This window comes from Hippichthys cyanospilos, chromosome 3, assembly GCF_059441005.1.
Source record: "Hippichthys cyanospilos isolate Australia breed blue-spotted pipefish chromosome 3, RoL_Hcya_1.0, whole genome shotgun sequence".
In the NCBI taxonomy this organism is placed as follows: domain Eukaryota; kingdom Metazoa; phylum Chordata; class Actinopteri; order Syngnathiformes; family Syngnathidae; genus Hippichthys; species Hippichthys cyanospilos.
In genome coordinates this window covers 25,379,438-25,523,616 of record NC_142371.1, presented here as the reverse complement: position 1 = coordinate 25,523,616, position 144,179 = coordinate 25,379,438, and the positions used below count along the sequence as shown (strand labels likewise).

The window sequence follows — 144,179 nt, the reverse complement described above, 5'->3', positions numbered from 1 at the left end:
GCTCATTCACTGCCAACGACGGCTATAGACGTCAAAGATCCAATTTACTGAGCTGAGTGAATGAGTTCATTGTTCTTCTGTGAAATTGCAGATCGAGTCAGTGATCTACTACTCGTAATGCATTTTATTCTTAGTTATATGTCAGTGACATATGAGCTCATTCACTGCCAACGACGGCTATAGTTGTCAAAGATACATTTTTGCTGGTCTGGCGGTGATTACGTTCACTGAAAATTAATATTGGCTTCAAATATCAGTCATCGACCTTCTTGACTGCTAATAATCAATATCGTTCCCATTAGAGGTTAGGAGATTTGACTTTGCGAAGAAAAAAAGCACCGCGTTGTATACAGTGTAGTATGAATGTAACCTGAAAACAGCTTCTGACCATGATTTGTTCACAATTGTCCAGTTCGGTCACATTCGGCCTGTATGATTAATCCAAAACACGACAAACGAGTTTCATAACCGTTTATTTCCGCAAGGTGACGTGTAGGACGTGCGCAACAACAACACCGTGATGGCGATTTAATCAAGCCGATTGCTTTGCGGCCACGTGGGCTCCACCCTCCCTTGTAAAAGTAAAGCGGACGGCCGCGCGGCCGTCACTCTGACATCCCGGCGAGCAGCGCCTGATGATTTAAAGAAGGGGCGACAGACTCTTTCCTCTCACCTCTCAACATGTCCTCCCAGTGCTGATGTGTGACTTTGTGCGTGCGCTCTTGTTTTGAAACCGGCCCTCAGGAGTGGCAGGACTATCGCCTGACTTGGGTCCCCGAAGAGTTTGACGGAATGATGAAGGTTAGGCTGCCCTCCAAACACATCTGGCTGCCCGACGTGGTGCTCTACAACAAGTGAGTGTTGGAAAACAAAGAAACAAATCAAGTCATGCATGCGTGCTCACGCAGCACATGCTAAATGGCGGGCATTCATGCAAGGTAACCTCTCTCTCTCTCGCTCTCTCTCTCTCTACCTTGACTGCTCTCAAAGCACTTTGCCTCATTTGTCCATCCGCACACATATGGTCACACACAAGTGGACACGCTGTGTGGTGGTGGTGGTGGGGGGAGGGGGGGGGGGGCAACAAGCTAAGGTGCCAGCCTGCTCATCTGGAGCGATTAGTAGCTCAGGCACATGCATGAAAACACTTTGACACCGCCTGCGCAAGCTCCAGCTCTCCACTTACAATAAAACACATTTGATTGAATATTTATCCCCCCTGGAAATAGAAGTTATGCGTTGAATCCAAAGGGTTCAACGATTCACACCGATAGACTAAACAGGCGGTTAACCTAAAAGTCATCCAGATATTGTAATCATCTGAATTGTCATCTGACAGTTTCCTATAGAAAGTATTTTCTTCATTTATGCATATACATACTTGAAAACACTCCAAAAAAAACTTAACCAAACTGAGGTAATTTAAAGTCGTGCCTCTTATGTCATGGAATGAAATATACCATTGTTTTAGGAAAGAGCTAACTTGATTCAGGAAGTCGATAACCAGCCTTGTAAGGCAAACCTGACAATTTGGTGACAGAAAGTAGACTCAACAGGTTAGATCAGGTCTAAGCTGTAATGCAAAGGGACTGCTTCCATATGCTGGAAATCAAGTCGGATGTGTTTACTCCCACAACGGCGCAAACGCCAATTTTTAACTGCACCTGTCTACGAAAATACCAAAAACAAAGAAGACGCCACTCATGACCACAGTAAGTTTGCACATGAAATTGGGAACCTGACTGTGCTCAACCGACAACAGAAAGGCAAGGGTTCCATAGTTCTACTTGAATAGCGGTGCCAGTGAGCTACCATAATATGTCACTTTCTTAAAATAAAAATCTAAATTAAAACATGTCATACAGTAAAATGCCGGGCCTCCTTACATGAGCAAACACATTCATTGGAATCTACAACATTTTAATTAATATGACAAACATGCACGGGGCACTGTACTTGATGGAGATTTTTTTTTTTTTAATTATGATTTTTGGCATAGGCATTAATCATACAAGCGTGCCGTAATTGTGCCTCCTATTGCACATAATTGTCAACCTGCACTCACTGCTAATTAACTTGCACATCATGTTCCTTTATGCGTTCATGATTTAACCGACCTTTTCATTTCACTATTTTTTTCTCGTATATATATATATATATATATATATATATATATATATATATATATATATATATATATATATATATATATATATATATATATATATATATATATATATATATATATATATATATATATATATATATATATATATATATATATATATATATATATATATTGCGCTAACCATTCTTCCACCAAGCCACCCTCATGGAAAAGAAATGAAAAAAAATCCTTATTACCTGAAATGACTCAAATGAAAGAGTAGAACAGGACTCTGGATGGAAGAAAAAAAACAATTAGTCTTAGCTCTCAAGTTAGCAATTAAAGATGACAACAATTATATTTGGAGTCTGTTTCTATTGACCTCGAGTGACCTAAAATTAGCAATTGCAGATTACTTTCTTGCAGAAACTTTTTAAATGACAGATTCAGGTGAAAGGTGATGGTGTTAAATATAGTTTTTGATCATTTTTAATATATATATTATGAATTGATTCATCTTGGCTGACCAAACCTACCCTTAAAAATGAGCCTTGATTAAAACACTTACTGCTCTAAAGCAAGAGCATGACAATAATCTCGAGAGAGCGAGAGAGAGAGAGAGAGAGAGAGAGCAGGTTTTAAAATCATTTACCCAAATTTTTGTTGAATGACTTTGATTCCCATGTTTAAGAAAGGCGATACATGTAAATGACTTTCAGATGAATAAGTCTGCATATATAGAATTTAATGAAAACCCATAGAGCTGTACCTAGGAAGGATGAACTATGAGATGTGAATATGAATGTATTACTGTACATAAAAAGCATAAAAAGCTAAAGTAAAATGTGCTGCTGGCATTAAACAAAATGCCTAAAAAGACCATGTTGTAAATGTGCCACTCCAGGCCTCTAGGTGGCTGTAATGTACATAGCAGCATGGCTGTGACTGTTAAGCAAACAAAGAAAAATAACACACTCTTCAGTTTTCACCACAATAAATAAAATATTCTTGGTTTGAAATGCAAGTTTCACATTAAAATTCAACAAATTCCTTTTGCTGTGTGTTGTGCACCTTAACATGATTTCATGGCATTATGGTGAGCAGTTTGAGAGGTGTGACAAGCACATGCTAGGCTAGCATTTTGGGGGGAAACATGTTGTCTGATGTCGCTATGCATTTAGTAAAGAGTTAAAGTATTTACTCCCTTGAAACTCGGTTTGTCCACTTTTGACATAATTGCTGGCTTCACAATTGCTTCACAACTATAATTGTTTAAATCGAACCTCCCAGGTCAAGGAGGTGTCAAAAAGGGCTGAGTTCTGAGCTTCCTTGAATGCAGCATTACAGTCATTCTGAACGATTATGATTTCAATCGATTTCGACTGAAATATTCAACCCAAAAAACGTTTATATAAATAAATAAATAAATAATAAAAATAAATCCCGTGGGAAATATTTAGACACTGATAATGCCAACTGAAGTTAAATCCGTTTTAACATAAACTTAACATTCATAACTTGCTTAAAGGCCACAATTGACTCATTCAATCCCAAAGACGTATTTTTGTGTAACCTTAATGAGTGCGTAAGCAATCCGAGGTATATTTTTTTATTCATTTTCAAGAGCTAAGATAAAGGAGGGTCCAAAATGGCAGGCACCAAATGAATTAAATAATTAGTACCCAATGTAAATATGCGTCCAGAATTCTGTCAATTTTTCAAAACATCAATTTCATGATTGAGCTCATTTTCAAATCTTTCATTTTCACGTTGATGAAATAATCGCCCAGCTCTACCACCGGCCGTCCCTCAGTTAAGAAAATAATCATTGTGTGGCGTGATGTTATTGTTTCATAACTAGATAACGGTTGTACATTTGAATTAATTCTTGGCTATTTTAATACATTTAAATCATATTTTAATTGAATAAAAATGGCATAGACTTTAATTTACTGTATTTTCTGGTCTATAACACGCTCCGGATTATATAAAAAAAAATGCTGGAAATCTATATATTTGTCACATGCACCGCCACAATCGGATTGTTAGAATAGTGCACCAACATAACAGTAACAAGCCCAATGGCGTTTATCTGTGGGGCGTGTCCCCTGGCGGCGAGTACAAACTCAAAATCAATACTTCTTCTGTCTCCCTTTATTGACCAAGAGATGGTGGCTAACAAAAGAAAATGCAGAGAAGACTAAAAGCCGAAGGGTTCAAAGCGTGAGAAAAATGTAACACAAAAAATATGACAATCAAGTAGCAAAATATTAAGACAGCTCTACTATGATCACTACCACAATAAATATTCAAGCTGTTTTGACAGTCCTATATCAAAAACAATACTCAGTTTGTATGAATTCTTCGGCGTTGTACATTTATGCAGGTATGCCTACTGAAGTGACTATCGAGTGTATAAGGTTGTGCAGCTTTGCGTCCCTGCATGTTGCTATATTTGGTGGTCTTCAAAATGCTGCTCGCTGAACTGGTTTTGCATAATGAGATTTGTCATGTTCCACTGTTCTCTATGCACAGGGGGGAAACGCAGCCTCCTGTCACACTTTTTAGTTTACATGATAAATGCTTCAGGGGAGGCCTTACGGCGGTTGAGCGGCCAGTACGACTTGCCTCAGAGTTTTGGGTTCGAACTTTGCCCCCGGCTTTTCGTCGGTCGGCAGAGCTCGGCCGAGACCCAAACACGTACAAGCGATACGGAAAGAAGGTCGGACGGATTCCTCACGTTGCTTCCGGTCTCTTTCAGCGCCGACGGCGTGTACGAGGTTTCCTTCTACTCCAACGCGGTGGTCTCCTACGACGGCAGCATCTTCTGGTTACCGCCGGCCATCTACAAGTCCGCCTGCAAGATCGAGGTCAAACATTTCCCCTTCGACCAGCAGAACTGCACGCTGCGTTTCCGCTCGTGGACCTACGACCGCACCGAGATCGACCTGGTGCTCCGCGCCGACGTGGCAAGCATGGACGACTTCACGCCCAGCGGGGAGTGGGACATCATCGCGCTGCCGGGCCGGCGCAACGAGAACCCGGCGGACCCGGCCTACGTGGACATCACGTACGACTTCATCATCCGCCGCAAGCCGCTTTTTTACACCATCAACCTGATCATCCCGTGCGTGCTCATAACCTCGCTGGCCATCCTGGTCTTCTACCTGCCGTCCGACTGCGGCGAGAAGATGACGCTTTGCATCTCCGTGCTGCTGGCGCTCACCGTCTTCCTGCTGCTGATCTCCAAGATCGTGCCGCCCACCTCGCTGGACGTCCCCTTGGTGGGCAAGTACCTGATGTTCACCATGGTCCTGGTCACTTTCTCCATCGTCACCAGCGTGTGCGTGCTCAACGTGCACCACCGCTCGCCCACCACGCACACCATGCCGCCGTGGGTCAAGGTGGTCTTCCTCAACAAGCTGCCCGCCTTGCTCTTCATGCGCCAGCCCAGGAATAGCTGCGAGAGGCAGCGGCTCCGCCAGAGACGGCGAGCCCAGGAGCAGAAGGAGGGCGGGCGCGGCGGCGAGGCGGGGGCCCTGATGGCGGGGCTCGGCTTGGGCGGCGCCGGGACGGCGGGGGGGACCTCCGCGGGGGCGTTCGCCAAGGAGGACGGCGACCCTTGCACCTGCTACGTGAACAGGGCCTCCGTCAAACAGTTCGGGGGCGATCTGACGAGCGCGGGAGGGGGTTCCGCGGACGGTCTGAACAGGGGCAGGGAGAGCCGGGAAGGGGGCTCCGGGAACCGCGGCAAGCAGGCGGCGGGGGGTCAGGCTCTGACTCAGGCCATCCTGGCTCAAGCCTGTCCGGGATTCGAGGAGGCTGTGGAAGGCGTGCGCTTCATCGCCGACCATATGAAGAGCGAGGACGATGACCAGAGTGTGAGTATGGCCTTTCTGTCTGTTCGCTGCCCGGGAGGGATATCGGGACTTGAAAGTATCCGCTCGCTTGGCGCAACGTGTGGCGAAATGATCTCCCAGCAATTTTAAAACCAAATTTGCATTCATTTGGATTTTTGGGTTTGAAATTCAATCAGTTTGAATTCGTTTTGAAAAGAAAGCCTGTTGGTTTTTTACTATTATTTATATAACGCTTTGTTATTATTTGATATATTAGCGTTAGTTTTTATACATTTTATAGCAAATTGGTCAAACGCTAGATAAAAATAAAACATGATAAATATTGTATTATAGATTACGACAATTCTACTTCTGGAAAGAGGTGCGTTTAAAATGAATACCTATGACATTAAATGACAAACAAAAGCAAATGACTTTCACTGTAATAAGAAAAAGATTAGTTTTGTTTTTATGAGAGTTGGCTTTATAAGATTTAGTTACTTAGCATTTGCGCCTATTTTATATCACTTTTGACTTTTTTTCAGTTTGACTTTTCAGTTTATTTTACGACGATTAAAGATGGTTGCTCACGGTTCAATGAAATACCATCACGATGTTTCCTGCAAACATGTTGTTAGCTGTATGTTAGCGGCCTGCTAACATACGGGCGGGAAAACCAACAAAAATGATCCCTATGATTACTTTCACTCTCAAAAACGCTGCAAACTTTGCACGATATTCCGCAGTCGTATTTATGTAAATCTCATTAGGCTAATCCAAGTCTAAATCTTCCAGTGAAGCTAAAGCTGAACAGATAGATACAGTGACACAATCACACGGTCTGGTCTACTTAAGATCTAAGCGTCTCGAAATGATCACATGGTGTCACGCGCACCGGAGCGGAACCCTTGAAAAGGGCGACATTTACAAGAACTTTACCTCAAGGCTTCACCCGGATAACGACGGCGGCTGCGCTTCGGTCCGTCATCCCCGCGGTTGCCATGCCAACACTTGTCCTCCCACGCTCCACCTTGATCCGTCATCTTCATTGTAACGGGGGGCGTCGCTCTCTCTCTCCCTGCCCTCCGTCGCTCCCACCGCTCCCGCGTCCTTCCCGTCATCCTTGACTCCTGACGAGACCTCATCAGCGCCGTGTGGAGGAAGCGGTCCCAGCTTGCATTAACCCCTCACCTCCATTAACCCGACGCGAGCGTCGCGATTCGGAGAAAACGACAGGGCCGGGAGAGCCGAGTTCCGCTTATCCGTTGAGCCGCTTGCGCGCAGAGATCCTGAAAAATTGCCGCGTCGGAGCAGAACGGAAGATTCAGAATTGAGCTGCTTGATTTTTTTATAAGCCCCACTGTGACACTGTCTGTCACAGCTGTTTTCCCGTCTCACATTTTTCGAAATGTAAGACGAAAACCACTCGACATATTCAGAACACCCCCATTGTGTTTTACTGTCAATTTTATGAAACAGCAGCATGTAAAAAAAAAACAAAACAGGAACGTGTGAAAGTGGCTTCTTGGAATAGCTCTGTAGGCATAAAATTACTGGGCCAACATCATTCATCCATTTCAGGTCATTCCCATTCGCCCTTGTAGCATTATGTTACAAATTATGGCAAATCCTTTGATTTTTTTTCTGATATCATAAATGAATCAGTGGGGAAAAAATCACTGGGGAGCTGAACTTCCAGCAGATGATTAAAATGTAAAACTTGTGAAATGCAATGATTCTGACATTTCTATGTGATTGTAGCTGGAGGTGTGAGACTTTGTGTACAAAAATATTCATTTTCCAAATTTTGGACCACATAGAACAATTATAATTACAATTTTTTAGATGCATTTTAATAGGATTTATTACATTGATTTTCCTGCGATTTTTGCAACATTCCATTGATTGATTCCAAAGTTGTCAAATATTTATTCCAAGCACTATGAACAACTTCTGATACGACCGCCAAAAGCAGACAATTGACAGATTGACTTTGTCCAGTGCTGTATTCAGTATACAGAACGACAATGTGAAAAATCCGAAAAAGTCAGCTTTTATACGCAATGTGAAAGACGCTTCTGATAAATACTTTCAAAGGCGGAAAAGACGGAAAATGCCAGTTTTTACAGGCAGTATGAAAGATGCTTCTGATATAATCCTAAAGACGTAAAATGACGACTTTTATCGTTGGGTGCTGTTTACAGTATACAGAGCAGCACTGTTAAAAAGACAGCTAAAGTCCATTTTTACAGGAAATGTGAATGAAGCTTCTGATACTAACTACCCCCAAAAGCGGAAAATTGATGGAATGATTTCATCTATTTTTGTTTGGAGTATGCAGAACAGCGACATAAAAAGCCAGAAAAATGTTCATTTGTACAGGAACGTGAAAGCAGCTTCTGCCACTACCTCCAAAAGCAGATGGATCGACTTCATCTTGTGCTTTGTATGGCATACGAAAAGTCACCTGAAAAAGATGGAAAATTACTTTTCTTTTTGGCGATTTGAAATAAGCTTCCGATACTACCCCCAAATGCGGAAAATGGATGGATCAATTTCATTTATTGCTGTCTAAAGTACAGTGTCCCCCCCAAAAAATGACATTCATTTGTACAGAAAGTATTAAAGCAGCTTCTGATAGTACCTCCAAAGGCAGAAATTTGATGGATTGACATCATCTTGTGCTTTGTATGGCATACAAAGAGTAACCTGAAAAAGATGGAAATTTGAACGGTTATTTGAAACATGCTTCTAATGTTACCTCCAGAAAAATGGAAAAATTGCGGAAAATTGATTGACTTTTTCCAGCAAGATGAAAAGGACAATTAATGTCCCTTTTGAGGGACACATAAATATCTGAGATAAATACCCGATACTACCGCCAAAGGCGGAAAATTGACGGATTGACTTCATCCCCCTTTTTCGTGCTTGAACAGCGACATCATTTTTCACGAGCTCTGTGAAAAACCTCTGATACTACCTTCAAGGGCAGAACATTGCCAGGTTGACTTTTGTCCCCCTATTTAGGCCGTATAAAAACTTTCCGGGAAAAAGACGGGAAAATGCCCACCTTCAAAATCGGCACATTCCCCGTTCTGCCTCACCATCTTCTCGCTCTGTCAACAGGTGAGCGAGGACTGGAAATATGTCGCCATGGTGATCGACCGCCTCTTCCTTTGGATCTTCGTGTTTGTGTGCGTGTTCGGCACCATGGGTATGTTCCTGCAGCCCCTCTTCCAGAACTACACAGCCAAGACCATCCACATGCCGGGATGACCGTCCACACGCCGCCATCACGCCGACGGGACAGCGCCCCGCCGCTGGGAGGGGGTCTTACAGGATCTGTGAGACAGCAAGTGAACAGCAATCTTGGCCCCTTTCGATTTTTTTTTCAACTTTCTTTGCTGTGAAAGGGAACTCCCTTCGGCAGATTGACCCTCCCCGCTCGCCGTCAGTCCTCGCCACCTCGCCGCGACCGCTTCAGGTCACGAGGGGAAAGGCGAATCCAAACATATCCCGCTTCGCCTCGTTTGAATTTGACCACCGCGAACGGACGTTGTGTGTTCTATCAGTACAATAAAGATGCGTCTGATAGGAACTAAAGTGTGAAATCGGTTGGGAATTTAAGAAGAGTGGAACGGGACCAAAATGGACATAAATCATCAAAAAAAAAAGGAGTCTGAGAGCTAATGTGTGTTAGCAGAAAATATCCCGTCATTTTCTTTCTTTTCCTTTCACGTCCGCGCCTCCCTTTCCAATTGCTCATCCTCTTAATCGTATGTTAGCATAATCATATCCCAATACATGTCCACATTATTCCGGACCACACAATGCCATATGCTCACTCCCTGCTTTCTCTATTCACCATCTTTGATATCCTCTTTCCTTCTTCTTATTGGATTTCCAAATGTAAAAGAAGAACATTTCATCTCGGGAATGCCTCTTAGTGCTGGAGAGAGCTACACAGCTCGCAAGTTCTGCATCAGACGAGCAAAAGGCTTTTTTTTTCCTTTTTTTTTTCGGGCACATGCTGTAGGGGAGGAAGTGCAGCTGAATGAATTTTTCAATAAACAAGAGAGAAATGACAAGAGGATCAACTCTGGCGAGTGAGTCACAGCAGCTTAAAAGATTCACAAACAAGAAGCAGGAAGGAGGCCAAATGACACTGAATTATATACATTACATAGCTACAGTATAACGTGTGATGTAGGCCCATAGCAAGAGCACAAGTCAGCTTTTCACGCAGGGTTTGTATTGCTGATGTGGGGTGGGGGGGTCACTACATCATATTAAGCTGTGAGTTTTGACACTCAAGCCGACCGCAGGGGGGTCAGACTGTTTCAAGGCGAGCATCGAAGCCATGGAGAAGTTTCTGTTTGACCTGTCCACTCTCTACCTTATCTTCTCACTGATGCTGCCGTTATCGACCCCTGATCCTCTGTCCTTCACCTTCCCCGGATCCTGCACACCCCCCCACACCAACAACGGCAGTTCAATAAAGGTTATAGGTTCAGATTATTTAAACGGCGTGTCTCTGTGTGGCCTGTTTGCATGCTACACCCTATAATGGTCACTATAGCCATTTGCAGCATAAAAACATATATACAGACATCATCATGTGTATGCATAATCAAAATAATTCTTGGGAATGCACTGAGCAGGTTTTTGCTGACTTTGATCATAATGGTGAAAAAAAATAATCAAATTAAGCCCCATGGTTTGCGTATCCCGCTGTAAAAGGAAACAAATCAACGAAACCAATGTAAACTGTTGCCGACCTTTTTGCAAACTCATTGTTCTGATTTACACATCCTGGATCATAAACAACCGGAGGGTGCCCAGCAGGACACTATTTTTTTGTGTGTGAATACAATGCATTGACACATTTCCTAATGGGTCCTTCCAGTCTCATTATAATTTATATCATAAAGAAAACGTTCAATCTCGATTGCTACTGTATACTGGAGTCTCTTTGGGGGATTTTCCCACATTCTCCATTAATCCTCTGCCACAGGATGGAAAGAAAGAACAGTTTCCTGGCTTTCTAATACTGAGGCTGCTTCTGCTTCCTTTTTCATACTATGACACATACACAGTCATTTTTCCACCGTTGAGATTTAAAACAATTAAGGCTTGGCTGTAAAATATTTCTTTCGTTCTTTTGAAAATTTCGCCAGCATTCATGCGGCTGAATAGGAAAAGGTGTGAAAACTTTTGAGCGTTGTGTGTACAAGTCACTCGTTCCGGGGCGGCATAGTGCCACCTAGCGGCCATTTCAATGCCAACAGATGACACGTACGACAGGATGCTTTGAACAAAGATCACATTTATCCTTTCCAGGGGAGGATTCCATAGCATACAAAATGCGCGAGCAGAAACAAAAGACCGATGTAAACATGAATTTAAAGGGACACAAAAGCCGCCACTCAAATCACTTTTAGACATGTGCAGTGTTCACTTTTTCCCTGGCTTTTCGTTGAACTCCAGGAAGAAGGTGTTGCAGGCCACGGTGAGGGCACCCACCAGGATGATGAACTCTGTAAAATCCACCTCGCCGTCACCGTTGGAATCCAGTTCGCCCATGACCTTATCCACTGCGGCCTTATCTTGGGCGTTCTGCATAGATAGAAATCTTTTAAACCCTTACCCATTTAAATTCATTTAGTTCAAGCATGATACACAGTTCCGTTATCCTTATTTGCATTATTAGGCGTTTCTAGGCCATTTTTAACGTTTTTTATTTTTATTTTTCACTGAAACATGGTGCCTTCCGATGATATACCGACAGTAAAGCAGAGAACTGGCTTTGCGTTTGCCGTGTGAAGTGTATTTACTCATCCATGGCACCAGGTGGTGTAGTAGCAATTACATTATTAAAGTCTGCGCATAAACTTTTGTTATTGCTGTCAACCCTTTTTTTTCTAAATCACATTAATGATTGTGATTTAGAGGAAAACACATCAGCACAATGTTTAATTTCGTTTGCTTCAGAATAACGTGTTTAAGATTTAGTGCTACGGTGTTATTGTTTAAGATCAATTTACATTTATTGTTTTTATTTTTTTCCAGCATCAAAATATTATTTATTGTTTTTTTAGTATTAAACGGTTGAGCTGGTCATACATTTTCCTAGTTTAAATAAGATTGATATTTTTTTTTTTTTAATTTCAGGAACTTGGCTGCACTTATGTTTTTCTCTTTCGGACTAACCTGTAAGCTGAACAAAGCCTTTAAGAAGTTAGCATTTGTTTAAAGTTAATTTATATTGCTTTTTTCGTTTGTTAATGTTTTTGTTAATGTTTTTTATAGATAAGAATTTTATTTATATTTACCACAATGATGGGGGGGGCATGAAATGTTTTCTCCATTGGGTGGAGGCTTGCAAAAAAATATTGAGAAGCATTAGCATCTAAAATATACTGGATAGCTCAATAGCTCACAGGAATATATTTAGTAAATAGCTCGATTAAATCTGGTTTAGGTTAACTGTTACCACTCGTCTTTGTAGCTGAACAAAAATTTAGCTCACTGTTTATGTTAGCTAGGCATTAGCTAGCTAGCTAGGAAATGTTTCAGGCGGTCATAGGCAGCACCATTGCTTTCTGTGTGAATAGAATTGGAAGACGCTAGCTCTTGACTATTAAAGTCAAGGTTACAAGTTAACTGATTGAAAATCTTTGACTTTCATGAATTAGAAAAGGAAACGTTTAAAACGTACAAAATGATTACAGGCCCAATTAGCATTTAAGCTAGCGGACCTTTTTAAATTGTTTTGGTTGGAAGGGCAGTTTTTTTTTTTTTTAATAAATGAAAAAAGAAATGCCTTCCACACACAGAAGGCTTGACTGACAAGGCGTCACAGTCAATTGACTCCCGTTTACCCCGAGGTAGTTTCCCAGCTCGGTGGTGAGCATCTCCTTGAGCTCGGCCTTGCTCAGCGTGTATTTGTCTCCCTCGTTGCCGGAATACTTGTGGAAGGTCTGGATCATGAGCTGCATGGCGTTCTCCAGAGTAGAAGCGTTCTCGGGGTCGGGCAGAGACATGCTGCAGATTGGACACAGCGCGCACACACACACACACGCACACACACACACGCACGCCAGTCGTCATGGAAAGATTATTAGAGTTGCGCCGCAGGCAGGGTCAAGCGTCATTAAGAAGCAGAGGGGGAAGCCCCGAAAGCGTTTTGGTGTCAACTGCGCTCTGTTTCCTCATCGCCAGTGTTTCCTCCGTCTTTAGGATTCCGCTCCGCTTCATCTGATTCCACGCTTTGGACCTCTGGCGTCCAGCCGGACATGTGAGCCGGCCGATAAGGCCCGAAACCCAAAGCTGCTCGTGCAACCCAGGAAGCCGGATAGAGCGGGGATGGGCGGCGGCCAAACTTCGGAGGGATTTCGATGACGACGCAATTCCACAAACAAGACTGATTCGCAGAATTTATTCCAAATAAAATTTGGGTAGCAATTGTTTATGACTGAAAGGCTGGAGACTGTTTTCCCATTTGAAAAACGTGGATTTGTGGGAGAAATTTCACAAATTTCTGCATTTATTTGGATGTTTTTCAAGGAATTTGAAGACTTTTTGCAATGCTTAGCAATTTAAGAATTGTTTACATTTATTGAAAATATTTGCAGATGAGCTTTAAACAAACATACAGTGATCATTCATTTTCAAACATTTGTCATGAATATTGTGGATCGTTTCAAAAAATATATTTTTAAAGCGATAAACATTTTGACGTTTACTGAGGAAAAAAAAAGTCATTTATTGTTAATGGTCAATAATTTGGAGTTAGAATGATCTTGGTTGGAAAATGGATTATTTGATGCAATTTAAAAAAAAATTCCCCTATCATTGGGTCATTTTCTCAAGAAAATTGTAGCCTTTCTAACACGTAAGAGTGGAACATTTTCAGATCAGAATCAGTGTGCCAGGCCAAATATGGTAACCGTTAATGATTGGAGAAAAAAATAAAATCCCCATTTCTTTATGGAATTTTGAAAAGGGTAAAAAAAAATTGAATTTGGAAAGTTTTCAAGTTAATTCTTCAACTGGTGGGTGTTGGATTAAGCTGATTTTTCTCGGTTAATTTGCAAATTTTCTCACAGCGAACTTTCGTGATAAGAATTACAACTGATTAAGGTGATTTTTTTTTTTTTTACTTCCTCCATTAATCTGGAAATGTACCCAGAGAATTTGCTGAATCCCAAAACATAATGAGTATTAAATATAAATCATTTCTGTGCCAAATGACGTTTTTAAATAGAAAATACCTGTTCCTCAAAAGGCTAACATTTTTGCTATACATCCTATCAGACAAATCGTTGCATTCTCAAGTTTGAAATAAGTCCTCCTGCTCAGAAAGCGAACATGTTCTTTACCTGAGTGGAAGATGAGGGACGGCCGAAGGCTCAGGTGCACACAGAGAGCGAACTGATGAGCAAGACGAGCAGCACCCCGTTTTAAATACACCCCAATCACTCCACCCATCCTCCTTCCACATGTCACTCCTCTCTTCCTCCTCCTCCATCTCCTTTGTTCAGACACCTGCTATATGTTACATTTAAGCTAACACCACCTCAAACGTGGACAAAACGGGATTAAGATAATTGGATAAGCTAAACGGGGACTTCTTGAACAAAGTCTGGCCCTGAAGGAGCTGCTGAGGAACTTCACATTCAGTGTCTTTTGGTCCAAAATATTTGTGGTGTCCATTCAGTTAAGTTCGTTGCTTTAGGTGTACCCCTAGGTACCTAAATGGTCCTCTCCAGCCTTTCAGAAGTCTAACTCATGATGGTATGATGATTGATTTACGTCAGCCCGTAAAATTGGTAGAAGTGGTTCTTCCGAGTTTCCTGGAGGTACTGCTTAGTGAGTTTTGGGGGAGAGAGTCGTGCCCCTTAAATTCACAAATGAAAAGATTTGTTGCAAAAAGCGTGAAGGGAATTGGAGCGTACATCAATAGATTACATCGTGCAGACATTTGTGACCTTGTGGACCTGAGATATTAGCTCCACAATTTATGGCAGGACATCAAACTTGGCTGTCGCACTCTGTCCGCATGCACTCAAATTATTTGCGGTTTTCGTGTCAACAATCTGTCTTCCTCTGGATTTACACTATAAGTCAAAATGCTCATTTCTACTTTAATGCTGGTATTTTTTTTTTTGTTGTAGTCTTTTATCAATGTCCATTTGGATTGGCACATTTCCAGGAAAGCGTGATTTACAATCACAGAGCACATGAAATGGCCCCAGAAGATGCCAAGTATCCAAACTAAATCATGATTCGTGAACCAAAAACAAAAGTTATGCTATTTGAACAATGTAAATCCAGTGAACTGTAGTATACATGATTCAAATTTGCTCTAAAATTTCTCGGGCAAGTTCGTACTTGACTGAAAACTAAAAGTAAACAAAAGGACCAATCCATTCTCCAACCCTTTGATATTTACGTCAAAGGCATTTCACATCAAAGAAAAAACTGAAAAAAGACAGGGAGCTGAAATTTCACCCAGATAGTGCAATCCAATTTACAAACGTGGCTTTGTTGTCTAAATTTAAGAAAAAAAAATAAAGGTAAAAAATTGATGTTGCTTAAAACCACTTTGGGCGTCCCTGAACATGTTTATACATGCATGGGTGTAAACAGTGATTCTATATATGTTTCAATCCTCTACCGACTGCATTGCAACCAAACCGGTGCGGCAACTGAGTCTGACTTCTAATGTGAGGTAGTTGGGATTTTCATTAAACTGACTGTTGCACAATCAGGTTTTGCAGCATGCAATAAAACATCATGCTGGTGTGCAAGTTAATGACAACAGAGAACAATTATGGAAAGAGGAAAAATTGTCACACAAGTCTAAATCCTGTTATTGGTCTAGATAATAAGGAAGCAATTTCATCTTGTCTTTTTAAAACTTTTATATGCATTAAAAGAACTGAGCTTCTATAGAACACCCAAAACACCGCTTCTCTCCATGTGTTGCTGCACCATTTGTGTTTAAATATCCGATGCAGCGACTGATTGTAGTTTCTATTTTGAAAAACATAAGGCGCGTCACACACAAGTATGCCACTGTAATAACGTGGACAATTTTAGAGCACATTGCAAAAAACAGTACTTTGAAACAAAACAAGTTCAGGTGGTCTAAAATTTGGCACTGCAGTGCCATCATTACACGTCTTTCCATGCAATACTTGTTCGCACATTGTGTGTGTGTGTAGGTATATTGTTGCAGAGCAGCGCATGAAGCACAATGGCTGCACATCTCTTGTGCGTTAGGATCTAGTTGCAGTACTAGATGTCCGTTAGGGAAACCGCACGCTGCTAATTTTACACGCACGTCAGGGGAACCTCGGCAAACGCATTTGGACACACAAATGACGCCGTATCAGTGCGGTGTCAGTATAAAGCTTTAATTGCATCATTGACATGGAACTTCTTCAATGTTTGGAGTTCAACATGGAGGGAGCCTTGAATACAAAATGGACGTTAGCATGTTACGAGGATGGTTTGATAAAAAAGGGCCAGTAACTGTGTGGGGTAGAATAAAACATAGCACGGAAAAAAAGCAGCGTGGCCTCGAACGCATCTCCGTCTATGACGCCGCTGCGTTAGATGGGCTCTTCTTCTCGCTGACCGCCTTGGCGATGTAGCCAATCAGAGTGAGGTATTCCTGAAAGCTGACCTTTCCGTCCCTGTTCTCATCCAGGCCGTTTTGCATTTCCTTGATGGCTGCCGAGCTGTTTGCGTCCTGCGATAAATCACAAGATGAGTTTGAGGCGAAATTAGGGTTAAACTGTATGCAAAGTTCACTATGGTCAAAATGATCACAACTACGGTTAGTATCACAAGATTACAACAAGGAAATGCAGAAAAAAAAGCTAGCAAACAGATGCTAAAAATTTAAAAAATTGAAAAATAAGAACCAGTGTACTTTTGGACCTCAGATTACAAACAATAACAGTCAAAGTGAAATTTTACACACCTAAGACCAAGAAATGTACTTTTGTTTTTTGTTTTTTTTTACTACAGCATATATCATAAATACGGTATTTCAAGATTATTGCTAAAACTATGCAAAGGCTGAAAAATACTTAGCTTTCAACTGTGGTGAAACAGCAGTGGTTCTTTTTTTTTTTCACTGTTTCAGTTTTCCTGAGGGGTGTGGCTAAAGAACTGATCTCTGACTAGCCCCTCCCCTATTATATATGAATTGGCTGGAGAGTGGTTATCCGGCACAATCGCAACCTGCAGTTAGTGTAAATGATGTTTACACCGCGAAAATGCATCTTGTCTTACGATAGTCCACTGGCTGCTTTAGAGTGTCACGTTGTCGGCAGCAAGTGCTCGCAGGTCGCATTAAGATAGGCGGAATAATGGAGATGGGAGATTGATGGGCAACTTGGTTTAGTGATTTGGGCATGCATGGCTTGGCCCATCTAAATAGGATGCAAAAACACCCAAGCTTTAGTTTTTTTTGTCAATTCAAACACTTTAATTCCATTATTGATCGGTCCTGATTGATCTTCGGACAGAGTTAAGCTCAAGGGTTCCAGTTGGGGATACCAACACTAGAAGCAATTCTCAAATCTCCCTCAACAGCAGCGGTTGTAGATTTCTTGTTGGATCCACCAGAAACACCAATCAAAATTTGATCATGGTTTATTGCTTCACGTGCCTATTATAAAATGTCAGGTCTTTGCTTGAGGGGGGAGCTTTTTTACCTCCATGACGCTGCCAAGGTGTTTCTTTACCATCTTCTGGAAGGACTTCCCATCCATGTTCTCTTTGCCTCTAGTAGCACTAAGAAATGTGGTCACCAATGTCTGGATGGCTGACTCCATCTCTACAGAAAACAGCAATCACATTAAATAGGAATCAATATACCGTAATTGTTATTGTCTGATGAGTCATTTTACGCACGATCAAATCATTTAATATCCAATCTTAAGGGTTTTTTTTTCCAGTATATACAAAACGCATTTTCTATCATTACAAATAACAAAAATGCAATTAAATGGCATTTGTCTTCAGCAAAAAGGTGATGTCAGCATTCTCAAGGAAGGGGGTGGGAATAGTGCTTCATGAGTGAGCGGTGGAAGAAGAGAAGGAGGAGGAAAAAGAAAGGTGAACACAATGGGGGCCGTGATCTCTGGCGAAGGACATCTGATCCCCAAGATGCCTTTGGGGCGCATCTGGCTCAGATTACCCACTACTGTCCGCCTGTTACGACACTCCTCCCTTGCACCTACTGTACACTTTAATGCTTAAGATGTACTGTATTTTATATCCAGTCATGATAAATTCACACTTTCATTTTTTTTCCCATTTTGAAACAGCCTAAGATGCTGTCAAGGCATTGTCTAATTAGGAATTGGTGTCAAAGAAGTGGAAGTGATGAATCTCAACTTTGAGCTTTGAGTTGGAGGAGCTAAGTTTAACCTGGGTTGTTAGTGGAAGTTACAAAGGGTCTTGGCTTATGTGTACACAGTCCTAGTGCATTTTATAGAAAGTTAGCTAGGAGCAATGATGGCGTGAATTGCTAGGATTTATGTTCTGCGCAGTCGCTTGTTGCTAGGCAGATTACGTGCAACATTAGTTTTGCACAAGTCCCGCCCGGAATCTGCAATCTTGAAAGGTTGCACAGAAGCACACAATAAGGAAGACATCTTCAGTTAGGTGATCCTAACTGGCTTCGGGCAAGAGGAGTACACCCTGGTCTGCTCGTCAGCCAGCCAATCACATCATCATCATAAACAGCGAGTCATACTCACACCCACGGACAATTTAAAGTCTTAAATAAACCAAACATGAACGTTGTTTTGGAATGTGGCTGAAGCCAAAGTACTATGAGAACACCCCTTTTAGTCCTGGTGAACAGACAAAAAAAAAATACTGTATGTGATTCCATTTTGTTCTTCTCTGTGTTTTCGATTACATAATTTCCTGTCACAGCCAGAGAATATTTTCTTCCTGTATAGGGACGAGATGTTGTATAACACAAGCTGCGAAATGCAATTAAAATTATTTAGAGCAGAGCTGCTGACATGTTGTGTAATAAATATAAACAAAACCAAGCTGAGCAGAGAATTATTCTTATCATTATGAGGAGCCTGCTTATTGGCGCTTTCAAATGGCCCGCAACAAAGTGGAAAAAAAATACTCAGTACTATTCCACTTCAGTCCTGTGGATGGCAATAATGTACATTACAGAGTGAATGCAACAGTGCAAACGTCTGCTAGAAAGGTCTCTTTGGAAAACGGTGGTCCAAACATTTTCAAATGTGAAGCCAATATTTTTAGTTGACCTATTTAAAGTATTACCCCACTTGGTCAACTTTTCCCAGCCTGAGGTCTCAATTTTCAAAGGTCCTGACAATCATTCAGATTTTTTTTTTCCTCATAAGTGTCATAAGAGTATTTTGTCATTGGGATCAAAGATTTTTTTTTTTAGATCATTTTTGTTCTTTTTTGCTATGCACGGTGCTCAAGTTTTTTTTACGGTAAACATGACCTCTGCATTAGTATAAATTGGTGATAGACAACAGCGCTTTCCGACTGACTATTACATTGACTAGTATTGCATAGTTTGCCCAGTATTGACAATCCTCCAAATTTATAACGGAACTATTTGAAGCCAACTGCGGTTGGAAGACAGCTGCCGTGCATCCAACTCCGAGCCGCCCATGCGGAGCTGATCATTATCCTTGCAGTGCGGTGGAGGGCCTCACTGCAAGATTTCCACAAAAAAAGGCTGACTGACTGATTGACTAGGAAAAGACTGTCAGGAAACAGCCTAGCCAATGACGATTGGCTGTCTGCTGGGAGCCATCTTGTTGTTGTTTTTGTTGCCTAGGAACTGCAGATAACTCTCCCATGTGACACAGATGTCACAGCACAATGCTTGCGCTGAGCACACACACAAGCGCTGGTCCACACCCAAAAGACACACACATGCATACACACATCCAAAGAAGTAACAATTAGGACTTTGGTTGCATTAGCCTAATTACTGAGTGAGTGAGGCCCAATGCACATCGGGATTGAGTTTCATGGAAGCCCTAATAAGCACACACCCACGCCTTTTTCCAACATACTAGTGAGCATCTGTCATCAGCTTACTGTTCACCATCATTTTTTCAATTATTTAACAGTTTACTATAATTGTCCCAGCACCTTTGGAGCAACAACACGGCAGTAGACGGGTTGGTGTGTGTATTTACATATGTGTCTTTGCGTAGGCCATACATTCATACTCCTGACAGACTGCTACCAGTTTAGAAGAATTGCAAGCAAATTGGAAGGAAAAGAAAGTGGCTCAGCAGTAAAGTTGAATAAAAGCACGAGGCAGCCTTCTTGTGTGCACATTAGCACGTGGTTTGCCCTCAAGCGTGACTCACTGGGCTTGAGCAAGGCCCGGTTTATATTGTGGTCGGACTTGTACTTGGAATTCAATGAAAAAAAAAAAAACACTTGGATACCAGAGAAAGGGGGTGAAAGATCACAAAAACGTGATGCATGGAAAAGGTATTTCCTCTAGCGTTCAAAAGTTTGGGGTCACATATTTCGGGAAAAAAAACTTTTGAACTGAAGATGCTCAGAAATTTGCAATCTGGACATTGTTCGTGTTAGCAAATTGTTTTATTTACACAAGAAAATTTGCAAGTCACCCCATACTTTTGAATATTACAGTGTATTTAAGACAAAATAAAAACTGGAAAAAAAAGTCAAAATTTACTTACAAATACTTCTATTTCCTCAAACCTCAGTTTAGGGATAGTCCACTTATTGAGCAGTAAAAAGGCTAATTTGCCTATAATTAATTTGATGACAATTATTTTCCATGTACAATGAATACTTTCAAAAACACATTTTTTGTTAACTGCATGCTCGGGTAACAATGGCAGCTCAGAATGTCACATGATCATCAGCTGAGCCGTGATCGTTACTCGAGCCTCGAGCACAGACGATCTTGTTTTCAGCCGATAAGTAGAAAACGTTTTGACTTGCATTATTTGTACATAAAAAAATAACGTAGTTATCAAGTTAATAACATTGATAAAATATTAACTTTAATGCTGAAAATGGCCAAATAAGTGGACCACGCCCTTAACTGTGCACATGCAGCTTTTTGGACAGTAGCTAGCTTAGGACATAACCTGAATAAGTATGCAAATCAGACAGGATGGTTGTTTATCTAACCAATGATGATGCAGAAGCAGGCAAATTAACTGTATAATATACTTATTTGAATGGGAAAACAATTGGAGGCCACAGATACAAAGCAATTAAGAAGAACTGGCATTGTAAATTGAAGACCTTCTTTCTTTTATCTACTAGGATTTTATAGTTATGAATGAGAAGAATTATTATGCCTCCTCCATATAAGTCATGTTTAGAGTGCTCTACTGGGTTCATTTGACAGCGAACATACTTGATACTAGGATGACAAGATCATTAAAAAAACCAACTAAAAAAAGTTTTACAATGGTGGCAGTTGGGCCGTTAATGGATTTTTTCTATTACAGTTAGTTCCTACAGGAAAAATTTCTTTGGCATCCAAAATGAATAAAAATCAGTGGCTGCGCAGCGTTTTGGAACACAGTGTTCGAGCAGAACTTTTGTATTTGGTTATTGCTTTGTCCAGTTGGTACTTAAAGTTCTATCCATTTAATAGGAGCTGGCAAAAAGTATTTCATAAGCATGTCTCTCCCAGTTTGAATGTTTGAACAAAACTTTGGTCATGCCACACTGTTTGAATGTCACGAGTGAGTGTGAGAAGACAAGACTGGGGAGAAGCAAACAAATACATGCGTTGTACATGACACAGTGTCTGTCACATTGTAGAGTCGGCTTTGCGAGACGAAGGTGGACAAGTAGAAACCAGTTCTGAGGCAAAGCAGGTTAGGAGCGCCCAAAGGCAAACTACTAACCTCAATATTTTGTTTGGAAAAAAAACATGAACACTAACATGTAGAAAAGTGCTACATTTAATGACTGAACGTAAAACGCAGTCAGTTCCGCCATTTTGAAAACTATTCATTCTTATCAAATACAAACACACGCGCAATATGCAGTACATGATTCATGGTAGGAAAACATTCCCAAATATTTTCAATATTTGACTTTCAAATGCTTTGATCGAAATAAAGAAAGAAAGAAAGAAAGAAAGAAAGAAAGAAAGAAAGAAAGAAAGAAAGAAAGAAAGAAAGAAAGAAAGGAAGAAAGAAAAATTCTCGCCAATTTGCATAGAGGATAAACAATATAATAAAAGATGAAAGAAAGAGGGAAAGAGAAAAAATGAAGAAAATAGAAAGAACAAAAAAGAAATAAAAAAACACTAGTCATTTTTCATAGTGGATAAAAAAGGAAAGAATGAGAGCAGCAAAGAAGAGAGATAAAAAGAAAAAAAGAGCAAAAAGAAAAAAGAAGGAACCACAAATAAAAGAAAAAAGAACAAAGAAATACTAGCCATTGCTCATAGGGGATAAATGTAAGTATTGCGATATTGTTGGTGTACATGTGTCACAGAGCCGTTACTCTTTAAGAAATGCATATTTAAACACAAACAGTTAAAAGACACATACAAACCAACAATATAACAATACTTACATTTACTTGATTGTGAAACAAACAAAAAAAAAACAGCATAAATTTCTTGCACAGCATGAGATGTATATTTTGGCTGTTTTTTTGGTTGTTTAACAATCAAGTTCAAGAGGAGAAGGAGCTCCACGTTATTGGCCTGCATGATACTAAAACACGCTCCCAAACGTGGTGCGTAGGCCAAAGAACTTCAAAATAAACCTTTCAGTGCCAAATAATATATGGACACGAATGCCTTGGTATGTTAGTAAGTTGGTAAGTTGCTCCAGGCAGTGTGTCACGACATTGGCTAACTTAGCTCTGCGGTTCTTACTGCACAAATTAATATCCCATAGAATATATTTAGGTTTAAATTAATTATAAAAAAAATAAAATATCGAGGTTGGTCATTCATAATTATTTGCAAATGTCTCATACAAAAAACCCACAGTCCATATTGCTTTGTTTTTTTAGAGGTACAGTGTGTAAGATTTAGACCATTTTTCATTATGGACAGCAGGGGGTGCTGCAGGTGCTGCATTAACCATTGTCTGTCGCTATTAACAAACATGTCCGCCTCCGGAGAAGTGCCACCCTCCACATAATATAATTTAATGATAACTAGACCTATAAGTATTTTCAAAACATACTGTTCATACTGGTCTTTAAGAACACATTTCTTTGAAGGTTTTTGACATTTAAAAACATTTAATTTATTCCTTTTTAATGAAAAAACGGTCTAAATATCACACACTGTCCCTTTACAGAAATCACTGCGACACCAATCCTGCAGTGTGGTTTCATTCATTGACAAGCATGCCAGGTCGCTTGGCGGCAGTAGTGTCGCCAAATTCTGTCCAATCATAAAGAACCTCGGCCTCTGACACCTCCTGTATCTGCATCTTTGGCGGGGAAAAAAAAAGTAACGCGATGACGCAAATCTCCTGTTAAAGCTGTTTACACGCAACCGCGAAACCGGCATGATTGGGAAAATCTCCACTTTGGCCGGAGGTCTGGATAGACTCGGTTTTGATGAAACACAAAGCGTATCGCAAATGTAGTAAAGCCACCACGCAGTAGGAGCCTCTTCTCAATTGTGGATCATATCACGTGAGTCCTCCTCTGCTTCAGGGGCCAATCACATAACAGCTGCACTTCCTGCTTGGCCGGCTAACTACCGCGGGTAACATGGCTCACATGCTATCATACGCTACTTTCGCTGAGCGCTTTATGTGATAAACCAATCGAACGTTTCTCCCATCCAAGTCGGAGGTGTGGAAAGAGTTTGGCTTTTCAAAAAATATCAGGCGACCGTTGCCTGTATGCTGCGAGCGTGCAGTGAGCTAACTGAAAGAGAGAGAGGAAGCGAAACACTGCACCGTAACGTCAATACCGCGACACTGCGATACCGTGGTATTTTTGATCAAGGGTATCATACCGTCAGAATCTGATACCGCCCAATGCCTAATTAGCACAAAGTTGAAAAGACCCTTCGAGGGTTTAATTTGCCAGTAAACTGCAACTGGGAGTGGCATTAAGTGCATGAAGCGATGTGTGTGTTTGTGTTCACTCTGACAAACTGCTGTTTGTTGAGAAGCACGTCAACTTCATTGCCGCCATAATGTGCCATTATCTCATTTTTTTTTTTTTTTTGCTTGCAAGTCAAAGCAAAGAAAAAAAACATTAAATGCAGCAATTCGATCCATAAATTCATTCTTTATTGACTGTCAGAATTATTACTTGCACTCATTTACTGCCATTTGACAGCTATAGATGGCAGTGGGCTGGCAGTGAATGAGTATCAATACATTTTGTTTTGTGTTTTTCGGAGGTTTGGAACTCCATCTGACTCACATTAAAAGAGCAAAGTAAAATAATTCTTTCTCTTCACATAATACAGCCAGGTTATTTAAAATAGTGTTTTTCAACCACTATGCCACTGTAGTGTTCTGTGATATATACTTAGGTGTTTCGTAGGAAATAATCCAATTTGACTTTATTTGTGGAAACATAACGTGCCGTTGTCGCCTGTGAGAGCATGTGTTGCAGAATAATTATGAAATAAATACTTTTTACCAATGGGGGGCAGTACAATACTTTGAGACAAGAGATTAAGGGGTTTATTTGATTCCTGTTGATAAAACTTTGATTAGAATGACTTTATATTGTTAATACGGTGTTTAAAAAAAAAAAAAAAAAAAAAAAAACCACAGTGGTGTGCCTCAAGGTTTTTCCAAAGAAAATAGTGTGCCTTAGCTCATAAAAAAGTTTAAAAACACAATGTTTAAAACATTAAATATCAGTTCAAAGTGAGCGGTACTATTATTTTTTATTATTTGAGGGTAAAGTGCATGTTCCAAAGGATATTTAAGACACTTTCGCACCCCTAAGAGCTTTGTCGGCATTAAAAAGGTGTGACTCTTACACTTCCCCTGCCCTGACATCACCCATGCATAAAACACACTTGAGTATAAGAAAACACTGATAAGGAGAAGAAAGACGCAAAATCTGACCGCCATTATCCGGGTCACATGTGCCAAAACTGCGTAACGGAGACATGAAGGGGGGATATTGTGAGAAGGGGGGGCCCTGTGTTTAGATGTAGCCCAAACTAATGCTGACAACGCGCACAATGAGCAGAGGCAGGAGTGACATGGGGCTCATGAATAAGTCACAGTGACACGGCTTGGGTTTCCCTGGACGTGTAAAGGGACAGGGGTTCGTTTACCACCGAGGATAACCTGATCCGCCGAGATGGTTCAATGAGCACGTAAGAAAAAAGCGATGCAACATTTACGAGATCGAAGCTACAATTAAAACTGTCAGGGGAAAAAAAAAAAACATATATGGTGGGGAAGAAGGGGGGGAAAAAAAAAGCCAAACTCACCGTTCAGATTTGAGGAAGCGAGGAAGAAAAGACAATAAGCGCAGCAGCTCCTTCTTCTTTTTGCTCTGTGCTAGATGAGGCAGCGGCACATATCTTTTCCGTGATTTAACTTCTTGCTGCTGAGGCCAACTTTTTTTCACTGTCACAGGGCGTGTGCATGCGCGGGGGAGAAGGAATGTGGACGGGGGCGCCCGCCGCTTGCTTCGCCCCAGCAACCATTGACATTCCCGCTCATCTTGGCCTGCAACTACAGCACCTTTTTTACTCCTTTGATCACCTTTTCTCTCATTTTCCACTTTTTCCTGCGCCTTTTACAAGTTAGAACAAGTGTGTGTGTGTGTGTGTGTGTGTGCATGTGAATGTGTGTTTGTGTGTTCTCACAGATGCAGTCAGCGCCACACCCTGAAACTTTGCTCACTTATGCAAAGAATGGGAAGATGGTTGCTCACCGGGGGATTTAAAGTTGGAACAAAAACACAACACAGATCACCACTAAACACTCCTTCTAACATATATTTACACATGACAGACATTGAAAGTCTTACTGCACATTCTTTCACACACACAATTACAATAGGCCTGGCAACATTGTGTGTACAGTACTAGTTTGGAAATGCCTTCAGAATCAGTTTTGATTTGTTTGTTTTTTTCATAGGATTAAGACTATTTTAGGTCCAAACACTTACCAGATGATGAATAATTATCAATTGATTCAATAATCATTCATCGTTGCACCACTGGATGACATCTTTGCACAGCTTTTAGATGGGTAAAGCTTTATGACCTGAAATGACTTTCAGTGCAGTTGTGCAAATTTAAGTTAGCGTGAATTTCTTGACCTGCAAGTGTTTTTTTTTTTTTTTTTTCATTTTCGGTAAAACGTGTTTCTAAACTTCTGACCGGCCTGGATATGTGCGTTTGCGTGTGTTTGTGTGTGCCCGTGTGTGTGCGCGCGCAAGCAGGGGTGTAATTGGAACAGCCAGGGCTGCTGCTAACATTGCAAGAAAAACACAATTTCATTACATTGAAGTCAAACCTGCATGCACAAGTGGATGACGTCACACAATTGGTTGAATCACTCCCTCCGGCGTTGCTGCCCTATCAGCTGCCAGTACTGCTCGGAGTTGAGCCCTGTCCAATGGGAAGGAGCACAATTCAGTAAACATGTCACTGTCAAAAATTAATGGAGACTTTAGTACGAGCAGATGTTCTTCATGCAGGATTTGTAAATTTGTCTTCATCTAGTGGCCATTTCTGTTAACTGCATGCATGAACAAAAATTCTGCTCCAGCCTTTTTACCACCGAAGTTATAGAAAATAATGTGTTAATGTTAGTAATAATGCAGTAAATCAAAAATGATTTGATTAAGAAAAATAGGAATAAAAAAATGTTGGACTTAATTAACTTGTCAGGACACACCAATGACTGTAAACACAGGGCCCCTTTGTTGTGAGTCACCAGTTTAACTTTGTGTAATTGCTGCCCTACCGTTTGCCTACGCAGGTACTTACTAGCAGACTAAACAGACCATTAGGTGTCTTGTTTGAAAAGAGGAACATTTAAAACAGTTCCCATGTGTAGAAAAAGACATCTGTGCAATGCTTTGGTCAAAGCGCTTCCAAAATCAAGAATTACAGCAAATGTATCACCCCTTAGTTTAAACAGTTGAAATCAGAACAACTATACATTGCCATGTCAAAGCGCCATTTTTTTTTTGTTTTGAAAAAAAAAAACACACAAAACTTGGATTTTTTTTTAAAGAGTGCAACAAGTCCCTATAATAGAAATTAGTTTTTACCTGAATGCAGCACTTCATCACCATGCCACAAAATTACATTGCTCAATTTGTGTAGCTGATCCTTACAAGTGGCACACATCCACTGACACAAATGCTTCAACTTGAAAATTCTTGTCATTATTGCCATCACCACATATACTACAGATGAATGAAACTAAGAGAACCATATTTTCTCGACCAAATCTGCTACTGGTGTTAAGTTTAACATGAGAGCTTCAATGCCAGCTGCTCGCCCTGACCTTGCCACACATCTAATTATCCGAAAAATGCGTGACGCCACAAGAGATGTGTGAACACATGCCACCGAAACAGAAATGTCCTGATTCTGTTCTGCCCACAGTACTTGAGCCACTTTCACACTCACAATTATGTCACCAAAAATAATTCTCCAGTTTATCCCATTGATTATTGAAGTCATCAGATAATACGTATATACACAAGGTCTAATTGCGGATACAGTTGAAAACATAAAACTGATGATTAACCGATCATCTTGGTATCAACGTATGAGCTCTGTGGGATACATCAATGTATATTATATTGGCACCATTATATTGATGTCAGGGGACAGTGAGTGTGGGGATTGTAGACCCAATTGCAGGGACGCTAAGAGGCAGGCCGTAAGTGCAATAAGCTATTATTCAACAAAATGGTAAACCAGAACTAGGTCAGGCGAGTTAACACGACACTGATTCGACAAGAAGTTAAACAACAGGAAACTAAATACACTCAAACCTATTAGGCAACAAGGAATACTTGGACAAGTGACAATTGGTGCAGGAAGCTGATTGGTTAACACAAGTGAGTGGGTTGACAAGGAAAAGTGGACATAATCAACCTAAACAACTAAACCTAAACACTAACACAAAGAAAACATGAACAAAACCAGAATCCAGACCCACCAAAAACCCAGAGCAGAAAAGTACAGAAAAGCCTTACCCCAACTAAAACACAACAAAACACCACCCAGAACATAACAATTGAAGCAAATGCATCCCTGCTCTCAGTACGTCTATTCCTTATACTTCTACCAACATACACTCAAAAGTGGGACACAAACACTCTGATGAAAGACGCAAATTAAGCCCTGAGCATTCCTGGATGGATGTAAAGGCCAACTCCAGACATAAATCACACCCTAATTGAGCAATATCCACTGTGACTCTAGAAAATAGACCATTGCACAAATGGTTTCGTCAAGTTTGGAGACATTAATGGACAATCACCTTGCTCACACCTTTCTTCTTCAGGGAGCGGGGAAAAAAAAAAGGAGTGAAATGCTGGAAGGAGCGAAAAGAAAGTCATAAAACAGGTACAATTACAGTGCCGGTAGAGACAAAACTTTTTGCGAACGAGCCACTTGGGCTCAGGGGCTGACAAGCCTTATTAGTTCAGCTAAAGCCCAGACAGGATGTGCATTAGGGAGACAGTTATAGCGCTAACAAGCTCTGCGGCTTCATCATCCAAAACCTACTTTGCAGAAGTTTTCAGGTCTCCTACATCCTTTTCTGAGTCATCAGTGTGGATGAAGAGTGCAGTTACACCTATGCACGCTTATGGATTATCAATCAAAAAGGCTGGTGGGATCTTTAAAGAACTGAATAGCATTTTGTAAAAAGTGAATTCTTGAAGTAAACCTCTGACAAAAAACACTATTTTACTTTCAAAAACAGACCAAGCTAAATCATTTATATATTTTTTTCTCAACATGATTTGTAACATCCACAAGTCATGGAGTAAAATGAAGACTGTTTGAGGAGGAAGTCAAAGTATGTCATAGAAGATGGATTACGTAAATTTGGCAGCAATCAAGTAAAAATCAGAACAAAACGGATTTTAAATGTGGCAAGAAACATGACAAGCCTGCCAAGCAACAGATCTCACAAACATGGACCCCAATGCAACTCAGAAAGCCATACTATATTATAGCAAGTCATCAGGGAAAGTAATTCAATTTTGATTGTAACGTTTACGTTTCCTTTTTCCTACATTCGCGTGCACTGACAATGTTTAAACGGTGAAATCACCGATAAAACACAAAATGTAAACTCTGAGAATCATACATGCTTCCTGATATGCTTCAAATTTACAAAAAAAGAGACAATATAATAAGTCAAAGAGACAAAGTTAAAAGTCAATATAATACAAGTTTAAGTAGTAGTAGAAAGAACATTTCATCACAATCATAATTTAAAAAAAAAAAAAAAAAACTCTTACCTTGGATGGAACGCGACAGGTGTCGATAATTGTGCACCGGAAATCGTATCAAAGCGCTTCCGGCGATGAAAACAACTTGTATTATTTTCCATGTACAGTATATAAATAAAAATTATGACCTCAAATTTGTCAAATTCACGTCAATCAAACAACTTGACCAATACATTTAGAAGACATGGACGTTTGGAGTTACCAATCAATTTAAAAAAAAAAAAAATCAACGTGTCTCGGAATGTTTAAACATTTCTCTATAGAATGCGCCCCAAAGGTATTTTGAATACAACTCTCGATTGCACGACTATTACCTCGCGAGACCCGACTTACACGCCCCTGCATTTATTTCTTCTTTGGATCTGTGGATCTGCGAGATTCATGCAAAGACTTTAAGTCGTGTCTCATGAGGTCATAGTCATGCTAACGAGAGATGTATTCAAATACTTTTTCCTCTTGCAAGTTTTCAATGAGTAAACAATACAATTTCGTGGGTCGCACTCATACAAGTTGTTAAACACGAATACGTCTTTTTGACATCTTAACTCCATACATCTGCGGCCCAACTGTGGTTTGTGTGAGAACAGAAAAGGCCTTGAGACAGTTGGATGCACACGTTTTATTAAACTGTCGCCATGGTAACGGTGGCAAATATTAAGGTTCCAACAACAAAACAAGTCTGAATGCCGTCACACAACATATGTGACAACATACTGTTATCTGCAAGCAAAAGTAAACAATCTATTAATAGTGTTACCTTCAAAATAAAACAGAAATTAAGGACTTCTGTGCACAGCATGACTCATGTACCTTAAGCGGGACAAACTTAAAACAATATTTTCTGTGCCTTTTTTGTGCCTAACTCGAAAAATAAGTTATCGTACTTGTAAGCATTTAATGCAATATGTACAAATATTTTAACAGAAAACAGGCTATTAAAAAAAAACAAAAAACTTCAACAGTGCCAGACATGTCACCATGGGAACCTACTCAAATAATTCAAGCTGCATTGTGTCAATATAAGACTGAACAGTGGCGAAGGCTGCAGCAGGAGAAAAAAAAAGAACCTGTGGAAGAATATGTTCATTTACTTAGAAAAAAAAAGTGCAACACTTGCAGGCAGTGTGATTCTATTAAATTGCTCTCAATAACCTATAACTGTAACATGGATTTTTCTTATGTAGGCAAGTGGATGAAAAGGGAAAAAAACTGAGTGTAAATGGGCCATTTAATGCAGTGATTCCCAACCAGTGTGCCATTGGAAACAATTCAATTGCATTTTACTTGCCGTGCTAATTATTCACATATATCAATGCGACAAAACAATTCACTATCAACTCAATCAAACATCAATACGATAAAGAAAATTTGAGTAAGTACAGATAATATTTATCACTATTTCTGCATTAATAATTTGTGTAACATTACATTTGGTGTTGTGCAATGGATATTTCGGATGTTAAGAATGTGCCGTGGTTCAAAAGGTTGAGGGAACACTGCAATACTGGGTGAGGAAATTGGTAAACAGGAAACGGGCATCCTACCAGGTAGCCGCCAACTGCTAATGTATATGAGGTGGTAATTTTGTTGGCCATGCCAGCACGTATAGCTATTCCCAAAAGAGACATTTTGAATAAATGGCTGAATTTGAATTGAATTTTGTTTTTGCAACCCAAAATGGAAAGTGTTTTACAATATGAGACTAGTACTGCGGTGGATCAAATGTACTGGAAACGGTGGGACAGTGTTGAACATGCCAAAAAAAAAGTTAAAAAAAAAAAAAAGTCTTCAACCATCCAGTGTTCCCTTTTGAGCGATGGATTCAGTCCCGCCCTTGTTCAGCCACTGGCTCGTGCACTCTCCTTCCTCAACTCTCCTTTGCGTTGCTCTCCGCCTCCGGCCACCAAAAATTTCTCCAGCGCCTCCCTGCCGAACGCCTCCATCTCGTCCTCCAACTCGCTGTCTTCCTCGCCGTCCCCTTCCACCATGTCTTCCAGGATATCCGCGACGTCCTTGACGAACTTGCGAAAGTTGACCCGGTCGTGCATGAAGACGCCGTCTCGGAAGAACTCGGCGGCCAGTTTTCGCAGCTCGTCCCGCTTGGAGGGGTCCACGCCGAACTGCTCGGCCTTGGCCAGGTAGGCGTGGAGGAGCGACTCGAACTCGGGAAAGTGAACGGGGTGGAGCCCCTCGGCCTGTGCGCAGGCCTCCTGCGAGTGGCAGTGCTGCGGCTCTTTGGGCTTCCTGTGGAGGCGCTTCCTCTGCTGGGTCCAGTAGTCTGTGGAATCGGCGGAGGACTGCTGAGGAGTCTTCTTCCCGGCCCACATGTTCTCCTTGTGATGGGAATCGGTCAATTTGTGCTTATGCCAGCTGGATTTGTCCCCTTTCAACTCTCCGTTGTCCTCTTTCCTCTTCTGTCCGTTTCCATTCTTCCAGCGGTCCTTATCACCTTTTCCATTCGGGCTCCACTGCTTCCTGTCATCGTTCTTACCGTTTTTCTTTTTGGTGTCCTCTACGTGTTTCCTCTCTCCTGTTCTTCCTTTCTCACTATTGTTGCTCTTCCAGTTTTTTTCTTTGCCACGCTCCTCAATCCCATCTTTCCCGTTCTTCTTCCACTTGTCCTTCCCCTTGTGAGTCTGGCCTTCGTCTTTTCTCCACTCCTTCTCCTCCTTTCCTCTCCGTTGCTTATCAGGCTTGTCCTTCTTCCACTCTTTCCTCTCCTTCCAGGACTGCCCCTCATCCCCTCTGCTCTCCTTCTTCCAGTCCTTCTCTTCACGCTTTCCTTCATCTTCCTTCACTTTGCCACGCTCACGTTTTCCACTTGCCTTCTCCTTCCACTCTGTTCTGTCGCCATCTTTGTGCTCTTTCCATTCAGATTTCTTGCCCTCTTTCTGCTCTTTCTTCTCACCAGTGTCATCTTTGTGCTCTTTCCATTCGGATTTCTTTCTCTCTTTTCGCGCTTTCTTCTCACCTATGTCATGTTTCTCTTTTTCAAGTTTGACGTTCTGTTGTCCGTCTGCCAAATGACCACTTGGAGGCACTGCAGACAAACAAGTACAGTACAGTATATCAGAAATGATTAAAAGGATACTTAATGCCATTTTCAGCAGTAAAAAAAAATCTATATATATTTTGTCTATAATTAATCTGGTAACGTCATTATGATTACAAACAATTTAAAGTTTTAAAAACACGTTGCTGTTGACTGAAAACAACATGCTCAGGGCTCAGCTTGCTACACATCTTCCAACTATTCTCCTTCTCTTCACAACCCAAGGTTCCACCACACCTGTCAACTTACTGACAGTGGATCTCAAAGTTTCTAGTTGGTGCTGAAGTGTCGGCAGGGTCTCCAATTGTTTCCTCAGCCTCTCGTTCTCTTTCTCGAGGAGGGGAAGAGATGCCACTTTGGACTTCAACCTACTGTTTTCCTCCTGCCAGCGCAGCCGCTCCATTTCGCCCTCAGCCGCTTGCCCCTTGGCCGCTTTGAGTTCTTCGTTTTGCGCCTGGATGAGTTGGAAAAGTCAGCATGTCACCAATGTGATTAAACGTGAGGGGAAAAATTCTAATTGAGAGAAAAAAAATCACTTAAATTTTCCATGCTCGTTAAGCATTGGGAAATATGTGACCTTCACATGTTAGGGTCACTGTTTAACTGCTTCATGAACATTCCATTGTTGAGGAAGGTTGTAAAACAGTTTTAAAAGAGTGTTTTGGGGCAAGAAGTGCTTGTTTGCTGAAACTAGGGTTAGGAAAAGGTGTTTTTCTTTGACAGAGAGCTGGGTTCACACAGCAGTCTGCGTGTTTGCTTTGCTGTGGCGCCTCTGTTCAAAAGTGACAGTGTGTAAAGTTTAGTGCCATTTAGTGATGAAATTAAAAAACAATTCATTTTTAAACCCACTATGAATTTCAAGCCAAATAAACAGGTTCTGTCAATTTTTTCGTTTAATTTTCGGTCCAGATATCGCAAATTGTATCAGATGAATCGTGCCATGCTACCAAGAGCCTGACTTGTTTCACCGCCATCTTTCTGCTGTGGATACGAAGTAAAAGAACTTTGTGAATATAGGTGGTAGGCTTGAAAAATGTGGTCACTGTAGAGGGTGTGCTCGAAAATGACTGCATTCTCTTATTTCACCACTAAATGGCACTACATTCTACACACTTTCAGGTTAAATTGATATTAGAAATGGCCAACATCTTTTGCTCTTGTTCGCAGCTTGTTAAGAAACAAAAGCAGGATAGGGTGAGATATGGAAACGGTTTGCTCACATGCCTAAGTGTCAAAGAGAGCTGACTCCAAACTAAACTAAGTCTGCAAAGCCACACAGATTATAGGAAGGAACTTTATGGCCAAACAGCTGACATTGAGTTCAGAAAGTGACAGCTTAGCAACTGTGTCACATTTAAAAACTTTTAAAGTACCGTAAGGAAATTTTGGAACAGTAAATTTACAGACGTGTCTCCATGCTCTTGAGCAAAAAAAAAAAAAAAAAAAAAATGCACACAGGAGACACACCTGAATTTGAGCTTGTAACACTGAAATCTGCTGGTCATCTTTGGCTAGTTTGGTCAGAAGCTCCGAGTTGTCAGCATCTACTAAGGGTGGAATAGCCTCTTGATGAAGCCACTCCTAAGCCAGGCAAATACAAAAACACAGCTTTTACAACATATACACAATACGTTCTGAAAATAATAAAAGTGGGGTAGATGGCTTGTATAATGAATAAAACAAAAATGAGAGCAACAAAAGTCTGAATACAGAAGTAAACAAATTAGCATCAGAATGACCTGTTTTCCTGGTTCTTCTGAATCGCTCCCCTCCCTTGTACTGACAGCGCTCTCTAAAAGTCATTGCACATGGTTAACAATGCGTATCTACAATGATTCATTTGCAAAGGGAAACAATGTGAACATAAATGAGTGACACATCAGTTTGAGTTTCATGTTAATTTCCATTTGGTGGGTGCAATAAGCATTATCATCTTTCAAGAGGATTTTTGACACACAGCTTACCCTCATCAAGGTCCATGAAGACACCTGCAGGTATATCACATGTTACATAGCAGCTCATTGCCTTCCAATTTGGGCTAAATCCCAACACACCCACCTGAGAAGAAGACGGTCCCAAGTACGACCAGGAGGACAGCGCCTAGGATGCATTTATTCAGAGAGAACATGTTGTCATCCTGCCTCTGCTGTGGCAGCTGGAATTCGTCGTCCTCTCCTTCCTCTTCCTCATCTATCCTCCCGATTCGCTCCAGAGAAGCCAGGAGGCGCTTCTTCTCGGACTCCGTGTCCTCGGCCTGTTTTTCGTCCGATCCTGGCTGCTCCGGGGAGCCTGTAGGGAAGTGGAATATTGTTTGCAATCAAATGCTGTGGACTGAAAGTCACACCAATGCCAGTAAAAAAAAACAAAAACAACACTTTTCCACATCCTCTCCACAACAAATCGACCACATCCTCTCCAAACTAGGTTCCTTGACCTGACATTGAGCATGTCTAAACACATGCACTTCTATTTTTATTTCCACCAGTTTGGAAGCCAATAAAAATAAAAAATACATAAAAAAGAAACAAATCACTTATAATAATTACCGTAAATGTACAAACTAGACAGTGGATATCAGCTGGCTGTTAGCAGCAGCTCATGTTAGCTGAGGTTGGTTGTTAAGGCATTACTTTCAAGAAAAGAAGAGAGCTGAATGAATCTACATACGAGTCCATTCTTGTTCACACACAGGAATATTACTAAAACGGAGAGGATCATGTAAAAGTGGCAAGGTATGCAGCTGTGTGCTCTGGTTAGAGAACACGGAAATGTATTCCATTTGACTTATTAATCGGGGTCTTATGTTGCGAAACTTAGTGTAATGGGCAAAATAAACTCGAGCTGCGTCGCGAGGAAAAGGAAAAAATAACTGCTTCGGCTGTATTCAATATTACACTGGCGCGGCATTCAGTGACTGCTCACAATGTGGGAAATCTGAAACACACTTAAATTAACCCCCAACAAAGAAATAACTTACAGGTATGAAAACAAGGAAATATGAAGACTTTACAAAAAATGAGATTCATTCTGTTTTGCTATAGTTTTTTCATTGTCGTAACATTGAAAATACCAGAATTTGACCCCAAAATTAAGGGTGCATCCTATACACAGGTGCATGTTGTATTTGGGGAATTACAGAACATTTTTAAGGTGTTCAAATGTGGTGTCTATACTCAAGAAGAGGTGGCCACTATTTTTTTTTACATTTTCTATGCAAACCACTAATGTACTAAGAGTAATCACAACAATGTACTTTATTAAAATTATTGCTCACAAAAGGACATTGCAAAAAGATGGCAAGCAATGCAATCAGTTTCATGGCTCCAAAATAAATATGTACTATATTTGAGTCATGAAAAAAGTCTTGACATGTTACCTATGACAAAAAGGTCATTTTCTCTTCTTTTTCGTTGGAAACTAAAGACTAAAGATGATCTTACATTATGTAGTGCAGGCATAATAGCCATTTTTATTATGTTTCCAACTTCACTTTAACTTACTATAACAGACACCTTCCCCCATCGACAGTTCAATGAATACATTCACCTTAGTTTCTTTGTTCTTACTTGTGTGTTTTGAAAGGTCTGACTCCTCCCCTTCCTCCCTGAGGTCTTCCTCCCAAGGTCCATTATCCTCCACGCCACCCAGAGTCTCCGTGCTCATCAGCGAGTCCGAGGGCTCATCAGCTGAGGGGGTGACGTGGCTCAAGGAGTCGGAGAAGCTGTCTTTGTTGGGGCAATCAGGTGCAGCCTCTAACTGGGCATCGCTTGAAGGAATGGGGGCATCTGTGACAGATGAGGGCATGGAGGGGGGATGATCTGCTTGGGAGTCATCACCTGGATCTCCTTTAATCCTATTTGCATCCTGTTTTAAAAATACATAGGGTCATCCAAATTCATTAGTATGAACTTTTATAAGCAATGTTCCAATTTGCCCTAAACTATCAAATGTCAAGTTCTACTTCTGACTTTTCTTTCATTCAGTTCAAATTTGTTCTCAACATGAACAAATACTGGAGCAATAGAAGGCTTGGAGCTAGAAATGGAAATTAAGTGAAGTACTTTCTTTTGCCCTTGTTTAACTGTGCTGGATTTCACGGGAAAAAATGTGCTAAACAAAAAGGGAGTTAGCATGTGTTGCACATGTACTGTATGTTTTTTTTTTTAACCGAGGCAAAGAAGCTAGAACAGCAACAAATCTACACGGTGCATTATCCTTTAATTTACTCATTGTAAGCTAAGTAAAAAGTGAATGACTTAATGCTTGCTGAATTCAAACACCTGCATACATATAATCTGCTAAAGTAAAGGTAAAACCATACACGCTGTCATGTTTTTTTAACAACTCTACAGACATTTATTTCCTAGAATGAGAACTAATCCTGACTTGGGCAATAACTTGTATCTGAGGATTTGCTAAAAAAAAAAATATATATATATATATATATATATATATATATATATATATATATATATATATATATATATATATTTGTATTGTTATCTGACCTGATGATCCTCCACAGAGGTACTTGGAGATTCTGCACCCTCTGGTGGCTGCTTACGTGGCTCATCAGCTGGATCATGATTTAAAAAAAAACAAAAAAAACGTGAAAAGGGTGTATTCTAATAAGCATTTTCTATGTTTTCCTTATAAGGGTGCAACAATGGCCATGACGTCATAGTGTCAGTATGCAAATAATAATGAAGAGAAATTGAAATGAAACCTTGCTCATGAGTCTTTGTCTGTTCTTCAAGAGGCCTCACAGTTTCAGCAACAGTTTCCTGTTATGAAATACAAGTAACAAATACACACTGAACTGACGATATGTAATTTGACAGGAACTGATTATCCCAGAGAGCAGAGAAAAGAGTACAAAACCACAGCATAATCAGGCGACCTAAAATAAAGCATAACTGGGTCGAGTAGTTTTTCCATATGCTGTAAAACCTGCACTTGAATTGAGGCTTAGTGACTTGAGAGTACCTCTGGACTGACGATAGTCCAGCTGCTGTTAGCGCTGTTGCCGCCAGACATGGCCCCGCCCCTTTGAGGCTGTGTTTGTGTCCTGCAACAAACATACACAAAAAGAGAGTATTACTTGAAACAACATCCATCAGAGAGCAACCAATGTTTATTGTTGACGAACCTCCCTCTTGTCCAACGTTAGCTTGCCAGTGCTAAAGGTTGAACGCATTTACATTGTCTATTAATACACACGCAAGATTTGAGTACTTTCCCTTAGGCCTCTCCCTGCTCTGTCAACAATAAAAAGCTACTGTAGTGTGCTGTCACCAGTCTCCAGTATGCGTGTGTGCACAGGAAGTGGCTTTCCCAAAGGCCATTTAGTTTTGCCATTAGTAGTTCGTGTGTGTTGTGGGAGTTTAGTCACCCTAGCTTTTGACGAGCAGGGGGGAAATGTTTGGGCTGAGTTTCGGGTAACTAAGGCTGGCCCATGCTGTGAGGACAACAGAATGGGCTGAATCGGCATTTCAACACTACTCGGCTATTCAATGAAATCAACAAACTAAGTCGCAACAACATACAAGGGAAATACTTAAGAGGCAAATTTGTTCCAGAATGCTGCCATTAATTCGGTGCTATTTATACCTCCCATAGAAAACAATGTAAATAATTCATCAGTCTGTAGAAAGAAAGAGTTTCAAAATGAATAGAAAATATTACATTCAAATGCCAAATCACACCCCAAAAAATGAAAAAATTAACCAAGCCAATTTGGATTTTAACGAAACTGTGCAGACTTATAGATAAAGATGGCGGAACACAAAATCTAAAATTTTAAGTCATTTGGAGCAGGGTTTGGGGAGCTACAACTTACTAAATGTTTTCATTTGTAGGAAAAGGGGGTGTGGCCCCTTTGATGAATATTAATTTAATCCTAATCTTACAAAACAAAAACAATTATATCAATGGGGAATCACCATTACCAATCACCTTGTCAGTTTATGGGTCATTTTGGCTTGGAGGTTCTGCTCAAAGTCCTTACCACGAAAAAAATCACGATTTTAAATTAGGACTCCTAGTTTTGCCTGTTAAAAGCTTTCTTTTTTTTCAAGGTTGAAGGCTCGTCACCTGTCTCTTGACTGGGCCTTTTCTCTTTCCAAAAGAAGTGTTATTCATTTTACTTCTATGTGACTAAAATTTTGGCGCTCAAGTGACCAAAATGAATCCAGCCAATTTTCAAAATAAAAGTTTTTTTTTTTTTTTTTTTAACAATAATATATCTGTCAGACTCGGATAATACATAAAACAGAAATTTCAAAGTTCATTATTTCAGGTTCAGCCCATGTGGCCCAATAACAGTTGAACCACTGACTGCTAGCGGGTTATGGACCAGCGGTTGGGGACCTCTGCTTCAGAGAATGTAAAACAATCTGATTAAAAAATTAATCTTGGAAACAGGACTACAAGATCAATTTCAAAATTCCAAATTATTGGTCAAAAGGTCAAGTTACTAAAATATGCATAAATCTTTTCGATAACCACAGATTTGTTATCCTTGATGACTTGCCTTTCCAAAAATATGTGGTTTGTGAATATTAAATCATCAGTTCCTGAGATGGGTTGAATTAAACAGGCCATGTCGCTTTTGACAGAAAAATTATGACTCACAGCAGCTCTCTCATTAACCTAAATTTTAGAAGCACACTATTGTTAAAACCAGAAAGGGCTTGGCTAAACCCACTCTGTGATTTGGCGTGGCACACTTAAGTAACTTAACTTGATCTTGCAATTGCCATCAGTTATTAAAAATAAATAAACAAATAAATAAATAATACAAAAAAGCAACTGTTGCTAATCATATTTATAATGTAGTAACAATGTTCACCACTAGATGGCAGACATCTTCAAGAGAGTTCCTAAAGCCACCAGATAATCTGGTATTTCAGCTAAATAAGCAAGCAAATGCTATTGTCAATGAAAAGTTCAAGCTCGGCTTCATTTGACCACACGATACTCCACGTGTTTGGGAAAATCCAAGTGTGACACTGCAATATTTTTAAATATATCATAAAGTACATCAAAGACACAGCCATGAACACATTTAACGCCACATTTTCCCTGTACTGACACACTTCCTTTCCATGCTCTGCAATTTAGGTCCCCTCTCCCACGAGAAACTAGCCTGAGGTCCGAGGAGCATTGTGAAGCATATAGTGGGACGGCTTACATAGATAATCACTAAATATAGCTGCCTGCAGATTGACTGGAGACAGAAGTGAGGAAGAGCATGCAGCACAGCTGAAGACAGCTGGATTAGTTCAAAGATTTACCAGCTGTTGGCTTTCCGTTACTTATGGTTCAGGTCGCATAGGAAGTCTTGAATTTGTGCTTTAACAAGCTACGTTAAGAGTATTGTGCTTCCTGGACGACTGAAGACTAAGGGCAAGAAAGTATTACCAAAAAAGGTCAGGAAATAGACACAGGCTGAGGCACCATTTTGACAATAATAAAGTGGGCTTGACATCTTAACAAAAATATTTGTTCTGTAGGGAATTAATGCCAAAGTTCTGTCTGTAAAATATTTAAGTAATAGTTTTACTAGAATGTCATAAAAAAAATTAACCACAAATATAAAAAAAAAATAAATAAGGACTTTTGCTTTGTGCTACTAACCCCCGCCCCCTCCTTTTTAAAGTTAGTTTTACTCGTTACGATCACATCGTTCCTCACTGTAGAATCTCACGAGAATTGACCAACTCTCGCGTGGGGACAGTGGGACAAGTGGAGTATTCCAGTGGGAGATGAGCATCACGCACATTACAGAAATAAGCTAAACCCTGGAGGCTACTTTAGGACAGCGAGTGTCAAAAACCTTGACGTAGAGGACAAATAAATTAAACAAAAAAAACTCTTAAATACACTTGTGATTAATAATTTGAGTCGTTTTCGAGTGGGAAACAAAACGTGACCGTAGGTTGATGAGGAGTATAGCAAACTAACAAAACGACGTACCGAACAAAACCAAACTAAAGTTTCAGTTTATTAATTCAACAACCACCCTTTGTTAGTCTTTCTTACCTTCCTTATCTTTCACTTTTTTAATTTATCCAGGCGGCGTTACACAGTCTTATTTCCGAGGTACTCGTCAGTCTTCCTGTCCATCCAACTTGAGAACTGTTAGCTCAGAAAAACCTGCCTTCAAAACTCACACAAGCCGAACGCTCCTTCGTCCAATCACGTGCTACATTTGACATAGTCCCACCTCTTCTTCTCCGGAACGACCAATCTACGCGCGCCCTCACTCCTGCTGTGTTTGGGGAAGTTTTTAGGATGATTGACGTATGGCAGGTGACGTTGAGAACAATAATTTGCTCACACCGAAGTGTAAATATTGGATTGACGCTGCTTAGTTAGCACACACAAGCAAGTCACTCAAGATCGCTCCACGATAGTCTCGAATATCAATCTACTGAAAAACAACAATGCAAAAATAAAAATAAATTGATTCTATTGAATGAAGTCGTTTATTATGACACTACAGTGTGTCCAGGTGCAATCACGATCATGAGCTCCACATCATCAAACTTGCAAATGTTTCCAGGAAGAAACTGGCATCCTATAATCAAAGGGAAACAACACATTGCAATTAATGGGTTTATCAAATATATTGGAATTCAAATAAATGTAATTCGTGTAATTTTTGCCATTAATAAACAAGGGAAAACAAGGACACAACATTATAATGAATAGGGTTATAAAAAAAAACATTAAACAGTTATAGAATTTGATTCTATAATTATAATACAATAAACATATTAAAATGTTATGGAATGTCTAAAATGCTACTTCTGTCTTAAAAATGTGTTTACTTTATATCCATTTTATGACAATTAGATTTTTATTATCAATAAGTTTTTAAAATCAAATAAATAAACATCAAGGAAAATGTTTACAATGTAAAAGTTGTTTATATTATTTGTATATTATTTGTATTGTATGTTATTTGTACTTGTATTTTTTTTAATACAGTGCAACATATTTTTGTCAGTTACGGCTTTTTTACTTATCTGAATATTAAATTGCAGTTATTCCAATTAATGTGGTAATTTTACTTACATTTCAGTTTTACTCATTTATCATCAAAAATAGAAAATTTAAATTCGATTTTTTTTATTCAAATTAGTATTTTTTTTTTATTTAACCATAATAAATATAGAACTTCCACAGTCCACGGTCATGCAGCCACAAGTAAATGATTTACTAAACAGAGATTCAGTCATGGTTTGTCATACTTACCTTTTTTCCAAGCATCATTTAAGACAAAATAACTCAAAATACACCCCTGACTCCATCATTTGTTTTTCCTAATCCAGTATTTCCTTGATGCACCAGCAACACAGCAAGAAGTAGAGACATTCCTTTAGCGACTGCACAAAGCCGTAGGCCGCATTCCCGCCAAGTAGGTTCTTTCCTCGGCCGAGACCCATTGCCATGTCTCGTAGCTGCTGTCCCAGCGAGGAGGACGATGATGAAGAAGCGGGCACGGCCTGGGGGAGAGGACGCTGAGGGTGCATCGCTCCGGAGAGGAAAGGGGTCAAGGAGTGGATGAAATGGGAGGTGAGCTCTGATAGGTGGGGCAGGATTGGACTCATGCAAGTGCTGATGGGCTTCCTTCCCGGCGCTTCCTTCTCGACTCTTCAGCTTGTTTACTGTATATCCTTCCACGCCGTCACTCCTTGTCCACTGCCAGTCCCCCTGAATCAGCACCGCACTGATAAAAGCTCCTCACAAAGAGGTGAGTTCCAGTACATCACAATCACATACAAGGCTTTGTTGAGGACAGTGTGACATGCCATTGACGACGCGTTCTAGCAGCTTGGGCTTTGTCTCTTCATATAGGCTACAGTGGCACTGACCGGATCACCCATCCATCCATCCATCCATCACACCTCTTTAATTAAGCATCAAATTTTGTTTTAATCCGTCTCACAGGGCGGATGGTTAGATTGCTAGCTCACCTTCCTTCATAACTTCCTTTATTTATATAAATAAAATAGCTTGTCATCAAATAATTTCATATACTTCACTGCCTAGCTTCATGCATACCGTCATATCATCAAGCAGTCAGTACGCATCACGTTGTTTGATGGGAAGTTATTCCAAATAACTGAATCAAAAGTCGTAAAATTCAGACGTCTCACCTTTATCGAATGCAGCCTAAATCTGTGCCCAATTGCTGTTGATAGAAAATCGCATGAGTCGCTTAAGGAAAATGCACATTTACAAACTGCGCCAATTGTTAATATAGTTGTTTTAACATAAGAAATTGTTGTGAAGTTTTTAGGATTTTTGATGAGATTAGTAAAATAGTCTGGAAAAAATAAATTGTTCTTTTGGGCTTCTTTCATTTATAGCTTCAAAGACACAAGTTTAACAGAACAGCTTTGTGGTCTGCTAAAGAGTGTGCAGGGACAAGTAAAAGTGAAGAATCTTATTCCCTCACACGGGCGTGAACGCCTACAAGATGAAAAGTAGCCCCAGCGTAGAATTAAAACGAGATGGGAGGCAAAAATAATGGCGTACAATGTGTCAGTGTTGGACTCTTATCTGTCAAGGTCGTCATTCTAGCTACACAGAGAGAGTTCTCATGTAAGTTAGGCGAAAGGGTCTTTGTTAAAAATAAAATCAAGTGGTCAATGAACAATAAAATGTTATACAAATACTTCCATTACAAAAATGAAAATTGTTTCTATGTCGCTTTGGTTAAAAATGGACAATTGGGGTATGCTTCCAATAAAGTTCTTCAAAGATTCATAAAAAGGCAACATTGTGGTAAAAAAAACGCACATATGACGAAATTTGGATCTTTTGGCACATTTTGCCTTGAAACACACAAGTAAGCAAATGACTAAAGATGCTTTTTAATATTTTAATTAAAAATGGCCTTGTTCAAATGGCATCTTACTAAAATCTCTTATACATAGGAATCCAAAAGCCCAAACAAACTGAATTATATATGCATTTATTTATATATGCAATCTAAACTTTCAGTTACAGGTGTAAACACATATTTTCCCTATAAACATGTATTTAAACAAAAACACATATAGAAGAAGGAACCTTTGGATTTTTTTTTTTTTTCCAAGACACAAAATCAAGTCACATTGTCACCACCACAAAAAAAAGAAAACACCCTACCAAATGTATCAATTGACTTTGTAATCATGCGACAAAGGCAGCTGTGATGAAAACAAGACCACTTAACGAATGTTGCGGGTCTACTTTTGCAGCCAGGACCTAAAGCAGTGCATGTGTGCGTCCAGGCAGGTACACTTGGAGCTACCGTATGACCAAAAAAAAAAAAAAAAATCCCTTCTCATATGTCAACATGTTCTTCCCCTCCCTTCCATCTAAAGCTCCCTGTGAGCTACTCATCAAGTTCGCACTATAGTCAAGGTTATTTACAGATGCTCAGGAAACCCCCCACCCCCCAAAAACAACAGGTGACATCAAGTATCTGTGACTGTACAAGCTCAAAGCGTGCATCAGAGGCGATTGCCATCACTGGATCAGCTTGTTTACTGACGTGTCTTTTTTTTTTTTTGCAGTCTGTTTTAACTGAGAGCTTTTGTGAATTAAGTACATAAGGTGACTGCACTCAAGAGACTGCATTGAAGAAACAAGGCACAAAGCGATTGCAAAACAACTAGAACATGAACCTGTAACGACGACAACTGCGCACCGAGGAGTGACATTTGGCTTTCTAGTTCCTTCGGTTTCGAGGAATCAAACATACCCACGAGTATGCATCCAGTCTGTGTGACAAGCGCAGCAATGGGAAATACGTCACATTTTCTTTACATTCTACAATAGACTGCAGATTGTCAATTCAGACATACAATGGAACCTCCAATATCCCAAAAGTCGAGTTCAATTGGCATTTTTGCATTTTTTTTTTTTTACCTGGGTCACCACCCCAGAATCGACCCATAGCAATGGATTAATTCAACGTCATTCCAGTTAATAAAGAATCATCCATATCAAAAGTCTTGACTGAAAACATAACAAAATTTGATAGGCTGCTATTTAGGCAAAAAGCACATACTTTGAAGTATGTAGTTATTTCGTTTATTCAATAATTTAATTAGTAATTATTCGTTATATTGATGAAAATAAAAAGGATTCGGGGCATTTCCACAATTTTCTTACTGTACATCCAGCAATTTCCTGTAAAGCTTTCCATGCAACAAACACCTCACTTTAATAACCTATGGTCAATTTATAGTCTTAAATGAAATTAACATACATGTTACTGACATGTGAGAGGAAGCCCGAGCAGCCTGAAAAAAAATATCAATACACCATATAGGGAGAACATGCAGATGTGATAACAGTGATGTTCAAACTACAATATTTGAAGAAAAAAAAATCAACCATTAATAATTCTGCCAGTGCCTGTGAATTAACACTCCCACCCCATTCATTCAAATCAACTACAACTTGCAAACTCCACCCAGGAAGATTGGAGCCGATCTAAGTTTGAACGTTTTTAACTTCTTTTCAAGCTTGAAATATCACCTGGACAGTTACTAGTTTCTATTGTCACCCATATAAGGCATCCATATCTTTGGAGGTTCCACTGTATATTAGTATCTAGTCACTGAAAAGCATCTCCATTTTTTACTGTTTTATGGTTGGTTAAATTGTTGCATTTCCCACTGGTGATGCATTCAAGTACACTATACAAAATTGTAATTTTCATATATGCATTGCACTGATGTTAATTAGTCTCCCGGTGCACATCCTCTGTGGTTCTTTGGCATGATGAGCGTGTTTATTGACTCCTATGAAGTCCAGGATGTCATGAAAGAAAACATATTAAAAAAAACATCCAAAAACAAAAAATGATGAAGATGATCATTGGCATAGCAGTCCCAGTTTTGCATACATGCTATTTTCCCCATCATCACAAGTTCAACAGTCCTTAAGGGGGGGAGGGGGAGTGGTAAGGGTCTTCAAGGCTGCTCTTGAAGGTGAGTCTATGTATATTTAAAAAAAAAAAAAAAAAAAAATTAAAAGCTCATTTTCTGCCCGGCAACAAGTCCAAGGATGGAAATCACAATGAAAGCATGCAAGCTCAGGTTCTATTCATGCTGCTGTTTTTTCCACTTTTTGTTCTTTTCCTTTTGGATTATTACAAATTAAGACCTTTTTTCCATGGTTGTCTTCTTTTGAAATTGCATTAGGTTTTGTGGACTTTTCTCTCTGCTTCACAGTAAGCTGTGGAGACGACGCAGCAGTGCTTCAGGGTTGCTTGCTTAATAATCGGGACTGCAGTTCACAGTTTGGTTTACAACAGCAGCATGTTGGAGACTCCACACATTTTTTTTTCTTTTTTGGTGTTGTTGTATTCCTGTGGTTGCATTTGGTAGAGCCACTTATGTTTTTTTTTCCCTCTTCAGGCTCTGCGCTCCACCGGCTGTTGCAGACACACTTCACTTCCCGCCGACACGATGGGGAGTCTGTTGTCCATGTGGTAGCTGATCAGGTGACTCACGCTTTCAAACCGATGGTCTTTCGTACGAACCTGTGAACACAAAACATATGTTAGGAAATATAAATACATCATACCCTTGCATATTTTAGAGTGATTTTCTCATGTTGTGTTCTGGCTGGAAATGACATCAAAACACAGAATGTGTACATTGACCCATTCAAATCTTAAGACCTATTTTTGCGTTTTTTTTTATTTTAGGAGTCTAGACATTGAATCCCAGATACTAACATTTTTATACATTTTTTTCCCACAGGGATCATTGGCAGTGGCTTGCCAGGTGTTGCAAAGCCTCCACCTGGCAAAAAGTTATTGGGCCCAACAGCAGTTCAGTGCCAGTTTACTGCAATTATCTTTATTGCCAATACACTGCTCCAACGCACAGCACAACTTAGGCCTCAGGGTAATGAGCATCATAAGGTTTGACTTTAAGCCTGACAAGTAACACTTTCTTTGAAACCTCAAAAGAGAGCATTCCAGTGATGCTATCATTGTATAATTAAAAAAAAAAAAAAAATCAATTATCCTATTGATGAATGCATCAATAATCAGATACCCACCACCTTCTTTAAGTAATTTGAATGGGTGTTGTTTTTCTTTTCTTCTTTTTTTTTTTAATAATCTACCAAAGTTGAATGTGAGTTGTATAGAGTGGATATAATTACTCATCATGTATTATCTTCTCAGCAAATGAATTTCTAGACACCAACTAAATGTGCCCATGCTAACCGGTTTGCAATTACGTTTAGCATTAGCGTTGTAGTGATTACCATTTAAGGTCAACAAACACTAACTAACATTTACAGTAGTTTGCAAACACATAATGTTAGGGTAGACATTACACATGTAAGTGTCCCTAAAGCCACTCACAGACAATGCTTGAACATTCTTTCATGAGTAAACTTCAGAGTGGAGTTATTTACGAACTGGATTAACTGCAACACTATGTACATCTACAAGAAAGTTCCATATACAATCAGTTCTTTAAAGCTCAGGTGACACACCCGACTTGGTCTACTTTCCCACAGAAATGTATGCAACTCACCACTCCTTCCGGGTCGACGAGTAGCAGGTGTTTGGGCTGCCCGCCCTGCTGCCCCGTGAGCACATACTGCCCTGGTGTGGTTCCTGATTCGCGCACCAGAAAGTCTCCGTCACGGTCCAGCAGCCTCTCTGCCTCCCTGCGACTTAAGCTGCCATGGAACCAGGTCTCGCACTGTAGCTGCTCTACTAGAGGGGGCGCTGCCGTCATGGAGCCCCCTAGGGCATCATCAAAGGGCTCTTTAAAAAGACAGACAGATGGAGTTATACTTGTATTACAGGGACAAGATGTATTGATTTATTTATTATGTTTTTATGTATTTTTTGGACTCATGTACAAAACATTAGATGGTGTCTAATGTGAAAAGCTTAGGCTGAAAGCCAGAGATATTACATAAAATGGATTGTAAGAGACAAAGGCCCCTTGATACTTTCATCTTCCTGCAGGCCTACCAATAACATGCACACACACGTGCAGGAATACTGGTTCTTATTGCACGGGTTATTGATTAACCACTTTTATTTCCTCAAGGTAAAAATGTAACTACAGCTGCCAGTTCATGCACTACACATGTTTGTCCATACTTATTTAATACTCTAGGTACATACTAAAAAGAAGTTGGCAGTAGTTAATGGAGGCTTCAGGGTGAAAATAAACAAAAAGGAAATTAAGTAGGCAGTAAAGTGTGAATGTTAATACCGTATAAGAATAATGTATAAATAACAAAAGCTACTTATAATCATTAGGGTTGTAGCTGTTCTAGAGCAGATCCCCTTAAGCATGATACACCTTAGACTGCTTTGGACTTGCCAGCCAATTGCAGGGCACGTGTGGGCAAACAACTATTATTCACACTCAAGGTCAATTTGTTATTGGAATGTAGGAGGCAGCTGGGCCGGGGAAAAAAAAATCCTACGCAAGTATGGGAAGAACATGCAAACACAAATGAGGAAAAAAATGAGTGCTACATACACTGTTATGGTAGAGCAGAATATGTGAGATGTGCATCCGAACCTAATTTATCATTCATCTAATTCCCATTTGCAAACCGGTGACCAATAGTATAGTTACACGTTAATCTTATTTAAAAACATATCCACTTTACTAAGGGGATTCACACAAGTGCTCTGGTTCGAGTCATAGTAACTCACTCATGTCAAAAGCATCTCTGTGATTGTTCCCATTTGCGGCGACTGGTGGGCGGGGCTTATCCACATTGACGTAAGAAGGGTCATCAAAGATCTCTCGTCCTCCTTCCTTGGCACCTACTCAAAGCAAGCACGAAATTTATGTCACGATATGCATATTTAATCTTTGGCGCTTCATTCTGCACCTGAATGATAACCTTGCCGCATCCCATCTGCTGCCTGGAGGGCAAACGGAGCTCACCTGGCAGAGGCGGCAGAGGCTGCTTGTGAATGTCATTCTGACCAGGCTGGCCATAAGGCTGCAAAAACATACACATCAGAAATGATTTATACACATGTAGAATTCTATGTTCGCCTTTGGTCAGTTAAGCAGATTAAGCAGTCAATTGCTGATAATAAACAGAGTCCCTGCTACGCTTGCCTTACAATTGATTTCGCTCTTATCTCTTAAACGCAGAACCGCCAGCATCTGTGTTTTATACGAGAGCAATACATGCACACATAACTCTTGGTTGTCTCACCAGCGTGGCTCCTGGACGTGGTCTCATGTCAACTAAACCACCAGGGGGAGGCTGTTTACCGGGAAAGTTATTATAGTATGGGACGTCAGGCAGGAGGGCGGCCTCGTCGTCTTCTTCCTCCCATGCAGAGCCATCAAACGGAGCCATTCTGATGTAGAAAGTGGTGCAAAACGCACAAATTGAGATTCCATTTAAACTGTAGTCCGTCTAACGGATCCATGTGTGAGTACCTGTCATGAGGCGTGACTAATTTGGGCGGGTTTTTTAAGTACTGTTTGAAACGCAGTTCAAAGGCCTGCCCGATGGTGCTGATGACTTCTTGGGCTAAACCCTCAGAGCATTCAAGAATGTGGCATGCTGCAAGACAGGAAGATGATAAATGCCAGAAAGAAGAGATATGCATCGCTAAGGCTCTGACTACCTGTGGGTCCCATAACTAGGCCTTTGCCAAATTCACCAGAATAAAACAGGTGGAAGGTTGTGTTCCCCTACATGTTTGGTTTGTCAAAGTAACATGAACATACTGTAAAATTCCTATGTGCCTCAAAACCAGCAATGCTCAGAAAAAATCAGGTTCAATGCGAGGACCAGCTCCCTCAACAGAAACTCAGCAATGTAATGTAGGTCCCCAGGAGCCTATTCTTGCTTCATTTTTTATTATACAGGCTATATTCCAAACAACTGTACTAATATTACGTATGTGACATTCTTTTGTGAAAACACCCCAAGGCTCAAAAATGACTGAACACCTTTCCTAATGAATCTTAGAGGGTGAGCCAGTGTCATGCAAAAAAAGTCACTCTTTACCCCTCCCTACTCTATAACTGAACCTTTAAACAATCATTGCCAGCCCAGTTAAAATAGATTCTAGCCTTATATGGGGGTCAATGACAATTAAAATGTTAACAAATTCAATTCCACACCAGAAAAATGAATCTTTGATTTCAATTTCCATCAATGGCAATGAATGAGTTCAATAGTGACTCAATTACAATGCATGACACATAAAGGTTAAATCCAACTTTATGCCGATCTGATTGGCCTAATCGTAATCGGTCGATGTTTTGTATTTTATACAGAATCAGCGATCAGCTGTCATGTCATAATTTGCCGGACGATCAGTGATGTTATTTATTGGTTCCACATATTATATGTTGCACAAATGTTTTGAGGGGAAGCATTATGTCTTTATTTGGACTAGTATAATTTGTAGCATCTGTTTCATATTACAGTATTTACTTGGTGCAGTAAATTAAATTAACCCATTAAAACCCACTGACATATTTTTATGTTTTGTAAGAGTCCAGATATTTAATCCCAGGTACTTCTTGTTTTTCCAAGTGTTTGGCTAAAGTAACGTCAGAAAAATACCTGGTCCTAAAGTAGATAAATTAAGTACAAAAGAAACAGAAAGTAATTACCAAAAGGAATTGATAATTGTAGTACTTAATAAGCTAAAGTAATCAAACAGATCAGAGTAATGAAGAAGAAAATGTCTTTGGGAATGAACTAGTTAATTATAATATAACAACTAAATTTAATTGCCATGAGTTATTGTTAATGTCCAGCCATTTCTTAATTGATTAATGGGTTGCAAGGTGCCCCAGAGACTCACCTATCTGTATAAGAACAATTAAAAAGTCAATTTCCCATATGTCTCAGATGAAATATATCTGTGATTCTGATACAAGACTTGAAGTGATAGAATGGCAATGTCACTGCTTTTGCTCACCTCTCTGGTTGACTGGGTCTTTGGCCACATATGCTACGTACTCAGCCGTGTCCTGAGGGAGAAAGTGCGAGACGGTTAGGGGAAGGCAAGGGGGAGGTGGGGGATCAATATAGGAAGAAAAAGAAGTACAGTGCAGGTTTTTGACACAAAGGCTGACAAGAATAAAGACCAAGTTGCAGCCTTTTCCATTTGTACAGGAGTTAGGACAACAGAACACAGAGCTAGCTAAAAGAGAGATAAGCGGGAGTCATAATAAGATCAAGCGTGGAAGAGAAGGAGACCGGCAAGGCAGCAGTGGAGTGAGTGGCAATAGTTGAAATAGAAGATGACAGAAAGAAGCAGGAAGGACGGATATGCAAGCCAGTTGGAGGAAGAAAGGAAAAAAAAAGGCCAGAGAGAGATGTGAGCTCAGACAGGGGGCTCGGGTGACTCACTGGGTCTCCTCCAGAGGCAAAGGAGATGGACTGCATGTGATGATTGGCGATTATCTGTGGAGGGGAAAAAAGGGAAGAGGAGGAGGAGACATGGATGAAGTGAAGGACGGGAGCAGAGAGCGTGTGGATGATGAGACAAATGTGGAGTCCGTACTGGCAGGAGTGCTTTGTTTTTCTGTCACGTGAGGGCCATAAGTTATTAAGGGCAACGTGTGGTACATCGTTTCAACAGTTTCCAACAAAAGTGCAGGACCGATCAATAACAACTTTAACACTTGACCATGTTTGGCCAGAGGCTAATTCTGCAAATGCCTGCTTGTTTGTGTTCAAAAGAACATACTGCACCACTATCTACCAACACTTCATCTGTAAACAGGAATAATTAAAGTAGTTGCACAGTGTTCATGGGAATTCATGGAAGTGGAAATAGTCATTCAGTAGAACAACTGTCAGAATAGTCTACTTGGAAAAAAATAAGTCTTATAGTATAATTACTGTTTCAACAAGCACATGTATTAAACATTAAGAGGCACTGTGCTTCCCTTGCATTCACACAAATGCTTCCTGCACAGCAAATGAGGTAAGACCCTCTGCTTGCATTGATTCTTTTTCCCATAATAGGCTTGAATTACATTTTGTTACAACTGAAAAAGGGAACATGCATTTTTTTCAGGCTGGGAAATAAAACTGACGAAAATACAATTGACATTACAGTACGCCAGAAGCTAATGTACGAACCTCTAACCCTAAGCCTAACACTCTAACCCTAACCATAAACCCCAAACGGCTAACCTAACCTCTAACCCTAATCCTCTAACCGTAACCCCTAAACCGTAAATCCTAACCCCTAACACTAATTTCTAACCCTCCAACCCTAACCCCCCTTACCCTCAATACATTATTGACCCTTTGCCAATAAGTATATAATAATATCTTCAGATCAACAATATTTAATCACGTAAAAGCTTTGTTTAGCTATCCTCTAAAGGCTGATCTCATGTGCCCACGCATTCTGTGGTTTCCCCATGGACACCTACATCTATCAATAATTCTAACCCCTACCCCAACCTCTAACTCTAACCCTATTTTACAAGGGGGAGGGTTCAGACCCAAAATCCTAACCTTAACCCACACACCCTAACCCCCCTATCCCTACACCTGACTGTAACCCCTAAACCCTAACCTCTAACTCTTAGCCTATGCCTAACCTCTAACCCTAAGCATCTAAACCCCAGACCTAACCCTAACCCTTTTTGCAGAGTGCTTTTACTCTTACCTAACCCCTAAACCCTAACCTCCAACCCCAACCCTATTAACCTTATCCCTGACCCTAAACCTAACTATTACATTTATATAGTATCATAAATGTACCACACAGTTAACTCATGTTTCACCATGATGACAGTTTGGGACAAATTAGTTCACTTTACATGTTTTGAACTACAATGCAAACTCAATGCCCTGCTAGCGAACATCATATGACCAAACTCAGCAAACAGGAGAGCAGAGGGTGGCCCTGAGCAACTGTGATGTCATTTTCAGTCAAAAGCAAGTGGCAAAACGACTACCCCTGATATCAGGATGCAGAGTTTAGACTAGTTGGGCTGCATAGAACATATTACTGCAAAGTAAATTATGGGCTTGACTTCCCCTTTCATTGCTGTGTTCAGCTTTTAGTGCATTGTATGAGCAGTCTTGAGCTCATTTTTTTAATTTTACGCACAGAGCCCTTGACTAAGGAAGCTCACCCACGTTACATCCCACGTGTCGGCGTTCCACTCTAGAGTTTGACCTGAAGATGTTAAATGTTGCCACTGTGCTATAATTTGCATGCTATCTCTCAAGTTATGAAAACCCTGTTTATCCTTTGCGCTCACAACACCCACTCGATGGAGGCTGGAGTGAAACGTGTGAACTCGAATATTATCACTACAATGTTACATATTGGCTCTTTTAGTGTCTTTGATACGACTGCTTTAATATGGGATTACTGCCATGTGTGCAGTCGTGGTCACTGCCAGCTAGAGATTCTGTCCCACCTGTTTGCAGTCAGATGCCAGCAGGTTGAGGCTGCTGGTGGAGATGGTGAGGCTGATTGTCATGCCAGCAAACTGCAGGTTGCTCTTGCCCAGAATAGATGTGAGGCAGCGAGAGGACGGCTGTGAAAGAGAGGAAACAGGAAATAAACAAACAAGCTGTTGATCAACAGTTCTCAAATGTGGGTACATGAAGGTACTGTGGATGGTAGCTGAGATATTTACAGGGGTTCGGCAGATACCAGCAAATATAACATAAATTTTAATAATACCATGAGATAAACAGTATATGTTTATTTTCAAATTAAGAGCAGGGTAAATGGAACACAAAGTAATTAGAAGATGAACTTAATTATTGCTAAAATGTGTTAGTGACTCCTTTGCAAAACATATCTCCACTGAATCTTTTTCAAATTGATTATCCTATCAATGATTCCATCGAATAATTGTCCAACCCCATTTGTTTTAAATGAGTTGAGCATGAGTTATTTATTTATTTATTTATTTTTGTCGGTTGAACAGTTAAAGTGGGTTGATATAACTAATCATTATTCACTATCTTCTATAAAAATTATTAATTTTTTAGACACCAACAAAATTTGCCAAAGTACTGAAAAAAGGCTGAGAACCACTGCTGTTGAGTATTGGTCAACATCCTTTTTAAACACTGATTATTAAAAAAAAAAAACACAAACTGAAAATACAAATATGCTCCTTTTAAATAGTGTAATTAATCTATGCGAAGGCACTGATCACATTAATGATTTATCATTATCAAGAAAAATATGCAGCACTTTATTTCTACATTTCCCTTGCACTAACAAACGATTCCTTCTTCAACATTCCTAGAAAGCCACAATGTCCAATCACCAATAAGCTATTTCGAGAACAGGCCAGCGAGTGACTCATGTGGTTCTGGGATGATGTGCTGCTCACGGGCACCATTTGGTGACCCCCTGGTTAAGAGGTTTAAAAAAAAAAAAATCAGGACCTTGATAAGAGTCTCGGCATGTGTGGAAGTGCTCATGACTGGGGTGGGGGTGTGAGGGAACAGCTGCAATTGTGAAAGCAAATCTGTCTGCTCGGCAAGGCCAACTGCGGCTCATGAGGAGCAGACAGGACTATCCAAAAAGGCTGGGCCAAGAACATCACACACACACACATGCACTCACACAAAGAACACCAGCACTATTGTGCCAGTCTGTTCCTGAAAAGAATTTTGGGAAGCACTCACATGCCTGGCTAGAATAACCAGACATTACAATAATTAGAGGGAGCTTTTAGGTTAACTATATTGTATAATTGTGCCGGCTATGCCGTGCTACTTGCAAAACATTCCTTTGTAAACAACAGCGCTATGGAACAAGGCCAATGAATATAGCCACCTGTCTGTTTTTAGTTTTACAAGCATACTGAGCACAGCCCGGCTGTTTGAGTTCATCTTTAGTTCTCGTGACATGGGCTACATACGGTCGAATTTACAAAAAGATTCCTCAAAAGTAAAACAAAAGTTAATTCACGTAAGCTGTCAGAAAATCCGGGGGGGTGAAGGCACGCACACAGAGCATGACCAAAAGCTATGTGTCATGAGGTGTGTCAGGTTTTGTATCTAGTTTTTCATGAGTGGCGGGTGTCAATGTAATGGTCAATAAAAAATGCTGTGTCGTATTGCATTAGCTTTCACAACAAAAAATGTTGCTGTGTAGGAAGCGAAATCCTAATGGAGTAAATACATTTGATTTAAACTGTTTGTGTACAATTATACGAAACTATATTTGTAATTATCTGTGCTCACAAAGTGAAGACCGGCAAGTCGCTGTCAACAAAATCAGTCAATGAGTGGGGCGATTATGGGCATCCTCTGTTCTTTATCCCCAGCCGTTTCCTCTCTTGTAGTAAGTAACACATGAAGGAAGTAACACATGTTTTATTATAGTGATAGTTGTGGGCCTATACTAGTAGTGGGAATTTGAGTTAGTTTTTACTTGTTTCATTTAGGGCTGTCACTATCGAATTTTTTTGAATTTTTAAAATTTGAACAGATTATTGTAATGATCACTCATCAATTAATCGGAAAAAGTAATATAAAGTGTGCTACAAAACAATTTTTCCCCTTTTACAGCTTATCAATCAAATATTCATGTTGAGTTGGTATTAGTTAGTGATTAATAAAGCAACTACGGAACAATACCAAACAAGAGGGATTGATGTTGTACTCAAACTCATTTACAGAGTCCTGCAGTTATGGTATTCTGATGTAAAAACAAAAAAGCAAATGTTAAACAAAAAAATTTTTATTTTTCATGCATGACTAAAAAAAAAAAAAATTGACTGTTGAAAATGCTGACAGAGAATTTCAATGTAAAACATGGCCCCAAACGATTCTTAAAATAGTTGTCACTCTTTTTGTTCATTGATTAGTTGATTTTGAGAGCTTTAGTTTTATTACATAGTGGCCAACTTTATCTGTTGTTAACGCTAATACATATTTTATGATAGAGCAAGTTTTTTTCTGGTCCTAATAAATTCGGTTTATTCAATGGGACTATCTTGAAAGTCGCATTGTGTTGGACTTTGGAGGTCCCACTGCATAACCTATGACTCCGAATGGCGAGCCACTCTTGTAATGAAAGTGCGCAATTGATATATACTACTAGCCGCAGTCGTGTGCAATCAACCTAAATCCAGACGCATGTGTGATCCAGACAAAGTGTGCGACTGAATAGCCGACTGACCACAGAGTGGACAATCAAGCTAAATCTAGCTCTTATCCAGAAAGGCCTTTACCACTGCTGCCCACTTAAGCGCTATAAATAAATAATGTCCCGTATGGGTGTGTGTACAGACAGCGTGTACGTTGTGTACCTTTCTTCTTCGTTGGGCTCCTTTGGCTCCCGGCACAGCCTCGCACACCACCGAGATGGCCTCCCTGAAAGATTTACAGCAAGCAAACATGGTGGAGCATATCATTACTGCTGACACCTTTCTGGACTGGCTTGTTGTGTTGTGTGGTTCAAAAGACTAAAAGGGTATTGTCGCTGGTGAGGTGTACTCGCCCCGCACCACAGACACAAACATTGCGACGGAAACCAGAAGGAAACCACTGGAATGCCCCAACATTCTAATTTAAAGGGGGTCAAGAAAGCAGCAGACATGTAGACGCACATCATGCAAATACAGACAGTCAGAATCCAACAGCAGGGAAATAGGACAGACTAGGAAGCAAACACAGAAATGTGTCTAGCAAAGTAATTAACGATACCAAAATAAAAACACAATTGAAAAAAATATTCTTAGCAAAATTAGGACTGTGGTTAATAGTTACTTTAATATAAATTAATTTACTGAATAATCAATGAGGTGGATAAAAATGTTTTTTTAATTTCAATCATTTAATATTTTTCCAAAATCTGAGAAAATTTGAAAATCTGAGAGAAGGAAATTAAGTTAAACTACTGTAGATTCCAAAACAATGAGGTGATTATAAAAATATTTTTGATGAACTTGATAATTGATTAGTAGTCGAATAATTGATAAATCCTTGCAGTTCCTAATGAAACATGTTGAAAACTGAAATGCTATTTTAAGAGACAACCTAATTCAAACTACATCATATTTTTGATATACACAAGCTATAATTATGGGAATTCTTTATAAATTAATTTCAGAAATGAACACTGAACTATATGGAGTAATATATATGGAGTAATATATTTTATATATTACTAAATGACCTTTATTGAATTTATTCAAAATTTTGCATTCGCCACTCAAATAAAAAGACTAAAATTAGTACAAAACCAATAAAAAGTCAATAAAAGCAGCTAAAATGAAACTTTTTCAAAAGAATATTAATTAATGAAAAGTAGTAAGCTTGCACTACAAATGAATTAAAACTGAATTTAACAAGATTAAATGATGAAAATTCAAAACAATTGTAAGGTCAAGTCATATTTTGACCATATAACCACACCTGAGGAATGCAGCACTTGAACCAGCAAACAGCGTGTGAGCTCACCTTGTGACCTGAGTTCTAGTGTTGAAGTCCAGCGCTCGCATGGATTGTAACACCTCCACGCAACCCATGTACTGAACAGGAAATAGGAAGTAAACATCATAACATGAGCACTAGAGAAAGAATGTAAGCTTTTCCTGTTGACTTAACTATTTGAAAGCCTGTCAACCTATTTTAATAGTTGACTACCCGATTTGGTTGACTTTTTATCCCTCGCTCTAAACTCCATTGACTGCGAAAGTGAACCAAGCGGAATGTATGGAGAGTATTTACAATGTACAGTGGCAGTCAAATGTTCCGTCACACTTGCTCATCCGGTTGAATGAGTAGGCACATCCAAACTTTTGACTGCAACTGCATGGAAACACCATAAGCTGCTACTGTAAAGCAGGCCAAAGGTGACAGGTTAGGATGTCATTCACATACCCGTACGGAGTAGGAGACCCCGGTGGTGCTGACCACATTGTCGGAGTGCAGCCAACCCCGGGTGGGCTTGTTGACGAAGGAGCCATGCCGCGTCCACTCATCTCCTCCGAGTTGAGCACCTTCAACCCGTGCCCTCCTGGACGCTCCTCCCAGCCGGTTCATGTCCTGTAAGGGGGGTCGGGGATGGGGAAACGGAGCAGTTAAAGGAGGGAGTGGGTGATGTAGCGGAGGGGAGGAGCTGGAGCTGCTCCCATCGTCCCCGGGGGATTCCGCAGGTGCCCGGGGCTGCGACGGCCTGCTGGAGGCCTTAAGTCCAGGGAGTAGAGTGGCAGAGACACCCAGTCGCAAGGAGCCCATCCTTGGGAAGAAGGAGCAGAGGGTGGTGGGGCTGTTCTCGGGTGGCCGGGGAGAAGAGGGGGGCAAGATGGGGGTGAGGGAAGAGGAGGACAGAGAGGAAGGTAAGCCAGGAGACGGCGTGAGAGGGGTGGCAGGACTGGAAGGGGGAAAGGGCGACGGATTGGAGTTGGTCTCATCAGTCGAGCTGAGTGATTCACTTCGAAAGTGGGTGTACTTTCTTTTAGGGACAAGCTCCATACTGGTTCTCCAATCTCAGTTTTTATGTCTGCACAAGTCCACACGGGCTCGCTAATGATTTGTATCAAGGTCTTTTTGTTTCTGAAGTCAGAGTTTCTCTCTTAAGGATGCACAGCCGGTCTCCCTCGGACTTGGAGGGGCATCCCTCTGTCCGGTTGTCAGTCCTCCAGAGTCCAAAGCTGACTGTTTTAAAAATGGCTTCATCCACAATCAAAGCAATGTTCAAAAAGCCTTTTAGGAAAAGAGTGGCATTCCAGATGATGGGTGCATACAAATGGAGACAGTTGCTTTGGAGCGTCTCAGAGCGCGACATGTTGACATCAGTTCACTTCTTAAATCAGAGTTCATTGTGTAATCAGCTCCTGACCATAAAAATCATCTTCCTCCAGCAAACAGGCAACGATTTTTTTTTCAAACTTTATGGTCTTTTAGTCCAGCTGTCAGCAGCACCAAAGAAAATCAACACAAATGATTGTCTCTCGATACCCCTTGCATACTATATGTGTGTGTGTGTGTGTGTGTGTGTGTGTGTGCGTATGTATGTGAGACAGATCAGTCCAGCTTGACACCAGCCAATAAAAACCCTATTAGCAGCCAGCGAGGGGAAGCGCAAGGGGGTCGTGCGCACTAACAAGGAGACGACACAAACACATTTTCAATTGGTCAATAGCCTACAACACACCTGCAACCTCAAACAGCTAAAGAAGAGAAAGCAAATTTACAAAAATTGGCGAGTGTCCAATTACCGGTAGACGCACTCTTCTTATTTAAACTCACTAAAACCATGTACAGCCTCTCCTTCTTCCTCCAATGATTTGGCGTCCGCCCTGACCACCTGCAACGTCAATCGGCTAAAGGAAAGAAAGCAAGCTTACAAATAAATAGCTAGTGTCCAATTCTTGGCAGAAGCACCCTTGTTATTAAAGCCGACTAATATCTATTCCCTCTCCTTCTTCCTCCAGACGATTTGGTGTCCGCCCTGACTGGCCCTGGCTGCCTCCCTAACCGTGTTGTCGTCCTCCCTCTTCTTCCAGATGACTTCTGGCACTGCCTCCTTCCCTTTCTCGGCACTCCTGTCTCTCTTCTCCCTCTCTCCTCGCCTCTCCTGGAAGTCCTCTCTCTTCCTCCACACGATGTACTCAGCCAGCCTCTGCCTCTCCAGCGCCTCCGCCCTCTCCCGCGCCACCACTTCCTCTCGCCTCTTCCAGATAATCTCCCCCTCGCCCCCTCCCGCGGCTGCTTGCCCGTTCTCCAGGCTGTCCCGTTAACAGTGCCTCCTGTTTAGAAAAAAAAGTGTTAACCGTCAGCTCTTGCCTCCCTCCCCTTGACAGAAGGGACGGCTAGGGACTAGACATGCCCACCTACTTAGACACCAGAGAAATAAGAAAACGGAATTAAGACTGGGCTAGCGTGGGCCCGTTCCTGACTGAAGTTCCTGATATGGCTAAAACAGGTGAGGCCGTCGTAGTTTGAAATCGGTCACCTCCAGAGCACCATTTGAAATGTGGTTACATATCTGACATATCACTGCAGTAGCACGGTGGTGATGTAACACTCCAGAATGCAGGTCATTGGCTAATAAAGGCCAACGGGTTTGTTGTGATAGTAATAAGACCTGATTTGCAATACACAATTAAACTCTAACTCTGCCGACCTCCTCTATGCATAGCCACACTAACCTTACGTCAAGCCCGGTGCCCAGATCGTAGTCAGTTACCTGAGAGAAGAGCAGTAATGTAGGCCTTATTTATCTAGAGATGAAGCTTTTCAAGCTGTAGACTATTGTACGGATGTATTGTACCACCTTATAATCTGCATAGTCCAACCTGAAAGGCAAACAACAGTCTGTTAACACTAACAGTTTCCCACAAACCGAAGTTCCGCAAAGAAAACAGTCAAACAGGCAACACCTCCGCCTCAGCGTGGCTCAGGCACTAAACTAAGTCGCAATCTCTTGACCTTTACTCCCTCTGGGGAGATCGGCACACACCTGACCGAGATAACACCTGCATGATTTGGCACCAATATCGATGTGACACAAAGACAAAAAGAAGACACTTCAAACCACAGCTGAAGTCCCACGCACCAGCTTTACAGTGGGCGCACAACAAAGTCGCCCACATCCAGTCTAGCACCACAGAAGGGTTGTCTAGCGCGGCTCGCTAGTCATCCATCTGGTCGTGGATTAGAAGCACCGTCGAGGATCCGCTCGTGGTCGAGCAGTGTGAGACAGAAGTTGTTTAAGAAATATGGCTGGAAAAGTCACCCTGCATTCGGGCCAAATAAAACAGTCTGACAAGCCCAAATTAAAAATGGATTGTTCTTTAAAAAAAAAAAATACAAAAGATTCAACCTGTAATTACTTCTTTAACTGCCTTGCCAGTAAAAATGTATCTTTGGCGGCGATAGCCGTCGATGGCAGTGAGAGTTAAACTAGCACAATGGAACTGTTCAAAGAGTAGTGTTAAAAGGACAGGTGAAGTCAGAGGAGATAACCCGCTACACATGAGGGGAAATCTTGAGTCACTTGCAAGTTTACAATAGCAGAACCTGACACAAACATTATAATAATGAGTAATTAGCCGTGTCAAGGCTAGGCAGCCATGCACAGCAAAACGTCCACGTGGAATGAGTTTGTTAATCTAAATGATCCCACGGTTCCTCCGAACGACACATCAGTTTGTCCGAAGGCGATTTTGGGTCGCTGCAGTTGATTAAAGGTGAGCTCAGGACAAAGAAAGCGGCTGAGGCTCTCCATAGGGTGAACACAGAATGGGGAGGGGGGAGACAGGTGACCTGAAACAACCCTGATTCTCTTAGACGAGTGAGCGCAGCACAGACGGGGATCGTCTAGAGCGTGAAAACAAAAGGCAGTCAATGTTTTGACAGATTTTTCTAAAAACTGTACACGGTCGCAAATTCAAACAGACTGCATCATTGCAACCGAATGGGTATAAATACAGAATGGAGAAGCACCAGTTTGAAACAAGTCATACAAACACAAAAAAACTTTACATTTTACTCCGTCTGTAGCTGCAACCCATTGCCATGGCAACAGACGATTAAAAGAGATGCCTGTTGAGGAGGTTTGCTGAGTATGTCCTGATAACGGCAGTAAAAGAGTTGTCAGACAAAGAGCGCTGTTGAATCTCACAAGGACAGCTAAGCATAATGTTGACCACTCCGCGTTATTATTTCTTTGTCTCGCCTAACAAGAGGATCAAACTCCCCCTTGAAAGATCAATAGCTTTCAGGAAATGATCAAAGTTGGAGCGGCGTCGCGCCGGCTATAAAAGCCAATCAATGCTGACATGACATGTTGGCGGCATGCGACTGGCTCCAACTAGGACATGTCTGGCAAGAAAAAGAGTAAAACAAACACGGTTGACATTTAGAAAACTTGCATAAAAACAACCTGACTGTTCAAAGACAAAGATCGGAAGCAATAACACTAGCACATCAAAAGGTCAACATAAAAAAGTACTAAAGTGAGTCAAATCAGTTTTCTGTACAAATAGTTTCATATTTGGTTTAAAAAGCAGTGGTCCATATTCACATGACAGAAATGTTAGCCGCTCATCCGTCCTCTCCTTCCGCTCAGTCCTTCCACTCCCTAAAAAGATAGAAAAACCTCTCAGCTGAACCACGTTTTCGCTGGATTCATTCACAAAGTCACCATCGGCTACACGTCTCCATCTTTCCTCCCCTGTGGACTCTCCTCTCCTCTTCTTCTTCTCTCCCCTCCTCTCACTCACTCACTTGGGGCGGATGGTGGAATGGCAGCGCTGCCAGGGCGGACAATGCCACTACTTCATTGTGCTCCTCTTCTCCCCCTTCACTTCCACTCCGTCTGTCCTCCCCCTCCCTCCCGTCTGGGCGGGTGACGCTGCCTTTCATGCCCTTACCCTCTCTCAGCATCACTCTCTCTCGCTCTGTAACACACATACAGTACCCCTCCTTTCCTCTCATCCTGTTTCTTCCCCCTCCCCCCAGCTCCCGCAACCTCAGTTTAGCTGTGTACATGTGTACGCACAGCAGGATGCTCCTCTCGCACATTAGCGCTCCGTGGGGAGATCAAGATGTGGAATAAGTGAAGAAATAAGGGATGGAATGGAGGGATGGGGGGTCCGACTGTCCAAAGCTCCTCCTTTACTCATGTTTGGTAGTTTGGTAACCCGAGAAGCCGAGGGCGAAAGAAAAGACAGAGACAGGTCGGTGACGGTTCACCCTTCCTTGTAAGCTAGCGACACTGTGCGTTAGGGCTAGTCTCTCAGGAGAGCAGCAGCAGAGATTGGCGTTCAAGCGTGAGAAGGCAGTGTGGCGGAAAGCAGGGAAGTCACCCAAAGTGATCCACAGGAGTCCTCAAATGACACTAAAGGCACTGCAGTACCACTACACTACCAGCGTGGTGTCTAGCGAATGGATATATTTAGTGTGTCAGAAAAGTTACAGGACTGAGGTCAAAAAAGGTTGATTCCAAACACAGACTATGAGATTTCACCTTTTTAAGTGTTTTGGTAATCTGATTTAATAATAATAAAAAAAATAATTATTATTAATAATATTAATACAGCATTGTTTTAAAATAACCGGTCACAACCAGATATGAGAATTAGCGTGACTCCAATTGCCAAAATAAATGAAAAATCAAGCCCAATTTTTAATATAACTTTATCTTGAAATTGCAGTTCACAACCAGCTACGAGGGTTAGCGTGTCTAAAACCGGCAAAATAATTACGTTAAACTTGACCCCAAGGCTAGCATGGTTAGATAGAATAGCTGACATCAGCTTATTTTGCTCGATGTTACTTCATACACTGAAAAAAAAGAAAACATGAGCCTAACTTAAACATATTAAACCATCACAGACAAGATTCAGGCTTTGATCAATCTAAAAAGATTCAATAACAACAACAAATAACTGCTGCAAATAATTGATGTAGCACTATTGAATATTTTTCATTTTTGGACAAATAAGTATTTTCCTGTGGTACAACTATTTTATTTAAATTTGTATTTTTTCATGTATACTAATTTACTTCAAAAAAATTATGTTTAAAGGAAATGTATTAGAATATTGTGTTGTAGACTCTAACTTTCTAGATTCAGTGCCCATCTAAACAACAAAGTAACATTTTCATTAGGATTTACTCTGAATCTTTTACTGACTTTTGTGGGTAAATTTAATTTTAAATTTTAACATCGACTTTTGAAGAGTAAAACATACAAAAATAAGTGATGCAGAGTCTAACCATTTTAATCATTTTGAAATTGAAATTACAATACTGTGAAACCAAAATATATTTTTTTTTCAATGTTATCATAATTTCAGACCAAGATACCAGCCCATGCCAAGTTGTGGCTACTTCACTCCCGCAATGCGCCTGCTCACACTGCCCTGAGCATCTGTCACTTCCTAGCAGTGCTAATGTCAAAGCAATCTGCCAACTCACCTGACCTGGCTTTATATGAGTTTTGTCCTCATTTTCAAATTATACATTTGTCCTGTGTCACCTGTCCTGGAATTTTTCTGACACCTCATTAAATCGCCTTACAGGCACTCAGTGATGTGATTGGTGGCCCATTTAGTGATTGGGAAACTTCCACGTGCAAACTCCCACCATACCTGTTAATTGTCAAACACGTGACACACTGTGGCTAAGGGTTGACAAAAGCCAACAATGACATATCGTAAAACAAAGTGTAGGACAGTGTTTATGGATGTAGATGCCCATTTTTCATCTCCTGGGAAAGCCTTTTCAGTTCATTTTAAATGTACTTCATAAAGTAAAAGGTCAGGCACGGCCACACTTTTTTTATTTCAGACTTTCAGTGAAATTAAATACCAAAAAGTTAGCGATCAAAATGAATGATAACCACTTTTAAATCATCAGATTCCTGTTTAAATCGTGGTGACATTGGCACTATCTACGAGGCTAATTAGATTCTTCGGCTTTCATCATGCAGCCCTTTTATTAGATTCATTTATCATATTTGAAAGTGATTAAGTGCAGTAGGGTTCACTTAAACCCTTACAACGCTAACTACTTTGACGACTATACACGTCAGAGGTGTAACAAAGGAGTCTTGGGGCCTAGTTGGAAAAAAAATTACATTATGAAAAACAAAAAAAAAACTAATTTAATAAGAAATAAAACAGAATGTAACAAGATTAAAGTAAGATAAGTGAGAACAATTATTTGACAAGGCACTATAATCATAAATTTACATAAACATTTTCTGTAAAAATTGCAATCCTACATGAAAACCCAATACACAACAAAGTGAGACTGGTAACTGGTCCCAAAACAAGAATTATGCTTTTTTGTCTCATACTTAATTATAAAATCACATTTATTCTTTTTAAAAATGTTAAGAATTCCTTGTAATATTCCAACATTATTCTTAGAAAATGTTCATTCTTTTCTAATGAGCATAGATGTTCATTACCCCTTTTTTCAGTACGATACCAGTGTGAGAATTCACTCTACTCCTAAAAGGTTTTGAGTATACTGGGGATATTAGTTTTGAGTTATTAAAAATTTGAACTTTCGTTCGGATTTGTGCAAAAAACAACCTCCTTGTATAGTAAGTAGTCTTTCCTTTCCAAGCAGTCAAAAAGTTTACATTGTAATCAAAGTGTAAGAAAAACTAGGAGCGTAGTAGATGATGTTGCTAAGAGGGTTTATTTCTCAAGCATAATTTTTATTTTGTAATATTCAGACTTTGTAAAATTGCCATTAAATCTTCATGACAATCTTCCACGTCATGCATATCCTTGAACTTTCCCCGTGGCCCGTACTGGTTCGTGTTCAGGTGACATTTCTGTTAGATATTTGCCAACGGCATGTCATGCCAACCCTTTTTGCCACAGTGCCCCTTTGTGTTTATGATTGTGTGTGCCTTACCACATATTCCATTGGCTGCCTGTGAGTCTGTCACCTTAAAAACACCAAAGTGCATATGAGCAAGAGACAGACACAAACAGACAGGTTACAGAGCCAGTCAAAGCGCGTGCGCTGCCGCCGCCGCCGCCGCTGTTGCTGCCCCATGTGTGACTTCTTGCCTCCCTGCATGCTTTGGAACTGCAGAGAAGGCCGTGATGGGAAGCAGATCATGCACAGAGATGTCATGTTAAGCAGCGAAAGCACAACATTGAGTGGAAGAGGGTAAACCAGCAAGGCGAAGCTGAAGAGCGAGGAAGAGAGGCAATAATCCAGTGAGCATGTCGGGACACAGGCTCTGGAATGATGGGAATTAACTGAAAGGAGCGCATGTGTAGGATGCTTGTGTTTCGGCATGCCCGGCGACACGCTGGCTCCGATGGGCAGCTGCAGCTGGGCAGCATAAGATCAAAAAGTTGTCAACAGCAATGCATACCATGTAGATTTTTACACAATCAGGATTTTGGAGCTGATCACTGATCACGATATTTTTAAATGACGATCACCGATCACAGACACAATCAGAAGATGGACTAAACTATTCAACATGATTAGACGGCTTGTTTTTTTTGACTGTACAGTCAACGGCTTGTTTTTTTTTTGACTGTACAGTCGACCCCTGTACAGACGTTGTGCAAAGAATTGACCTGGATGTCACAACTGTGCAACCTAAAGTTACAGTTTGTTTTAAAAAAAAAAAAAAAAACTAACATAAATTATTCATAGATGACTTAAATATGACAGCCATTCAAACAGTAGTGAAATAAATACATATAACAAGAATTAATGCCCTTATAACTTCATTAATTGCGCCATGCATTCTGTGAAACAATATGTTGACAGTTGACCCCTGCTGCCTCAAGGCTGGCTCCACATATGATTGACATTTAATATGAAATGCATGGTGAGGAAAGACATGTTGTCAAAATTTGTCAGAAATGTTTTAAGTAATCGGCTGATTAATGGAAGATCAGTATTTTTTTTCTGCCAAAACTCAGCATTTGTATCGCCCCCCCCCCCAAAAAAAAAAAATCGATATCAATCAGCCCCTAATTATGACTTATGACCAATTATTATGACTAATTATGACCAATCAGTGATTTTGCATATAATGCGAAATATCTGATGATCTGCTGTAATCTAATTACAAGTAGGCCACATAATAATGGTACGCCTGATATAGTCAATTGGTATGAACTTTTAAAAAAGTCTGCACATTTTAGTTCTTGTTAGACATTATTGATATAGGCATTTAAACATATAAATGATGTCCCGCACAAAATTGTCCAATTTCTTGACTGTACTGCATATTATAAACTTATAAAATTATATACACTGCAGGACAAAGCATTGTAAAGCATATCATTTTGCCTCTAACTTACGTTTGTAAACGTTAAGGGACCAAAAACTAAGTTAGGCTTTTCATTACTTTTCTTAAAAAAAAATCCTTATCAGTCATTGTCAAGTCCTCTTTACAAATTTATTTCTCTCAGTATTTCCAATTTAAAGTTCAAACTGTGGATTTCCTTTTCCTTGGACAAGAAATTTTTACAGATTTAATTACCATTTCGAGTTTTCGTTATATAATAGCTGTGTTGTTATTTTTAGTTTTTTTTTTTCCTTCTTTTGGATTTGATTTGAGTACAATTATGTTAACGAGAAACGATTAGATTAGGCAACCGGCTATTCGGCAAGAGAGTCCCGTCTGCCCGTCTCATTGCGCACGCTACAAACATGTGAGCTTGCTATTTTGGGTTTGGCCCCCCCACCACACTACCACATCTCTATCCGCTTCCATCATTCCCTTCCTGCCTCTCTCTGCTTACACCTCCTCCCCTTCAAGCGCCTCATGCTTCCCTTTACGCCGGAAGTCCCGGACCCACTCTAATAGTCACAAAATGTGACTATTACAAACCATTTTCAAATCTATGAAAATTGTACTGATTAAAATTACAAAGTAGGCATCTCAGTTGCACATCTGAAGATAGATCTAAAACGTGAACTTCCCTCTATTAGAAGCAGAAGTGGTAAATATGAAAATAACAAACATCTATGGTTTCTGAAATCAAAACCCGGGAGACAAAAATCGCAGTAAGGTCCTTTTTTCAATGCTCATGTTGTATTTCTTTCTTTCCAACAATGTTCGTGCGTCACTGACCCGCTTTAATGTTTAATCATCAAAAAATGTCACATCATGCAATGCAATGCTATTTGACACATCAACAACAACCGGCCAGCAGACCAAGTTTATTTTTGTTTTTGTTTTTGTTCTAGATCGTCTAAACATGTAAATTTGACCTGCATTAGGTCATTAGGGTTAAACATATCAAACGTTATCATTTTCATGCATCTATCTTGTTATGCTACATTTTAAAAATGTAAAAACTGAACATTCTGTAAGATTAACACAAAGGAAAAAAAACAAAAACAAAATTGATTTCTTAAACTAAAAAAAGGACTGGGAGTTCCTGATTCTTCCTTCATTTTAACAACCAATATTTTAAATTATATTTGGTGTAAGTCTAAATTGCGAACTAATTATTTTTGATAATCAATTATTTGATTGGCTATAATGTTTATTTAACTTGTCCAAGTGCTCAGAATTTCAGCTTCTCATGAGTAAATGTTATTTAATTTCTTTAGTATAGCATGAAAGCAGACAGATTATCTTTGAGTTGAATCGAACAAAAAACCTAACACATTTTTTAGCTATTTTGAGCACAGTGAACTTGCAGTGGTGCCTCTATTTCATGTAAATAATTTACTAAAACTGAGACCTGAGATCTGGTGACTCATAAAACGTGCATGTTTAACCACAAAATTTACCAAAGGGCTATGCGAAAGGGCAACCGCTTAGTTAGCTGAAATCCTCCAAGTTAGCCGACAATTAGCAAATGCACCCCAAGAAAACATTATACTGACTACTACATTCAAAGGAATCATTAACATTGATTAATCACCCAGATGTAATGACAATTTAGAGATTATACTTGAAAAATTGCCTGTGAGACCAGACCGGTAATAACGTTTTTTTTATGATGGTCGTCGTTCGACCCTGCAACAGATTATATCACTTTCCTTTGACTTCTTATCATCTGTGCTGCATATTATGGGCACCAATTAAAAATAATAAAAACGACACCCAAGGAGCGACAGAGAGGCGCTCGAGGAAATGCAGCTGCGACCCATTGTTTGAGGTAGAGACGGATGACGACCTTGAAAACAAACTCACATTCTGAGGCCACAATACACCCACACTTGCAGACAAACACATCAAATGGTATTACATCCTGTTGACGTGTCCTCAACTTTATGGCAAGTAAGTCGCCACTCTTTTCGATTGATAGCATCACACTCAGACTCGCGACCTGCGCAGGCCTGCCAAAAAGGAAGCAGAAACCATCTCGAATGTCACACCGTCTCGTCAGTCAGGAGTCAGGATGGAAAGCGTCACAGTTTGAGGGATGTTGAACTGGACAGATCCAATTTTAATCAAGTGGATTCTCGGAGTGTCCTGAGATTGCTTTGGGCCTATATGTGTTGTTTGCCCGACTCTTGACACATCCGAATCTCACATTATTTTGGACCAGTTGTCGCACTCTCCATTTCATCGATAGCTTATAATATCACATTGGCAAACGGTGTGGCTGACCCTGATATGAGTACCCGAGCCGCTGCCTTCTGTGGCCTCAATCATCCTCGAGTGGCATTCAGTCGCTTGCCGTAATAATCTGTCGTTCACATCTGTGGTGAACTTAAGTGTGCTTTTGTCTCCATGGATGCACACAGCAGGAGGGCGTGGTGAAGAATACTGTTGGCTTGTGTAACGATTTGAGTTGACTTGCAGTGACACTCCACCTATGCTACTTGGACATAATACATTTCACAATAAATGCTAGGAGTGGCAATTGGGGAAGGGCATAATAAGCTCCTAATTGATCATTAAACATCTGGTAATAATGTTAAGTTGAAAAATTATCTTGAAGTAATTGAGTGTGCTGCTTGCTGCTTGTTGATTGCGACAACCCATCTGTCATCTCAAGCAGGCAGCATTGTTCTGCTTCATGGAAAGTAAAGAACATTAAGAATACGCCTGGCGATAAATCTATAGAATTTGATTAAGATTCTTTTTTTTTTTCTGCATAACATCATCACCATTTTAGCTTAGCTCACAAGAGCGTAAATCAACAACCATCAAAGGAATAGCTGAGAATGTTATGTTTTTTCATTTGGGTTTTTACGTCACTCAAAAAGAAAGATGGAGGAGCTTTGAGAATAATAGAACAAAAAAAAAAAACTGTTAAGGTAACATTGAGATAAAGTCCCGATCGTGACATGGATCGCCCAACATTACTTTCCAGTGCTAGCCAAATAATTATTTAATACATAAATAAATACATGGAGAATGCAAAAAAAATGAAGAAAAGCATACTGGGAGAGTTGAACTCATGACTTTTGGGGTTAATCAGATACAATTTGAATGTTGGAAAGTGAGCGAGTGTTGACTCAGCACCAAACTCTCTAAAGTGTATTTGCTGTCGATAGTAGAATTTCTAAAGTTACAGCAAATGCCATCATTACTTGATAACTGCTGCTAAATATTGGCAAAGAGATCAAAGTATTTATATTTCATTTTAATCAGTCATTATCAGTTTCACAGTGCTCGCCTGGCTTACTCTTCAACTCATAGTGCAATGAGAGGTTAACTTATTCGTACACCTGCATAAAATGACCTTTTTTTTCCTTCAGGTGGGCAAAAACAAAAGCTCCCTAAGGGTAATGATCTAACGCATATTTATAGCAACGCGTTCTGCCGTGATTATTGTATTAAAAAAAAAAAAAAGAGTCTCTCACTTTAATGCTACTGGCTAACGCCTGCCTGACAGTGTCAATCAAAACAAAACGTTATTCTAACTGACAAGATGGATTTAGACACACAAGTCTGAGGTAAGAAAGTGGTTACTAACTTACTTGTATGTTCCTCATTTACAACCTTGCTGCTTGAGCTTGAGCTCAAAGCACCCAGTGCCATTAAGTCATTATAAATAATTATTCTTAAAGTACTTTGAATTATCATGGTAAAAAAAAATGCATTTAAATTAATTGCGTCTGTCGAACAGTTAAAAAAAAAAAAAGTCATTTTTTTCAATAAACAGTTGGTGCTTATATGTTTAAATACCCTTGTGGAATTTGTACAATATGTAGCATTCTTTAAAGAAAATGTGTGATCAAGCAGAGCCACTTTTTTTTCTTCCAGAGAAACATGTATTTCAGCTGAAGTTGCTTGTGGGTTTTTCTTTGCATTGTGAACTATATTCCTGGTAGCTGTAGTTGAAATTTTAATAGATCTCTGTTAACTGTTTGTTAACTGTTAACTTGTTTCATTTTTTTTCTCTGTCTCTCTCTAAAGTTCAATATCTTTATTGCGGTCACTTTGCATTTTTTTAATTAAATATCCAGCAATGTCATTGTAATCCTGGATGAAAAGTGCAGTGGTCTCTCATGTCCTAAAAGACTCATTGAGCTGTATTGACTTTATACACAAGACACTAATTACAATCATTTGTGAAAGCCAATTTGATTGATCTCTTAGGATGCATGAACAATTTAAAAATATATATCTTTAGATTTATTTATTTTAATACGTATATTATTTATTTTATTTATATTAACATGTTCCCAACGTTGCACTTTAATATGTAATTATTTTATAAACGTTATTTTCTAATACATTTGTATATATACACAGGCAATAAATTTATTTATGTTCTAATGAACAATATAACATTTTTATTGGTAGGTTCAATTGATACAAAAGACACATTAACCATTAAGACAAATAAAACTAATGACTCTACTTCATTTGCATTTGTTAATTTACAATACACTTTGACTGGGAGTCTTATTAGCATTCAGTACAACTTCACAATTCTAAAACCAAAGTGAGGTCAACACAACTCAATGTCCTAAATAAGATTACACTAAAAAAGCAAAGAAATATGTGGTCACTTCAACCTATGTTTGTAAACAAATCTACTGTACATATATGGACTGCAGTAAATAAGCTCTGGTATTATCTAGACACTACGCAAATCAATTTAAAAACAAAGCTATAGAAATAAAACCAACTGAAACACTGTTTTGTACAACGTTGCAATTTTAATCTACTGTTCAGAACTAATATTGGTTGGCAATGCTATTGAAAACCACAGGTCATGATGAGGTATCTGCAGCTTAGTATTAGTGTGGAGTGCATTTACAGTATGGACATCTCCACTGCTTCCAGTTATTATTATTTAAAAGTGGCAAACATTTAAACGTGATAAACTGCTTCACCTGACCAATACCTCTAAAAAAGTGTATAACAAGTTTTACTTTCCAAAACATTGCCAGCATTTCACACATTCAGCCAAGGCATGCACACTTTGAGCAGGAAGCTAGGAACAAGATTGGAATGAACTGATTTGTTTTTGAACAGAGCTGTTTGAAAAAAATCTACAATAATTTCCGACTTTATTTCGACTTCTTTAAGTGCAATAGAAAACCGAGGACACGGTTGACACCGGTTTAAGCCTGACTAGTCCGGGGTGACAGGATAATGTGGTTTACTCGTGTGACTTCAGCATTCTCATCAGTGGAAACTGTTGACAGCTCAAAAGTTCAACATTTAGCTCGCGTGAGTGACTTTCAGGGTGACCAGGTGAACATTATAGGCACACACGGAGCGGAAAAAAACTCCAACGCGTGGACGTGTACAACAATTGCGGCACATTCCGCGTCCACTAAGAGTGTCAAGGAGAGAAGTGGTCAACTTTTAACTCACCAGCTCTCTTCCTCCTTATACCTCGTCCAGCCCGCAGAACTTCCGCCGCCGAAGCACACACTCCACTCACGTCTAATATCATGAAATGGGATATTAAGTGCAAGGTCGGAACGTCCAACGAACTTTTACAGAAGTTCATAAAAGATGTGACATGTACACTTCTTCCTTTTCTCTGGCTTTCCTGCCCCCGCCCCTCCCCCTTCTCTTCCCTTCCTCCTCCCCCCTCCTCCTCCTAACACGGTCACGACTTCCGCGAACAAGAGCCTGACGTCATCAGCCTGCAATGCGTGTGCGCGTGCGCGGCGTGCACCTGGACGAACGCGCAGGTTACGTAAATGCAGAAATCCCATATCGCGCGTCTCATCGACAAAGATTACACCAAAATGCTAAGAGTTGCACAACGCGGAAAAAGAAATTAAGTTTCCATTTCCTTTGAGGCCACCGCTGGCTGACTACATCTGCTTATCGTCAGCGTTCATCTTGATTCTTAAAGTTGCTGCATGCTGACTCTTGTACCAGATTTTAAATTAATATGAAGTTAGCGCCTAAATTGTTTAAGTTGAAACTGAGAATCTTACATTTTCTTCTATTAAAAATATTAACGAAATAAAAGTGATTGGTTACTAATTATGATTTTAAAAAATGATATTGAATTCTTATAATGTTTTTAATTGCATATTGTAATGTGCAACATTTCAGTGAATGTGACGTAGAACTAGTAACAGTAAAAGGGGTCACTGCTTGTACAATTACTATAATTTGAAAAAGGTCAAATCAAAATAGTTATTTTGTTGTATTCATCAGAATTTGCACTCATGAAAAATATATAATTTAATGTTTTGGGGGAAATCGCGTTATCTTATTTGTTGGGAATTTAATTTTCAAAATATCGCTGTTGCTTGAAATGTTCGAATTAACTGTTTTGTTTTGCGGGGTTTTCAATAAACTAAAATATGTACGCCAATAATTGTGGGTAGAGTAAGAATCACTACATTCATATATAACTTGTATTGCATGCTGAATTCAAAATTTACATCCATGCACATCTGTGCTGCATTGCGTCACCCACCGGCCAGGGAATTAACTACACACGTACAAACTGATGAAAACGTATGTAGTAGCTCCTCCGACCAAAAGAGGCGCTCATAGTTATTGTCGTAATTTGCCACTAATGCAGAAGGCACAACTCTCTTATGACTCGAGATGGACTTGTTAATTCCTCCAAATTCAAACTGTTGCTTGTCAACCACTCGGCTTGCATAATTAGAATGATTCAGACGTCCTTGCGTCCAACAGTCCTCGCAAACAAGTGACAGAACCCTTTTTGTTTACTTCCGCAAATTAACGCTAAAGATCCGCCTCCTTGAATTTGATTGGCCTTAACTCCCAAACCAAGTAATTTCGCATTGATGATTGGACGGGTACTGTTACGTCATTTTAAGATGTGGTGGCAGCTGTCTCGAAGAAGAACAAATGCGACTTCGGTGAGTTTCCTTAAATTTAGCGAGTATATTTGATAACTCCTACTTCTGAACACACGCTATTGTTTATTTTATTATGCGGGATAAATTGATTGACTAAAGCGTTTTGAACAATACAGAAAGGCGTTTTGGCAGCTAGCGCGCCCTTTGCTAACAAGCTATGGGTCATGTAACTAGGACCAAGGAGACAGATTATATCATGAGAGGTGATCAAGGTTGTTCTTAATGGTCGTCAAAAAAATCAAACGAAAATGTGAATTCAAGTATTCTCTACTGACACCGTCTTTCGTGTAAGGAATATAAAAAAAGCAACGCCTAACACGGTTATGCAGTGCCCATCTATAATCATGTAATACAAGGCGTTGCTAAGGTGATGCATGCATCTATCGCCAACGAACTGTGCCACTAATTTTGAGCGTAATATTGTTTAACTACTACTAGTTTAACTGTATTACAAATTATTCAAACACATAATATTCCCCAAATTTAGGAGTTTGAGGAGAACACGTCATGATTTATCTGCCCCCTTATCACGAGTGTTGCAAAATCTTCTTCTAATACTGAATTCCCCTCCATGTCTCTTCCAAGGATCTTCCTGGTAGGAGCTGTTAAGAAACACGAGGAGGGCTGAGCTGTGTATTAATTTAAGACACTCCCAATGGATTCTTCATGTTGATGTAAGATTCAAATTTCATGCAGTACATACACTCACTGTCCTCAGAATTAGGTACTTCAGCACTAATCAAATGAGATCCAACACACGAGCTGCATACAAAACTCTAAACCGCAGTGAGTGCATTCTAATGAGAGATGTTTCTAATAATTTGGTACTCACATGTGCCACTGTGAATCAGCATGATGTTTACATAGCTAAGTAAGATTACCAAAATACATTGGATGGGCTCTGTGGTTGTGATTATATAACCTATCAATAATGTAAGAAAAAAAATATAAGTACACTAGCCTTACCCCTCTTCCAAAATAATCAAAATTTTTACAATGAAAAACATATTAGAAATGTGTTCATGCAGAGCTTTTGAGAAATGTCTGATGTCACTCATGTTATTGTTGTGTCCTGTAGCTCGGGTTTTTTGAAGCTGAGTCGAGCAGAAGTGCGCGTGAGGAGACTGGCGGCTCAGCTGGCCAATGTGGCGATGTCCACCGCCACAGCCAATGGTGATGCTCCTACTGCGGCCATCCTCATCATTGGGGATGAGATACTCAAGGTGAGAGAAACAGAGGTGGGATCGTTTGTAATGTGACCCAAATTTCAATGCCACATAATGTCAGCGAATTGAATGACCTCCACTGATCTGTGGCTTTTTGTGGCTGCTTTCACGCCATTTATTTCATAAGAACGAATCATCAGAATAAATTGTTTTGCTTTTTTGGTGGGTCTTAAAAATGACAATAGAAACATTCTACAGTTTTTGATCAGTTTTTCACAACTGTGAACATAACAGTTGTTCTTGGATTCAAAATAATTCCCCATTATTTCTATTACATGACATGTGACAAGTCTTTGATAGTCCAATGCCATGTCTCCCAATCAGAATGTTTAAAAGTTATCCAGCAAGACCTTGAAGTCATCATTCAGTCTTTCATCTTGTGTCTCTCAGGGCCATACAGTGGACACCAACAGCGCCTTTCTCACCCGAGCATTACGGAAGCTCGGTGTGTCCGTCCAGCGTATAACTGTTATTCCAGACGTCCAGGAGGTCATCGCCAAGGAAGTGGCTCTCCTCTCTTCTCAGCACACCCACCTCATCACATCGGGGGGCATTGGGCCCACTCATGACGACGTTACCTTTGAGAGTGTTGCCATGGCCTTCCAGGAGGAGGTCTATCTCCACCCTGAGCTCTCACGGCTGGTGGAGGAGTTCTTCGGGGCGGTGGACAAAAGCAGCCCGGCTATGAAGTTGGCCATGGTACCCAGATCGGCCAAACTCAACTTCGGGACAGATGCTCAGACAGGGAAGCCCCTTCGCTATCCACTGGTGGGTGAGCCCCGCCTGTGTGTGTGTTTTTAAATTGGAAGTCAAGCCTAAGATTTTTTGGTTTACAATAATATGCTGTGTGCCCCCCGCTAGTCTTTATATTTCATTCTGATTAATAATGTCTTTATGGAATATGAATTAAAAAGTAAAAGCCTCCTGTTTTCATCCATCTCAAGGTGCGTTTTTGCCATTGGCTGTCACACAAGTTGCTCAAGGCTCACTAATGACCAATCACGGCTTATCCGAATGTAGTTAGTTGACATTAGTTAGTGTGTAAATCATATGCAAGTACTCAAGGAAGAATAAGCAGGAAGAGAAATATGAAGGCAAGAATGCGTTGATAGAAAAGCTTTGAGGAATATTTGGAGAGAAATATTAATCAGTGCCCTGTTTAATAAAGGCACACAGAAAATATTGAAAGAAAATTTTACGTCCCCTTTATAAAATAAATACATGGGAAGAGGCGCTTGAAAAAAAAAGACTCATTAGATTGCGATATTGGAAGTGAAAATCATTCAGCCTCACGCGCTGTTTGTGTGTCTTGTGTTAATGAATCAGATCTTGCAAAAAATACTTTTTTTTTCTCCTCCCAAAATCTTGTGGTTGATGATGTTAACCTATATTTTTAAATTAATTTACTTGCGTGTGATGACTTTTCTTCCAGTTACAGCTAAAACTTCAATGTTTTTTTATAGGTGAGTGTGCGGAATGTGTACATCTTCCCAGGAATACCATCTCTAATGGAGAGAGCCTTTAATGGGTCAGAACACCTCTTTGCTAGTTCAGGGACTACTTTTCACACTAGGGAGGTAAGACCAATTTGTTTATTGTCATAACATCATGAAATAAATGAGGGATAGATTGATTATCTGTGCCAATATTTGACATTTTGATTAATATCTGCATCAGCCTTGTAAAAAAAAAAAAAAAAAAAAAGAGGCCGTGTTAACTTCAGGGAACTATTTCAATTTTCGGTAAACTTTAGAAGGAAGAGATTCTGCTGACCCTGCCTTTTTTGTTATTTTGATATGTTTGTAAACAAAGATCAAATAACATTTTAACATTTCTGCTTTAAGGCACTCGACAGTAAGTATTCAGACATCATCAACCAGATGTTTACAAATGTCTGCTTTAACTTTGGGGGGAAACATTTAGTTATTTTAGCCAATTTTGTGACTTTCCCAATCAAACCAGTAAACAGCCAGTATCGCATCACATTTTGAAATTTTGGAATATGTGAATTAATGTAGAAAACTTTTTTGATTTACTTATTTGGCTTTTTAACTTTTTAAAACAGACTGACTAATCCTGGGAACTCCCTGAACGTTTTGTTAAAGGTTTTAAAACAAAGCTGCAAAAACTATGAGGGAAAAAAAAAGTTAAGAGATTGTATTTATTTATTTATTTATTCATATGCCAATATTTTCCCTTTGACTGGAAATGAATATCGGACTCCTTGGCTACACATATTCAGTTTCTATATCGACCCTGGGAAAAACAAAACAAAACAGTTTGCTCTCTATCTGATATAACTTTTGGTAAGCTAAGCAAGCCTGAATTGCTTTTAGGTGTTTGTGGCTGAGGATGAGACCACGATAGCCCCCGTGCTCACCAAACTGCAGGCCTCCTGGGGCCGCAAAGTGGCCCTGGGCTCCTACCCCGACTGGTTGAGCAACTACCACCGAGTCAGGCTGGTCCTGGACTCCAACAGCCAGGAGGAGGTGGACAGAGCTCGGGCGCAGCTGATTGATGAGCTGCCGAAAGGAAGCGTGGTGCCTTTAGTCAAGGACCCGGTGTCCATTGCCACTGCTGAGGTGTACATGTTAGCCAACAGCGGTAAGATCTTAAAATATTCACATTTCTAAGAAATTTGATTAATATCTGCATCAGATCAGACTTTAAAGTTTTTTTACTTTCGAATTTTAAAGTTTTTAAGTCTTACTACTTTCTGATAAAGAAGAAAACAACAATGGATTTTAAACTATAGACAGAATGAAGGTTGTTCATGTATAACTTAGAATTTCTTTGTTTGTACCTGCCAACCAACAATTCACTGTAATGATGGTATTTGAATCTAATCAGGTGCCACAACTATTTTAATCTTTGATTCATCTGTTGATCTTTTAGTCATGAATTGATGAATCGGGTGGAAAAAAAAGTTTACATTTCCATCCCTTTCTTCAAAATCAGGAAACTATTTCTAATTGGCAATACAGAAACAAAAACATAATTATGATTCAGTTACTGGTTTAGCCTGTAAATCTCATGAGAATGGCAAAAATGTTATTTTTTTCCAATGTAAAAGCAAAGATTTTGATCGGAAAACTGTAATCAGACTGCTTTCATAGACATCTACACAATTTGGATAATGTTTACTGTTTCTGTTAGGATTTACTAAGCTTAGATTTCACGCATTTAGACAATTTCAAATTCAAAATGTTTCTCCAAGATTCTTTGATTCTCAAAAACTAATTATGATTATTTTTATAATCGATTTGTTGTCGTGTAATTGTTGAGTAATTGTTACGCCTTTAATATAATGTGTATCAGAAAAAAGCATTAGACATACATTGCGTGTTTTATTTTTTGTATTTTGTACTTATAATTTAGTCACCTGTATTAATATAAATTAAAAAAAATAGTATGTAACTCAGTGTCATTTATAAACCTATCACTGGCAGAGACCAAAAATGTTCTTAGTCAAATCTTAGAGAAAAATTTGAACTATTACCAAATAGCATCTCATTGGTATGGCATCGCACGTCCCATGGAGCAGATACCAGAACCTGGCCCGTTGACATTTTATTTAGATCTCTCAAAATAAATAAAAACCACTGTTAAAATTGTATTGGGATATTGGTTGTACAAAATGTGCCAACGTTCATGAATAATCTCTCTCGGTGGGTATCCTTTCCCGCAGGCACACCGCTGGGCAAGAAAGTTGCGTCCGCGCTGAAAACAGTCGAGGCTGCGCTGGATCAGTATTCCACTGAGGAAGTGTGCGTCGGCTTTAACGGCGGCAAGGACTGCACAGCGCTTTTGCATCTCTACTACGCCGCACTGAAGAGGTAAGAGCTGCAGAAAAGACAAATGATCGAAGATGAAATGAGGATTCCAAAAGGAGAACATGACACGGGACTTATTCAGGTAGAAATCGCTGTCTTGTTATTGCTTTTGTTTATGGGTTGTTATGACTCACTTCTACTTTCAGACGCTACCCAGACAGTAAAGACAAGGTGAAAGCGCTTTACATTCGCATTGTCTCACCATTCTCAGAAATGGAGCGGTTCCTTCAGGATACTATAAAAAGGTGAAGTCATCAATGTAGTGCTGACGCGACACTACACTGCTCTGTGCTTTTTTTCTGACCTAAGCACACGAGAGAATATGCCCTGTAAATCTTACATCATTTATGGAAGCATAGAGACGGCAAATGTATTATTTTACGTTAGCTAGTGAACACGTCCAAAATTTAAAATGAACAAAGTAACAATGTTAGACATTAGGTTTTTGGGGATGGGTCTCTACCATTTGCCTGATTAGCTACTTGCCAGAAATCTAATGTACCTTACTAGCTAGTAACCACACACACCTAAAAAGTGAGCCAGCACTTGACTAAAATTAATTAGCACCCACATACAGCTAATTAGTGAGAAGCCTAGTAACCCAAAGTTATTAGTTTAGAAACACACGAATGAACTAGCCAATTATCTCATAGCTAACCAGTTAAGCAGATAGTCAGGTGACAGCATATAACTTACTAACTCTTCTGCCACCTTACTCACTCACTCACTCACTCACTCACTCACTCACTCACTCACTCACTCACGAGTAACCAACCACAAATGGCTAAATAGTGTGCAAGTATGTGACTAAAATGAATTATCATGCACAAACGTAGCACCCAAACATTATTAAATAGTTTGAAACCTCTCTGTTTACCGAGACAACAGACTAGTAACTAACTAGTTAGTTACTGAGCCTGTAGTGAGTAATCAAAATTAACTTACTCATTTCAACACATAACTAACCAACTTGCTCGCTCATTCTCTGGGAGCAAGCTAGTAAGTAAAGAAAGAAAGCAAGCAAGTAAATAAGTAAGCAAGTACGTAAAACACTTATTACCTGGTACTTGTTGTATACAGACATCTAATTTGCTAGTATCTATCTAAACACAAGAAGCTAAGGTAGCAGTCAGCATGTGTTGACTCAAATGTACAACACCGACCGTCCAAACTAAACTTCTAAATTTCACTCTCTTCCCTCAGGTACGACTTGGATCTGTTTTCTGTGGAGGGAAGTATTCGGCAGGCGCTGAGCGAGGTGCAAGAACGGAAGCCTGAGCTGAAAGCCGTCCTGATGGGCACGAGGAGGAGCGACCCTTACTCTCGCACGCTAACCCTCATGTGTCCCACTGACCCCGACTGGCCGCCCTATATGAGAGTCAACCCTTTATTGGTTAGTCGCACACTTGAATAGCATTGTATCGTTAATGACAAGCCTGGAGCTCCAAATTTGGATTTGTTTTTACTTTTTTTTTTTGGATGAAAACAGAGATCCATCATTTTTATTGGCTAGCAATGATACAATGTAAACATTTTGTTGCACATTTACAGCCTGTCTTTTTAAAAATTTGCCATGTAGGATCTGACTATGTTATTCCGTTGACTAAAATTAATATTAGGGCTGTCACTATCAAATATTTTTAGAATAGATTATTTCATCAATTTGTTTAATAATTGGATACAATTAAATTTAGCATTAAAGTGCAAAGCAAAGTGTTTTACAAAACAAAATGTCCTCATTCAGTTTATTTACCAATTATTGTTTATTTTGTATTGGATGTGATTAAGAAAAACAAATAAGCAATATTAAACAAGGGATTGATGTACTTACCAACCTTTTCAAAACTGACTCCTATCACTGGTTTGGTCATCATTTTCCCAAAATAAAATCAAATGTCTTTTTTTTTTTTTTTTTTTTTAGCACCGATGAACACCTTTCACAAAAAACTACAGATCAGAACAATTACGGTTTTGAGAGCCTGAAAATTAAGGATTTTAATCATTTTAAGTTAAACAAAAGCTCTAAATTATTACTTCATATTAAAACAGTTGTTGATTAATTTTAATTTGATGATAGTTTCTCATTAACTTTGACAGCTTTAATAAATATCCTTATGTATGTATATATATATATATATATATATATATATATATATATATATATATATATATATATATATATATATATATATATATATATATATATAATTTTTTTCAATCATGGCAAAGTTCAATATAATAAATAATAATATGAGTTCAAATCCATTTTTCAACACAGGACTGGACTTACCACGACATTTGGTCCTTCTTGAGGACGTTATACGTTCCCTACTGCATTCTCTACGATAAAGGGTAAGAACACACTTCCAATAATATTTTTGTGCTCCCAGGAATCATCTACTTTAAATGAACAGTTTTCTCTTGGCACTGACAGGTACACGTCACTGGGCAGCATGGACAACACGTGTCGAAACGCGGCGTTGCAATTTGTCGATGACAGGGGGGTGAAGCGCTACCACCCAGCATACCTACTAGAAAATGAAGAAGAGGAGCGGAACTCTCGTGACTGACGCTGTCTTGCCTGTACACATTAATAGATGTGCGTATGTTTTTTTTTTTAATTTCAGTTTGCAGAAATAGCCATAAAAGGAGACTGTGTTTGCATAGTCCCTAAGCTTTTTACACTGCTGAATAAATCAATCATGTCGTCTTTATTTATGGTCATGTGACTAATTTCAAAATACAACTGATTGAGAGTGAGTGTGAATTGATTTGTCTTGCTATTCAATCCAATAAGCTGTCCAGAGAAGGCCGTCGTCACTGTGTAACTAGAAATAGCAGTTCTCCCACAAACATGGATTAAGCAATCACGGCGTATCATTAGTTTGCCACAGATGATGGGCAAATATGATTTTATAGACTGTGAGCAGCATTATGCGTGATAGAGACAGGCAGGTATTTAATTAAAAGTACAAATCAAATCATTGCAATGAGAAAGTACACGAATATAAATATAACACTTTTGCTTCCATTTTTCATGACTTGAATGAAAGATCTCAATAGACGGTTTAAATCACACTGTTTTATAGGAGTGGTCATAACTTGTGTTGCTAAATTTAGGTGAAAATCAACAAATCTAGCATCTCATTGTGAAATTTTTGGCTACTTCTGGGGATTCTATAACCCCATCCAGAACAGATGTTCCCGATTCAACATCCAGACTGCAAATGACTGATGCATGTGCTAAACCGCCACTGGCTAATTTACCTATTGGTCATATGGGTTGCAGTTATTATGTAAATTAGCCCCTCAGTTACATTACACGAGGATACACTAGGATTAAGATACACTTATTTCAATTTTATTCATAATGGGTGTGAGGCACTCCAAAGAATGAACTATTTCAATAAGAGCAATTAAAATGTCAATTTCCATTATGTCTCCCTTAAGTAGGATAAAGTACAAGGAAATCAAGTCTTTATTGGTGTCTAGTTTGTTTGAAAATTGATTTTATTGATCCTCAAGTGAAAGCATTCAAATTGTTACAAAGTTCAACCATTCAAAGTCTTGATTTGAAATTTAGTTTGTGACTGGCTTTTTTGTGACGTCATATTGTAACAGCCAAACCGTGTTATGCTGTTTATTCTCTTTTGATTCAAATCACACCAAATTTCTCATTATTATAAAGGTTTTTTTTCAATCCAATACAATCAGCGACATAAATCAAGCATATTTTTTTTCATATTTTTTCCCATTCAATACGTTGTGATAAGCAGAAGTAGAGTGCTGTACCCAACGGAAAACTGTTAAAAGTTGTTAAGCCACGCCCACTAGTGGATCAGGAAATGATAAACTGGTCAACGTAAGAGGACGCGAAAACGAGCATTCCTTTGGAATATGAGGACAAATTATTTTACGAACATTGATTCTGCCATTGTGTCGCTGCCCAGTATTGAATACCGTTTACTGCACATTTGCCCCAGATTTTCCAGTTGTGCATACAGGGAACAGCACACACACTAAACAAATGTCCACTTACTTGTAATTCACTTGGCGTCCCTCACGGGCGCGTTGTCCTCACGTTTTCCATTTAGCGCCGCCGAAGACAATAAATTGGCTTCTCTCTCTCTGGACATTGTTGAATCCAGGTGCATCGATTGGCTCTCTGTCGCGTGGCATGCTGGAATCAATAGTGGCCCGGGATAAGAAGGAAGAGTGTGTGTAGTTGTGTTTGGAGGGTGTTGCATCACTAGCCTTCACACACGGTTGGGTTTGGATGATATAATACTCATAGGCATATATTATTTCTCAGAGTTGTGTATTTTACAGTTCAACTTTTTTTCCCCTTTTGACCATAGAGCCTTGTCCAACACAATACCAATAAAAAAACAAAAACAAAGCTAAACCTTACAGTCTTCATTTCAATCACTTAGTTATCCTAACAAATATATTGCATTTGAAAAACATGTATTTCCTTCACAAGGTAAACAAGCTTATGACAAAAAACATTAAACCCACTCATAATGCCTTGCGTGCATGCAACAACATAGGCCTATATGCAGTTATTTGTTTAATGCAGGGATGCATCGACGGAGGTCAACCCAATTTACTGCAGACAAAAAAAAAACCAAACTCAGCCAAAAATAAGAACATCAATTTAAAAAAAAAGTCATGAGCTGTTGCTTGATTTTGTTGTTGTTTTGTGGCCTGAATTGACAATTGAAACTGGTAAAAAAAAATCAAAATAAAATAAATAAATACATAAATAAATAAATAAAAAACCTAAACAAAAAACAGTGCCATTTTCTCTGTCTCGGTGAAAGGAGAATGATAATGATAGTGTGTATTGAAAGTCTAAGTGAGTCAGAGTCTGACTCATTTTCATTTGTATGACATGTACTATAAGTGGAGCTATTAATTTATTATATTGGTGCAGCGATTTATTGGACGTTTTTTGTCAAAGGTGGCGGATGTTGTTGCAATGAACACCCCGTTGGTCATCTAGCAAGACAGTGATGCTTGAGTGGAAGCAGCTCCGTGTCCTCAAGCTCGAACCAACCTGTACGTCTATTTACGTATGTTATGTGTAGAATTTTACGCATTTGTTGAGGTTGTTAGTATGGTTGTGTCGGGGAGACAACAGGTGGCTTGTTCACATATTTTGAGTGTTTATACATCTCGCGATTAGCATCAAGCTGACTTTTAGCATTGAGCTTGCGGCTAGCGCCTTAGCTCGCTACTGCGCATGCTTGTCTAACCTATTGTGTTATTTCGTACGGCAGTCAAGTGGGCACATTATTTTTGTTGTACAGTATTTCATCTACAGTAGCATGTGAATGATTTCATGAGTTTGTTGATTCAGTTTTCCACCAGAATATACGGTGAAAAAGGGGAAGAATCACAAACAGGTGTCTTTATTGGAGGAGCTGCGTAGCCATGTTAAAACGTAGCGAGGGTAGAAAACTACTGTGAAAAAAAAAGTTACCTTACAACAGATATTTCAGCGTTCTTCTTTGTGTCATTTAGTAAAGTCCACGTGACATCTGCATATGTGCACCACACTGCACAATGGAGGCCAAGGTATGCACAAAAAAGGCCTGGAATTGGATTTTTGTTTGTAGTTGTGTTTGAGTGAAATGTACTCCTTGTTCAGTTATGGGCCTTTGTATAATATAATAAGACACATTAAGCAACATGAAGTATTGGGACACTGTGTAGGTAATGTGCATTTGGAATTCCATAATAATCACAAGGGTTTTTTTTCCCATTCAACGGCATGCATGAATTGATGAAACTTGACTTGGTTGTCTTTTGTCATTTACTTGCTTTTATTGTAATCACAAGTCATTTCTTCTGCATTGTCAACTAAACAACAGCATGTTTGTCCTACCGTCTCACCGCCTGGGCTGCTTGGCCTCATTAGTCCCGATGTGTTTCAGCCCCATCAGCCTCGTGCTTCTCTTCTCCTTAAAGTCAATGCACTCTTCTTGTCACAACTGCTTTTTCTTCACCACTCACTTTAATTTAGACTCTGGATCCCCAATTGTGGTTTTTAGTACTGGTCTTGTAAGAATCACTTACACATTCCAACTTGCCGCTCTTTGGTTCTTAGAACATTCATGGTATTAACGGCCAAGGAGGAAACCAAATGACTATTTCCCTATAGGAAACATATTCATAAATATACTGTATATACATTTATTATTATACTACATAACATTTATTAACATTGGAGCTCACTAAATTCTTTCCATCTTTTTTTGCTGTCATGTTTTTGTGGCATTTTCAAAGGTGGTGTAATTGTACTTTATTTTAGCTTATTTTTCAGTAGTTAACTTCTCTTTTGTTTCACTTAGAACAACGTCTATGCAGTTAATAACAGTTTTATGATGGTGACAGACTCAAGCCAGGAACAAATTATTGACTTTGCATTATTTCCCATGGGAAAACTTTCAATCGATTGCGCAGTTTTTGCCAAATCTTGCTAACAAATGGCAGATAAAAAAGTATTGCTGGTCCTTGTGTTTGGCTGAGGTAATAACAGACTGTCAGAGAGGTATTACTTTAACAATATGTGTATTACTGAGGTGGAACTATGGCCACCTATTCATTTTTAGAAGGTGGTAGGACACCATAGTGTTGGACTGTTGTTTCTCTCAATATTGAAATTTTTACTTTTTTTTTTTTTTTTTTTTTACAAAACAATACTATTGGTCTGTCCCCGGAACGTCTGTATTCGTACACATAGTTAACAAATTTAAAGGGTTGGAAATAGTTTATGACCAAAAGTATGAACAATCGCACAAGTGCTGCAATAACATCTCTATATCTATTAATATATATCTTTATCTATAGCTAGCTACCTACCTACCTACCTATATATATATATATATATATATATATATATATATATATATATATATATATATATATATATATATATATATATATATATGTGTGTGTGTGTAATCCATCACTTCAACTACTAAACTACTAAGTACCCTATCAACTACTTTAGTGCTTGATTACGTACTAAAGTATCTGAAGTCATTGATGACTTTAATCAGTAATAATAGCAACAATTTCAAACACTTTTTAACACTTTAAATAAACTAAAAAGATGTAAATCTGCATCTGGGATTTAATGTGTTGACAGTTAAAAAAATGTAAAAATATGTCTGGGATTGAATGAGTTGATAACAGCACAATAAATATGGAATTTTGTGTGTATTAACAGTCGCGCAATATTCTGGTTGTATTGAATATTCTTGTTGTATTGAAGTTTCTACACAACTGTATACGAACACAAGATACAATACCAAATGCAAGAATGTGATGTATGATTACTCAAGCGACATTATTTTCTTTTTTTTCCTCAAAAGCAGTTATTTCGCCTGACAGCCTCGAAATGCAAACTGCGCACAGGGGGCCGAGATAAAAACCGGAACCCCAGAATTGTGAGGCAAATGTGCTAACCACCGTGCAGTGTTTCTAATGCAGTTCTTTGAAAATATGAGCAATACCTACACAAACGCAGCAATAAACGCTACCTCTGCAAATTCAGCATTGCAAATCCAGCTGTCATGCAACTGGGTGTGTATGTGCATGTACAGATATGCATGTACTGTATATGACCGACCCATAAATCCTCTCATGTCACACCGTTCCCTCCAAATCTGATATGAACACAATGTGAACAACTATGTGATAGGGGCTCAGCATGACTCAGCAAGTCTTCAGATCACACTGAGGCAGGTGTTTGTGTGTGCATGCGAGAATGGATTTGGAAACATGTGGCGAGCTTTGATAATGGAGCCAACATAGCATATCGGACGCTCAAAAAGTGCTTTTCTTTAAAAAGGATACACGTTCCCGATCCATTTGCTCGCCAGCTCCCGCGGTGTAAAATGACACTTGAAGGTGCATGACACAGCGATCCGGACGACGGGTCCTTGACGAGGGGGACGGGGGTTCTTTGAGGCGATGCAAATTGCCAACCGGGCTGCATGTAGAACCGGCAGACCAGAACACGAACAATGGCGATGCTCGCTATATCAAAGTGTCACTTGCTGAAAGTGGAGGAAAGAAAGGAAAAGCGGGAGGAGAAAGTGGGAGTTAGAGCATGTGTGATGGGCTCAAACCAAGACCTTTACACTATCAGAAATGTCCTTCAAATGGTAGATTCACATTGTGTAAAATGCTGCAAATGAGACCACCGCTATAAATTTAATGGTACACCACGATAGCTTATCAATATTTTAGTACTTTTTCCCAGTGGTTGTTTTGTTTACAAAAAAAAAAAAATCACATATTCCTGCTCCCGGTGAGCAACTGTATATATGGTTTATTTTGTGTTTCAGCTGGTTCATTTTGTAAATGAAATGTTTTCTTTTATTGTGAAAAGCAAATCGATGTTGTGTTACGCACTCTATTTTGGGTTTTAGCGCTGTGTACTTAGCCAAGCACAGTGTATGTATTGATTGGTTTACTTATAATTAGCATTTTGGAAAACTGGTGATTACCATCAAGTTAGACATTAGCATTTAAGCTAGCAATTATAGCGTTAGAATCCTAGCTTCATCTGCTGTTTAGTTTACCATATAACAAACAATTGGGGCACGACTATTTGCTACATTTTATTTTACAATAGTATCAAATGTGTTTTTTTTTATAGTTTATGTTACAGTTTAACATCTTTGAGTCATTTACTGCATGTATTCTAAATGTTATGTGTGATACGTAGGGTTTTTCAAGTATGAATTTGTATCAGAGATATGCTAGAAATCGGTTTACTTATAATTAGAATTTAGGATAACTAGCAATTACAATAAAGTTAGGAATCAGCATTTAAGCTAGCATTAGAATCCTAGCATCATCTGTTGTTTAGTTTACCATCTAACAAACAATTGGGGCACGACTATTTGCTACATTTTATTTTACAATAGCATTAAATGTGTTTTTTATATTTTTTACATGCTATTTATGTTACAGTTAAACACCTTTGAGTCACCTACTGCATCTATTCTGAATGTTCTGTGTGATACGTAGGGTTTGTTAATTTTAATTAACAGGTTAGGTTAATTTTAACCTCGGAATGTATAATCCTAAACTATACATTTAGGATAACTAGCAATTATAATCAAGTTAGGAATCAGCATTTAAGCAGTCATAATGTTAGAATTCTAGATTCATCTACTGTTTGGTTTACCATATAACAGACAAATAGGTCACAGCATTTTGTTGCACTGTATATTTATTTTTACAGTAACGTAAAATATTTTTCGGAATAATTTTTGTTAAACACCCTTGAGCCATCTACTGTGAAAAAATGCGAGACAGTAATCAACAGGCTATCAATGAAGGAATTTACTATCTAGCTATTGTGGGGACTTATCAAGGGAACAATTGCACACATACCTTATGAATCAATTCTTTACACAACTCTAATTTGCAACTGTACTGCTATCAGTCTATGCACAATGCATTATTCGTAACATTCAATATAACGCAATACATCAAAGAATATCAGTAGGCATTTAGCTTATTAATCTTAAAAAAATAATGAAGCTGGTAAACGTGATAAAAATACAAAAATAAAAAATATAAATAATGGTTTTAGCATTCACGTTGGCCAACTTGACTAGTTTAGAAACATGCCTTATGACATTTTTACTTGACAGGAAAATGTGAAGCAGATAGCAATGTACTTTAGAGGTCACAATGCGGATTCAGCCATTTTGGAACAAATGTCCTTGAAATTGTGAACTATTTTTGCTCTGTCAATGAGGAATATTTTTTTTTGAAGGAAAAAAAAGCTGCTCATACGATCACATACGGCGCCCAAATGTAAGTTGTGTTTAAGCTTGCGCCACCAACAGGGATGGAAAAATATCCCCCTTGGTGGATGTAATAAATGCCAGTATGACATCGGGTCATCATCCGGTGACTGTTGCCATGGTAACTGATGCACTGACGAGTTCACCGGAGTGTAGTTTCCCGCTTTGTCTCAATGCTCCACATTCCTCAGAATGACATTGGAGAAGTGCGGAACAAGTGAGTGAAGACAGCAAGTACAGTAGTGACACACCTTGTTGGCCACCTGACATACACATTATGCACGGATACAAAAACAAAACAAACCAAGAACTGCTGGACCTTGATTAAAGAATAACAAAATATAAACTTTTTTTAATTAAAAAGCTTCTGATGAGGTGATTGCTGTGGCATACAGTGCTTATGAAGTAATTCTTAACGCCACAAATAAATTATGCATGTATTTATTTTGTTGTTGAAATAACAGCCTGAAATACAAATGAGGGAAAAGAGATTCTTGTGGGTTGGTGGAGGACTGCCAGTTTTATAATGAAGCAATGTCATTTTATGTGTGAATAAATGTATTTTAACAATTCAGTTTGATACATAGTAAAAATTCAACAGTTTTTAGTTTAAAAGAGCAAATTTTAGTGCATCAAGTCAGAGTGCTACTATACTGCAGGGGAGTTTGTCTTTTGGAATCCAAGTGCAGTGAAACAGCTCGAAAGAGAAGAAGTTAATCCTGAATTTGATCAATCTAAAGGCATTTGGATGGCGGCTGTATAGTTTTAAACGCCCACACAGCTTTATTCTTTTACTCTTGAGTGCCTAAAGGGTGACATATTCAGCCTGCATTTCACCATGGGCAGCATTGAAATAAAGGATGCAATATCTGCAAGAAAAGTGGCAAGTGGAGGAAAACTTTGACCACTTACTGTGTGTATTGCCATGACGCCTTTTAGTAACATTACATGACAACACTTATGCACCACCGCTGTGTTTGACACAGTACGTTTTGCCATTAACGCTATATGACAAGAATGAAGCAATACCTCCATAAGCTGTAATTACACATAATGTAATACATTTAAATGATCAAGACAAACTTAAAACGACACTTTATAACACAACACAATAAGAGCATACCACTTAATTTTGGGGAAGAGTCATGACAAATAAACAAAACAATGTGGCAACCTTGTATATAAGTTGAGTTTTGTGCTGATTGTGGTGGCTGTAAGGGAACAGGAATGTGGATAGTGGAGGGGGAGCATTAGAGAGGAAAGACACACACACACAAAAAAGAAAAACCTCCGTTTAGCTTGTGGTCTTGGTTTGTTGTGGTCCGTTATTGAAATAAAGAGGATGTTGCTAGTCCACCACAAGGCCTGATTTCTTCTACATTCTACAGCACCTTGGATAACCGTGGAGGAAGACAAATGTATTATTTTATGTTAACTAATGAACATATCCTCATTCAAAACGTACAAATTAACATTGTTTAACATTAGCTTTATAGGGATGGAAATTAAAAAGTACTTTACCAGCTGGTAATCACACACAACTCAATAGTGAGCCAGCACAGTACTAAAATGAATTTGCACCTACATACAGCTAAATAGTTTGAACCCTATTTAGCAAAAGTAATTAATTAGTTTGGAAAGACACCAATGAACTAGCCAGAGAGCTGCAGATAAATAGTCAAGTGGCAATTGACTAACTAACTAACTAACTAACTAACTAACTAACTAACTAACTAACTAACTAACTAACTAACTAACTAACTAACTAACTAACTGCTAATCAACCCAAGGAACTCATAATTACACACAGCAAGTAAGCTCGCTCTTAAGTAAATAAGAAATCAAACAAGTAAATAAGTAAGCAAGCACGTAACTAACTAACTAACTAACTAACTAACTCACTAACTCACTAACTCACTAACTAGTACAGTAAGTATATTTCCAGCTACAGACCTCCATCAAACAGGAATTCTCAAACCCAAAAATGAGGAAGATGATATGCTCAGTTCAACTGCTGATCAAAAGCCACCGTCCAGCACGGAAGTGATGGAGATGGCATCAAAAGTCCTTCTGTAATGCACAAGAATCACCAGACTTCAGCGATGATCAACGGGACAGTTGCTTGCAATTAGCAAAGCAACTGTATAATATGCAGGCAAGCATTTTCATAAAGCAAAAAATGAAGCCAGCGCAACAACTCAAAATAGACTCCATCCATCTTCTATAGCCGCTTATCCCCACAAGGGTCGCAGGTTGCTGGCTTCTATCTCAGCTGGCTTCGGGCAGTAGGCGGGGGACACCCTGAACTGGTTGCCAGCCAATCGCAGGGCACACAGAGACAAACGACTAATCACGCACCCAATCACACCTAAGGACAATTTAGTATGTCCAATTCACCTGCAATGCATGTTTTCAGGGAGAGGGAGGAAGCCGGAGTGCCCGGAAAGAACCCACGCAGGCTCGGGGAGAACATGCAAACTCCTCACAGGAAGGCCGGAGCCAGGTGGATTTGAATGTCATTCTGAGGAATGTGGAGCATTGAGACAAAGCGGGAAACTACACTCCGGTGAAAACCTTTGAAGTGTGAGGCGGACGTGCTATTCACTGCGCCATCGAGCCACCAAAATTAATGGACAAAGCTCAGCATTAAAAATACAGTACAGTATACAATACTGTATTTAAGTGCAGCGCAGTGCAATACAGTGCTGTCCTGTATTGGCATTATTTTATAATTTATTTTATATTTGGACCATGTTTTTGCATTTTACAGTACAGTAATGTGTTCATATACCTGTATTGGCATTATTTTATAATTTACTTTATATTTGGACCATGTTTTTGCATTTTAAAGTACAGTAATGTGTTCCTATACCTGTATTGCCATTATTTTATAATTGATTTTATATTTGGACCATGTTTTTGCATTTTACAGTACAGTAATGTGTTCATATACCGTATGTGTTCTAAATAGTGCAGTTTTTGTTTTACAGGTTTTGGACAATATATTTTTGCATTTTTTGCTTGTGTCGTTACACACGCACTGTCCTTTGTTAACGAACTTCCACGTTCGCGCAGGACATGTACTGTACCTCCGTTTCCCACATAAAGAAATGTGGGTGCGCGAGTGGGGGGGCGCATTGATATATATACTCCACCTTGGTCAGAGTACTAATCACATAAAAGCTTTCCCTGTACAGCGGAGATACATTCACGCATGCTGCTGGGATAACCGTTTAACAAAAGAGCATAAATCCTGTTATAAGATTTTCTAAAGGAGTGTGTAATCCTTTTATTCAGAGAAGGTCACTTCCTGTGGCACCTCACTTGTGTTCACCTTCCTTCAAACTATGCCAAGAAGACACTGTTGTCATGACACGCCACACTCCTACCCTCAATTTCCATGCCATGCAAAAAAGAAGTCTAATTATCAAACTAAACTTTACAATTACAAAAGTTCAATGCAAAGAAAGAAATTGACTTGATGACAATGATACTGGGTCGAGTAAAATCTTTTTTTTGTCCCTTTAATAGTCTCTAGTTGTGATTAACAGCAGCAATGTGCGCTCAAATATTCAACGGAGGCCCAATTAAAAGAGAAGCGAGAGGACCCGCTGTGTGGAAATTTAATGCACTATAATTAGCGAAAAGGCTGCACAAGACTATCTGCCATTAAATGTGAAACTTGGGCAAAAACTTCTTAACTACTTTGAGATTGTTTCGTTATGTAGTATTTTACTCATTGTGAAGCTTCAGATGAATGTGTGTACCTAATGAGTGTCCTGTGTATTTGCTAGTTAAAAATATTTGGCTAGGGAACAAATTCGATGACAATTATTGGGCTCCAGAAATAGAATTTTGCTTGCTCAGAAAAAGAAATGTGGAGATTGTATGAGGCTGTAAATGAAGCAAAATAAAATAAAAGAACTACAGGAAAATTAAAAATAAAGCATGACATGCAGTGCTGGAAATAATTAGCTGAATCCCTGCTGAATTTATAAGATGGCTCAAATGCAATGAAATTAACAGTTTCCAATTGTTGTGGTTTATTATGATAATAGACAAAAAGTCATATAAAAAAGTTAAAATGTCGCATTTTAATGAGAGTATTATTTGATCTGATCCAACTGGGTTGGAATTGTGACTCTCTGGCGCCCTTGTGACAAAGCATGAGCAATTTTCACTTCTTGAACAACGACTTATCTTCTGCCTCGTGCGACTGGCGCCCACAAATCAGACAAATGATAAGATTTATCAAAGAGGAACAAGGTCTGCTTTCCTATCCTCCCAGCAAAACAAAATATTATAAGGGTGAAATAATGCTGAATACATTTTATGAAGGTAAAAGGAATATATTTTTCCAACAACTTGCCATGTCATGTAGATAAAGTCAAATCTTTCCTAAACGTGATCCGGTATTTCGTCTGATTAATTTAAACTGTTATAATGAACAAAATGGCATTTAGTTTGTCCAAGTACATTTTAATAACTGTCAATTACATGAGGGGTTACCGTAACAGTAACGGCAGTGAATTTATTGTTAAAATAATTTTTTAAAATGGTTCAGAGAATACATTGCATGGTGCAATTAATGAAGTTCTGAGGCCATTACAGTAAGACGTGTCATGTGTTTGTGTTTCTAGTTGAATAATTGTCATATTCAACACATTTAAAATGAATTATCTATGTATTTTATGCTTATTTTAAACAAACTGTGGCATCCAGGACAAGTATTTAAATTGCTCACCAAATGATTGCTTGTAGAAATGAAGACTTGCTTTGTTTTGTATGATTATCCACAGAATGAATTTCTAATATCTATATTTAAGGATATAAGGTCTGGATTTAAGTGTAATATTTACGCCTGTGTAACTTTTATGCAACTGCTGTAAATGGTAGTGTACAAAAAAGTACACTAGTGTAAAAAAACAGTATTGTCAAGCAACTACATTTTTTTCAGTAGTTAATGGCAGGATTCTTCAGAAAATTATCACATTTTCAACAACTATTTACTACAAAGCTAGTAACAGATATTTACTTGAGTATACTCTTTCACAAAAAATTAAAAAAAGTCATCTTTGATGATTATATGATTCTTTTTCTTTAAAATAATACAGTTGAATAAAAGGAGATATTTTTACATTTTTTTAAAAGCCTAAAGTAATCGATTACTTTTGTGCTAAAGCACAAAGAGTGAATGATTACTTTAGATATTAAGTTAATCGATTTTTAGTACGAATGAAATTACATAAAATAATCCATTGTAGTATTTAATCACCTAAAGTAACAAGTTACTTTACTACTCAATTAGCCAGTGAAGATTTACTTAATTATTCCATTAGCTAAAGTAATCAATTTATTCTTAAATTACCTAAATTAATTGATCGCTTTAGTACTTAATTTTAGACCATTTTCCTGCCAAATACTTGAAAAAAAAATACAAATAAGGAAACATCTGGATTTAAAATATAAAAAAAAGCAAAACGTGTTTTTGGAATTGAATGAGCAAAACGTCTTGAGCAATTTCATCTGGAAGTTAGCTAGTACAAATGTGACGCGGTTAGCTAGCTCTGCAAACATCTCCCCTTTGGATAGTCCACCGGCAGGGCCACCGCAGAGTGCCTCGTTGTTACCGGTGAGCGTGTGCATGACACAATGAATAAGGGAGGAAAAGGGAATGGGAACAGTAAATTTTGCACAGTGTCATCACCCATCACTTTAAAAGCCGCTTTGCATACATTTTAATAGTTCCCCCCCAATTCTAATGTCAAGCCAGATAGCGACGTGCTTCAAACATGGAGGTCGAGAATCCAAAGCGGCTGACGACGCGACGATGACAAACGCGTCATCACGAGCCATCATCAAGCATGAAATAGCAGCATTAGCCCCGTTAGCCAGGAAATTGCCTCTCTTGCTTTTTCATCCGAGGAACCGACATCACGGCCCATATAAATGGAAATGCGTTTATGGCTTATTTGGAGGCTCGCTTCTATATTTACAACAACATCTCCTGAGCGGAGTCCCGTGATAAATACAGTGACTTTTTTATTGGCAATAAAGCCGCAGGGTCCATTAATAAACAGAGTCTATTGGCTGGTCGGGGCTTATCAGGCCAGGGCCGGCCCGGATAAAAGACCCTGGGCTCAATACCTTAGCAGCTTACTCGCATTACAAATGCCTTTTACACAGCAAGGTCACCTCGGGGGCTTCAAACAATCCTCATTTCCAGGATCTTCTGTGTCCTACTTAGAAGCTACGTGCGCCAGATAGCATTCATCACACATTTATTACACCAATGTTTTCCAAATTTATTTCAACGCCATATTTAAGAGAAGATAGTACAAAAAAAAAAAAAAAAAACAGGCTCAGATTGCAGTTGTCTCTTCACAGAAGAAGCTACATTTTTCACTAAAATGTGAACGCCGAGGGAACATTGGACACACATGCATACATACACGAAGAAAATGAAAATACAAATAATCTAAGATGTACATGATGACGTTCTGGATCACAGAAATGATTAAAACAAAAATGACAGTCAACAAAAGTTGCATTAAGAGATATTTACAGTGTTTTAAACAGTAACAAAAAACAAGTGCCATTAATGTAGTTTAAAACTAAAAGAATTAAAACCAAACATTTTTACTATAAAAATGATTACAGTACATGATTTGTTTTTCAGTTTGGGAATCAGATTTTTTTTTTTACCATTTTACAATGGTAATTTAAACAAATGATCATGAAAAATAAAAATGCATTTTCAGTTAAAAAAATGCATTTAAAAAAAATCAAATTAAAATGAAAAACTAATTTGGTTCGCAAAACTACATTGCGGCAGCGCACATTTATACACCAAAAGAGGGGAAAACAAACAAAAATAATCCGGCAGTTATCTACAGTAAAAAACATCAATTGTGCGTAAACAAACTCTTTATTCCCACACTTAAATAACAGAAAACTATGCAATTATGGCTAAAACAATACATCAGTTGAATTTTGGCCGAGCCTATTATCAACATCCGCCAAAATGTATTTAGCTTGTTTAAAAAAAAAAACAAAAAAACGAGAATGTGTGCATATCATCTGCAATGGCGTGCTTCAGTGGAGCAAGACCAGGCCGCGTTGTGTTTACCCACAATTCCCTCTGGCGTGCGTTTGCCCTGTGATCCAAAGAGGCGGCACAGCGGGATGCCTGATGAAAAAGGACAAAGCAGCCCAAAGTCCATCTATTATCACCATCATCATCATCATTGTTTTTATGAGACATCAGCGTTGTAATCCTGCGTGTGGCCAACCCAGTCCCGTTCCAGTAAAACCAGTTGGATCCCAGTAGGGGGCGCAGCAGCTTTGCATCATCATTCCCTAATAGCGCTCATGTCCTCCGTTTTAACATTTGCATTGATCAAACGGGGAAGTTTTTTTTCACTCATCAAATGGAGGAGGTTACAGTAAACAAAACACATGGTACAGTAAACAAAAACACAGAAAAAAACAAAATGTGGCACTTTGAAAAACTAACAATTAGCTTTTCAGTCAAATGTCTCGATTTGCTGAAAATGCGCAACATCTTCTTTGATGCTAAATGCAACAAAAAAAACAACAAATTATTAATATTGTACCACTGACAATGTCAACAAAAAGGGAACATAATCTTTGTGTTCTATATTACTTCATTTTCCTAACTGTAATTGGTCAAGATGTATTTAATACAAATAAATGTTTCACTTAATTGGTCTGAAAATTATTTATTTACTAGGATTAATGTATTTTGTTCATCTATTTGTGCCAGTGTCATTTAGACAGCAGGAAATATAGCATTCACTTTATTAGCCCAGAAAGAATCTCATGACAAATTCTGCAGTTTTTTTTCACCTATTTATAAATAGTATAATTATCCATTTTCACTTGGTCTGAAAACACATGATTTGGATTAAAAAAAAAAAAATCCAAATATTTTTGAAAATTACCCACTATCACTCAGTTGGTCCCTGACCCATATTTCAACAATTGTTACATTTTTGTTTTTCTGTCCATCCCAAGTGATGTGGCAGACAGCGTGAGCGACAAAACATACAATTAACTAACTAACTAACTAACTAACTAACTAACTAACTAACTAACTCATTCAATCTCAATGTTTTTTGCTTTTTTTGGGAGATTTTAGACATTAAATTCAATTCACAGGTACTTATTGATATATAATCAATATAATATATAATATTATATAAATATATTTAAGTGTTTTTTTAATTAATTTTTTTCCCCAAGTGTTAGGGTTAAGGAAGGTGTGAAAATGGCTGGGTATGAAAAATAATGATTTCTGATCAATAATTATTCCTTTTTCATTCATCAACTGGGTTCAAAATCAAATTATGGATCACAAAAAGAATGACCCATTAGCTGGGTCAATTTGACTCAATTTTCTGGGTTGTTTTATACCAGAGTATCAAGGGCCCAAAATGGGCAATTCTGCATAAAACAACCAAGAAAAAAATTATTGTGCTTTATTAAACAACTATGAAAATTTGGTCATATTGGGTCAATCTTTTTTGGACCCATAATTGGGTTAATTTTAACCCAACTGTTTTTAGAGCGTTCAAGTTTGCCCGTGATGCATAGTGACAGGAAGTGTGCTGTGTGGCCTAGGAAATAATAATAATTAAAAAAAAAACCTCACGACAGGGTACTGCCGTTAAAGGATAAATTGTAATTTGTTAACAAATATAGCCTTAAATTTTAGGTCACCTTTTTTTGTATTTTCAACTGAGCGTATTTTCAAAAAGTAAAAAAGAAAAGTCTTTTTTCATTTTGAATAAGCCAGGCTAACAGTTAGCAACTATGGCTAAGATGGGCTATTTGACCATCCACGTTTGTACTATGGACAGGGTATAAAGGTACATTCTAATCATGATAGCAGGTAGAAAACAGTCAACACCCCACAACTGGGGCCAGATTTATTTGTTTACTATAACTAACATACTTTTATTTATTTATCTATGCCGGTGACATATAGTGACAGCTAAATGTACCGTGCACAAATGATACCAATGTTTGTTTATGCAAGTGCTCTTTAACTCATTCAATCACAAAGACATATATATATATATTTTTTTACTAAAGTAGGGCCTAAAAATAGCTGGTATTAAAAGAATTAGGTACAAAAGCAATGGATTACTATAGGTAATAAAGTACAAATGTAATCATTATGAACTAATTACATACTGAAGTAATCATTTTCCTCAGGCAATCAAGTAATAAAGTGATTATTTTAGATAAAGAAGTAATAATCAAATATTTTTCTAAATAAGTATTAAAGTAATTGATTACTGTAGGAACTAATGTACTAAAGTCATTATTTAGGTACTGAAGTAACTGAAGTCATTACTTAACGTACTAAAGTAATTGATTACTTAGTACCTCATTTAGTGGCAGCCATTTTTAGACCCTCCTTCAGCCAAACAATTGCATTTTTTTTTAATGTAAACAAGCAACTGAGATCAAATGTTTGCACTGGAAAAAATACAAACTTGAATGGATTTTGCTTCGTGGCGTCTCAATGAACACTTTCAAACAAGAGTTTGCAGGTGTACCTAATAAAGTGGCCCGTTAGTGTTTAACAGAAGGTGATCTCATGCGTGGGATTGTTGTGAGTGTACAATAAGTCCCTGAGTGGATGTGTGCGGTGTTTTTTCTGCGTGCGCAATGACAAACACGTCTTGGGAGGACTCTTCGCATGGACGGGCGAGGGGTCACCGGCTGTGTCTGGGTGTCGTCGGGAGAACAGGTGCGAGGGGGTCAGGCGGTCAGCAGGACGGCCAGGAGGATGAGGAGGACCAAGACAAGCCCAAGCGAAGGCGCCCTCGACGGACAACCTCGACTCAGGGGTGACGTCGCTGAAAAACAATAAAAGTCACTCGAGCGGGGAAAAGCGTCACCTTGTGTGGGACAAATTTATTTCAGAGGTTTTCTTTGAAGTGTGGTGCATGGAACAATCCCAGAAGGCAAATAATGTAAACTTGAATAACCATTTTTAAGAAAAGTATCTATGAAAATTGTTAAAAAAAATAGTCTAACCTGAAAAAAATTAACTTTTGAACAAGAACCGAACAACAGTGAAGTATAAAAAATATCAAGTCATATCACAAACGATTAAAAGTTGTTTTTTGGGGAGAAACTTATGTTATAAGCAGAGAGAAGAAATGAGAAAAAATCACTAGAAAAAAAAGTGATCTAGTTGGAATATTAGGAGGGACAGCATTGGATGCGGAAAAACAATCAACATTTGAGATTGAAAATAAAAGTAAAATCAATTATTTTAAGGTTAGGAGTTTTAAGAATGTTTAATGTTAGAAGATTCTGCAAAATGATGTTTTAATTTGATGACATTTCCTAAAATGTAGGAATTTCTAAGGTACTTTTTCTTTGTTAACTTGCATCACTTTTCCTTCAAACTTTTTATTCTTTTAATGAAAACACTCTTCCAATATGCATTTTCTCTGAAATATTCATTTTTTTTGTGAATGATTTCACTTATTTTTATTAATTCCACCCACAAATCATTATGACTTTTCTCAAAAATGAATATTACACTCTTGTTTTTTTCTTGTAATTTTTGACTTCATTTTTAAAATCTGTCTTTGTTGTACTTTTTACTAATGTTAGTACTACAGTATTTCTAAAGTGTATGAATTTCTTTAAATTTCTTTAATTTTTATCCTTGTTTTGCTTGACAGTATCAAGTAATCTCATTAAAGTATGCATTTTTCCCTGCTTTTATCATTTTGACTTTATTCTCATGAATTCATGCATTTTGCCTCTGAAAATATTCCAAGTATTCTCAGAAACGTTCATTATTTATTACCGCTCACTTCAACCTGATTTTTGCAATTCTACGAGTGCCGAAAAGCGGTGAAGAAGCTCACCTTGAGTTTGTTTGGAGCCCTTGGACGCTGTGAGAGTGGAAACGGAAAGAGCAAAACTTTAGAAAGAAGTTGCTGATTCATCATGTTTTCAAGCTTACACCCACCCTCAAAAAAAAAAAAACTAGCGTAGCTGGTAGAAGTAAAAACAGCAAGAGGCAGACAAATGAGCAAAGGGAGACATTTATCTTTTGTTAAAACCTTAAGCCATTCTCAGCAAATTCTCTTAAAGGTCGGGAAGAAAGGAAGGAGAAACCACAGGAAAAGGAGAAGTGTTATGGAAATTAGAGAGCGTTACAGTGATGGGGATTATTTACAGACCGAGAGGATACAGGAAATGAAAAGGGAGGAGACAAAAAAAAAAAAAAACAGGCGAAAATTCAAAATGACAGAGCGAGACCATGAAGTGGACAGAGCTTGAAAGCGCGAGCGAGGGCGGAAGAAAAGAAGTTTAGGAAGGTCAGACGGAGAGAAAAGGGGACGGAACCTGGGACGGAGAGAGGCAGAATGGATGGAAGAGTCTGGCTGACACTTTGTCAGCGGGGTTGCGCTAAAAGGAAATTATTGAAGGATGCCGTTGGCTGGAAGGAAGGGGCATTTAAAACGCCTTCGTGTCAGCCAGACACAAATGATGCACGCATGCAAAAAGTCCCCGCTACATATTAAAAGTTGGGTTGTGTCACACAAACAGGAAAAAAAATGGCCCACAAAAACAAGAGCCCACATATTAAGGGCCACACGAAGATACAAAGACGTGAGCTCGTAAACACGTGGACACGTCATAGTTTGTGCTGGACAAACAGAGAAATACAAGCCCACAAACACAACAAAAGTCGGTTTAGCACGCTAAGGGAGGTTCCACACTAATACAAAAAAAAGAAACAGACATGCACGCACCCATAAAAGGTAAAATTTGAAGGGCAGATGCATACAGTTCAGATTTCAAAGGTCATGCCACATAAATCTAGAAATACAAGAAACACATAAACTGCACACACATAAAGTGGGAAAGTCAAATGTGTTGTGTCCTGCACAAATCCAGAAAAACAAGAATACACAGACACACACGGGTAAAAAAAAAAAATAAAAAATAAAAAATGCAATGATGGCCCAGTAGTGTGTGTATTCTTGTATTCCCTGATTGTCTGGAACCATCATAACATATCAAGCTGGGTGAGTACCCAAGTACTGATACTTGACCCTACCTCAAGGTATCGGTACTCGAAATGATAGCTGATACTAGTATCAGCGATTTTCCTGGACCAGTTTTACGCTCATAACTTAGAAATGACAAGAATAATAGACATTTCACATTATTTTCATGAAATTGAGCAAAATACTACATTGGAAGAGCTAAGCCTTTAAAATGGTATGCCATTGTTGTCTTTTTATTTCTGTGACACCACCTTTAACAGTTTTAGAATGTGTGTTTGTATGCATGTGTGTAAAAATACCAGTAGGGCGATCATTTAAATCCTGTGTGCAAATTCTGCTGTATTTTTCGTAGAAAAAGCACGTTGCGAAACATATGATTCAAATAAAAGGTGGCATTTTAGGTTCCTTTACAAATAGAATAAGACTTGCACATTTTACGTTTAAGTCAACGGCGTGGGGACACAAATGATTAAAAACAAGAGTTCACACACATGATAAGGTGTGCTTTCAAGAGTGGCTCTAGATTTAAAAAATAAAGCTACAGGCTACAGCACTTCATGTCAAGTCAAGGGAAATTTAGAACCAAAGTGCTAACAAACACACTGAGTGTACACACTTAGCTACAGCATGACTTGTGGGACACAAAAGAAGAGAAACAAGAACACGCCTGGAGGAGTGTGTATGCTTTTACAAACAAAACAGCGCCACCTGTCTGTGCCCTTTTTGCCTGAGCTGATGAGGCCAAGTAACGTGTTGTGCTTCTTCATTAAAGCAACGACGTCTGTATTATGTGTGTGTGCGCGTGTGTGTGTGTAACACCTGCAAGCATCGTCTGTCGCTCAAAATTACTCCACTGATTGTCTACAACTAACGGCCATCTTGGGGTTAACGAGGCATTAAATAGCATGCTGGGACTTGGCCTGGTGCGCAGTGCTCGCGCGATTGTGTGTGCGGCTGAGATAAATCATATTCGAAGAAAAAATATCCGTGAGGCGTTTTATTGAAAATCTCCATTTTTCTATGTTGAATAAATGAAACTTTTCATTCATTGATGAAATTTATGGCGATGGAAAAAAAAAGGTTATTTTAATGATAAACATTAAAAATGCTTTTACATATGGAAAGAAATTGTTACAGAAACGCAATTATATCAAAATACGGAAAATTGATTCAGTATTTTGAAAATAAAAGCAACACCTCACTAAATCGCAGTAGAACCATGTGATTTCTTCTAGCCTATCACAAAAGGAAAACTTCAAAGAAAATTCCGGAAAAAAAATTACAATCGCAGTAACAATAACATTTTGAAAATAAAAGCAACACCTCACTAAATCGCAGTAGAACCATGTGATTTCTTCTAGCCTATCACAAAAGGAAAACTTCAAATAAAATTCCGGAAAAAAAATTACAATTGCAGTAACAATAACATTTTGTTATTTTTTTAAATAAATGTGTGTTCACATGTAAGTGATATATATTTATATACACACACAAACACACACACACACACACACACACAAATACACACATACATATATATATATATATATATATATATATATATATATATATATATATATATATATATATGTCGTACTTCATAAAATTTCTATTATATACACTATACACACCACAAGTGAAATCAAAATGAATTAAAATTGTATAAATTAAATTATGTAATATTGAATGTAATATATAGTCTATAATAATAATAGTACCATTGCTCTTGTATACAGTATACAGACATATAAATATACATCCATTCATCTAATTTCAATACTCCTTATATACAGAAATATGTGAAATTTGATGAATCTGGGAAAAATTGACATATACTATATTGACAGGACCAGAATAAAACACTTTTAATTTACATAGAATCTAGCATATTAACTTTTCATAAATGATTGCGATACTAAATGTATTTTCTTTGGTAAAAGTATTACAATGAGTGTCCCATAAAATGTTGCAGCAAAAAAAACAAAACCTAAAGTATTATTTACAATGTCAACTTCACAGTTAATAAATTCCTGATAATACATTTTTTAGCACCATAAGAACAATAGCTTTAAACGAAAATATAATTCAGTACGTTACACATTTTTTTAAAATGATTTATTAATGTTAAGCATTTATTTTAATAAAAAGTATTTAAACGATTGCCTTAAGAAGAGCTGCAGCAATTAAAGCACAACTAATGTAATACATCCACAATGTCCACTTTATTATAGTTCATTATAAATTCAGCTCCCCAAAAATATTTTTCTTATGAAAAAAACACACCAGTTTTTTTTTATCTTCAACACCACACATCATGATTCGTAAACCCGTAAGGAAAACGCCTCGTGTTTACTGGTGTGCGTGCGACACGCATGTTGTGACCTGACTTAATTTGTGCCCCCCTCAAAAAAAAAAAAAAGTACGTTAACAATAGCGGTGGCGGCAAGCCTCACCACAAAATGGCGACGACTGCGATGACTTCTCTGCTCCTTTTTCCGCACTGCAGTCTGGAACGTGCAGCACCACCGTGGCGAAACGTGCGTGTGTGCACGTGTGTGTGTGTGTGTGTTGAAAAGCACTCTGCCGCACCGTTCTACTATCCCAGCTTAGAGGACGCCGCCATTTTGCCACCATGGCAGCTTATGCTAACCGACGCCGCTTTGCCAAAAAAGGAAAGCGGAAAATCTTTAAAGAATTAGAAGAATTTCCAAAATTTTAAGTGTACATTTGTGCGCGCTTCAGATTCAGAATGTCCAAAAGTATTCAAGCATGATTGGACGAGGGCGGTTTTACTTGTGAAAGGAAGGCAACCATGTAAGACATTCCCTGCCCCCCCCAAAAAAAAAGGCTGTGCAAAGTGCAAAAGATGGGGCTCACAGCAGGAGAATGACAGGAAAAGATTGGGAAGCAGAAAAAGGAATCAATTAGAGCGAAAGGGAAGTGGCTCCGTAATGGCTTCTCACAGTAGGATGGCGCCCAAGCAAAACAAGGAGGAGTTTTTAGGGGAGAAGTTGACGGCCAAAGGAGAAGGTGAGCGGAGGATGCCGTGCGTTGTCTGTTGGGAGGCTTGTTGTCTGATGCAATTCAGGCTCAAGCACCGCCATCCGTGCCAGTGGTGATGCGGGGAGAGGGAAAAAAAAAAAAAAAAAATCTCACCAGGAACTCTGCCGAAAAGCTGCTTTTACGCCACGAGAGACAATTCTGACACATCATTGCAAAATGCGTGAAAGTAGAGGAGACGGACAATGCGGGGCGGACGGCATTGAAATGTACAGCAGTCATGAGTTTGGAAAAACCCTCAAATTCTGCTTTTTCCTTTTTTAACATTTTCTGAATTCTAGATTAGGTCTCAACCTTTTTTCAGGATGTACCCCCTGTGAAATATGTTTTCAGCCAAGTACCCCTTAACCAGTGCAAAAAAAAAAAAAAAAAGACTTAAAACATGCCATCAGTGTCTAATTCATTCAAATTTAGAACCTTTGAAACTTAATTTGTAGTGGTCCACAAAAAAAAATAAGTGTCCTCTTTTGGCTCATACAAGAGGTCCGTTATAAAAAAGAAATAAAGATAAATAAATATTTGTCAACAGAGAAATATTCAACATAAAGCATCGTCTTTTGGGATTATTAAATTAAATCATTATTAATAAATATTTGTCCACAAAAACAATAATCAGCAAAAAGTGTCTGACCTGTTTTCAGAAATAATATTGAATAAATATTTGTCAATAGAAAAATATTAATTATAAAAGCGTTCTCTTTTGGGATTATTAAATTAAGTCAATTATTAATACATATTTGTCCACAAAAATTAATCAAATTACAGTGTCCTCTTTTGGGATTATTAAATTAAGTCAAATATTTATAAATATGTGTCCACAAAAAAAAATAATCAGCATAAAGTGTCGGACCTGTTCTCAAAAATAATATCGAATAAATATTTGTCAAAAGAAAAATATTCAACATAAGCGTCCTATTTTGCAATCATTAAATTAAGTCAATTATTAACAAATGTGTCCACAAAAATTAACCAACTTAAAGTATATAAATATTAGTTCACAGAAAAATATTCAATATAAAGTGTCCTTTTTTAGGAAAACAATGGATATCTGTTCACAAATAACAAATTAAGAACTTAATTATTAATAAATAATGGTCCACAAAAAAAAAAAAAAAATCATCGTCATAAACTTTCGGATCTGCTCTCAAAAAGAAATAATAATAAAAAAAAAATGTCAAGACAAAAATATTCAACTTAAAGTGTCCTCTTTTGGAAACATAATAGAGATGCGTTCACAAAAATAAATCATCAACGTGACAGGAAACGAGAGGTGGCACGTGACAGGTTGGGTCCTACCACTCTAGTATGGGGCAGAATCTGGCTTTTAAAAATAATTAATTCTAATAACCTACTGAACATAAAAGTTAGGGGACTTATAAAAGTTTAGGGACTTATATTTTACTGAAACATTTAATTAATTCAATAATTTAAGGATTTTTACATGTCGTTTTGTTTGATTTAAAATCTGTACCCCTCATTTGAGAACCACTGGATTAGGTCATCCACACTATGAAAAAATATATAACATTAAAATAATGGAACCAAATCAGAAGAAAAAAAAAAGTAATCAGTTTTTGTTCATTTTTGCATATCTTTTTTCTTTTAGCTTTATGATGTGGGTGCTGCTTTATGACCTGGAATGATTTTCAACTTATAGCTGTGCATAGAAGTTAACAGCTAAAATTTCTTGACCGCATAATGTGTGTTTGAGACCATAGAATTTGCAGTTTCCAAACTTTTGACCATTACTGTAGTATTTTTATTAGTGAAGTGAGACTTTAGGATGTGAGTGGTTCTAAGTATGAGTCATAAATGTCCAAATCTAATTTTAGTGAGTCACAAAAACCCAAGTCCAAGTGAAGTTTGAGTCCACAAGGTCCAAGTCAATGTCAAGTTTTTGAAAAGAAAAAAAAAGGTGCTCTTGCTGGTTAAAAATTGATTCTTCCTTATCCATTTTTAATACATGACAAAGTTGAATCCCCTCTATCACATTGTACTTCATTTGGAGTTTTTAATGTTGTATTTTGATGTTTGTTATCCACAAATAAAACAATGTTTGCGAATGTTATTTGATATATATACTGTATATATATATATATATATATATATATATATATATATATATATATATATACATACACATATTCAGGGGGCAGCCATATTGCCTCATTTTATCAACCAAAAATGACATCACAGTCTCTCAGGGCCAATCATCAATCATGGTTCATCTTGCAAACTTCACATGAGCAAACTCAAAAAACAGGTGAGCTGTGATTGGTCTGTATCTGAGCAACTGTGATGTCATTTTAAGCAAGTGGCAAAATGGCTACCTCCGGAGATGGATTAAAAACCAGCGGATTTTGCTACTTTTAGTTCAAATGACGCTAAAAAAAACAATATTAATGAGAATGCTGAGCTTATACTGATGGGACTGTATGGAATATATATTTAAAATAACATTTTTGATTTGACCACATTAGGTGGTCCAAGCGGTAGAAAATGGGTGGATGGACATCCTCGTTTTACCCCTGAAAGAGTAGTTTATGTGTATATATATATATATATATATATATATATATATATATATATATATATATATATATATATATATATATATATATATATATGATTACGCTATATGATATATTGATTATACTTTCTCACGCTAACACTGAGCGCCGTTGACGTGAAATGATGTCAAATACAACCCTACTGAAAAGCGTCCTTGACATTATTTTTTTTAATCTTAAGGGCATAGAAAATGCTTGGACACATCAGGTTGGATCATTAGGCTCGGAAACTTTCAAGAAAGAATAACTGGTCAATCAGAATGCTTGAAATTAGCTGAAAGGTTCTCTATTTCAAAAAAACCCCAAGCCACTAGCATTAAAAGAGTTAACAAGAGCTCTACATTGGGATTTAGGCCTCCAATTTTAAATACACATCACAAGTATTAAGTACTAGGGGATGAAGGCAATTACATCACACGCACAAAGTCATTAAAAGCCCCCTGCATCGCTCCTGTCCACTGTGTTTTTGAGGTAAATTAAGTCGATAAACACACAGGTGCGCACACAGGAGAGAATATGTAGCGACTGCTGAGTAACCTTGGAGCAATGTCACCGTGGCCGCCCTTCAAATCAGTAAGCGTGTGTGTGAGTGCGCCATGATTGCCCACAACAGAGCATCCCTGCATGCAATTGTCTGTTAATCACGGCCAAAATGTGTTTCAGGGGAGTTGGAGGACAAGTGCTTCTGCTACTATGGGACACACACACACACACACACACACACACACACACGCACACACACGCACACACACGCACACACGCACACACACACACACACGCACATCAGCAAGAAAGGAGCCAGGAGCTAGAGTTTGTGCTGGTAACATCACCGCAGCACCTAATGAACAACCAGAGACCCTCGGACCCTCCATTTCCCCCCCTCGCTCATCTATCTTTTACACTCCTCTATCTTTCAACCCATCCTCGATACTTGAGCATGGAGCATTTTCGCCATGGCCATCCAGACCAAAACATGGCAGCCCAACAGCGAGGGAAGTGGCTAAGGGAGCTCATACGACACGAAGGCGAGCGAGGGCGGAGTCGTCGGGAGGAACTCCGGCGCGGATGGACGCGCCCAGATTAGTTTTGCTCGGCTAGCGAAAGATCATAAAAAGAGGCGTGAGGGAGGAAAGGAGAAGAGAGCGCAGGAGACAGGGGCAAGGGGAGGATTAGTGCCACTTGAGGAGCGACAGACGAGCGAAGGAGAGAGAAAAGAAAGGGAGACGGGAAGCGGCAAATTTAGTCAGGATTAGTTTTGGTTCAGGGATGAGATGAGAGAGAGATGGTTGGGGGGGGTTGGGAGGATCAAGTTTGTTGTGATCTGATGTACACTAAATGGACATTTCATTAGGTACACTTCCAAAAGCCGTTATCAAGATCACAACACTGTTTCACAGTGCATTCATAAAATATTAACAAGAAAAAACACTTAAAAAAACGTGCATAAAAAATACATATTACATAACATTTTGCAAACCAAAAGCCTTGAATTTTCTGAATAATCATCAATGGTCCCTGTAATCCATCCCGAAATCTCTAAAAATGTCACTGTTGCCACTGTTGCCCTCCGCTTCCATTTCCCGCTAACACAGGCACGGAAGGGAAGGAACACACACAGTATGCATGCGAGCAACAATAAACCAATCAGATGACATCAACACATAGTGTACGTATACCGATAGCGGCAAATAATCAATCAGATGCCGTTACATAATACGTGCAGTATGTATGCTGGGAACGATGAAGCAACATTGCTTCATACGTACAGTACGAACACTGGGAGAGATGAACCAAATCGGAGAGCATTGAATAATACACACAGTACCTACGCTGGCTGAGATAAACCAAATCAGAGAGCATTATGGAGTACTTGCGCTTGGAGCCATTTAACAATCTGGGAACATTACTCATTTGTACAGTATGTATGCTGACAATGATAAACCAATCAGAGAACATTCCCTTTTATTGCTTGTATGAGTATGCACCTTTTAATATGGTGCTCCCTACATATAAGGTTAGTATGCAAACAGACCCCATAATTGAGAAACCCATTGGGTGCCAATGTGTTTGGCAAAACCTGATGGGCTCCTGTTGTGAGTGGGAGGGCAAATTCAGGGGCAGAAGGAAGACATGAAAATGGATCATCATATGATAGTCCGATGAATGTTAATTTACCTTGATGGCATCTTTGATAAGAGTGTTGCTCATTATTTTAAGCAGGAGTTTGCTTACCACAAAGGCCGCTCAAGTTTAGCCTACCACATAAATGCAAATCACCCAGCTTCAACTTGAGCCACAGCTAAATTACAACAAAGACCCAAATGTAACAAGCCATATGATTTTTTTTTTTTTTTTTAAATCAAACTTTGAGCAAATCTGTGTGGGACAGGATGGAGGAAATTTTATATTATTTCCTAATTTTTAGGGCAAGAATACGACATAATTCCTCCTGATGGTCAAAACTAAAGGTTGCCGCCACTACTTGGAGCTCGTCTCAAATACAGCACAAGCAACCTTCTGTAAATTGAAAAAAAAGCTCTCAAAGTAAACTACAACCACAGAAAAAGCTGATGAAATATTTGAACTCTTGCTTTGGAAGACGGCAGTAAGCGCAGGTCTGCAGGAGCCCTGCCGAATTGTGCTCAACAGGCTCACCGCGCACACTGTGATAATAAGAGTGATTGAATTGCATTCATAATTATGACAGAAGAAAGCTTTTACTTTTTCACTAATCAACACCCACAGTAAACTTCAGGAGAGAACTCCGGGCATTCTTTCTGTCCAATTTCTACCCCCCTTCTGCTCAGGAATACAGATTTAGTGAACTTTGCCCCCAGTGCCCCGGTCCAGCCCATGATGAGGAGCCCCCTGCAGATAGCACCGGGATGGGAACTGGGACAGACGTCTCGGACACACACACACACACACACATCCAAATTAGATCACCAAACGACACGCAATGGGGTCGGTGCAAGACCCCCCCTCCCCCTATCCCCATTCCAACACACACACATTGGCAGAAGGATTCCCATAGCAAGGACCGGGCGATGTTCTCAACCCGAAGGGGCAGCTCAGTGGACTGGAAGACTAACATTACTCCAGGCGGGCTCTGGATTAGATCAAGTCTGAGAATTTCACACTGGGAGATTGTGAGCAGGGGATTGATGCTGACAGCTAATGAAGAAGGGGACATCAAGAAATAAATTTTATAAAATTACAGGCTTTGTACACTACTGTATATCTTATATTTTTGCATCTGTTTTGCTTGCCGTGTACAGGCAAGCATGAATTCAGAGTTGCGCAAACTCAGGGTAGTGTCACACATAACATTTTTACTATTTTATACTAGGGAGTATAAATGAGGATGGATTCAAGTTTAAAACATTTTTAGGTAAACGATGCGTCAATATCACCACGATAGGAACACATATTGTAAAAAAAAAATAAAAAATACAATGTAAAAATGTGCAGTTTGTATTTTGCAAAATTAAGTAGAATTTATCATGATGTTAATGGCATTGAGCGCCTTCTGGTATGCAGTGTAATATTAATATTATGATGAATGCAGACACAATCACGTGACTCAATAGGCTGCAGTAATATTAGCATTTTTTCCACAGGAGATGAATATGCTTGTGAGTATTGGTATATTGTCTGTCTACATGTTTTGCTGCTCTATTGGCTTCATTAGCCCCATTTGCACTATGGGTTAGCATAAGGCTAACCATCATTTTCTGAGTCCAACCTACAGTATGCACTCTTTTTTATATCCAATGTTTAAGTTTAGTAATGTATTAGCTTTAAGCTAAGTTACGGTTTGTTTAAATACACAATTAAACTTGCTAGCAAGCAGCTCAAGTTGAATCACTTGTAAATCGAAGTACAGTATCACTGTAATCCATTGATAAAAAAAGGATACCAGGAAATGAAAAAGTAGGACTGGTAATAGGGAAATGGGGGCAACGGTTGCATGAAAAGAACCCTGATAATAGAAATATGAAAGGCTGAGGTGGTGCTGAAGGCGGGGAGAGAGAGCGCGAAAGAACGATGAAAGGCGGCAGCTGATGAAAAGAGGCCCGTACTCACCGGTCTCGCAGCACACGGTGACGCGCAGCTTCATACACGGCAGCTGCGGGCCTTCCTCTGCAGGCAGAGCTGAGCCATAACAAGGAGGAGAGAAAAGGACTTCAGTGCAAGGCGCTAATGAAAATTCCCCCGGCCGTGAACGCATCACACTACAGAGTGGGAAAATTCATGCTTTTGGAACGAGGCCACCTAAAATCATGCCTTATTTGATTGGCAATTATACTATTACAGCAAAGTACAAACATATTCAAATCCATCGAATCAATGGTTTTCCCAGGTGTTCACATTTATCTCCATAGGAGAGGCATAAAAGATGAGAGGAAAAAAAAAACTTTGGCATCTCTCGTTTGACACAAACATGCGTGACAACTGAATAATTCACAAAAGCAATTGGCAGAGCTTTCTGAGAGCAGCAGTCTATTTTTGTTTTGGTATTTTATTAAATAGCAGGGTATGCCACATAATAATAGAGCAACTGTCTTCTCTTTTCTAAATGCCAAGCAGACACTTGAGTAGGTACACCTGCACATTACTAATACAAGAGCTGTATCAAATTTTCTGTCTTTATCGAGACAATAATGAGACATATTCATTTACCAATACAGTATATAAGCGGTTGTAGCTGTCAACTGATTTTGATTTACATTGATTATTCAGTACCTGTGACGGATTTTCACTTCTTAGGGACACATGAAGGCACTTGCAAGTGGTACGTGACATTTTATAACAATATATCATGCCGTGACATGAACAGTACATTTGTCCTTTCAAAATAAAAGCAAATGAATTGGAACATGAAGCATTTTATTACAAATGTTGTATCTATTCTTTCTCCAAAAATTGTAAGCTTTTATTAAAGCATAATACAGGATATGTTCTGAAGTTGCCAAATGAAATATGTCTATTTTATTAGATCAGACACAGATGGCAGCGCTCTTTGTTTTAAGAATTTGTTTTCACCAAAAAATGCTTTTCGCTGACTAGAGAGGGGAAGTGGCTGAAAAAATGTTTTTCAGGGGGTAGATCACTGAAAAAAAGTTGAGAACCATCGCGATACCTAATGCAGTGGTCACTAAGTGAATGCTAGCTTTTAATTTTTACACACTATTACTGTCCTTTAAAGATGACAGGTTGTGCCAATGGAAGATGAAGAGTGATGAGCAAAAAATGGCTGCCTGTTAGCGCCACAGTGTGTGGGAGCAGACTGGCTGAGCGGGGCTCAGACTAAAGCAACTAATAGAATTAGTGTATGTAACAGTATTGTTGTCTAATGCCTTTATAGTCTGTCCAGTGGTGCACACTAAACACAAGAGACGCATATTTGGACCAACTTTATCACTCATGTTGACCAAACACAAACACTCGGAGCCCAAAGTGGTCCGACCCGGCGGAGGGGTTCTGGGTTTTTAGGGGGGGCGACTTTTCATTGTTGCTTTTCTCTGAAGTGGCCCAACAAGCACAATAGCCTTCGGATTGTGTGTGTGTGTGCGTACATAATATACATGAATGTGGAGCTTTGCTTTCATACAGCAACAAAGCTCTATTGTCAACCCTACTACACCATTAATTTATGTAAAGATGCTTTCTCTTCCTCGATTCATCGCTTTGCTCTCCCTTCATTGTACTTTTTTTTTTTCCATTAACGGTATAGCACCGAATGAAAACAACTACTATTTTCATGTAAAATGTTCACCTTTTGATCATTAGTAAGAAGCATACAACAGCTAATGTAGCACTGCTACGTTAGTGGCTATGTGCTTGTTAGCATTCTATAGCTTGATAGCAGTCTACATTTTTCTATTCAGTACAGTAAACCCCCACCGATTCACTGCTTACCATTCACTCTCTCATATGTTTCTATTAAGTAGTGTTTGCTGAAAAAATGCATTTATGCATTAGAATATTTTTCTGCTCAACACCCTTGCGCCTTCCAAGGCACGATGCCAGTTGAGAAGTGGTATTCATTAGTTGGCCGGTTTGACAGTGAAAAGTGGCAAGGCACCTTGTGGGATTGAAAGAGAAAGGTGGTACGCTTCCAGATGAAGCGTAGAAAGGTCTATTGGCAGTGATTGACTGATTTTTTCCAGTGCTACATCCTTTGTCAGTTGTTAGCTTTAGCATTTTAATTGCAGGGGCAGGGCATCCAAATCAAAGTCCTTTTGAGCAGGGTGACCAGATTTTCACATATAAAAATTGTGGCACTAAAACGTCAAAAAAAAAAAAAAGTAATTTATTCGCACCAGGAACTATTTATAACAAATGTAATCGTTAATCAATCTGGTGACCCGTGGTTGTGGTTTAGCTTTAGCTAATGCTAAATCCTATCTTGGATGAGAGTTGATTATTGCTAAACTAGTGCACAAGAATATAAAAGCTTTTTTTGCTTGGTCCCGGTGTTGTGCCAGTGTACTAAACCTTGTATCTCCTGTCCTAAAAATTTGTACTCAGGGTTGTGCCAGATTGTTGTTTGGTGCATTGAATTAGTATTTCTATTCTTTTGAAATGTCCTACTATGTGAGTGGTCACTGAACGCATTTTCAGTCAACCGCATGTGTTCAGTAGTCACTTTTTTTTTTTGTTTCTCAATGTATCAAGTGATCATTGAAAGTGGGCACATTTTCATTTGGCAAAATGTTAAAAAAAAAAACCAACAACCTGAAAATCAGTTGGCACATTGGGGGCACGCCACAAAGCTCAAGAACGACCACATTTCCCATGATTCATCGACATGGTAGCAGGAAGTAGTCTGGTTCCGGTAAAATGTGAACGTGAAAATAAACACGTTTTAATTGGTTTACTGCATAAATCACTAAAGCAACTGTGTGATTGACATACACGTGCCCCATACACATGACAATTGATCTGCTGGACAAAAAAAAACATGACTGGTCCCAGCGAATCTTTTCAAGCCAAAACAACTGCTAACAAAAGCACGATGACGAAAAATGCCAAAATAAAAGTCACACCAAATAAATCACGCCAAAATGTTTGGGAGATTAAAACTTCTAGCTTTATACTCTCCACAGTCTGCCTGTATTGATCTTCAAGTTATTCTTCAGACACTTTGCGGCCCTGCAATCTCTAACTGTGCATTACAGTATGTCACTGTTGCACACCATGTATTCTCTTCACTCCTTTTATTCCCTGCCTTGTCTCACGTCCACCCACTTCTCTTGCTCGCACTGACACAAGTCATCTTAAAAAGAAAAGGAACACAAAAAATGGCTTCACAGCTGCCAAGATGTCCTCCAACTGCCATTCTTTTCTGTTGAAGGATGGCGGAGGAGCACAGGTGGATGGAATAGAGTGAGCTGAACTTACAATACATGAATGTGGATGTAGGAATCCAATTTACTTTTGGATAATTTATCACATTAGTATTTTTTTCTGTTGTGACAAAAGATAGTGAGAAAAAAAAAAAAACATCAGTGACAAAAAAGTGACAAGAGCCTCTGTCCTTGCTGCACAGTACAATATGGCCAAGTTGATTATACTATCATGGGTAAAACAGACAGTAGACTACAAGTGAGCTTGATTTTGTCCATATTTGTATTTAGTTAATAATATTCAAACTTGTTTTTCCCAAAAAGAGTTCAGAGTCACGTTTGTTGGCTTAATGACAGGGAATCTCACTATATTTGCGATTCAGTATTTGCATTTTTTGGAGGGGAGGCTGAACCTGAATTTCACTTTTTAAACGTTTCAGAGGATAAAAACATATATGACAGAGTATTATGTTTTTTTAACCTGTCCACATGTAATGCGGCACTGTTTGTTTTCGCATATCTGTTGCGGTTATACCTGTAACTACAGTAAAATCAATGCTAGTTTTTTAAGTCCCTCTTGGTATTTTTCATCATGGACTTTCAAAGTTAATAGTATGATGTTGCCTCAAAAACAAAATGTAATCTTATGTTTACCATGAATAAACTTCAACTGGGAGTGGATATGATCAGCTTGCGGTAACAAGGCAGAAAGTAAATTATTAACAACATTATCAACTTTTGCCTCAATTTTCATACTATTTATTAAATATCACTCAATGCCAGGGATGTATTTTCACGTTTTTTTTTTTTTTTTTGAGTCCAGACATAAAATCACAAATACTTTAAGTATTAAATCGATACTTAAGTATATTAAGAAGATTAAATCCCAGATATTTAAGTATTAAATCGATACTTAATTATTAAGGATTAATGTCTGGACTCTTAAAAAAATTGTGATAATATGTCCTTGGCATTAAATTAGTTGACATATTGTTAAATTATATAAATTTCATGAATAATTCATACTTCTATATACATGAATATATTAAATATAGATCAGGGCTTCTCTCTCTCATCTAATACATTAATACATCTATAAATAGACTAGTTTAAAATGACAAATACCTAATAAAATAATACATTAAAAAATGTATTTGTATATAGATCCGCAATTGAAAAAAAAAAATGTCAGAGAACCCTAACAGGTGGTGAAAAGCATTACAAGTTATTCAAGCATGTCATATTTTCTTGAATGGATCAGCAAGACTCAAAATGATTCTAAACAATGGCAAGCTTTCATGTCTCTTGGATCAGCGCCCACGCACAGTCACACACGCATCATACTCACAGCTATAATAGTAGTGGCGCCCTGGCAGAAATTCAAACCCCAGGGAGAAAGGGGTGAATCTTTGGATCTTCTCTGAGAAGCGCACCGAGCCGAACGGAGCAAAGGGGGTGTTGCATTCCCACCGCTTGATGGCCGCCGTCGTTTCCACGCAGCCCTGGAAAGCCGCCTCCTCCGTCAAGTAGAGGGCCAGCGTCTCTGGCTGCTTCTCGCCTAGCGTTTTCTTGCTGGGGTAGTACGGACAATAGAAATCCAGGTAGTCGTTCAGATTCACCTGGATGGACAGTTCCCCTGCTGTTAACCTAGAAGAAAAAGAAGACAAAAACGAGATTAGTGATAATGCAGCTGGCCATGATTTTGGAAGATTTAGAATTATGTGGTTCACTTTAATTCGAGTTCAAGTACAATTGTGGCAAAATGCCCAACACTATTTGGGTGCAATTAGCCAACAGAGCGAGTGTTCCAAAAATTTGCTAGCTGGCTAGATAGCTAGCTAGCTATCTGCAAAATTAAGTCCGTCTCTACTAGAATACGTTAAAATTAATAATCATAACGAATCAACTACCACTGACTCCACTCCAAAACACTGATGAAGGAACTTTAGCCAAACGCAACACTAAGCATCAAGGATTTCTTCATTTCAAATCCAACAGGTTTCATGCTCATGCTAAAGCTAATTGACACGACAAGGTCAAATGCTAATTACTAAAAGTAAAACGTTTTACCTAAAATTGGATTTCTCATAGTTCCCCAGTCTCATAGGCACAAAAATTACAAGTTTGCTATGATAAATTTAAACTTGGCAAGGTTATGTTTTTTTTTCACCCTCATGTACACACACCTTTCACAAAATAATCTGCAGCAAACTAGATAAAACTAGACACCTGCTTTTTTTTAACCCTTGGGCAGTATTTTGATTGTTTTTGGGTCATTTTCTTTTACATCCTTGCAGTATTTTAGGCAATTGTTGACCCACTCCTGATAGTATGATAACTGAGTTGTCATGCCATTTTGAACTTTGACATGGTGTCTTGGTATGGGTGAAATTTCAGCTCCCCTAGTGCCTTCTTTCACATCCTTGCATTTGATGTGAAATGATGAAAAGATACAAAAAAAATGGACAAAATACTGTGCAAGTTAAGTACTTTAGTACTTGTTTTTTTTGTGTGTGTGTAGGTATGATTCATGGAATCTAAAATGTATTGGCCCAGCAAAAGCTTGCTTAGAAGGGTTAAAATTATTCTCATAATTATTCTCATGTTGCTGTGCCTTTTGCACAATCTGCCTCACAGCATCTAAAAAATATGGTATCTCAACAGGGATGAACATGCTTTTTTTTCTTCTTAAATTTTCTCAAATTGCCACACTTTTCTTAAAGTATCCTACTGCTCAACAGTTGAGGCCGGCCTCACATATCAAAAAGGCATTTAACGAATGTTTCTGATTCAACCTAACAGCATGTGTCATCTGAAATCAGATTTTTTTTTTTTTTTTGAGAGAGAGAGATAATGCAATACTTTTCAAGATAATGTTGAGTGCGTGACAGAGAGCATACCCATCTGAATGTTAGCCTCCAAATGTTACGGATCGTGCGCGATGCAATCTAAAATCAATAGGGCTCTTGTGTTGGCACAGACCCATTATTCCTAAAAGTCTGATGGGAGACGAGTTGGAAATTGTGAGCGGTCAAGCGCTGGAAAGAAACGTGTAGCAATTTGAATCGCAGCCGGGGCTCCTTCCTCGCTCTTGTGCCGCATATCACTTAAAATCAATAGGGATTTTTGACTTTGGCATAGAGGAACGATCCCTCAAGTCTGCAAAGGGTCGGTTAAGAACTGGCACAATGGACTGAGGCTTTGCTGAGACACTTACACGGTGTAATAGGAGACTGAATGGAAAAAGAAAGCAATTAAGCAGATAAAGGGTATTCATGGTTTCCTAAATGCCTCGTGGAATGTTGCTACCTCCGGGTCAGGGATGATTTTTTTTTTCTTTTTTTTTTTTAAACATGAAACTGGCATGTTGGAAATCAATCTTTCAAAATGAGAAAAGTGTCAGAAAAGTGATGCTAAAACACGCATCAATGCTAATTAAGACCAGTGCGGAGTTTAAAGACAAGAAAAAAAACCTGTATTGCTTGCTTTCACCTGTACAGTGCAGATAAGCACAGACATGAACGTACGTGCAGACATGATTGGCATGCACGAGCACACCTTCCGTCGAGGTTGACTGGTTTTCGGGACAATAACAACCCGTGGACAAGACGGCATCATTAGAACAGAAGAGGTGCATAATGTAGAGTGTGGATTCCTGGCTTCCTGTCAGTATATTAAAGAGTTACCCGTGTATAATCTAACATAGACAGGAGCTGAGATTGAGGATAGAAGAAGCCGAGGGCATAATAAAGGCTGAGAGTGAAAAACACAAACGGGAAAAAACAAGAAATGGCAAAAGTCATGATGAGAGCCAATGAGAGGGATGAGGCAATGTGCTTGACACTCAAAGCCAGGACTGCTGGGGTTCTGAGTTAAGAAAAGAAAAAAAAACACAGTCCAAGTGTTGCAGCGGGTAGGATTCTTGTTAAGGTGCCAGCTGCCAAAAAAAAACAAAAAACACCCACACCCAAAGGTATCAGAGTTGTGGTAAAGCAAGTATAAACTCATTCTGTGGCACTTCACTCACTAAACATGCTAGCTTCATTCAATTCAATGCAAATGACAAAAGTGATGACGATTTTATAATTTTGGAAAACACATCACGAGAAGAGCGCAGATTGGCATGCGGAGGTGTTAACTCAACGTGTGGAACCTCACTCCCGACACTGAAAATATTAGTTTTATTCATGCAACTCAAAAAAGTGACCATTATCATACAACCTGCGAAGAACATTAGCATTGATGGGGATGCACAGATGTTGACTCAGACTGTGGTGTCTTCTTAGTTCCCCCCGAAAGTGATCAATTTTATTCTTTGAACGGAATCAAACAAAGCCATCATCTTGATTTAATGGAGCGACGTTCCGCACTTTGAGTCAACACGAGCATGCCCATTTACGTTCTCTCGTGGTGCGTCTTCATGGTTCCCCCAAAGTTGAACTATTTTGTCAGTCACATCAAATTCACCAAAGCGACTTGTATATTCCTGCAACTTTTTGTACTTTCGGGAGCGAGGGGTTTTGGAGCCACTGGGTATTGCCTCACCTCAAACAAAATAATATCTACAGCAACAGCATTTTTTTTTTTTTGGTAGCTCTGAGCACCAACATTCACCAACTTTCCTGTCCCGAAGTGTGAAGCATAAGCACTTTTCATTTGTAGTAATCCCGTGTGTGTAAACATTTAAAAAAGCTCTGATACTACAACACTGATACTACAACAACCAAACACCTTGCTTGGATGTAACTTTTAGCTGACTACAAATAATCTTCTGCTGACTGGTGAACTCAGAGCAGATACAGAGGATTTTTTTTATTTTTCAAACCCTGCTTTGCCCTCTGATACAAAGCTGTGTCAGTAAATCAGTTGATTTGCATGTGATTAACACCCATCCATCTATTTTCTTTGCCATTTGCGGATGAAGAAATTCTGGGGTGACCCTGGACTTTTTCACATGTCAATCTCGGTTCACATAGAGGCAGACAACTATTCAACCTCGCATTCACACCTCTACGAAATTTAGAGTCTGGACTTCACTGCTTTGAGGTAGACGTGTCCACCGCATGCAAAAATGCCTAAATGAATGCAACTACGTCTAATTAGGAAGGCAAGTAAGCATGAACCAACAGGTAAGAAAAAAAAAAACAAAATCAAAAGAAAGTTAAGCGTTTTAATTAGTGACCCCAGAGTGCAAACTAATAGACAGAAGGCGGAACTACCAAGTGGAAGACTTTAATTAGTCTTCTCTTTGCACACGAGGATGAAGAAAATAAATAAAACAGAGAGGGTCCGGATGCGGCTCATGAAGGGTCAGGTCTGTCAGTGGGAGCCTTTATAAAGGGGTGACAGAGCGGAGGAGAGGGGGAAAGGGGTTAGAGGAGTCAGCGAGGGGGAACCAGAGTGTGGAATGGAGCAAAGGAAGGCAAACAGAGCATCCATCACCGCTTTGTTAAACACATGCTCACCTCTCATGCATATCTTCTGAGGGCTGAATTCTCAATATATCATTGCATACTTTTTGAACGTGTGGAACTTTTGAGCCACAGCTACGTAGGTTAAATTAACACTGCACCAAAAAAAAAAAACTTCTTAAATGTCAATTCTTACTAAACTGTAATCCACACGATATGCATGCCAGTAATTACAGCGACAAACATGCTCTACCGGTGTCAAACTGTCAGCCATCTTCTCCCCCCTCGCCCTGAACTGGGCCTGGTAGGTTGGCGAACGCCCTAATTACACTCAGCTCCTACCTGCCAGGCAGCCAAGAGTGGTGACAGCACAGCGGCATCATGGGTGGAACCGCGTGTGCTTTGTTGACAGAGCGTCATCGTGAACATGTCCTCGCAATATTTTATATCCAAAGGAAACTGCAATTTCAAACACACATTTTCTGAGCTGCAAGTCATGATTATCTTAATAATCAATTATCCATTAATACTCTTTTTTTCAAATTTACACTTAAATGCATTAATGTGCAATGATTAATCAATTATTTAAAAAAAAAAACAATAATTATTGAGAGCAGTAGTTCTCATAAGAAGGTAGAAGTACCCTTGAGGTACATGTAGGAGGTAAGTAGGATTCGAACAGCGTTTTTGCAGGTATGACTAAATCTAATTTAATGCAGTGACAGGAAAAGTACATTTCTTTTTGAACTAGGAGCAAATTAATTGGAAGATGAAGTAACTCACTACAAAACTGTGTGATAACTGGCCCCTTTGCAGCATACTGAATGCCTTATTTTGTAAAGTTTTATTCTAAATGCGTAATTGAATGCAGTGACAAGAAAAGGTAGATTCCTTTTCGAATTAGGAGCAAATTAAATGGAAGATGAAGCAACTCACTGCAAAATTGTGTGATAACGGACTTATTTGCAACACATTGGATGCCTTATTTTGGAAAGTTTTATTCTAAATGCGTAATTTTCCGGCAGACATGCCAGGAATGAAACAGGTAAATTTCGCTATTGACTCTCCAAAGTTGCTGAATAAAATACACCTAGAATTACGACCACAAAATTAGTTCCGAAATTTAACAAGTCAGCGATTGATTGTATTGCTCTTTGTTTGAAGTTTTCTTTGGTCATCCAAAAATCATTAGCGCTTGGTTAAAAAAAATAATTCATAGAGGGTAAATTGTTGATAAAAAAGTAAACTCCTGGTTTAGAGACCGAAAATTGTCCAAATCCACGGAATTTTAGACTCTCAGGAGTAAATATTCTCGGATTTATTTAGTCCTTTATGGAAGCAGATTGATTACAATTGTGTTAAATCTAAATAAGATGTTTACAAGCATCTCCTTTTACTCTGGAAAACAAACAGACATTAAAAATCAAATCCGTGTCTTGGGGAAGAAAATAAAAAAGGACCTGTGATCTGTGGCAGAATCAAAAGCATGTTTTAAAAAAAGAAATTGATCAATCGATTACTAAGATGCACTTTTTAAATGATGTTTACTGGTCTGTAACTTGTCTAAAAACAGCCTAATTATATTGATCATTTTATTCTAAACTAATAGCGCAATATCTTAGTTTGGATCAATGGAATGAAAAGCAGACTGATCAAACGCATGCAGAGTCCTACAATTCTAGTTTTAGGATTTTTTTTTTCTTTCTCCTAAGTATGGTCATGTGACTTTTGCAAGCTGTAGGGGCCAAGTGGAGCATCACAGGTACGCTCTCAACGTGTGTCAGCGTTACTATGCGAACACACAGCGGCGGTAGCGCCTAGCGTGCGCACACCATTCTAATGATGTGCAGAGGTTCCACTGTGGCAGAGACCTTTGATCCTTTAATATGAGAGAATAATTAAAGGCGCAACAATCCCACAGCACGGAGTCAGGAATACAGAACAGATAGTCAAACGCATCATCCCCATCACGCATACTGAACACCAGCCGACCGCCATAAACACGCGGGCTAAAAATATTGCGCGGTGGAAATGTGTGATTCCCCTTGAAAAAGCTGCTTTTCGTGCATATGTGCTAAAGTTAAAGATTGTGCGGGGACGGTGGGAGGAGCAGAAGACTCGGTGGCGCCGTGGTCAAACACGGCGGGAGGGGGAGGGACTGACTAACTCTGGTTTAACTCTGCGGACTGGATTCACTGTGGTCACCGGACCTCGGCCGAGGCCTCGCTTAACTTCGGCGAACGCCAAAATTAACTACGTAGCGTGAGTACAGTGGTGCATTGAGGTAAAAGCTACCTAGGTAAAAACATTCAAATGTGTGCGTTGTATGGGGGTAAACTTATCAGCTGTTTTTTGGCAGATGGTAACATTTTAAAATGAAAAAAAAAGAGGATGATTGAGATTCACACTCAAACTAAACGATAAACAAAGAGGTCTAGACTCAGAACATTCTATTTCGACTCCATTTTTCAACAAGTTCTAATCAGCAATAATTCGAAGCAATCAAATTATTCTAACCGTCCTCCGTCCTAATCATCTTGGGTCTGATTGGTAGCAACGTAAATGAACGGCTCCCTCCGGTTACCGATTTTTCAACATCTAAATCTTTCATTAGTGAGATGTGAAATGACCTTGGGAACTTTGAACAACAGACAATTCAAACTCAAATGTAATCATAACAACGTCTTTAAGATAAGAACATGAGCAAAGACAGCATTTTTTGGACAATCAAATTAAGAGTCAATTAATTCTGAAACTCTCTCTGGAGGCTTGGAAACGCGTCAAGGTCAAAGTCAAAGCTAATAATCATCATATCATTTTAGGGAAAAGTGAAGCCGGTCCCTCCAATTCATCCGCAGGATACTCTAAACAAATAAGGGGAAGACATTAAGCAGGTTACTATTTCATACTGCACAATCCTAAAGAGGGCGTTGCCACGAAAACACATGAAAAGCTAAACAACAAACCAGAGTTGGGTTTTTTTTTGTGACACACCAAAAACGCACACTCTGAGCGGCCATGCTACAGCCCCAAAAAATCCATAACGTCAAAATGATTTAGGTAGAGTTTTTTGAGCAACCTCAAAAATGCAAGTTTGACACTAATTTTAGTACGCGGGCCTCTTCTTGGATGTCGGACGGGAGAAAAAGTCAAAAAAGGGAAACCTGCATTCCTGCATGTTCCACAGGATTTCCTTCATCGGAATAACAACTGTTGCAAAATACGAGGAGCGTCCTGCTCCATTTCTTTTGGAGCGTTTCTGTACAGTCGCCATGTAAATGCAAGTAGAATCAGGTCAACCCCGCCCCCTTCGCCTCTTATCAGCTGTGCACCCCCACACTGAGCCTTCGCCGAGCCCAAACACCAGTGTTGTGTCTAACCTGGTGCTTACGCCCCTCGACGCGCACAAACAAGAAACCCCCCTCGACCATCTGGGGACCCCCTGCCGTCCAACCGCCTGCAAAGCTGGACGAAAAATCTCTTGGTGTAACACCCCCCCCGTACGCACACACGCGCGCCATCATAAGATTCTTAGCTTCAGCCAGTAAGACACAAAGCACACCAATGTACAAAGTGTTTCCTGTTTTTTTATTCCGACACTACTCAGTGTGTACTTTCCACCAAGGCTGTTAGGAAGTGCATTTACAGCAGTTTCCTGGAAACCAAAAAGTCGGAAAGACCAGTCATTCGACCGGGAAAGTGAGTTGAAGGTCGTCGTTGGCAATGCTTCGACAAAACTGTGCTCAAGGAAAGAAAATTAGACGTGTTTTCTAGTTGGGAAAAGTCAAAAACAAATTTTTCTTTACACTAATGTTCTATGTAGCCTAAACGCGCCATTCTGATCAATTCTGTCACCTGAAAATGACATCATAGTTGCGCAAGGCTACGCTGACCAATCACAGCTCAGCTTGCATGTGTCACATTACCGAGATCAGAAAACAGTTTAAGTGATTGGTTGTTAATTGCGCTTTGGGCGTCTGTGATGTCATTTTCAGGTAACAGTCAGTGAAAAAATGGCCGCCCCCTGAGATGGATAAAGCCAGATTTTGATGGTTAAGTCAGATCCACAAACGCTATATCAAATCACGATGTTATGTAAATTGTTATGTAAAGAAATCTGTTGACTTCCCCTGTTAAAACAGATTAGGACTACAATTAATAATATATATTAATCTTTATATTTTTTTATCAACTGATATGATATATATTGGATTAAAAATGCATTAATTTCCTTTCATTCATAACAGTCATTTTAAATGGACAGGGCAGAAAATGCAAAAAAACAAAATAACATAATTAAGTTAAGCATGTTGGATGCAATTAGCAAACACTTTTGATCATTGCTTTCAAACGTTGAAGAAATTGTTTAATTTTAACGTAACAAAAAGATAAGCCCGCTTTCATGGAGGACTACAGAAACTGAGAGAGCAGAGCATATTTTAAGTTGAGAAGCTTAAATTACAAAAAAGTATTATTAACCATTAACAAAATAATGAAAATAGGTTCCTTTTTTTGACTAATTGTTGCACCTCTAAAATTGAAAAAAAAACAAAAAAACAAAACATTGCTATTATGGGAAAGTAATATACTAAAAATAGTAAAACAATATGCAGAATTTTATTGTGATACACTTAGTTTCATAATTTGCTATTGTACACTTTACATTAGAAATTTAAATTATAACCCAGCTCATCTTTTATTAAAAGATTACAACAACAAAAACACCGTACACCCTAGATAAAAACAAAAACAAAACATTTACTTGTATTTATTAAAAAAAATATATTAATCTACACAATTTAACACGATTGTGAACTAATCTTTTCTTTCAAGCAGATGAGGATCTGCCAAAATGCTGTAGTATAGCGCCTACTACTGCAGAGGAGGACATACAGTACTCGGATGTCAGAATTTATTTGCATGATGTATCGGCAAACGTCATAAGCAGTTATAGTCCACTTTATCAACCATTTTCAGCAGTAAAAAGTGAATATTTCATCCATAATTCATTTGATAATTAAATTACGTCTCACTTGTTGGTCATGTGACGTTCCCAAGCTAATTACCTGAGCCTTCAACACACGTTACATCATTTTCAGTCGACAGCAAGTGGCAAAATTTGTTTTGAAAAGGATTAGTTGTACATAAAAATAATTTAGTCAAACTAATTATGGATAAAATAATAACTTAACTGCTGAAAAAAGTCTAAACAAATGGGTTAGCCCTTTTAAAAAAAAGCTGGTATTACCAATGACTTAAAAAATAATAATAATAATCGCTGAGGCCGAATGGTGATACTGTTGTTATCATAGGAAGCATCATCTTGTGTCATGGAGGACTACCCCAAATATACCAAAATGTCATTTGTCAAATATCATTTTAGTACGCGTATGGTGCCGTGGAGTTATTTCAAGCTCAAAAGAAGATCTTATTTTCTGCCTGTTGTCCATTCTCTGCTACTCAGCAGCATATCAGAAGTGAGGAAAATGTCATATTCCGACTTGCCATCAGTATCAAAACCAGCCCATCAGGAGCATTTTGATACGGCTACAGGTGTCCACAAACCACAAGAACCATTCTTCACTGAGTGTGTGTATGTGTGTGTGTGGTCAGGCCTAATCTCACTTTTCTCCACTCGCATGAAGATTTTACCCACTCTGTGATGTAAATGGGCTCGAGACAAGGCTGGCAGTCTTTCAATTGTTTCTATTTTCACAGTTTGACCGCGGCATTGTGAGATGCGCTGCCCGCGTGACCTCCGCTAGCAATAACTGCCGAGCTATTTCACGTCCAATAAAAGAAACAAACAAACAAACAAAAGTTCTAAAAAAGCTGGGGACATGCACAGGCAAAAGCTCGGCAGGGGTGGCGGGGGTTAAATAAAGTCAGATGTCCTGTTTCTGGGACAACAGCCAATCAAGAGCTGGGATCAGGGGCAAAACGAAGCTCCGCCCATCCACCTTACTCGCCATCCAACTTTTTCTTTGCCTTTGCACAATCCTCAGAAAGCCCAAAGCAATAAAGTACCTGTGCTACAAATTTCTCAGGCTTGTACACGCCCAAGCAGACAAGTCGCAACAAATTGAACAACGTGTAAACATATGCTTTAATCTCCATCATTTAAGATGACAAGGAACCAATGTCATAGCCAAATTATTATGCAGAGAATTAGGCAAAAACACAAAACACAATTCTGCTTCTTATAGTCAGGTTTGAGGCATCCATTATGGCTCAAGTACTTACAATGTCATTAATTTGTCAGGACTCCAGTTGATAGTGCAGAATCCATTCATCTAATCTTCAAGTAATTGAGGACAAATTGAGTGTGCTTGAGTAATTATAGTTGAGTAATTATTGCAAAGTTAATATAAAACATAAAAATGACAAGCACAAATCCACCAGGCAAAATGGAAATAGGAGTTCAGAACATTCAGCGCAAGGAATACTACGATTCATTGCATTTAAACAGAAAAGGGACAAATTCAGTCCAAAGTCAATACCTTGAATTTTCCATTGGAAAAATATTAAACTTTAGCTTGTGTGAGAACCACGGATTTTTAATTATCAAGTCAACGTGAACATAAGTGATTGTTGATTAGGCATGTGCTGATAAAGTCTGACAATGTGAAACCATAAGTAAGAATATCAGGGTATCTTGGTATTAAAATTACGGCTCCATTCTTTCATCCGTTTGAACACAATCTAATGTATTATTCTTGAATTTTTGGGACATTAAGAAATGTGTACCATATTTAGTTCAAAATAAATAAATACATTAATTCTTTTTGTTCTTTAACTCTTTCAGTGCCATTGACAATAATTCTCATTTTTTAAAATAGGAATAAAATTAATAACTAATACAATTCTTGTCAAATGTTTTTTTTTTTTAATGGAGGGCAGCTGACACCCCTGACTAGTCCTTATCTAATATTAAGCCTGTTGAGCATTGTAGTGATAACTGTGACCATTAGATGGCAGTGTTGTAATTCATACTACACATACATTACATACTTGTAATTCTAAGTAAGGAATTGAAATCATTCCTTCATATGAGACCACCCATGTTTACGTTGACATTGCACACAATATTCTGTCGGCCTTGAAGGACGAGTGAAAATGCTAAATATGCTGGCACTCTAGAAGTTGCCTTTTCTGATAACGCTTGGCACTGAAAGAGTTAATTGTTCTTTGCAACTCATAGTGCCCTGTCACTGGTAAGGTATTTTTTAAGACAAAAACCTCATCCTTATCCTTCGTGCATGCAGTGATGAAAACAAAAACCGTCATTGCCATCTAACTATCTTCAAAGAAGTGGCTTATTGAGTCAACTCTCCAAACACTATTTATATCGGATCACTGGTCCTAATATTGTTGCACTGCACTGCATTCTTGCAAATGTCCAGTGAGGCACACTAGACCTTAAAACAAATCCTCTAAGATAATGATTTATGTTCAATATAACTGCATGTTATCACTTGTAAACCTAAGAACTCTACAGAACACATTTTGTGTACTAACATGAGCATATATATGTTTTTGGTAAAAATATATGCACTTTTTGAAGTCGCATTCCGAGAGCCATCTTATAGATCCAAAAAGCAATGCATGCTCATTGTCCTGACTTGATTTTGAACCCTCTAAACCCCATTTTAAAGGGGCCCCCAATTAATGTGACAGCTTTTTATGTTAATCTGTCTACATGCCAATCTATAGATCAGTTGAAAAAAAAAACGTCATTTAATCGCTGATTTTTGGCCAATGTCGTAAGGGTTACGATAGGTTGATTAAATTGGCCGATGTCGTCAGTCTTTCAACGGGGTCCCGTCTCAGTCAAGTATGTGAGGAACACGTTAGCATCGACACTAAACAGATGCGTCGCACATTAGAGTAAAAAGGATTCGACCAATGCAAACAAGGCAAAAAGCAGACAAATCTGACTTGTCTTTGAGAAGTCCCTAAAGTAGGTCAAACGTCTGATAACAGACCCTTTAACATTCTCCTGCCTTATTTTTGTTTTTATCTGCAGGACTTGAAGGACAAAGCAGGAAACAATAAAACCAACATATCCTTCTCATTTGCTTTTTGTAGGAATGAAGCAGATCCCAAATTGGCAACCGGAGACACTGACAGTCTACTGATTATTTTGGCGAAAATGGAGAAGACATCATCTAAATCCAAACATCACAACACTAGGAAATCAAGTGTGTCTTGGTCTTCATGAAGGCGCGCAAGGCGGGTAGAGAAACTGCAGCAATATGCTGAAACATGTTTCCGCGCAACATGGGCTCAAATTCCTCAAATTCCGCATAGCCTATGCAAAAGCATCACTGCTCTCCAGCTGCGAAACACATCCATCAGAAAATGAAAAACTTGTCATCGGCGCTTTCAGACTATGCTGGAACACTATTTTTGTAATAAGATGCCTTGTCAGAAATCAATAAAGGACTACATAAGAAATATGCTTCACAATTTCACTTATAGTTGAGCGATTCCGATTTAGAGGACTGGCAGCTGCCGGTCCAGACATGTCAAGGAAATGTGCCTTAATAGAAGCAACCATTCTGAATTATTTAGACTGAGGCAAGGAGATGATGGAGAGAGAGACCACTGGGCACATGAGTCAATAAAAAGCTTCGACACTTTCCAGTTCCTCTGACTCGCGCTGAATGGGTGTCCATACAAAACTGTAATATAATAAATTACTAGTAACTATCATTCAAAGTTATTAGCTTACAATTACCTGTATTACAATGCGACTGTCTCTGCCTAACGTTTGAGTTATTTGCACAAAAAAACAGGGAATTTTAAAATATGAGTCTCAATTATTTAATATACACTATAAAATGTTGTACTAAAGTGTATTTGAAAAGGAGTGTATGGCTAAAAATCACACAAACAACTTTTATTTCTGTCGTGGGAAGAATTGGGAATGCTGTACATTCTATTCCAAATCACAAAAGAAATAAACTAACATCAGATGTGCTTTTCCGTTAGAAAAAGTAAAGGAATATTAGAAAATGGGATTTCTGTCTTTTTTCTGTATACTAAATAGGGCCATCAAAGTTAAAGGGTTAACTTTGGAGATTTAAAATTGCAGCAGCTGAACGATGCTAAATTTGCTACAAAACCAGACAAAGATGGATGTTAATGTCATATTACTTTAAGTTGGAAATTGGAAAAATGCAAAATGTATGCACTTTGAAAAGCCAAGTACAAATATCACATTAATTGTACATATTTTAAGCAAATCTATGAGAGAAGTCTTTGAAACAAAATATATTTGATTTTATGTTAATTCCAAGATTTTACTCAATATTTAATTTACACTCTTTATAAATATACTTGGTGAAAAAATGTGATTTACCATTATGAAGTTTTTCAAAAATAAAATCGTTTGACAGCACTGGCAATGACACCATAAATAAAATATACAAACCTATCCCGTATGTTTTGGCGATTTCTGTCCCTGAGTACGTGTTCAAATGATGTTTCTCCATTGAATAAAATGAAAATGTTTGGAAAAAAAAAACAGTATGCAGAGGGACAAAGTGAAATTAATTTGAGTATTTCAACAAGAAGTGGCAATCGCTATCTTGAATTTCGTATTTTCTCTCATCCAAAAGTCAGCTGAATCCAACTCATATCTCAGAAAACATCTAGGTCAGGTTACTGGTGTCTCAAGGCACCACTGTACTAAAACAAATGTAGCCCATTTGACCTGCTTATCTACGTAGACTACATTCCTCAAATTCCTTGTTCCATCTAGATCTAAATCTGTTCCATCTCGGTAGAGCTGCTATTAATATTGACATTCTTTGTCTGATGATGTATCAACATCCATCCATCTGTCCATTTTTTAATAGTCAGGGGTATCCAAACCTTTTCCTCTGAGGACCACATACATAAACAGATGCGAGGGCCACACTATTTATTATTATTACTTTTTTAAACAGGGGAAAATTGAAATATTGCAAGCAATTTTAAAGTAGTCATAGATAATGAAGTAGTCATTTAACGTTCGCTCATCATGGTATTTTTTTTTTTTTTTTAAACCTTTCCACAGTAAAATATATGTAAATTTGGTTTTTGGTTAAAGGTGATGAGGCAAATAATATACCGGTATATATATATATATATATATATATATATATATATATATATATATATTTTTTTTTTTTTTTTTTTTTTTCCACACTAATGGTGTGGAAAAACACTCTTTCAGTGCCATGGATGACAATTGTCGTCTTTTAAAAACAGTTGTAAGAATAATAAATGATAAAATTCTCAGAAAATACGTTTTTTACGGAAGGAAGCTGACACCCTTGACTAATGCTTACCTAATATAAGCCAATTGAGCACTGTAGTGATAACTGTGACCACTAGGTGGCAGTGTTTCCATAAATACAAGACAGATATTACATGCATTTCAAAGTAAGGAACGGAAATCAATCTTTCATACGATACCACCCATATTTTGATAAAGATAGCACACAATATTTTGTTGCCCTTGAAAGACGAGTGAAAATGCTAAATATACTGACCTTCTAGAAATTTCCTTTTGCGACAACGCTTGTCACTAAAAGAGTTGAAATAGTGTTATTTAGAATATATCACAAACCTCAAAAACGTGGATTGTGGACTACAACTGGCCTGCGGTCGGAAATTTGGACCCTTCTGGTCTAAATCGTGTTCCTGGTATATCTAACTGCGGTCTTAAAGTAGATTACTCCCACCTACCGAAACAGACCCTTCACACCATCATGGCCTGCATGAAAGTCAGACAATCCTAACTTTCAGGACGGACATGTGGGGCGGCTTCTTAAACAGAAAGAGAAACCAAAGCCACAGACGGAGAAGTAACACATGCTGAAAATGTAATCGCAGATCATTTCAAAGTCAGTGTCTGCTCACCGCAAGTTCAAAATGCACTGTAATGGTTCCTATATGACCAGAATGTATTTATTGTCTTCACTTTCATCGACGTTCACCTCTCCATTGCCTCGTCTTCCACTTTTGCGCCAAGCCCGCCCCCTCCCACTCCTCAGTCTCCGTGTTTATCTAAGCACTTTCACGGTCACTGCTCTGGAATCCCAAGAGCCCAAACTGGCCCTCAACCCTCCTTCCCTTCCTCCTTCGCAGCCGTTGCACACTTCTTCCCGCGTCTCCATCTTTTGCCGTCACAAGTCTTAGGCGTCATAGCGGAGCGCACGTTCCGGGTGGCGAAGGTCGCCCGGATTGCACCCTGGAGGCACTCAGCTTTGTCCTGTTCTAGTCACGCACAGCTGCCCACCGCGCCCCCGCGACTCCCCAAGACGTATCTATGGGAGATTTGATGCCACGTAGTAACAAATAATTTGTTGGCAACATTTAGGATGGTTTAAAGAAACATTTTGCAAAGAAAAATAATCTGGATTGACTTCATATTTCAATGATTTAAATGAACACTTTGAGCATAGTTGATGTGGAAGGATATGAATGGAAACCCTACTGAGGAGCACTTTCAATGTCATTTAATATCAATACTTTTTTTTTTTAATGGGAATAGGTGGATAAAAAGTTTGGGAAAAGGAATAATACACAAGAACGACTGACCAAATGTTCTCTTTTGTAAAAGATATGCATTTTATTGTAATTTTTGAAGTATTTTCAACTTATAATAATAATGACGGTTGAGCATAACACACATTTCTTAAATTACATTACTTCATAGTTTGCTTATTATGACCTTTATGTTGCGACTGTGAAGAAGAAGCTATTTGCCTTCAGGGCTCAAGTTAAATATTAGATTTTACATTCCTATGAAAAGCTACAGAGCTCTCTTGAAAATGTCATTGGATTTTTTTACATATTTTATAGTGTGCCACAATTTGAGCAGGCTTAGTATTCAGTATATTACGTATACATACCATAATACTATCTCGGCCTATATACTGTATGCACTTGCTCTATTTTGATGAAATAGAGTAGCCCACATAAGATGTGGTTATTCCTACTTAAGCTTTCAGTAAAGAATAATAATTTAAAAAAAAGACTAGTTTTTAGTAAACAAAACCAATAAAATATGAGTAATTTTTAACCCCCATAATTTTTTAAAACAATTCTTTCATCTCAAACCCAGATTGAAAACGTGGACAAAAAAAATAAATAAATAAAAAAACAATAAAAATATCAGGACACTTACAGAATTCCTAGAAAATGCCTCAATGGTTTACATTCATTTATTTTTGTTTCTCATGTGTCCCTCAACAAATCTAGTGCATGCACATGGGACACACTTGCTCGCCTACCATGCTATAACTACAACCTTTCCTATTTTTTGTATTGTTTAATACTACTCCGGAGCACAGTTAATTGATTTTACACATCTTTAACTTCAGTTTCAAGTTCACCTTAGTGTGCTCTGCTTTGACTCCCATCTCCATGTCTGCCTCTTTGGTTTATTCATGGTAATTGTAGAACTTTTATCATATTATGGCATGATTATGAATAACAACAAAAGTTCATTTGAAAATTGATCATATTAAGTCTATGATTTAAAAGAACAGATGTTTTAAAATGCCATCATGGTTTCTATATGAATACCAAGCTTTAATCACTAAAATTGATATCACGGCTGATTATTAAGATAATAAAACTATAAATAAAGATGCAAAACAATGGCAAAACATTGCATTTTCACTGCAAATTGTGGAGCGGTCCTAGCTGGTAGGACCTCGACAATAGGTGAACCGGTGTCACCATGGCAACAATAGAGATGCTATAAACCTCATTATAAGCTAGTGTACTGACAAAAATGATGTTGCAAATGATGTTTTTGAGGTCAAATTTTTGCTGCTCTGGATGCTATTCTTTGCCCCTAAGCATTTGAAAAAGACCTAACTCTTGCACGACAATGGGGGGAGGGGGGCTTCAGAGTTTGGAGGAAGGAAGCGCCGAGGGTCAAGGGTATCCACGGAGGCACCCGCCTCACATAGCGCCTGAGCGAGATTATGTGATTAATTTGGGATTAAAGATGACTGACTGGCCGCGTCTTTAAGTAATGAACCATGATGACCCAAAATTACGAGATTAGCACACAGAAGAGGAGCAAAAACAAGAACTGTACAGTATGCGGAACGCTAAGGCTCGTTCCGAGATGAGCGCCATAGGGGATCCTGCGATAAACGTACCATGGGGTGAAGTGGAGCTTGTGTTCCTTGTCGTTGGATATATTTTTAGTTCACCACATGCTCTTGATTCACACACACACAATCTGCTTTTGTACTTTTGGAAGCACGCGGCGTACAAGGAGTCCATTTCCACTTGAATAGAGGAGCAATGAGATTCATGAGTTCTTTGGCTGCAGCGTTGGGACAAGGCTATTTCCCTTTTTTAAAATACACCACCACCACTCGAAAAACAATTACAAACAGCACAATTTGCAAGCGCAACAAATGTACTGTATGTTCACTTTGGATGGCTCTTCAAACGCACACAAAAAAATAAAAAAATAAAGAAGCACAGCGAAATTTGTCAAGTAAGACCTACCAACAGATGTTCAAATTGAGTTATTCGTTTAAGGCATACTAAACTTCTTAAGCCATTTTCAGCAGCAAAAATTCAATATTTTTTCTGTTTAATTTGATAAAATGTTTTTCAAGTTCAATTGAAAACGGAAATGTTTTTCACATGCTCAAGGCTCAGGTAACTGGTTGTGACATTTAAATGTGGTCATTATCAGAGCCTTGAACACGAGATGTAAATTTCAGTGGAAAACAGATGGTGCGAGTGCTTTTAAAAAGTGATGCTAGAGTTTTTCAGCACTAAAAATGTAACATTTTGTTTTGTTTTGAGAGTCATTTTCCTGGAATAAATACTTACTTTAAAAACACATTTTCATACTTTTTACTGGACTTTTGCAAGTTGAGCTTTGAGCTTTGCACACATGTGATGCCATTTTAAGAAGTGGGGAACTAACTTTTTACTCCTGAAAATGGCGAAATAAGTTTAGCATTCTTTGAAAACTTGCATGTAGATGTGAAGTCCACAATGTATTACATTGGATTGGCTAAAAAAAATAGCAAAGAGTCAAGGCAGGTCTCTGTTACAGGTGAAGGTATTTTTGAGCACAATCATCATTTTGCATAATATTAAAAATGAAATGAGGTCAAACATTTTCTTTCCAGTAAAATGTTCTATGCTATCGCACTAATCTAAATGAGGTATTCTGACTAATATTCTGCTGGTTGAACATAATTTAAGCAGCAAAATCCACCTGTTTTTATCCATCTCAGGAGGCAGCCGTTTTGCCGCTTGTTGTCGCGTGAAGATGACATCACAGTTGCTCAAGGGACAAGTAATAGCCCATCACGAGACCAAACGGGAAAAACAAAGAACAAACGGGAGCCAACACATCTGTGGTGAAAAAAAAAGGCAATTTATGACCACTCCCAAATCATTAATTACAGCTACTCTATGAACTTATGAACTTAGATTGGTGAAGTCATAAATAAATGTGCATCCGATGTCACATGCTGTAGTGCAAAATACAGAAATAAAGATGTTTTTGTCTTTTCGTCTTTCATTGCCAATATTGACACAGAAAAGTAGTCAAGGAGTTTTCATAACTGATCCTTACACCGATATTGACTGCCATACAAGCACCAAGTAGTGTCACATACACCCTGACTGGCCTCCATTGTCAGAATGTGTGTGTAGGCACGACAATAGCAGTACCATTGGCTAAAAGCATCTTAGCGCCACACCTTTAGATGAGCATTGTGTGTGCGTGCACGAGTGAGTAGTGGGGTGGGGTGGGGACCGCTCCGCACGCCCGTTACTGACAGTGATAATAATGGCGGCTGACATCCTTTCTTGCCTCTTTGGCTCTCACCTCATCCCCGCGTCCCCCTAGGGGCCCTCTGGAGCCATTTGGGATATGAATTCTGTTGACTCTTTCCCTACCGTCCTCTCCTTAACACGTTGGCCATCCCTCGCCGCCGCTCGAATGTTTTTACTCACTGGCAGAGCCCCACGTGTGCGTAGTCATGCGTGAGGGGCGGGTGTGTGTTTGCGTTGCTATCTGAGTGTAGAGCAGAGTGCCATTAGATAAGAACACTTTCAAATTGTTTCCTGATAAGATCACATGACCCAGGTTTGTGTTGTATAACTTGGGTCATATGATTTGTCTCGAGAAATTTTCTTTGCTGTGTCTCAAACTAGTAATGCTTCAAAATTTACTGTCCAAGCCCAAGGAACAGCTTTTATATATACCTATATAAATATATATATATATTTATACCATTGCCAAAAAAACCCCAAATAGGTAGTAAGTAGCAGAACAGAATAAAAGTTACTAGGAGGGAAAAACCTGACATTAATTGTATTGCTTTATACGCTAATTCAGATATTACATTCGACACACTGACACATCCTGACAAAAAAGTTTTTTCACTACATTGTTGGTTTATCAAAAGTAAGCTTTATTTTACGTCGTAAAAGCGGTTTTCGGGATGAAATGATAATTGTAAAAGTGAGCGAATAGCCACAAACGAAGATTTTATTTAGATATTTTTGAATTACTATTTAAGTAGATGGAAGCCATGATGTGGAAATGCTATGTGTTTTGCATTATTTATTCAAGATTTTACATTCTTTTGGTAGACTGATTAATTATATAGTGGTGCGATGATTGACAACTAATCGTTATCAAAATCAATTATCATTAGTTTTTGCCTTTTTGAGTCTTCGATTAAAGCAGACTATTATTGTGTTGAATCAAAATAAGATGTTTAAAAATGTCTGCTTTTATTTTGGAAATCAATGATAAATGTGAGGAAATTCTGTGGCGTTATTGGACAAAGTAGTAAATAAATCCTTTTAAATAATTTTATTATTATGCAGTTTTAATTGAATTTAATGATACAATTGAAATCACGAGTTTCAGCCCTGTGATTGTGTAATGTAGCACTTTTTACAGTGTGCAATTTAAATCATGTTTTCCCTTTCATTGAACTCTAACACAGTCATGATGGAAAATAAGTCTCAGTGTGCAAAAATCATTCCGGTTCCTGCTGCACTTTTGTGCCTCGCCTGGATCGATACTAATTTAATTTCTGTCTCGGAACGTCCTGGGTCGCCTCTCGACAGGACCTCTGAGCCCAGCCAACGAGGCTCGAGTGTGACGGAGTGAAATTCCTAAAAAAAAAAAAAAAAAAAAAAAAAAAAAAAATGCACAAACACACAACGGCACACGCGGGTTCAACATAGCGCTGCCTCTCATCCGAGCCGTGCTTCATTGGGTAAACGAATTCTAGCACTAAATCCTAATTGCGCTCATGTTCTTCAGAAAGGAATACGCAGACAGCGTGACACATTTAACAATGGCGGCTCATTGTGTGTGCAATGAATGAATGCTAACAAATGGTCCCCAATCACAACCTACGTTTACACCCACGTTGTCGCACACAAACAGCACCGCGGCCATTTTGTGCCAAAGAGCCATGTGCCGTGCAATGTCAAGCTCAATTTACATTGCAGGTCAGATTTAGTGTCGTCAACTAATTTTTTCACGTTATCTATATTAAATATGCCTAGCTAAGGAGTATTTTTGGTCGTTGGATATCATAGAGAAAATTTGAATTGAATATCAAATATTCAGATGATAATAAAAACAATATAAATGAACTGGCCCACTGAAACGGCACATTTGAGTCTGTATGGTTTGTAAAAAGTGATCAGAAGGAACAGCAACACTCAGGATGTCAGCATCAAAACGTGCAGTCATTAACATATATCATGTCAGTCTATATGGAGCATCTTAAAGCATACCAAATCCCAAATAAGTTTTTTTTGTAACCAAGGTACTCAAATTGCTCAAGGGCCCATTTAAGCCCTAAATGAAAGTTTATCAGTGCTTTGGCTGAAGTTATTAGCACTTAATTATGTTCCCCCAACACACACCATTATACGCAAAGTTTGACTATTTTCTGATTGGCTCAATGATCAGTTCTTTTAAACCCGCTGATCAGATCCAAAATCCCGATCATTTAAAGCCTACTAATTTTCCTCAACATATCTGTGTGAAAATTAAGCATCAATAAATTGTGTTATGGGAGTTATTTAAATGTATTCTATGCAAATTGAGAATGTTCTGAACTCCTGTTTGTCAGAAAAGTCATGTTGAGCAAAATAATGCTGTTTGAAGGACTTCTGATACTCTAACATGGATTTTCGGACTCAATCGACATTGACAAGCGGTTGGAGACAAGTTGCACTCTACATTGTGACTTTATTCTAGACGTAATACAAATCAACCAATTTCTGATTGTTACTAGGTCTCACTTATGGTATGGTATGGTATGGTATGGTGGTTCATTCTGAGTAGTTCAATTTCAGCATGCGTTATTTTTAGTATTAGCTTTCCAAGTTAGCAATGTGTGTTACAGACACTGACAGCAACGAGAAAGCCATTTTCTTTCATTATCTTTGACTTTAGAAATTATTTACAAGTACTCTGGTTTGAAATGCTCTCCTGATGAAACTTTTACATTAAGATGTATGTCCAGTTTACCTTGATACGGGCTTCAAGATATTCATTTAGCAAGCTTGACAGTGAACACAGACAACCTTGCTATTCAAACGACCGAAACAGGTCTTCTTTTTCTGCTTCATTTGCAGCAAATATTTGCTCAATACAATCTGAATACCAACACTGCTTCTCGGCCAATTGGAAGAATTCGCCTGAGTAAACGAGAAAGAGAGAGAGAGAGAGAAGCACACAAAATAGGTAGTGCTAGATGTTGCGAAATGTGCAGGCCAGAGCATCTAAACCTTGCTAAGACTTCTTTAGTCACACCTTAGTGACCTGAAACAGGACAATGACCGACTGTATATAAGTGAGAGGCTGGCACAGCAGTTGGTTGATCTCGATTCAGCCGCTCAACTTTGGCAGACAGGGAATGTTTGTTTATTTCACTCAAATCCAGTATCACTGTCACACCCAATGGCAACAAGTCTGAAGACTGGTGTGGCATTCGCTTGAGTACAGGATCTCTGCCAAGGCCAAAATTTGCCGCCGACCTGAACTAACTAAAAATAAATAAATGAATAAATAAATATGTCTGATTTTGAAGCAGTCATCTTTTTGTTTCTTTTTTGGGAAACTTATTTTTCACACATACTAACGGTATCACTAATCGGTATCGGTGTCAGTGACAACTTCAAATAGACAACTCAGACTATCGGTTCCAAAATCAAAAGATTGAACATTGAAATTTGATTATTTCTTGCATAATTTTGAGGAAAATTGCCATATTTGGATACATAGGAACATCTTCAAAATTATCTGTTTTTTTTTCCCCTGGGGAATTGAATGTAACAAAAGGTATAAGTGCATCTCAAGGAATGAGTGCTCCAACTGGTATCAATCTCGAAAAAACATTTCAAACATTCTTTGTCAATCATTAGAGGATGAACGAATACCAAGAAAGTCAGCTGGGATAGGCACCAGCGACCCTTGTGAGAATAAGCGGCTATAGAAAATGAATGGATGGTATTTGCAACGCCAGCCAATAAAATTGGCTGACTACTACCTACAACTGACAAAATATTTGACATTTTTTGCAGACTTTTAAAAAAGAAAAGTGTTTTTCTAAAGGTCTATGTTCAAATTATTATTGGTTATCTATATAGATACTTTATGTGTGTGTGTATATGGGAGTTAGGTATCAAAAATACTAATGGTATGGCACTAGGTATTGTTATCAGAGACTACCGTACTTAAATTACTCATACTGGTATCGGTCAGAAAAAAGTACTATCGAACATCGCTAATCATCATCATCTTCATAATCATTATCAATGTTATTGTCATTACTATAAAAAACTATATTTAAAAAAATAACCAATATATGGCTATTCTGATTCATCCATTCTTTACTATAAGATCTATGGGAAAAACTGAGAAAAAAGTTGAGCTCAAAAACAAAAGTTGAAAACAACAACAACCAAAAAAAACCACCTGGATGTGGACCTGCAAACATAACGTGGCCTCCCCCATCATCCAACAAGCTTCCTCTACGGAGGTAAGCCACGAAAGCCCAAAAAACAACAACAACAATTTCCCTTCATTCCGAGCTGTAATCACACTCCCATCTGTAGTCCAGTGGGTCACATGCAGAAGTGGCCTCAATTTGCAGAAGACAATACAACACAACCACTACAATCACATCTCGTCTTTTGTTTTCCCCCAAAGCAAAGCCACCCACAGTGTGTCAGCGCAGATAACACATTGAGTGCGGCAACCACAAACATACAGAGCACGTTTACCGAAAACAGATAAGCCGCACCATAGCGCCGCCTGAAACGCATCTCAGGGACCGAGCGAGACAATAAGGCATGGACGCAGACATTGATGCAACTGGAAGACATGCCAGCCGAGAGAGCTAGCGAGCGTGTGTGTGTGTGTGTGTGTGTGTGGAGGGAGTGTGTGCTATGAAGACAGGGAGTAAAGTAGTAATTACCTCACTGTCGGTATCTTGATTATAGTTTATCCAAGTTGCGTGTTAATCATTTACCAGGGGGATACAGAGATTTACACTCACACGCACTGACAGAGCCAGTGATGCAATAGTAGAAATAGACTCATTTGCATGCACACACACGACTGGAGGAGGAGCAAGCGGGCAGACCCTTGGGTGAAGAAAAATGTACAGTGGATATAAAAAGTCAACACTCCTGTTCAAATGCCAAATTTTTGAGACCAAAAAAAAAAAAAAAAAGAAACCAAGATAAATTACTCAAACCTTTTCCAGTATTAGCGTAGCCAATAACCTGGCCACTAAACCGAAATAGATAAATAAACAGATTATTTGTTTACAAACGAACTGCTAGTCTGCAATATTCGTACCGTATCGTAATCGAAACATTTGTTCACGGCTGTTATATGCACAGAAATACTACACAATTAAATTCTTATTCTGTTCACTTCCATAACCGAGCAAATAATAAAGTAGGCAATAAAAACAAACAAAAAAAAAAACTGTAATAGAGCAATAAGGGCAGTAATAATGAACCACTAATAAACTTACATTCTGAGGATATTATGGGCTAGAGGCAGTGGAAGAAACTGTATACATATGAGGTGCAAAATATCTTTTAGTGAAAATATGATGTATTTAGCGGTTTTCCTGCACTGTGCAGAGTTTTTAAGGTACATGTGTGCGTGCGGTAAAATATCATACATCGAGTTCACAGTCATAGTTCATCCCTTTCTAGAAACCAAAAATGTTGACGCCCCAGACTAACGGCAATCTCCGCACCCTGCAACGCAACCAATCAGATTGCCAGTGTCCATCAATCATCATCGGATCACATTAGGTGTACCAAATATATATAAATTCATTCGGAAAAGGTCAACCATCTCCCCTGATAATTTGCGACAGAAGCCCACCCCCAGGATGCGATTCAGTTTGGTATTTCAAGCGGCTCACTCAAACAGGAAGGGAAATGATGCATGCATTCACACATTAAATTAGACACCGAAAGGCTAATGAGGTGTGCTTTCAATCAAGAAAGCGGAGCGGCCTCCTTTACCACGCGCCCGATTGGGCCGAAGTTTGTTGTGGAGAGAGGAGACGAGGGAGGGCGAAAGGAGGCTGCGCGGGAACCCTCGGAAGAGATGATAAAACACTTTTGTCTCCAATTAAGAAGCTGCTGATCCGAAGCTTTACGACCAGGACCTGGGCGGGAAGGGATTTGAGGACCAGAAGCGGATCAGGTGACACGAGGGGGGACGAATTTGCTCATCACCTTGTTTGAACCAACAACCGCTACGGACCGCTTCCAAAACGCCGCGCTTATAATATTATACTAACCTTTAACTGCTCCGGGAAGTCCGAAAATAATCTCTCTTCTAATAAAGGAACAATCAGCGTGAGAGAAAAGAGGCCTATAAAATCGACAACGCTCGTAAAGCTCGTTCATTAAATCGTAAAAAAGAAAAGAGGCCGACGCTGAGTCTCGCTGTTTCCGAGCTGCAATTTTTCAATCAGGAGGGGGGCCCCGACCCGCGTCACTTTAAAGCGTCTCCGCTTGGCTGCCCCGTACTTCATTAAAACCATAAATCCGGACAGTGACGGAAAGGTGACGGCCAAAGTCTTCCATCACTCGTTTAAAGAGACTGCAGTGGCTTCTGTGCAACAAAACTGCCTTCATTATTAGGTGTGTAAAGCATCTTTTTTTTTTTTTTTTAATTGTTGCTTCAAGGCTGAGCTATTATACTTTATAGAGCGCATACCCCAACAAAAGGATGCACTCTGCGGTGAAATAATTACTTTTCATAAACTCCTTCCGCGATGCACCTTTACAATTAGAATAGGTTTTTATTAATGTGATCCAAGTAAATAATTGAAAAACATGGACCGAGTGTAAGCGGGAAACTGCCGTAGCTGACAGCAAAATTTTAAAATCATGTCATGTCACATGACCAAACTCAGAAAACAGGCGAGCTGGGATTCGTTGTTACTCGAGTAACTGTGATGTCATTATAAGGCGCCTCCTGAGATGGGTAAAGACAGGTGGACTTTGCAGCTTAATTTATATTCCACAAACATAATCTTAAACAGAATATTGGGTTTAGAGTTGTGATTTTTTTTTTTTTGGGGGGGGGTTTGACTTCCCCTTTAAAGTGCATGATCAGTCACATTGTTAATTGTGATGAATTTTGGTGATGTGCTGTATTGTAGATTTGGCTACAAACACCAGAATTAGCATTTATAGTCATCTACAAACAAAATAATATTTGGGATAATATTTAATAGAACTTGGAGTATTTTTGGCATTTGGATTTCCAGCAAAAAAAAAAAAAAGCTAATTAAATACAGGATTTTAATAAAAACAAAAGTGACTCGCAGCTCAGTTTGCAAATGTCACATGACCAAAACCAGAAAACAGGTGCCACGTGATTGGTCGTTATCTGCGCCTTGAGCACATGTGATGGCATTTTTAGTTGACAGTATGTAGCAAAATGTGGTTTTAAAATGTACCAATAAAAAAAAAAAAAATTAGTTGTCAAATGACAGATTTACTTTCCAAAGCTGACAATTGATAAAATAAGTAGGTTTTTGAAGTTGTTCGTAAAATAATGTCTCGAAAAATAAAGATACCTGATACCTTAATTTTACATTAATTTTTACATTTTATTTTTTTACTAAAGGTATTATTTTTGTTAACAGTAACAAAGTGATTCATGAAAGCTACGATATAAAAGGCATTGTTTTGGTATTGTGACTATAATATTCAGAATAACTTAGTGACTTAATCTATACAAAAATGTCATCAACAATAAATACTATTATTATTATTGTGGTTGTAATGTATTGAGGTGTTCCAAATTGCTAATAAAAGTAAGCAAAATAGATACCTCTCAGTATTATTGTATTACATTACATTTTTTAATACAGCGTGTTCATTAAATAGCATACAATATACTGTATATTTCTACTGACATCAATAAAGACAGATAGTGTTGGTTAGTGGCCTAGTGTTCCTCCTATGGTTTCCTGACGCTCATGATGAGACGGACCCAGATCCTCAGAAGGCTCCAGAACAAGCAAGACTCGGCTGGCAGTTTATTGAAAATAGGATATGGGAACAAATGATTGAAGCTCAACTAATCACAGCTCATACATCCATCAGTGGCCAAGAGGGAGCTGTGAAGGATGAAAATGGCGAATGGGAGGTGGGTGAAGAGGGGTGAGGGGGGTGTAAATAGGACGGTAATGAAGAGTGAAGAGACGAAGAGGGGCGAGATGGTGAACCCTGCTTTTAACTCGGGGAGCGGAGAGAGAGGAGGGTCACTGGGAATGAGCCACCAGCGCCACGGGGGATTTTGTTGGCCTTGTGCATGATGGCGATGATGGCACCGGGATTGTGTGGTCCTGTCTGCCTGCCAAAAAACTACGGCCATTCAAGTCGGAAGCACATGGGTACAATGAGGTCCTGAAGCCTCACAAAGCCAGATTGCCACCAAATTGAATTTCATTAGACTCAACTACAATTGAAGTACAGAGTTAAAACACCCCGCGGTTTGTTTACCTTCAACCAAATTAGTTTGAGGTATCGGGCACTCTTGGAAGATGCCGATATCCGGCAATCAATACTCGTGCCAAAAAAAGAAAGCTCAACAAGTAGTTGACACACTACTGAATACGTCAACGAATCATCATTTATGTCAGGAAGAACGTTTTTGTTCAAATTGTTTTGCTTTGTGTTAAATGAAATCAATAAAAAAGGGATCAAGGACAGTCAGATCTGGTTGCCAGCCAATCACAGGGCACACAGAGGCGATTTAGAGTAGCCAATATGCCTACCATGTATGTTTGGGGAATGTGGGAGGAAACCAGAGTACCCAAAGAAAACCTGCATGGGCACGGGGAGAACATGCAAACTCCACATAGGGAGGCCGCAGCTGGAATCGAACCGGACCTTTGAAGTGTGAGGCAGAAAAGCTAACCAGACTTCCATCGTATTGCATTTGTGTGATTTTTAACTGCAAAAATAAATCGATATGTGGTTGCAGAAGTGTGCACACCTTATTATAACGAGGTGCAGCTATATTTAGAATTGATCAATTGCTTTCAGGCTCAATTCTTATTTGGGGTGAGCACACACCTGACACCAGCTAAAGTTTCTATGATTAACCTAATGTTCAGGTGTTCTAGTAGGGCCTTTGTTTTCTTTCTAGCAGACCCCTAAAAATGTCCAACACTCGAGATTCTGCGACAAAGTAAAATTCCAGTAAGACAATATTAAAGCAGCATAAATCACTTCGACTGATTGAGGCGGCTTCGAACATATTGTGGAGAAAATTTTTGACTTGACTTCCCCTTTATAAGTAATTTTTAGATTGAAACCAAGATAAAACATTGAAGAAGTTTTCCGCCATTATTCTGATCAATAACTTGTACCACATTAAAAATAAACTGATAATATTTTCTATAGTGAAAGTGTAAATGAACTGCAATGGGGTTGCAAAAGTGTGCACACCCTATTACAATTGGATTGTGGCTGTGTTCAGATTTGACCAATCACATACAAACTCTTAAGGGAGTCAGTACACGTGTTAAATGCTTCCGATGAACTCCCAATACAGTTTAGATTTTCTAGTGAGCTTTTTTGTGACTATTTTCCTGCTAGTAGAAACCTAAGGCTCAAATTCATGTATTTGGAACAGTTCATTATTTGCTTTCTTTATATTTTCTTGACATTCTGGGTACGGTTTTCACACTTGCATGATGCTTTTGTTAATAGTAAAATCTTTCTTAAAACAAGACTTTTTCTGCTCATTAGGCAAATGAAAGGTTACACAGAATAAAAAATGAGACCCCATTTGCACCCACTTGTAGTGTGCAAGAACATCACAAAAGGATGCCCGCCACTGTGACCTGTGGTACATCTGCAATGACGGCTCAGTGTTATTTTATAACAGCAGCCCTACTTCCGCCTGCAGGCCCCCCACTTGCACCCTTCAATTATCTTTGCGAGGAGCACCTGGATCAGCAGGTGAACCAAGTTTGCCATTGCTAATGGTCCACCACCCCCACAACCGTGCACAACCACCATTCGAGCACGCTGTTTTGAGTTTTGAGGCAAAAAAATACACTATTCAGAAAGAATCTATTATTGTAGCCAGGTTAGAAATAAAGGGCAGCGCGCAGGTCAAATCAGGTGGTGAGTCAAAGGTGTGCTGCATGGCAGAGATTCCTTCAACTGACTCATTTATTTCGCTATTACGGAGGCTGTTGAGCAACAGTGCAAGAACAGACCAGCCAGGTTTGTGCAGAGCAGATATGACAGATATTTGCACCTTAGAGGCAAATACCCTAAAAAAAACATGAATGACGCTTAGACGTAAACAAAAGCAGAGCTTTATTTACCTGGTGTTGGTGGAGTTCCAGTATACTGGGTGTCTTTTGCTCACGACGGCTGATAAGATGTTTAAAAGTAAAAAAGTGGTTTTCCAAGTAGGAACAGTGGCCGGGGTCCAAATGAAGAAGGCCATCACGCGCACGCCCCACTCGAGAGGTGTAAAAACACAAAAAAGGTGAGGCGACTCAACAACTTGCCTAGTTAATAATAAACGTGCGTCATTCTGTGGAAGGTGACTAGAAGAAGTCACTGAATGCTAGAAAGTTTCTCGCGTCCAAAGTGACGACTTATTAGTTTATCCAAAATCTTCATTTTCAAGCAGCTCGCTTCTTTCAATAGTAAAAAAGTGAAGATTAAGGAGATGTGACAGGAGGAGGTTTGGCTCGCATTTGAGTCGGGAGAGGGTGGAGCCGCCAAGGTTAAGAGGGCGGGGTTGGGAAAACTTTGGGCCAATCAGAACATAAGGGTGCGGTCAGGTGACAGTGCCAATTGCTAGGGACTTGCGCCGTCTGGTGTAGACAGGCAGCACAAGATTCAACCTTCTGCTTTTTCAGGGAGGAGTCTGTTCCAAACGCGTTTCACAAATACCTCTCCAAGGTAAATATGGCAAACGATTAAGGATATAAACTTCTCCTTCAGGTTGAGTCCAACGCTTCAAAATGATACTTAATCCTTGAATACATCTTTAAAATGGCGCAGAAGTAATA

At 38.9% G+C, this 144,179-nt stretch overlaps 7 protein-coding genes and 2 long non-coding RNA genes across 16 annotated transcripts in view; 2 read left to right on the top strand and 7 right to left on the bottom strand.

Moving 5' to 3' along the window:
- The window catches only part of LOC148426499 (neuronal acetylcholine receptor subunit beta-2-like), a 26,946-nt gene extending 16,476 nt beyond the window's left edge, over window positions 1–10,470 (top strand). Inside the window, exons 4-6 of the mRNA XM_088411867.1 lie at window positions 745–854; window positions 4,869–5,988; window positions 9,073–10,470. Of these exons, the coding sequence (XP_088267993.1) occupies window positions 745–854; window positions 4,869–5,988; window positions 9,073–9,222 (1,380 nt within the window). The 3' untranslated portion in view covers window positions 9,223–10,470. The remainder of the gene's footprint in view (window positions 1–744; window positions 855–4,868; window positions 5,989–9,072) is intronic.
- Window positions 555–7,231, bottom strand: LOC148426500 (uncharacterized). Its single transcript, XR_015865238.1, has 3 exons — window positions 6,886–7,231; window positions 2,365–2,399; window positions 555–845 (listed from the first exon to the last, which is right to left on the bottom strand). It is a non-coding gene; the product is annotated as an uncharacterized LOC148426500 (long non-coding RNA).
- A 782-nt stretch (window positions 10,471–11,252) lies between the features above and the next one.
- Window positions 11,253–14,366, bottom strand: LOC148426498 (protein S100-A1-like). The gene is made up of 3 exons (XM_088411869.1): window positions 14,328–14,366; window positions 12,828–12,990; window positions 11,253–11,562 (listed from the first exon to the last, which is right to left on the bottom strand). The coding sequence occupies exons 2-3, from the start codon at window positions 12,987–12,989 to the stop codon at window positions 11,401–11,403; spliced, it is 324 nt and encodes a 107-aa protein (XP_088267995.1). The 5' UTR covers window position 12,990; window positions 14,328–14,366; the 3' UTR covers window positions 11,253–11,400.
- A 1,980-nt stretch (window positions 14,367–16,346) lies between these two features.
- Window positions 16,347–25,741, bottom strand: LOC148426497 (protein S100-A13-like). The gene is made up of 3 exons (XM_088410924.1): window positions 25,427–25,741; window positions 17,679–17,800; window positions 16,347–16,705 (listed from the first exon to the last, which is right to left on the bottom strand). Exons 2-3 carry the CDS (start codon window positions 17,796–17,798, stop codon window positions 16,550–16,552), a joined length of 276 nt encoding a protein of 91 aa, XP_088267050.1. The 5' UTR covers window positions 17,799–17,800; window positions 25,427–25,741; the 3' UTR covers window positions 16,347–16,549.
- A 4,291-nt stretch (window positions 25,742–30,032) lies between these two features.
- Window positions 30,033–40,653, bottom strand: LOC148426496 (uncharacterized). 3 transcript variants are annotated; one of them, XM_088411734.1, is made up of 11 exons: window positions 40,529–40,653; window positions 37,472–37,553; window positions 37,212–37,269; window positions 36,994–37,061; window positions 36,052–36,349; window positions 34,544–34,774; window positions 34,450–34,473; window positions 34,225–34,277; window positions 33,953–34,066; window positions 32,723–32,939; window positions 30,033–32,473 (listed from the first exon to the last, which is right to left on the bottom strand). In XM_088411734.1, the coding sequence occupies exons 2-11, from the start codon at window positions 37,520–37,522 to the stop codon at window positions 31,272–31,274; spliced, it is 2,316 nt and encodes a 771-aa protein (XP_088267860.1). In that variant the 5' UTR covers window positions 37,523–37,553; window positions 40,529–40,653; the 3' UTR covers window positions 30,033–31,271. The 3 variants fall into 3 exon arrangements, with proteins under 3 accessions (XP_088267860.1, XP_088267861.1, XP_088267863.1); XM_088411735.1 differs by having other exon boundaries at window positions 32,735–32,939; XM_088411737.1 differs by having other exon boundaries at window positions 32,858–32,939.
- A 302-nt stretch (window positions 40,654–40,955) lies between these two features.
- Window positions 40,956–41,817, bottom strand: LOC148426495 (uncharacterized). Its single transcript, XR_015865130.1, has 2 exons — window positions 41,747–41,817; window positions 40,956–41,066 (listed from the first exon to the last, which is right to left on the bottom strand). It is a non-coding gene; the product is annotated as an uncharacterized LOC148426495 (long non-coding RNA).
- Window positions 41,818–43,456: 1,639 nt separating this feature from the next.
- LOC148426494 (SHC-transforming protein 1-like) lies at window positions 43,457–61,745 on the bottom strand. Of its 3 annotated transcripts, XM_088410503.1 has the most exons (12): window positions 57,359–61,733; window positions 56,936–57,006; window positions 55,783–55,846; window positions 52,921–53,040; window positions 50,882–50,935; window positions 50,448–50,499; window positions 48,946–49,072; window positions 48,716–48,863; window positions 48,436–48,493; window positions 48,198–48,311; window positions 47,050–47,285; window positions 43,457–46,037 (listed from the first exon to the last, which is right to left on the bottom strand). In XM_088410503.1, the coding sequence occupies exons 1-12, from the start codon at window positions 57,950–57,952 to the stop codon at window positions 45,909–45,911; spliced, it is 1,767 nt and encodes a 588-aa protein (XP_088266629.1). In that variant the 5' UTR covers window positions 57,953–61,733; the 3' UTR covers window positions 43,457–45,908. The 3 variants fall into 3 exon arrangements, with proteins under 3 accessions (XP_088266629.1, XP_088266630.1, XP_088266631.1); XM_088410504.1 differs by lacking the exon at window positions 50,882–50,935; XM_088410505.1 differs by lacking the exon at window positions 43,457–46,037 and having other exon boundaries at window positions 47,136–47,285; window positions 48,380–48,493; window positions 57,359–61,745.
- An 11,389-nt stretch (window positions 61,746–73,134) lies between these two features.
- Window positions 73,135–85,090, top strand: LOC148426493 (bifunctional FAD diphosphatase/FAD synthase-like). Of its 2 annotated transcripts, XM_088410833.1 has the most exons (12): window positions 73,135–73,204; window positions 73,790–73,878; window positions 74,283–74,427; window positions 74,821–75,198; window positions 75,894–76,007; window positions 76,767–77,034; window positions 78,119–78,266; window positions 78,410–78,508; window positions 79,467–79,656; window positions 80,542–80,615; window positions 80,698–80,862; window positions 83,227–85,090. In XM_088410833.1, exons 2-11 carry the CDS (start codon window positions 73,871–73,873, stop codon window positions 80,831–80,833), a joined length of 1,560 nt encoding a protein of 519 aa, XP_088266959.1. In that variant the 5' UTR covers window positions 73,135–73,204; window positions 73,790–73,870; the 3' UTR covers window positions 80,834–80,862; window positions 83,227–85,090. The 2 variants fall into 2 exon arrangements, with proteins under 2 accessions (XP_088266959.1, XP_088266958.1); XM_088410832.1 differs by lacking the exon at window positions 83,227–85,090 and having other exon boundaries at window positions 80,698–80,977.
- A 1,146-nt stretch (window positions 85,091–86,236) lies between these two features.
- LOC148426492 (ephrin-A4-like) lies at window positions 86,237–143,826 on the bottom strand. 3 transcript variants are annotated; one of them, XM_088410834.1, is made up of 5 exons: window positions 143,481–143,826; window positions 114,501–114,799; window positions 109,887–109,955; window positions 99,019–99,045; window positions 94,386–97,989 (listed from the first exon to the last, which is right to left on the bottom strand). In XM_088410834.1, the coding sequence occupies exons 1-5, from the start codon at window positions 143,603–143,605 to the stop codon at window positions 97,892–97,894; spliced, it is 618 nt and encodes a 205-aa protein (XP_088266960.1). In that variant the 5' UTR covers window positions 143,606–143,826; the 3' UTR covers window positions 94,386–97,891. The 3 variants fall into 3 exon arrangements, with proteins under 3 accessions (XP_088266963.1, XP_088266960.1, XP_088266961.1); XM_088410837.1 differs by lacking the exons at window positions 94,386–97,989; window positions 99,019–99,045 and adding an exon at window positions 86,237–86,332; XM_088410835.1 differs by lacking the exon at window positions 99,019–99,045.
- Between the last annotated feature and the right edge of the window lie 353 nt (window positions 143,827–144,179).

Excerpts from the sequence above, each read along its gene's own strand:
- LOC148426497 (XM_088410924.1), bottom strand. The coding sequence starts at position 17,798 with ATGGAGTCAGCCATCCAGACATTGGTGACCACATTTCTTAGTGCTACT. Across the intron at positions 16,706-17,678 it reads ACCTTGGCAGCGTCATGGAG|GACGCAAACAGCTCGGCAGC; the intron begins GTAAAAAAGCTC and ends GATTTATCGCAG.
- LOC148426498 (XM_088411869.1), bottom strand. The coding sequence starts at position 12,989 with ATGTCTCTGCCCGACCCCGAGAACGCTTCTACTCTGGAGAACGCCATG. Across the intron at positions 11,563-12,827 it reads AGCTGGGAAACTACCTCGGG|AACGCCCAAGATAAGGCCGC; the intron begins GTAAACGGGAGT and ends CTATCTATGCAG.
- LOC148426496 (XM_088411734.1), bottom strand. The coding sequence starts at position 37,522 with ATGTCTGGCGGCAACAGCGCTAACAGCAGCTGGACTATCGTCAGTCCA. Across the intron at positions 34,775-36,051 it reads AGACCTTTCAAAACACACAA|GCTCCCCGGAGCAGCCAGGA; the intron begins GTAAGAACAAAG and ends ACTTCCCTACAG. Across the intron at positions 32,474-32,722 it reads CACTGTCAGTAAGTTGACAG|TGCCTCCAAGTGGTCATTTG; the intron begins GTGTGGTGGAAC and ends GTTTGTCTGCAG.
- LOC148426494 (XM_088410503.1), bottom strand. The coding sequence starts at position 57,952 with ATGGAGCTTGTCCCTAAAAGAAAGTACACCCACTTTCGAAGTGAATCA. Across the intron at positions 55,847-56,935 it reads ACTAGAACTCAGGTCACAAG|GGAGGCCATCTCGGTGGTGT; the intron begins GTGAGCTCACAC and ends TAAATCTTTCAG. Across the intron at positions 48,312-48,435 it reads GCCTCTGCCGCCTCTGCCAG|GTGCCAAGGAAGGAGGACGA; the intron begins GTGAGCTCCGTT and ends TGCTTTGAGTAG.
- LOC148426492 (XM_088410834.1), bottom strand. The coding sequence starts at position 143,605 with ATGGCCTTCTTCATTTGGACCCCGGCCACTGTTCCTACTTGGAAAACC. Across the intron at positions 114,800-143,480 it reads TGGAACTCCACCAACACCAG|GTTAACAGCAGGGGAACTGT; the intron begins GTAAATAAAGCT and ends TTTTTCTTCTAG. Across the intron at positions 109,956-114,500 it reads GCGCCACTACTATTATAGCT|CTCTGCCTGCAGAGGAAGGC; the intron begins GTGAGTATGATG and ends GTTATGGCTCAG.
- LOC148426493 (XM_088410833.1), top strand. Across the intron at positions 75,199-75,893 it reads AGCCCCTTCGCTATCCACTG|GTGAGTGTGCGGAATGTGTA; the intron begins GTGGGTGAGCCC and ends GTTTTTTTATAG. Across the intron at positions 80,616-80,697 it reads TGCATTCTCTACGATAAAGG|GTACACGTCACTGGGCAGCA; the intron begins GTAAGAACACAC and ends TGGCACTGACAG.